This window comes from Corythoichthys intestinalis, chromosome 4 (assembly GCF_030265065.1).
Source record: "Corythoichthys intestinalis isolate RoL2023-P3 chromosome 4, ASM3026506v1, whole genome shotgun sequence".
Lineage (NCBI taxonomy): Eukaryota > Metazoa > Chordata > Actinopteri > Syngnathiformes > Syngnathidae > Corythoichthys > Corythoichthys intestinalis.
In genome coordinates this window covers 42271967-42411598 of record NC_080398.1, presented here as the reverse complement: position 1 = coordinate 42411598, position 139632 = coordinate 42271967, and the positions used below count along the sequence as shown (strand labels likewise).

Here is a 139632-nt window from a genome sequence, read left to right as displayed (position 1 = left end):
TAGGGTTGTTCCGATCATGTTTTTTTGCTCCCGATCCGATCCTGATCGTTTTAGTTTGAGTATCTGCCGATCCCGATATTTCCCGATCCGATTGCTATTTTTTGCTCCCGATTCAATTCCAATCATTCCCGATAATTTTCCCCGATCATATACACTTTGGCAATGCATTAAGAAAAAAATGAATAAAACTCGGACGAATATATACATTCAACATACAGTACATAAGTACTGTATTTGTTTATTATGACAATAAATCCTCAAGATGGCATTTACATTATTAACATTCTTTCTGTGAGAGGGATCCACGGATAGAAAGACTTGTAATTCTTAAAGGACAAATGTGACTTTGTATATTGTGACTAAATATTGCCATCTAGTGGATTTTTATGAGCTTTCAGTAAATGATAATTCAGCCATTTAACTTCTGCCCAAATGCATGATGGGAAGTGCAACACTGACTGTGCGTAATGGTACCAATTGATATATCTTCTCAGCGTTGGGAAATAAAATAGGGTGTTAACCAAAAGATCAACTACTTCCTAAGCCTGAACGATATATCATTTAAACATTGCCATTGCGATGTGTGTGTGCGCGATAGTCCCATCACAAGGACGTGCGATAGTTTTTATTTTTCTAAATCCACATACGCCCTGCTTTCTACTCTGCGCAGAGCCTCACATGCTCTTTGAACCTCAAAGTCACTGCAGCACTTGCTTATTAAAGTTAACGATGCTGGTATCTTTGATCTTGCCAAAGCAGCGGACATCACAGCGCATCAGCTGTCAATCATCGTTTAACTTGTAAAACAGTTTCTGCAAGGAAGCCACTTTGAAATGAATGTGTGTGTGTGGAGATGTTTGAGACATATAAATTAAATGCCAGAAGTGATCATGAGGAGTGTAATTTCTACATGTCCACCAAGAGTCACAGCTAAGGTAGATAAACAGAGGTATTTAATAAAGGCAAGCATTTTTCTACTACAGTACTTTATTCATGTTCAAAAATGATTTGGTTGGACAGTTATGTTTAAAACTGATCATAATTATTGCATATGAAGTGCTTAAAACCATTTATCATTATATATATATATATATACATTATTATATATATACAGTATGTATATATATATGCAGTATATATATATATATATATATATATATATATATATATATATACAGTATATATATATATACATAAACATACATATATATACATACACACACATTTTAAAAAATCAGACTTTGGGGAAAAGTTGAGGAAAAAAAGCATGCCTTATATGTATCTCTTTCCAATACTAAATCTGAACTAGGCCTGCAAGCAGGACTGAACGGGCCCTCGCAATCTAGCGCAACTCGGACGTCACGCAACTCGGACTGTGTGCAGGTCAGGGTGGTGGCAGATCCTCCTCTCTAATCATCTCATTAGAACCTAACATGCTCGAAAGTCGCCTATTTACATTCCCACACCCAAGAGATAAAAACCCCTATTGGAGAGAGTACTACAAAAAAGGAGCCACTACTGAGCTGTGCAGCCAAGCCCTTATTCAAAACCAAAATTAATCTTCTAACTTGGCCATTTCGACCAAGTGTGCCAACTATTGTGGCTCTATAAGCTCCCTGAGTCTCTGAAAAAAAATATTTCCTTTAAATGGCGAACAAAGGGTCGTCACGGCAACAGACAGAGACACGTGGACATGGGCCGTAAAAAAGTATTTTAATAGGTCTTGAAACTACAATGACCAACATGAAAAGAACTGGACATGTTTTGGAAAAACGAGTGACTTTCTATCGCCACTAGTTGGCGCTGTAGGGTTGATGCAAATGACCGCTACAAGGCCCTTCAGGGTATGACTCTCAACAAGCACGGGAAGTTTGGCGCAGATATCTTGTATATCTGCCGAGTTATGACTGTTCAAAGTTTTTGGAGAGAAAAATTGTTGACAGTCATTTTCACTTTCCTGTTTGGACCCCTCCGCTTCAACGAAACTTCAATATTTTTCATCAGGCACCTGAAGACAGGTCTTAAGGTTTCCCTTATGCAAGTTTGAGGTAGATTGATTTTTTCCCTTTAGAGGAGGAGTGTGTCCCGTAAAAAAGGGCATTTCCTGTTCCCACTAGGAGGCGCCAGGCACAAATGGTAAATTTTCAATCCAGTCCTGCTCAGGCTGGTATACCTCACACACATGCCAGATTTAAAATAGATTGAACGTTGTATGAGGGAGTTATCAGTCATTTTCCGAATTCGGTGTTTTGGCGAAAAAATGGAAGAATTTGGCGCCCCGCCCAGGTCAGGCCCGTGAATGAAAACACACCATTTTTATAACTTAAGATTTCATATGCCTCATGAACAGTCTCACCAATTTTGAGAATGATCAAACTAATTCCCTAGGTGCCAAGGTGTAAAATGTGCACACTGTAAATCGATAAAAAGTTCACATTCAATCCAAAATACCTGATTTCCTGTAGGATTTGGAATGTGTGTGCAAGAGACTTTTTGGAGCAGTTTTGCACAAAGTTTTGACTCTCCAAATTTCATCACTCTATGTTAGAAAAACCTAAATGGAGAGGCCTTTTTGAAAATTTCAAGGGGGCGCCACTGAGCCATTTTGTTAAATTGTTTCGTAACGTTGCAAGATTATCGAACGTTATCCAAAGCCGCATGTATGTGCAAATTTTGGTGAGTTTTTATGCATATTCAAGCCTCCAAATGTAAACTCTTACTGTGAACCCATGAAAATTTCACATTCGATCCAAAATACCCGATTTCCTGTTGGATTTGGAATATGGGTGCAAGAGACTTTTTGGAGCAGTTTTGCATAAGGTATCTACTCCCCAAATTTCCTTGCTCTATGTTGAAAAAACCCAATAGGAAAGGCCTTTTTTAAAACTTCTTTCTGTCGCCACTAGTTGGCACTGTAGAGTTGATGCAAATGACCCCTACAAGAACCTTCAGGGTATGACTCTCAACAAACACGGAAAGTTTGGCGCACATATGTTGCATATCTGCCGAGTTATGACTGTTCAAAATTTTTGGCGAGACAAATTGTTGACGGTCATTTTCACTTCCAGTTTGGACCTCTCCGCTTCAACGAAACCTCAATATTTTTCATCAGGGACCTGAACACATGTCTTGAGGCTCCCCTGAAACAGGTTTGAGGTCAATAGATTTTTTTCCCTTGGAGGAGGAGCCTGTCTCGTAAAGAAGGCCATTTCCTGTTCCCACTAGGGGGCGCCAAGCCTAATGGGTAATATTTCAATGCAGTCGTGTTCAGGCTGGGATATCTCATATACTTGCTAGAAATGAAAAAGATTGAACGTTGTATCACGGATTTTTTAATCATTTTCTGAATTTGGTGTTTTGCCCAAAAATGGCCGACTTTGGGACCACGCCCAGGTCAGACCCTTGGATAAAAACTCACCATTTTGAAAACTTAAGATCTCATATGTCTCCTGAATAGTCTGACCAATTTTGAAGACGATCCAACTATTTTCTTCAGCGACAAGGTCTCAAATGTAAATCGATAAAATTTCACATTTGATCCAAAATTTCCGGCTTCCTGTTGGGTTTGGAATATGGGTGCAAGAGACTTTTTGGAGCAGTTTTGCACAATGTATCGACTCACCAAATTTCATTGTTCTACGTTGAAAAAACCTAATAGGAAAGGCCTTTTTGAAAATTTCAAGGGGGCGCCACTGAGCCATTTTGTTAAATTTTTTTGTAGATTATCAAAATTTACGCAAAGTTGCATGTATGTGCAAATTTTGGTGAGTTTTCGTGCATGTTCAGGCCTCCAAATGTAAACTCCAACTGTGAACCGATAAAAATTTCACATTTGATCCAAAATATCCGATTTCCTGTTGGATTTGGAATATGGGTGCAAGAGGCTTTTTTGAACAGTTAGGCATAAGGTATCTACTCCCCAAATTTCATTGCTCTACGTTGAAAACCTGAGAGGAGAGGCCTTTTTGAAAATTTTAAGGGTCAAGGGGGCGCCACTGAGCCATTTTTTGACATTTTTTCAAAACGACACAAGATTATCGAATTTTACGCAAAGCCGCACGTATGTGCAAATTTTGGTGACTTTTCGTGCATGTTCAGGCCTCCAAATTGGCCATTTTCATTTGCCCTGAAAAAAGAATAATAATAATAATAATAATAATAATAATAATAATAATAATAATAATCCTTTGCAAAACAATAGGGCCTTCGCACGCTCAGTGCTCGGGCCCTAATAATAATAATCCTTTGCATTACAATAGGGCCTTCGCACGCCTAGTGCTCGGGCCCTAATAATAACTAGGCCTGCAAGCAGGACTGAACGGGCCCTCGCAATCTAGCGCAACTCGGACGTCACGCAACTCGGACTGTGTGCAGGTCAGGGTGGTGGCAGATCCTCCTCTCTAATCATCTCATTAGAACCTAACAAGCTCGAAAGTCGCCTCTTTACATTCCCACACCCAAGAGATAGAACCCCTATTGGAGAGAGTACTACAAAAAAGGAGCCACTACTGAGCTGTGCAGCCAAGCCCTTATTCAAAACCAAATTAATCTTCTAACTGGGCCAATTCGACCAAGTGTGCCAACTATTGTGGCTCTATAAGCTCCCTGAGTCTCTGAAAAAAATATATTTCCTTTAAATGGCGAACAAAGGGTCGTCACGGCAACAGACAGAGACACGTGGACATGGGCCGTAAAAAAGTATTTTAATAGGTCTTGAAACTGCAATGACCAACATGAAAAGAACTGGACATGTTTTGGAAAAACGAGTGACTTTCTATCGCCACTAGTTGGCGCTGTAGGGTTGATGCAAATGACCCCTACAAGGCCCTTCAGGGTATGACTCTCAACAAGCACGGGAAGTTTGGCGCAGATATCTTGTATATCTTCCGAGTTATGACTGTTCAAAGTTTTTGGAGAGAAAAATTGTTGACAGTCATTTTCACTTTCCTGTTTGGACCCCTCCGCTTCAACGAAACTTCAATATTTTTCATCAGGCACCTGAAGACAGGTCTTAAGGTTTCCCTTATGCAGGTTTGAGGTAGATTGATTTTTTCCCTTTAGAGGAGGAGTGTGTCCCGTAAAAAAGGGCATTTCCTGTTCCCACTAGGAGGCGCCAGGCACAAATGGTAAATTTTCAATCCAGTCCTGCTCAGGCTGGTATACCTCACACACATGCCAGATTTAAAATAGATTGAACGTTGTATGAGGGAGTTATCAGTCATTTTCCGAATTCGGTGTTTTGGCGAAAAAATGGAAGAATTTGGCGCCCCGCCCAGGTCAGGCCCGTGAATGAAAACACACCATTTTTATAACTTAAGATTTCATATGCCTCATGAACAGTCTCACCAATTTTGAGAATGATCAAACTAATTCCCTAGGTGCCAAGGTGTAAAATGTGCACACTGTAAATCGATAAAAAGTTCACATTCAATCCAAAATACCCGATTTCCTGTAGGATTTGGAATGTGTGTGCAAGAGACTTTTTGGAGCAGTTTTGCACAAAGTTTTGACTCTCCAAATTTCATCACTCTATGTTAGAAAAACCTAAATGGAGAGGCCTTTTTGAAAATTTCAAGGGGGCGCCACTGAGCCATTTTGTTAAATTGTTTCGTAACGTTGCAAGATTATCGAACGTTATCCAAAGCCGCATGTATGTGCAAATTTTGGTGAGTTTTTATGCATATTCAAGCCTCCAAATGTAAACTCTTACTGTGAACCCATGAAAATTTCACATTCGATCCAAAATACCCGATTTCCTGTTGGATTTGGAATATGGGTGCAAGAGACTTTTTGGAGCAGTTTTGCATAATGTATCTACTCCCCAAATTTCCTTGCTCTATGTTGAAAAAACCCAATAGGAAAGGCCTTTTTTAAAACTTCTTTCTGTCGCCACTAGTTGGCACTGTAGAGTTGATGCAAATGACCCCTACAAGAACCTTCAGGGTATGACTCTCAACAAACACGGAAAGTTTGGCGCAGATATGTTGCATATCTGCCGAGTTATGACTGTTCAAAATTTTTGGCGAGACAAATTGTTGACGGTCATTTTCACTTCCAGTTTGGACCTCTCCGCTTCAACGAAACCTCAATATTTTTCATCAGGGACCTGAACACATGTCTTGAGGCTCCCCTGAAACAGGTTTGAGGTCAATAGATTTTTTTCCCTTGGAGGAGGAGCCTGTCTCGTAAAGAAGGCCATTTCCTGTTCCCACTAGGGGGCGCCAGGCCTAATGGGTAATATTTCAATGCAGTCGTGTTCAGGCTGGGATATCTCATATACATGCTAGAAATGAAAAAGATTGAACGTTGTATCACGGAGTTTTTAATCATTTTCTGAATTTGGTATTTTGCCCAAAAATGGCCGACTTTGGGACCACGCCCAGGTCAGACCCTTGAGTGAAAACTCACCATTTTCAAAACTTAAGATCTCATATGTCTCCTGAATAGTCTGACCAATTTTGAAGACGATCCAACTATTTTCTTCAGCGACAAGGTCTCAAATGTAAATCGATAAAATTTCACATTTGATCCAAAATTTCCGGCTTCCTGTTGGGTTTGGAATATGGGTGCAAGAGACTTTTTGGAGCAGTTTTGCACAATGTATCGACTCGCCAAATTTCATCGTTCTACGTTGAAAAAACCTAATAGGAAAGGCCTTTTTGAAAATTTCAAGGGGGCGCCACTGAGCCATTTTGTTAAATTTTTTTGTAGATTATCAAAATTTACGTAAAGTTGCATGTATGTGCAAATTTTGGTGAGTTTTCGTGCATGTTCAGGCCTCCAAATGTAAACTCCAACTGTGAACCGATAAAAATTTCACATTTGATCCAAAATATCCGATTTCCTGTTGGATTTGGAATATGGGTGCAAGAGGCTTTTTTGAACAGTTAGGCATAAGGTATCTACTCCCCAAATTTCATTGCTCTACGTTGAAAACCTGAGAGGAGAGGCCTTTTTGAAAATTTTAAGGGTAAAGGGGGCGCCACTGAGCCATTTTTTGACATTTTTTCAAAACGACACAAGATTATCGAAATTTACGCAAAGCCGCACGTATGTGCAAATTTTGGTGACTTTTCGTGCATGTTCAGGCCTCCAAATTGGCCATTTTCATTTGCCCTGAAAAAAGAATAATAATAATAATAATAACTAGGCCTGCAAGCAGGACTGAACGGGCCCTCGCAATCTAGCGCAACTCGGACGTCACGCAACTCGGACTGTGTGCAGGTCAGGGTGGTGGGAGATCCTCCTCTCTAATCATCTCATTAGAACCTAACATGCTCGAAAGTCGCCTATTTACATTCCCACACCCAAGAGATAAAAACCCCTATTGGAGAGAGTACTACAAAAAAGGAGCCACTACTGAGCTGTGCAGCCAAGCCCTTATTCAAAACCAAAATTAATCTTCTAACTGGGCCAATTCGACCAAGTGTGCCAACTATTGTGGCTTTATAAGCTCCCTGAGTCTCTGAAAAAAAATATTTCCTTTAAATGGCGAACAAAGGGTCGTCACGGCAACAGACAGAGACACGTGGACATGGGCCGTAAAAAAGTATTTTAATAGGTCTTGAAACTACAATGACCAACATGAAAAGAACTGGACATGTTTTGGAAAAACGAGTGACTTTCTATCGCCACTAGTTGGCGCTGTAGGGTTGATGCAAATGACCCCTACAAGGCCCTTCAGGGTATGACTCTCAACAAGCACGGGAAGTTTGGCGCAGATATCTTGTATATCTGCCGAGTTATGACTGTTCAAAGTTTTTGGAGAGAAAAATTGTTGACAGTCATTTTCACTTTCCTGTTTGGACCCCTCCGCTTCAACGAAACTTCAATATTTTTCATCAGGCACCTGAAGACAGGTCTTAAGGTTTCCCTTATGCAGGTTTGAGGTAGATTGATTTTTTCCCTTTAGAGGAGGAGTGTGTCCCGTAAAAAAGGGCATTTCCTGTTCCCACTAGGAGGCGCCAGGCACAAATGGTAAATTTTCAATCCAGTCCTGCTCAGGCTGGTATACCTCACACACATGCCAGATTTAAAATAGATTGAACGTTGTATGAGGGAGTTATCAGTCATTTTCCGAATTCGGTGTTTTGACGAAAAAATGGAAGAATTTGGCGCCCCGCCCAGGTCAGGCCCGTGAATGAAAACACACCATTTTTATAACTTAAGATTTCATATGCCTCATGAACAGTCTCACCAATTTTGAGAATGATCAAACTAATTCCCTAGGTGCCAAGGTGTAAAATGTGCACACTGTAAACCGATAAAAAGTTCACATTCAATCCAAAATACCCGATTTCCTGTAGGATTTGGAATGTGTGTGCAAGAGACTTTTTGGAGCAGTTTTGCACAAAGTTTTGACTCTCCAAATTTCATCACTCTATGTTAGAAAAACCTAAATGGAGAGGCCTTTTTGAAAATTTCAAGGGGGCGCCACTGAGCCATTTTGTTAAATTGTTTCGTAACGTTGCAAGATTATCGAACGTTATCCAAAGCCGCATGTATGTGCAAATTTTGGTGAGTTTTTATGCATATTCAAGCCTCCAAATGTAAACTCTTACTGTGAACCCATGAAAATTTCACATTCGATCCAAAATACCCGATTTCCTGTTGGATTTGGAATATGGGTGCAAGAGACTTTTTGGAGCAGTTTTGCATAAGGTATCTACTCCCCAAATTTCCTTGCTCTATGTTGAAAAAACCCAATAGGAAAGGCCTTTTTTAAAACTTCTTTCTGTCGCCACTAGTTGGCACTGTAGAGTTGATGCAAATGACCCCTACAAGAACCTTCAGGGTATGACTCTCAACAAACACGGAAAGTTTGGCGCAGATATGTTGCATATCTGCCGAGTTATGACTGTTCAAAATTTTTGGCGAGACAAATTGTTGACGGTCATTTTCACTTCCAGTTTGGACCTCTCCGCTTCAACGAAACCTCAATATTTTTCATCAGGGACCTGAACACATGTCTTGAGGCTCCCCTGAAACAGGTTTGAGGTCAATAGATTTTTTTCCCTTGGAGGAGGAGCCTGTCTCGTAAAGAAGGCCATTTCCTGTTCCCACTAGGGGGCGCCAGGCCTAATGGGTAATATTTCAATGCAGTCGTGTTCAGGCTGGGATATCTCATATACATGCTAGAAATGAAAAAGATTGAACGTTGTATCACGGAGTTTTTAATCATTTTCTGAATTTGGTATTTTGCCCAAAAATGGCCGACTTTGGGACCACGCCCAGGTCAGACCCTTGAGTGAAAACTCACCATTTTGAAAACTTAAGATCTCATATGTCTCCTGAATAGTCTGACCAATTTTGAAGACGATCCAACTATTTTCTTCAGCGACAAGGTCTCAAATGTAAATCGATAAAATTTCGCATTTGATCCAAAATTTCCGGCTTCCTGTCTGGTTTGGAATATGGGTGCAAGAGACTTTTTGGAGCAGTTTTGCACAATGTATCGACTCGCCAAATTTCATCGTTCTACGTTGAAAAAACCAAATAGGAAAGGCCTTTTTGAAAATTTCAAGGGGGCGCCACTGAGCCATTTTGTTAAATTTTTTTGTAGATTATCAAAATTTACGCAAAGTTGCATGTATGTGCAAATTTTGGTGAGTTTTCATGCATGTTCAGGCCTCCAAATGTAGACTCCAACTGTGAACCGATAAAAATTTCACATTTGATCCAAAATATCCGATTTCCTGTTGGATTTGGAATATGGGTGCAAGAGGCTTTTTTGAACAGTTAGGCATAAGGTATCTACTCCCCAAATTTCATTGCTCTACGTTGAAAACCTGAGAGGAGAGGCCTTTTTGAAAATTTTAAGGGTCAAGGGGGCGCCACTGAGCCATTTTTTGACATTTTTTCAAAACGACACAAGATTATCGAATTTTACGCAAAGCCGCACGTGTGTGCAAATTTTGGTGACTTTTCGTGCATGTTCAGGCCTCCAAATTGGCCATTTTCATTTGCCCTGAAAAAAGAAGAATAATAATAATAATAATAATAATCCTTTGCAAAACAATAGGGCCTTCGCACGTCTAGTGCTCGGGCCCTAATAATAATAACTAGGCCTGCAAGCAGGACTGAACGGGCCCTCGCAATCTAGCGCAACTCGGACGTCACGCAACTCGGACTGTGTGCAGGTCAGGGTGGTGGCAGATCCTCCTCTCTAATCATCTCATTAGAACCTAACATGCTCGAAAGTCGCCTATTTACATTCCCACACCCAAGAGATAAAAAACCCTATTGGAGAGAGTACTACAAAAAAGGAGCCACTACTGAGCTGTGCAGCCAAGCCCTTATTCAAAACCAAAATTAATCTTCTAACTGGGCCAATTCGACGAAGTGTGCCAACTATTGTGGCTCTATAAGCTCCCTGAGTCTCTGAAAAAAAAAATTTCCTTTAAATGGCAAACAAAGGGTCGTCACGGCAACAGACAGAGACACGTGGACATGGGCCGTAAAAAAGTATTTTAATAGGTCTTGAAACTACAATGACCAACCTGAAAAGAACTGGACATGTATTGGAAAAACGAGTGACTTTCTATCGCCACTAGTTGGCGCTGTAGGGTTGATGCAAATGACCCCTACAAGGCCCTTCAGGGTATGACTCTCAACAAGCACGGGAAGTTTGGCGCAGATATGTTGTATATCTGCCAAGTTATGACTGTTCAAAGTTTTTGGAGAGAAAAATTGTTGACAGTCATTTTCACTTTCCTTTTTGGACCCCTCCGCTTCAACGAAACTTCAATATTTTTCATCAGGCACCTGAAGACAGGTCTTAAGGCTTCCCTTTTGCAGGTTTGAGGTAGATTGATTTTTTCCCTTTAGAGGAGGAGTGTGTCCCGTAAAAAAGGGCATTTCCTGTTCCCACTAGGAGGCGCCAGGCACAAATGGTAAATTTTCAATCCAGTCCTGCTCAGGCTGGTATACCTCACACACATGCCAGATTTAAAATAGATTGAACGTTGTATGAGGGAGTTATCAGTCATTTTCCGAATTCGGTGTTTTGGCGAAAAAATGGAAGAATTTGGCGCCCCGCCCAGGTCAGGCCCGTGAATGAAAACACACCATTTTTATAACTTAAGATTTCATATGCCTCATGAACAGTCTCACCAATTTTGAGAATGATTAAACTAATTCCCTAGGTGCCAAGGTGTAAAATGTGCACACTGTAAATCGATAAAAAGTTCACATTCAATCCAAAATACCCGATTTCCTGTAGGATTTGGAATGTGTGTGCAAGAGACTTTTTGGAGCAGTTTTGCACAAAGTTTTGACTCTCCAAATTTCATCACTCTATGTTAGAAAAACCTAAATGGAGAGGCCTTTTTGAAAATTTCAAGGGGGCGCCACTGAGCCATTTTGTTAAATTGTTTCGTAACGTTGCAAGATTATCGAACGTTATCCAAAGCCGCATGTATGTGCAAATTTTGGTGAGTTTTTATGCATATTCAAGCCTCCAAATGTAAACTCTTACTGTGAACCCATAAAAATTTCACATTCGATCCAAAATACCCGATTTCCTGTTGGATTTGGAATATGGGTGCAAGAGACTTTTTGGAGCAGTTTTGCATAAGGTATCTACTCCCCAAATTTCCTTGCTCTATGTTGAAAAAACCCAATAGGAAAGGCCTTTTTTAAAACTTCTTTCTGTCGCCACTAGTTGGCACTGTAGAGTTGATGCAAATGACCCCTACAAGAACCTTCAGGGTATGACTCTCAACATACACGGAAAGTTTGGCGCAGATATGTTGCATATCTGCCGAGTTATGACTGTTCAAAATTTTTGGCGAGACAAATTGTTGACGGTCATTTTCACTTCCAGTTTGGACCTCTCCGCTTCAACGAAACCTCAATATTTTTCATCAGGGACCTGAACACATGTCTTGAGGCTCCCCTGAAACAGGTTTGAGGTCAATAGATTTTTTTCCCTTGGAGGAGGAGCCTGTCTCGTAAAGAAGGCCATTTCCTGTTCCCACTAGGGGGCGCCAGGCCTAATGGGTAATATTTCAATACAGTCGTGTTCAGGCTGGGATATCTCATATACATGCTAGAAATGAAAAAGATTGAACGTTGTATCACAGAGTTTTTAATCATTTTCTGAATCTGGTATTTTGCCCAAAAATGGCCGACTTTGGGACCACGCCCAGGTCAGACCCTTGAGTGAAAACTCACCATTTTGAAAACTTAAGATCTCATATGTCTCCTGAATAGTCTGACCAATTTTGAAGACGATCCAACTATTTTCTTCAGCGACAAGGTCTCAAATGTAAATCGATAAAATTTCACATTTGATCCAAAATTTCCGGCTTCCTGTTGGGTTTGGAATATGGGTGCAAGAGACTTTTTGGAGCAGTTTTGCACAATGTATCGACTCGCCAAATTTCATCGTTCTACGTTGAAAAAACTTAATAGGAAAGGCCTTTTTGAAAATTTCAAGGGGGCGCCACTGAGCCATTTTGTTAAATTTTTTTGTAGATTATCAAAATTTACGCAAAGTTGCATGTATGTGCAAATTTTGGTGCGTTTTCGTGCATGTTCAGGCCTCCAAATGTAAACTCCAACTGTGAACCGATAAAAATTTCACATTTGATCCAAAATATCCGATTTCCTGTTGGATTTGGAATATGGGTGCAAGAGGCTTTTTTGAACAGTTAGGCATAAGGTATCTACTCCCCAAATTTCATTGCTCTACGTTGAAAACCTGAGAGGAGAGGCCTTTTTGAAAATTTTAAGGGTCAAGGGGGCGCCACTGAGCCATTTTTTGACATTTTTTCAAAACGACACAAGATTATCGAAATTTACGCAAAGCTGCACGTATGTGCAAATTTTGGTGACTTTTCGTGCATGTTCAGGCCTCCAAATTGGCCATTTTCATTTGCCCTGAAAAAAGAAGAATAATAATAATAATAATAATAATAATAATAATAATAATAATAATCCTTTGCAAAACAATAGGGCCTTCGCACGCTTAGTGCTCGGGCCCTAACTAGGCCTGCAAGCAGGACTGAACGGGCCCTCGCAATCTAGCGCAACTCGGACGTCACGCAACTTGGACTGTGTGCAGGTCAGGGTGGTGGCAGATCATCCTCTCTAATCATCTCATTAGAACCTAACATGCTCGAAAGTCGCCTATTTACATTCCCACACCCAAGAGATAAAAACCCCTATTGGAGAGAGTACTACAAAAAAGGAGCCACTACTGAGCTGTGCAGCCAAGCCCTTATTCAAAACCAAAATTAATCTTCTAACTGGGCCAATTCGACCAAGTGTGCCAACTATTGTGGCTCTATAAGCTCCCTGAGTCTCTGAAAAAAAATATTTCCTTTAAATGGCGAACAAAGGGTCGTCACGGCAACAGACAGAGACACGTGGACATGGGCCGTAAAAAAGTATTTTAATAGGTCTTGAAACTACAATGACCAACATGAAAAGAACTGGACATGTTTTGGAAAAACGAGTGACTTTCTATCGCCACTAGTTGGCGCTGTAGGGTTGATGCAAATGACCCCTACAAGGCCCTTCAGGGTATGACTCTCAACAAGCACGGGAAGTTTGGCGCAGATATCTTGTATATCTGCCGAGTTATGACTGTTCAAAGTTTTTGGAGAGAAAAATTGTTGACAGTCATTTTCACTTTCCTGTTTGGACCCCTCCGCTTCAACGAAACTTCAATATTTTTCATCAGGCACCTGAAGACAGGTCTTGAGGTTTCCCTTATGCAGGTTTGAGGTAGATTGATTTTTTCCCTTTAGAGGAGGAGTGTGTCCCCTAAAAAAGGGCATTTCCTGTTCCCACTAGGAGGCGCCAGGCACAAATGGTAAATTTTCAATCCAGTCCTGCTCAGGCTGTTATACCTCACACACATGCCAGATTTAAAATAGATTGAAGGTTGTATGAGGGAGTTATCAGTCATTTTCCGAATTCGGTGTTTTGGCGAAAAAATGGAAGAATTTGGCGCCCCGCCCAGGTCAGGCCCGTGAATGAAAACACACCATTTTTATAACTTAAGATTTCATATGCCTCATGAACAGTCTCACCAATTTTGAGAATGATCAAACTAATTCCCTAGGTGCCAAGGTGTAAAATGTGCACACTGTAAATCGATAAAAAGTTCACATTCAATCCAAAATACCCGATTTCCTGTAGGATTTGGAATGTGTGTGCAAGAGACTTTTTGGAGCAGTTTTGCACAAAGTTTTGACTCTCCAAATTTCATCACTCTATGTTAGAAAAACCTAAATGGAGAGGCCTTTTTGAAAATTTCAAGGGGGCGCCACTGAGCCATTTTGTTAAATTGTTTCGTAACGTTGCAAGATTATCGAACGTTATCCAAAGCCGCATGTATGTGCAAATTTTGGTGAGTTTTTATGCATATTCAAGCCTCCAAATGTAAACTCTTACTGTGAACCCATGAAAATTTCACATTCGATCCAAAATACCCGATTTCCTGTTGGATTTGGAATATGGGTGCAAGAGACTTTTTGGAGCAGGTTTGCATAAGGTATCTACTCCCCAAATTTCCTTGCTCTATGTTGAAAAAACCCAATAGGAAAGGCCTTTTTTAAAACTTCTTTCTGTCGCCACTAGTTGGCACTGTAGAGTTGATGCAAATGACCCCTACAAGAACCTTCAGGGTATGACTCTCAACAAACACGGAAAGTTTGGCGCACATATGTTGCATATCTGCCGAGTTATGACTGTTCAAAATGTTTGGCGAGACAAATTGTTGACGGTCATTTTCACTTCCAGTTTGGACCTCTCCGCTTCAACGAAACCTCAATATTTTTCATCAGGGACCTGAACACATGTCTTGAGGCTCCCCTGAAACAGGTTTGAGGTCAATAGATTTTTTTCCCTTGGAGGAGGAGCCTGTCTCGTAAAAAAGGCCATTTCCTGTTCCCACTAGGGGGCGCCAGGCCTAATGGGTAATATTTCAATGCAGTCGTGTTCAGGCTGGGATATCTCATATACATGCTAGAAATGAAAAAGATTGAACGTTGTATCACGGAGTTTTTAATCATTTTCTGAATTTGGTATTTTGCCCAAAAATGGCCGACTTTGGGACCACGCCCAGGTCAGACCCTTGAGTGAAAACTCACCATTTTGAAAACTTAAGATCTCATATGTCTCCTGAATAGTCTGGCTAATTTTGAAGACGATCCAACTATTTTCTTCAGCGACAAGGTCTCAAATGTAAATCGATAAAATTTCACATTTGATCCAAAATTTCCGGCTTCCTGTTGGGTTTGGAATATGGGTGCAAGAGACTTTTTGGAGCAGTTTTGCACAATGTATCGACTCGCCAAATTTCATTGTTCTACGTTGAAAAAACCTAATAGGAAAGGCCTTTTTGAAAATTTCAAGGGGGCGCCACTGAGCCATTTTGTTAAATTTTTTTGTAGATTATCAAAATTTACGCAAAGTTGCATGTATGTGCAAATTTTGGTGAGTTTTCGTGCATGTTCAGGCCTCCAAATGTAAACTCCAACTGTGAACCGATAAAAATTTCACATTTGATCCAAAATATCCGATTTCCTGTTGGATTTGGAATATGGGTGCAAGAGGCTTTTTTGAACAGTTAGGCATAAGGTATCTACTCCCCAAATTTCATTGCTCTACGTTGAAAACCTGAGAGGAGAGGCCTTTTTGAAAATTTTAAGGGTCAAGGGGGCGCCACTGAGCCATTTTTTGACATTTTTTCAAAACGACACAAGATTATCGAATTTTACGCAAAGCCGCACGTATGTGCAAATTTTGGTGACTTTTCGTGCATGTTCAGGCCTCCAAATTGGCCATTTTCATTTGCCCTGAAAAAAGAAGAATAATAATAATAATAATAATAATAATAATAATAATAATAATAATAATAATAATAATAATCCTTTGCAAAACAATAGGGCCTTCGCACGTCTAGTGCTCGGGCCCTAACTAGGCCTGCAAGCAGGACTGAACGGGCCCTCGCAATCTAGCGCAACTCGGACGTCACGCAACTCGGACTGTGTGCAGGTCAGGGTGGTGGCAGATCCTCCTCTCTAATCATCTCATTAGAACCTAACAAGCTCGAAAGTCGCCTCTTTACATTCCCACACCCAAGAGATAAAAACCCCTATTGGAGAGAGTACTACAAAAAAGGAGCCACTACTGAGCTGTGCAGCCAAGCCCTTATTCAAAACCAAATTAATCTTCTAACTGGGCCAATTCGACCAAGTGTGCCAACTATTGTGGCTCTATAAGCTCCCTGAGTCTCTGAAAAAAATATATTTCCTTTAAATGGCGAACAAAGGGTCGTCACGGCAACAGACAGAGACACGTGGACATGGGCCCTAAAAAAGTATTTTAATAGGTCTTGAAACGACAATGACCAACATGAAAAGAACTGGACATGTTTTGGAAAAACGAGTGACTTTCTATCGCCACTAGTTGGCGCTGTAGGGTTGATGCAAATGACCCCTACAAGGCCCTTCAGGGTATGACTCTCAACAAGCACGGGAAGTTTGGCGCAGATATCTTGTATATCTGCCGAGTTATGACTGTTCAAAGTTTTTGGAGAGAAAAATTGTTGACAGTCATTTTCACTTTCCTGTTTGGACCCCTCCGCTTCAACGAAACTTCAATATTTTTCATCAGGCACCTGAAGACAGGTCTTAAGGTTTCCCTTATGCAGGTTTGAGGTAGATTGATTTTTTCCCTTTAGAGGAGGAGTGTGTCCCGTAAAAAAGGGCATTTCCTGTTCCCACTAGGAGGCGCCAGGCACAAATGGTAAATTTTCAATCCAGTCCTGCTCAGGCTGGTATACCTCACACACATGCCAGATTTAAAATAGATTGAACGTTGTATGAGGGAGTTATCAGTCATTTTCCGAATTCGGTGTTTTGGCGAAAAAATGGAAGAATTTGGCGCCCCGCCCAGGTCAGGCCCGTGAATGAAAACACACCATTTTTATAACTTAAGATTTCATATGCCTCATGAACAGTCTCACCAATTTTGAGAATGATCAAACTAATTCCCTAGGTGCCAAGGTGTAAAATGTGCACACTGTAAATCGATAAAAAGTTCACATTCAATCCAAAATACCCGATTTCCTGTAGGATTTGGAATGTGTGTGCAAGAGACTTTTTGGAGCAGTTTTGCACAAAGTTTTGACTCTCCAAATTTCATCACTCTATGTTAGAAAAACCTAAATGGAGAGGCCTTTTTGAAAATTTCAAGGGGGCGCCACTGAGCCATTTTGTTAAATTGTTTCGTAACGTTGCAAGATTATCGAACGTTATCCAAAGCCGCATGTATGTGCAAATTTTGGTGAGTTTTTATGCATATTCAAGCCTCCAAATGTAAACTCTTACTGTGAACCCATGAAAATTTCACATTCGATCCAAAATACCCGATTTCCTGTTGGATTTGGAATATGGGTGCAAGAGACTTTTTGGAGCAGTTTTGCATAATGTATCTACTCCCCAAATTTCCTTGCTCTATGTTGAAAAAACCCAATAGGAAAGGCCTTTTTTAAAACTTCTTTCTGTCGCCACTAGTTGGCACTGTAGAGTTGATGCAAATGACCCCTACAAGAACCTTCAGGGTATGACTCTCAACAAACACGGAAAGTTTGGCGCAGATATGTTGCATATCTGCCGAGTTATGACTGTTCAAAATTTTTGGCGAGACAAATTGTTGACGGTCATTTTCACTTCCAGTTTGGACCTCTCCGCTTCAACGAAACCTCAATATTTTTCATCAGGGACCTGAACACATGTCTTGAGGCTCCCCTGAAACAGGTTTGAGGTCAATAGATTTTTTTCCCTTGGAGGAGGAGCCTGTCTCGTAAAGAAGGCCATTTCCTGTTCCCACTAGGGGGCGCCAGGCCTAATGGGTAATATTTCAATGCAGTCGTGTTCAGGCTGGGATATCTCATATACATGCTAGAAATGAAAAAGATTGAACGTTGTATCACGGAGTTTTTAATCATTTTCTGAATTTGGTATTTTGCCCAAAAATGGCCGACTTTGGGACCACGCCCAGGTCAGACCCTTGAGTGAAAACTCACCATTTTCAAAACTTAAGATCTCATATGTCTCCTGAATAGTCTGACCAATTTTGAAGACGATCCAACTATTTTCTTCAGCGACAAGGTCTCAAATGTAAATCGATAAAATTTCACATTTGATCCAAAATTTCCGGCTTCCTGTTGGGTTTGGAATATGGGTGCAAGAGACTTTTTGGAGCAGTTTTGCACAATGTATCGACTCGCCAAATTTCATCGTTCTACGTTGAAAAAACCTAATAGGAAAGGCCTTTTTGAAAATTTCAAGGGGGCGCCACTGAGCCATTTTGTTAATTTTTTTTGTAGATTATCAAAATTTACGTAAAGTTGCATGTATGTGCAAATTTTGGTGAGTTTTCGTGCATGTTCAGGCCTCCAAATGTAAACTCCAACTGTGAACCGATAAAAATTTCACATTTGATCCAAAATATCCGATTTCCTGTTGGATTTGGAATATGGGTGCAAGAGGCTTTTTTGAACAGTTAGGCATAAGGTATCTACTCCCCAAATTTCATTGCTCTACGTTGAAAACCTGAGAGGAGAGGCCTTTTTGAAAATTTTAAGGGTAAAGGGGGCGCCACTGAGCCATTTTTTGACATTTTTTCAAAACGACACAAGATTATCGAAATTTACGCAAAGCCGCACGTATGTGCAAATTTTGGTGACTTTTCGTGCATGTTCAGGCCTCCAAATTGGCCATTTTCATTTGCCCTGAAAAAAGAAGAATAATAATAATAATAATAATAATAATAATAATAATAATAATAATAATAATCCTTTGCAAAACAATAGGGCCTTCGCACGCTGAGTGCTCGGGCCCTAATAATAATAATAATAATAATAATAATAATCCTTTGCAAAACAATAGGGCCTTCGCACGCTCAGTGCTCGGGCCCTAATAAATACATTGACCACATACACACAAAAATAAAAATTTGGGGGGCGGGGTGCGCAACTTCGCAGTTTTTCACTTATCGTGTCAGGTTCTCCATTAACCGCGAAAAACGAGGGATCACTGTACACTGGTCATTGAGAGTCATCCAAAGTCTTTCCAAACAGCTATTCAAGTCATCTAGTGAAAATTTCTTACAAAAAAAAAAAAAAAAAGTATAAATATATATATATATTTTTTTTTTTAATATTGCAATATAATATCGCAAACCCCAAAAAAATCACAGCAATAGTTTTTTCCAACATCGTTCAGGCCTACTACTACCTTTCTTCCCCACATTGCTTCCCACGATATTTCTGATCGTTGAGAGAGGGATTGTAAGGCTTTAACCAATTAAAAAAAAGGCTTCAAAGGCTGCCAAAATTCTCTCTACTCATTTTACGTTGCGTTTCAGTTCTACGCATACGTAATACGGTGCCATTATAGATTGAGTGCGACAATGCGTGAGTGGATAGTGCAGCGCATGCGTTAATTGCGTCAAATATTTTAATGTTATTCCCACCGTTGACGCGATAAATTTGACAGCCCCACTTTAAGCCAAAACTAAAGTCTCTGGATGAGTGTAAGACATTTTGTCTGTAACGTTAAATACAATTAGAAAACAATGTGATTTAAAATATATATATATATATATATATATATATATATATATATTTAAAAAGGCATGCCTGATATTTTTTTGCCGATTCAGATACTTTGAAAATGACGTGATCGGACCCGATCGATCGGCATCATCTCTAGTTTTATCTATTGATTTATTTCGAACAAAAAAATAAATCTACTTTTCTACCCAATACCAGGGGGTGCTGCAGCACCCTACTTCCTGCGCCACCGCTACTCCAAGTCAAAAAAGTCTGGACGTCTATTGCTGTTAAAGGCAGCTCATGAGTGAGTTTTTATTTGCATGACCCACCCTCCTCCGACCTGGCTTGTCCTCCTTGGCGTAGTGCGACTCGGTGGCGGTGACGTAGGGGAAGGCGTCCTCGGTGATCATAGTGACTTGGGTGGGGGCGGGCCCGTACGGGTCGTACTCATCCTCCTCGTCGTAACCATTAGAAGACTCTACCGGGGATGACCGCCGTATCAGAACCGTGACGGAGGAGCAACGGATCGGACGTGATGTGACAAACCTGGCTGCGGCGGCCTCAAGTGGTCGTAGCGGTCCGGGATGGAGCCCTCGAAGGTCTGATCCTCACCTGCGCATTCAAGTCACACGTTGGCCCGTTAGGAAAATCCTTCAACGCATTAGACACGATAACGGATCGGTGCCGACCTGAGTGGTTTCCGGAATATTCCTCTTGAGAGAGAGCGCCGATGATGCACAGCAACAGAACAAAAAGCATCCGGGGTGAAGATGCCTGCAAAGAGGAAAAAATTATAAAAGTGAAATTATAAATCTCAACAATAGGAAATGAAAATATAAAATGTATAAAAAACAAAATAAAAACGTATATATAAATTAAATGAAAAAAAAAGAAAAAAAAAAAAAAGAAAAATGAACCTCGGTTTAAGAGGGAAAGCAGAGGAGTTTGAACAAATATGTAAACTTTGATTGGACCTAATGTGGGAAGGCTTTTTTTTTGTTAGTTTTACTCAATTTATTGTTATTGTCTTCACAATGTGTACATATGGATAACCAATAAAAAATATTGTGGAAAACAAAACTACCTATAACACAGTGTGTTGCATTGACAGAAATTTTGCTTAAATCACCTTTTATTACCTATATCATTAATACATTTTGATATAATGTATGGAGCGTATTACAGTCGCTCAGGGCAGGCCCAACCTATACGCAGACTATGCAGCTGCTTAGGGCCCCTGACCACTAGGGGGCCCTCAATATGGCAATTGTTTAATTTATATTCTATTTTGTTTACTACAGTTTGCTTTATTTGACTTCTGGGAGTTTTGATACTTGATTACAAGCTCAAAAAAATAAAAGTTCCTTAACTTCTTTCTTTCCTCTTTGAGAAAAATGTTTGGCACTATCTACTGTAAGTACTGACAATCATTTGGGGTGAGAAGTTTGAAGTATGCAGTGCAACAAAATCTGATTTATATACAAAATATGGACGTATGGCTTGGATTGCATGTATGGGTTTCACAGTACACTGTGACGAAATGGTGGGCCAAAAATATGGGCCCCTTTGCATTATTTTGCTTAGGGGCCCCAAATGGCCTGGGCCAGCCCTGCAGTCACTTTATCGCACTGTTGCAACGAAGAAGGAGCTGAGCCGAGAGGCTACTTTTCGATCTTTGTTCCTACCCTCACCTATGGTCATGAACGATGGGTCATGACCGAAAGGAAAAAGATACACTGCTGGCCAAAAATATTGCCACCCCTGCAATTCTGTCAGATAATGCTCAATTTCTCCCAGAAAATGATTGCAATTACAAACGATTTGGTAGTAATAGATTCATTTATTTTGCTTGCAATGAAAAAACACAAAAAAGAATAGGGAAAAAAATGAAATCATGATCATTTTACACAAAACTCCAAAAATGGGCCGGACAAAAGTATCGGCATCCCGATCGATCGGGTCCGATCACGTCATTTTTAAAGTTTCGGAATCGGCAAAAAAATATTGGACAGGCTTTTTTTTAATATATATATATATATATATATATATTTATTTAAATTAAATCGTTTTCTAATTGTATTTAACGTTACAGACAAAATGTCTTACACTCATCCAGAGTCTTTAGTTTTGGCTTAAAGTAGGGCTATCAAATTTATCGCGTTAACGGCGGTACTTAATTTTAAAAAAATTAATCACATTTAAATATTTAACGCAATTAACGCATGCGCTGCACGACCCACTCACACATTGTCGCGTTCAATCTATAATGGCGTTGTTTTACCTATATATAGAGCTAAAAGGCAGCGTAAAATGAGTAGAGTGAATTTTGGCAGACTTTGGAACTTTTTTTTAATTGGCTCAAGCCTTAAAAGATCTTTTGCTTAACACTCTATGTTATTTCCCAATGCAGAGAAGATATATCAATTGGTGCCGTTACGCACAGTCATGGTTGCACTTCCCATCATGCATTTGGACAGAACAGTTGAATGGCTACAGTATCATTTACTGAAAGCTCAACAAATACACTAGATGGCAATATTTAGTCACAATATACAAAGTCACATTTATCCTTTAAGAATTACAAGTCTTTCTATCCGTGGATCCCTCTCACAGAAAGAATGTTAATAATGTAAATGCCATCTTGAGGATTTATTGTCATAATAAACAAATACAGTACTTATGTACTGTATGTTGAATGTATATATTTATTATTCATTTTTTTCTTAATGCATTGCCAAAATGTATATGATCGGGAATGATTGGAATTGAATAGGGAGCAAAAAAAAAGCAATCGGATCGGGAAATATCGGGATCGGCAGATACTCAAACTAAAACGATCGGGATCGGATCGGGAGCAAAAAAACATGATCGGAACAACCCTAATTGGCACCCTTTGAAAACTCATGCGATGCTTCTCTAATTTGGATAATTAACAGCATCTGTTACTTACTTGTGGCACATAACAGGTAGTGGCAATAACTAAATCACAGTTGCAGCCAGTTAAAATGGATCAAAGTTGACTCAACCTCTGTCCTGTGTCCTTGTGTGTACCACATTGAGCATGTAGAAAAGAAAGAAGACTAAAGAACTGTCTGAAGATTTGAGAATCAAAATTGTGAGGAAGCATGGGCAATCTCAAGGCTACAAGTCCATCTCCAAAGATCTGAATGTTCCTGTGTCTACCGCGCACAGTGTCATCAATAAGTGTAAAGCCCATAGCACTGTGGCTAACCCCTCTAGATGTGGACAGAAAAGAAAAATTGACAAGAGATTTCAGCGAAAGATTGTGCGGACTTGCAAACAAGTTCAAGCTGTCCTGCAGTCCGAGGATACAACAATATCAAACTGTGCTATCCGTCGGCGTCTGAATGAAAAGGGACTCTATGGTAGGATTCACAGGAAGACCCCACTTCTGACCCAGAGACATACAAAAGCCAGGCTGGAGTTTGCCAAAACTTACCTGACAAAGCCAAAAACGTTTTGGACGAATTTTCTCTGGTTAGATGAGACAAAAATAGAGCTTTTTGGGAAAATGTATCAACATAGTGTTTACAGGGGAAAAAATGAGGCCTTCAAAGAAAAGAACACGGTTCCCACAGTCAAACATGGCGGAGGTTTCCTGATGTTTGGGGGTTGATTTGCTGCCTCTGGGACTGGACTGCTTGACCGTGTGCATCGCATTATGAAGTCTGAAGACTACCAACAAATTTCGATTTGGCAATGCATCGCAATGCATTAAAGCCTGGGATGCGTTAAAATTCTAAAGCAAAGCATATTTTTCGTGAATCATGAGGCAACACAAGTGGTCAGACATTAAACAGCTCTTGTGTCACTCCTGGGTGAAGTCAAATAAAAAATACTTTCAGATATATATATTAAAAAAAAACAGATCACAGCATTTATTTGAGCTTTGAATGAGACCAGGGCTTTCTCTTTTTTTTTTTTACACACAGTAGCAGCCTTTCACACAGTGCAACATCTGAACTCCTGTGCAAAATCAGTAATAACAGTCACTGTATTTTCGTCACAACGACCCATCAATAAAAATATTCAAGTAAATATTAAAGAAAACGACAAAGAAAATATTGTACTGCAGCAGCATCTTTATCACAATATCAATCCAGGGATCATTTCAGTTGCAAACAAAACATCAACTAAATTGCAATGTAGAATAAAAGTGAAATGCAGGCCTAGCCCACTATATACAGTGGGGAGAACAAGTATTTGATACACTGCCAATGGGTTTTCCCATTGACAGTGTATCAAATACTTGTTAGATCGGGCCTAAAAAATCCAGCCCAACCCTTAAATAGTCTACATATTTTTATGATCATTATAAAAGCATTTACACAACCCAATAACGCCGGGAAAGTTTAATATTAAAAAAAAAAAAAAAAGATGCGGTTTTGCAGACACACACAGTAAAGATTCAAAAGGATCACATTTGTGTTGCTTTTGTGTGCATAAATAAAAGTGTCTTTCATAACGAATTCTCAGTTGGCAGAAAAAAAAACGCAAGTTTTCTTAATGTTTAAATAGTCTACATATTTTTATGATCATTATAAAAGCATTTACACAACCAAATAATGCAGGGAAAGTTTAATATTAAAAAAAAAAAAAAAAAAAAAAAAAAAACATGCGGTTTTGCAGACACACAGAGGAGAAGATTCAAAAGGCTCACATTTCTGTTGCCTTTGTGTGCATAAATAAAAGTGCCCTTCGTAACGAATTCTCGGCAGAAAAAAAAAACGCAAGTTTTCTTAATGTTTAAATAGTCTACATATTTTTATGATCATTATAAAAGGATTTACACAATGAAATAACGCTGGTAAAGTTTAATTTAAAAAAATTTAAAAAACATGCGGGCCACGGCGTTCATGGGAAACTTGACCAGAGTTATGCGGTGTGTAAAAAATGAAACATGAGTATAATAATACAAATGGGGAAACCAAATCCGTTGCATCACCGAAATTGCGCAGGGAAGATTTTTGAACGTACTTCTATGTTTTAAAATGCGCTGAATCGATTCGGCTTGTTGCCCGCATCGAATCGAATCGTCCATGCCCCGCGTCGGATACAGTACAGGCCAAAAGTTTGGACAAACCTTCTCATTCATGCGTTTTCTTTTATTTTCATGACTACTTACACTGTAAATTCTCACTGAAGGTCATAAACTTATGAATGAACACGTGTGGAATTACCGTATGTACTTACCAAAAAATGAAATAACTAAAAACATGTATAATACTCTTTAACGTAGCCACCTTTTGCTCCGATTACTTTTTTTGCACTCTTGCCATTCTCTTGATGAGCTTCAAGAGGGAGTCACCTAAAATGTTTTTTGACTTCACAGGAATGCCTTTTTAGGATTGATTAATGGAATTTATTCTTTATCAATGGGGCTGGGACCTTCATTTGTGTTGCATTCAATGAGTTGTGTCAAAAATATTTGGCCTGTACTGTATATATTAGGGCTGTCAAAATTCTCGCGTTAAAGGGCGGTAATCATTTCTAAAAATTAATCACGTTAAAATATTTGACGCAATTAACGCACATGCCCCGCTCAAACAGATTAAATTGACAGCACAGTGTCATGTCCGCTTGTTACTTGTGTTTTTTGTCTCCCTCTGCTGGCGCTTTGGTGCGACTGATTTTATGGGTTTCAGCACCATGAGCATTGTGTAATTATTGACATCAACAAGGGCGAGCTACTAGTTTATTTTTTGATTGAAAATTTTACAAATCTTATTAAAACAAACATTAAGAGGGGTTTTAATATAAAATTTCTATAACTTGTACTAACATTTAGAGCTACAAGAACTACAAGTCTTTCTATCCATGGATCGCTTTATCACAATGTTAATGTTAATGCCATCTTGTTGATTTATTGTTATAATAAACAAATACAGTACTTATGTACGGTATGTTGAATGTACAGCATACAGTTGTGGTCAAAAGTTTACATACACTTGTGAAGAACATAATGTCATGGCTCTCTTGAGTTTCCAGCTGATTTTTCTCTGATAGAGTGATTGGAACAGATACTTCTTTGTCACAAAAAACATTCATGAAGTTTGGTTCTTTTATGCAGGCATGAAAATGGGTCAGGGGTTAAAAAGGTGAGAAGGGTTTGAAGGAAATATGTTCCAGTACACTGTATTGTACACCCCAACAAAATATTGAGCTCTGTCGACCCACACTGTGTTTCAGCAGGGCCATGCAGAGACCGGTGGAGGGGTGGGTGCTCGTAGATCAAAAGGGGCACATGAACAAGTATTTAATACACCTTAAAACAACATAACTTAAATTTTAACCAGCTTTAGATAATAATTGGCTGCGACTGTGACATACTTTAATTGGGAGGGGGCAACAGTGAATAGAAATCAAAACTGTCATCAACACTTTCTGGCTGTGACTCAGTCAGTCTGCCTCTTTTCTTCCTTCAACGTCTGCATCAAAACTTCCTTCCTCAACTTGTTCATCTGAGAACAAACCACATCAGATGGTCACTGAGCCACCAACAGCACAGTTTTCTTAAAACTATTATTTCATTATTATCCATACTTAACAACTCTAGCCCCTAATGATTAATAAAGCAATGACATAAAAATCTTATAGAAAAATAACATTGTAATTGTGTTTATAATTGGATTTAATACCCGACTATCCTTGCAAACTTGTTCTTACCAGGAGGTCTGCTATTCACCCAGCTGATGAAGTATCCACTGCCTTTAGCAGCCTCATCTAACTCCTTTTTTTATCCCTCAAACTCCCTTCCCTACGACGCATGTCTATGTAATGAAATATAAATATTTTAAAAAACAAACAGACTCCCCGGTGGCTTTTGGTTTTAAAGCTTTCTTAATTTCTTTCTCACTCAATAACGATGGAGTTAGATTTGGGTTTTTATTATTCAATCAAAAAACAAAGTTACTTCTATCAAAAACAAAGTTGCTTCAATCAAAATACAGTATATACTTTTAATCTCAAAAAGTAGCTTCAATAAAAAAAATGTTTTTGATTGCAATAATAAATTTGAGACAAAAAAAGCATTTGAAAACTATTTTTCTTGATTGAAACAAATTTTTCCATTTAAGTAATGTTTTGCGTTTGGGCCACATTTTGGCTAGGACATTTGTGCCTTTATTATTCAATCAAATAAGTTGCTTCAAACAAAAAAATATATATAAAAAGAAAAACTTTGCACATGTGCCAATCACCGTTTACCAAAGCCTGAGAGGGTTTGAGTAGACTCACTATGAAGCTTTTAATAAAGGCAAGCATTTTCTAACTACTTTATTCTTGTTTAAAAATAATTCGGTGGGGCAGTAACATGTTTAAAACTTATCATAATTCTTACATTTTGAAGTGCTTGAAAATCATTTATAAATGATACTTTGGTGAAAAAAGTGAAAAAACAAGTCTTATGTATGTATGTATATGTATCTTTTTTCCAATGTAAAATCTGAATAAATGCATTGAACACGCACAAAAAAATGGGGGGGGCGCTACTTCGCGGTTTTCACTTATTGCGGCGGGTTCTGGTCCCCATTAACCGCGAAAAACGAGGGATCCCTGTATTTCTGAAAAGCTTTAAGAAGCAGGACTCATTCCCACCACTCGTCGGGCCGCTGTTGTGCCGACACCGGCCGTCAGCTCAAATCCAAGCCGAAAATAACGCGTCTCCGGCGGACGACGGGAGCGATGTGAGGCGCCCCCTCCATCCGAGAGAATGCCGCTTAATTTGACTCAACAGTGTGTTTCTTCGTTTATATTACCGCTAAATACACAAGCTTGACGCCAATTTAACGGGAGCTATTTTTTTTTCATGGGAGATTTGGCGAGCTCTGGCAGTGTTCAACGCAAGCTGCAACGAATGGCAGTAACTTTTTTATATCGCAAAACGTGAAAACGATTGAAACCATTACTCACCAAATTCAATCTGCTGGCAAATACAGGCAAGTGTGTATGCTGCGCTCTGGTCTGCCCCGATGTGGATAAGGCCTGCTTTTTGATTTCGCTGCTTTGCAATGCAACCGAAGGCTCTCCGAGCACTCCATGTACAGTAAGGAGTGCGCGCGTTTGGAATAATGGAACGCAGCTTGGCCCGATGATTGGTTCTCGTCAGCGAAGCATCTAGAAGGATTTGCTGACTGTGTTCTTAAATGCTCAGTTTACGTACTAAGTTAATCACATGATGATAATAATAATAATTAAATAAAACCTTGCGACCCCCCCCCCAAAAAAAGAATTTCTCCTCGGATCTACGCAATTCACGTAGGTCGCCCTTTTTGACTTCAAAACGGCGAATTTCGCCGAAAGGTGAGAGATTTTCATGCCTGTTTATGACTTTATTATGGGTGAACAGATAAAAGTGATCAAATCTGCTGGGTCAAAAATATACATACAGCAGCGCTAATATTTGGTAACATGTCCCTTGGCCATTTTCACTTCAATCAGGCGCTTTTGGTAGCCATCCACAAGCTTCTGGTTGAATCTTTGACCACTCCTCTTGACAGAATTGGTGCAGTTCAGTAAAATTTGATGGCTTTCTGACATGGACTTGTTTCTTCAGCATTGTCCACAAGTTCTCAATGGGGTTTAAGTCAGGACTTTGGGAAGGCCATTCGAAAACCTTAATTCTAGCCTGATTTAGCCATTCCATTACCACTTTTGATGTGTGTTCGGGGTCATTGTCCTGTTGGAACACCCAACTGCGCCCAAGACCCAATCTTTGGGCTGATGACGTTAGGTTATCTTGAAGAATTTGAAGGTAATCCTCCTTCTTCATTATCCCATTTACTCTCTGTAAAGCACCAGTTCCATTGGCAGCAAAACAGCCCCACAGCATAATACTACCACCGCCGTGCTTGACGGTAGGCATGGTGTACTTGGGGTTAAAGGCCTCACCTTTTCTCCTCCAAACATATTGCTGGGCATTGTGGCCAAACAGCTCGATTTTTGTTTTGTCTGACCACAGAACTTTCCTCCAGAAGATCTTATCTTTTTCCGAGTGATCAGCAGCAAACTTCAGTCGAGCCTTAAGGTGCCGCTTTTGGAGCAAGGGCTTGACTGTGGACACTGACACCTGTGTTCCAGCAGCTTCTAATTCTTGGCAGATCTGCTTTTTGGTGATTCTCGGTTGAATCTTCACCCTCCTGACCAATTTTCTCTCAGCAGCAGTTGATAGCTTGCATTTTCTTCCTGATCGTGGCAGTGACAAAACAGTGCCATGCACTTTATACTTATATACAATTGTTTGCACTGTTGCTCTTGGGACCTGCAGCTTCTTTGAAATGGCTCCAAGTTACTTTCCTGACTTGTTCAAGTCAATGATTCGCCCAAATTGCTAATTCGTGTAGCTGTATGTATATTTTTGACCCAGCAGGTTTGATCACTTTTTCCTGTTAAACCATAATAAAGTCATAAAAGAACCAAACTTCATGAATGTCTTTTGTGACAAAGAAGTATCTGTTCCAATCACTCCATCGGAGAAAAATCAGAGTTGTAGAAATAACTGGAAACTCAAGAGAGCCGTGACATTATGTTCTTCACAAGTGTATGTAAACTTTTGACTACAACTGTATATCCGTCTTGTGTCTTATCTTTCCATTCCAACAATAATTTACAGAAAAATATGGCATATTTTATAGATGGTTTGAATTGCGATTAATTACGATTAATTAATTTTTAAGCTATAATTAACCCGATTAAACATTTTAATCGTTTGACAGCCCTAGTATATATACATATAAACTTTAAACAATGGTGTTTAATGGGTGATTATTCTTGACTATTCAATTTATAATGTGTGGAAGCATCAATATAGATTCGTTTTTATTATTATTACTGTTAAAAAAAACAAAAAAAAAAACACTTTAAATGGTACGGCATTACGAAGCATACATGAAGGGCAACGTGAACCCGACACACTGTCGCCCCGCTGGACCCCAAGGCTAGTCAGGTGACCTGCATTCAGCATTCTTTCGACATCTTCTTTTCCAACAATCATTTTTAGAATGACTCAAGTTTTCACTCAAAGGTTTAAATTTTAAACCTGTAAATGGTCGTCTGACCACTATAACACAGTCACAGAAAGCTCTATTTCATTTATATTCTTTATCCAACGTAGAAAAATGTGTGGATTCGAAAATTTCATGTCATTTCTATATTATATGATACTTAAACTTGCTATTCATACATGTAAATAGTTTGTTAATCACTGGTAGACGTCCAATCCATTCGAACTGGGAGGGTGGCAGCGAATGAATGGAGCTCCCAGTTCAAATGGATTGGACATCAAAACCCTTTCAAAAGTCGTTTTCAGTAGCAAGGTTGTTAATACGTTTTCTTCCTGGTGATATGCAAAAAGTTACTGTGTAGCAAACATAAAACAGTTCAGTTTTCAAACCATCTATCAATGTCAATGGCACCGTCATGCTCACCTTGTCAACGGAGGCTCCCATGGTTCAGGTAGAAAACGACAAAAAGAAAAGCAGTCACTGGTCCTCACTGCATGATTCCCCTGGGACGGTCGCCCTCCTGGACTGGACGCTGGAGATTCTGTCTTTTTTGCAGGAGCGCTCGGGTTCGGTTTCTTCTCAACAGGGTGAGAAATACCTGAGGTAGAGTTGGGCTTCGGCAGAGCTGAAGGAGAGTACACAAGGGATGGAGAGGTCATGCAGGTGTTGGCGGCAAAAAACCGGGGCAAGAAAAAGAGAATTGAGAATATTTAAGCACTTTAGTATTTTCCACACTATAAGGCGCACCTAAAAGCTCTTAATTTTCTCTGACAATTATAATCTTCCTTATAATCTGATGCTCCTTATACATGGATCAACATTAGTTAATCGTAGCATGACATTCCCTTTAGCGTATAACCCCAACCACTACTACTACTGCACCTTGTAATGCGCATATGTGAACAGTTTTAAATAGGCTATTCTATGTAAACAGTTTTAGATTGGCTACTCATTGAAGGTGAGCCTTATATTCTGATGCGCCTTATAGTGCGGAAAATTCGGTATTTAAGTATTTTCAGTAGTTCATCACTTTTCCAAATGAGTGACAGTGAAAATGACCTCTACTTATTGGCTAGTTGTTTTTCCTTTTGATTTTTGGATCTAAAATATTTGGTTTTAATGAATGTAAAAAACAAACAAAAAAAATCTACGAAAATGAGTATGCAGGATTTGCGTTTCTTTTTACTAAGAAAAATGTATTAAAAACTTGCTAGAAAGTACTTTATTATGACAATTTTTTTAATTAAAAAAATGAAAACATTTTTTTTAAACTATAGATATTCCCATATTTTTTTTATTTAGAAAACGTATTAAAAAATAATGCAAGAACACTTTATAACCAATTCTTTATATAAAAAAAATAATAATAATGAAAACTACCAACAAAAAAAAATACAAAAAAAAAAAACAGATTTTCCCATTTAAAAATATATATATATATATTTTAGAAAATGTTGAGTAAATATTTGGGTTTTTGCTCGTTTTAAATAAAAAATACAATTAAAAAAATATATAAAATATTTAGAAATAGAAACAAATTAACAAAAAACCAAAAAAATACAATATATATATTTAGAAATTAAAAAGTAAAAAAAATAAAAATAAAAAATAAACTACAAAAATACAAGTTAAAAGAATATAAAAGATTTGGAAATGGAAAACAATTTAAAAATGAAAATAAAAATGAGAACAGGCACTATTTTTTGCCATTTTTCTTATATAAAAAAGAAATACAGGTATTTAAAAAAATACACAAAAAAGTTAAATATATACCGAGATAGATGTTTTTCGTATTCTAATTAAAAATGTTAACATTAACCCCTTCAGACATGAAGGACATTTCGTGTTCTGGTCTCTAAACCAATAAATACACTGAATTTAGTTGCTATTGCCAATTCTGGGAGATGATTGGATAAAACTTTACCCATCGAAATTAAATCATGCGGTTTGGCATGCCCTCTTTGCTATTTTTGGCTCTATGAAAGTGGCTGACCAAACGCAACTTCAAAAAGGATAAAGTAAAGTGCTCATATCTCATTAAAAACACATTAAAATAACCCCCCAAAAAACATATCCCCGACCCAAAAAAATGCACTTTGTTCTGGTACAGTACAGATTGTTTTTTTGCTCAGCAGAAAAAAATGCAGGTCTGAAAGGGTTAACTTGAATTTTTTTTTTTTTTAAACCATTTTTGGTTGAAAAAAGTATTTTGAATTGTTTTTTTTTTAAGTGCAATGGGTAATGTTTGTAGCTATACAAGCATTTTAATTAAATAAAAATGGGGGGAAAGTATAGCTTACCTTTTTTGTAAAAAAAAAAAAAAAAGATATGTACTCTTTTTTTTCTTTAAAAAAATGGACACAAAACAACAAGGACAATATTTACCAATTAATAGGAGCTCATTTCAATTAATCCTGAGATTTTGTACTTCCTCATTGTTGAACCTGGAGCAAACAATGTAGTTATTTTACCACAGAAATATGGTAGGAGGCTCGTTTTTTACCTTTATATTTTTAAACGACTCAAATGCTTGAAATAAAAAAGCAGGTTAACCTTTGAACCTCCACTGGTGTGACACTCTTGTCCAACATTCCCTGGCTTTTACTGGAAAAACTGGTAGCCAACCAAGAAGAGTGCGTAGTTCCCGCTTTCACCTGCAGGAGGTAGCAATTCACCATCAATAAATGTTTATACACGGATTTCTGCTTTGTTTGAAATTTTATTAACATTCAAATATTCAACAACAACAAAATGTTGGAAACAATTCCACTTCAAAAACACGACATGTTGCGTGTTCAAACTTTATTGACGCAATGAATCAAGTCAGGAACTGTCACTTCTCTCCCGCTCTTCTTTCTTTTTCTTTTTCTTTTTGCCATTGCGGTGTTTGTCCTCCGGAGAGCGGGAATCCCTGCGCGCATCCAAACATGAGAGATTAGAAGAATTTTCACGTTACACCAATGGCGGAAAATGACTTCACCTTTTGCGTTTTTTCTTCTTGCGTTCTCTGTCGCGACTCTTCTCACGGCTGCGGCGGCGCCGCGACCGACGGGACTCCGAAGACGCGGAGCGACGCTCGTCCGGATGACGCCTGCCAGACATCAAATCATTTGACTAGAGTTGTCCGATATTATCGGCCGATAAAAGCATTTTGAAATAATACTGAAATCGTTTTTTTATTAGCGGGTTTTGAGCAAAAATGCAAGTTGCAGGTCACAGTTTAGCCCTGCAGTTACGATTATTGACCATTTGTTGCTATGGATTTGTTATGTGAGCAGAACATTTGCATTCATTGTGCAAAAATTCAGTGAACAAGACATGATTGAAAAATAATGAATTATCACCTCATTACATACAACTACTGTGTCACCAAAAAGAAACGGTCACTAAGAAAACTAGAAAAGCAATAAAATACAAAAATCACTAGCCCTGCAAGCAGGACTCAACGGGCCCTGGGGAGTCCTGTGTTGATTTCTCCAATTTCTTTTCGGTGATTTTTTTGGGGGGGGTCATTAGGTTTTTTTCCCTTCGAGGAGGAGTCGGTATTGTAAAAAAGGCCATTTCCTGTTCCCAGCAGGGGGCGCCAGGCCTAATGGGTGATATTTCAATGAAGTCGAGTTCAGGCTGGGATACATCACGTACATGCCAAATATGAAAAAGATTGAACGTTGTATGGGGGAGTTATTAGTCATTTTCTGAATTTGGTGTTTTGTCAAAAAAAAGTCCGACTTTGGCACGATGAAAAATACATCGTATCTTTTTTTCTCTTACAGATGACGTAGCAGAGTGTGAAGCAACAACCTTAATGAGTCAAAGCAGTTCTTCACTGCTGTCATCAGATGAACCAATTTATCCCTAATATATGTCATTGAAAAGTACATAGTATTTTGTTCTCCCACAGAAGAAGTAGCAGAGTGTGAACCCTAAACCCTAACCCTAAACCTAAGACAAAAAAAACGCCCTGCACAGCTCAGCCCGTGAATGAAAACTCACCATTTTGATATGTGCAAATTTTTGTGAGTTTTCGAGCATGTTCAGAACTTCAAATTGGCCATTTTCATTTGCCCTGAAGAAGCCCTAACCCTAAACCATAATCCTAATCCCCAAATAACCTCGATTTTGGTTTATTTTCCAGTCTTTTAAAAAGGAGTAAATCTCTCTCCCAGTAACCCGGAGCATCAATCATTACGTTGTGCGTCCGTCCGTTAACGGTGTCCGGGCGGCAGACGTGTCTTGAATGTCGTTCCGCTACGAGCAGCTGTCATAAAGTTATGAGGGAAAATCATCATTTTTGAACCTTTATGAATCGTGATCTAATCGTCACGTGTCGAATCACTATGCACCTAATAATTGATTTTTTGGAACTCTTCTAATTTCTATAGCCGTAAATTAAAAAAAAAGTGCCAAGAACCTTTGAGATGTTCCTTCTCTGGCCTCTTCCTTTTCTTTCTCGTCCTCATCCTCTTGGTGTTGCTCCTTCCACTGTCTGCTTAGCTCCTCTGAGTGCACCTGGATGACTTCTCGGATAATCTGCCAGGTTGTTTTGATGGTTATAAACCCAGAAAAATGACACCAGAGGGGCAACTTCATACCTCCGTGTAGGACTTCTTGGTGATGTGAACATTCTTAGCGCGGTAAGACTGCCGCCTCCTCTTGTAATCCCGCATTTCCGCCATCAGCTCCAGATGAGTCTTCGGCTCATTTTGTTGCTCAGCTGACATGAACACGCATTATTTTAGGGGAGCGCGATATCCATTTTTTGAAACCAATACCGATAACTTCCTGCTCCTCAAAGCCGATACCGATATCGATAACCGATAATAAATACTACAATTTTTTAAATGCATAACCTGAGTTTTTGAACACCAGGAGGTTTGAAAAAAAAAAAAAAAAAGTGGTGGATGCAACATAGATTTGCCTTTGATCATACCAGATTTTTCATAATAACATGAACAAAACAGCGCGTTTCACTTCTGCACTGCCCGACAGCCAGCTAAGAATGAATGCACTTCCATAAACCACATCTTGGTCTTTTCTTGCTTTTATGGGAAGACACTCGTCTTAATATTGTGAAAATACAACAGAAAAATACACATATTCAATACTCAATATACAACAAAATGCACAATACACTTATATACACAACTATTATATGTATAGCATAGCTAAGCCTGTCGCAATATGCAATAATTCCATTTATCGCGCGATATATAAAAAGGAAGGCGGTAATTTTTCCGCTGCGATTTATCGCCTCACGTGCACGTGTATGCGCGCGTACGGCAGACGTGCTGTTAAAAGTTCGTTACCAACTGCGCAAAATGCATCTTCGTTCCAGGTCCGGCAAAAACTAGGGCCAGAGCCAATCGTTCCCATTATATCCTATTGTTCAACGTATACCGGCCGCGTCAGTGCTCCGGAGTGACTGTGGACCATCTATGGCGCGCCGGTGTTGTTGACGTGTGGGCGCTCCCGTCAGGAGTGACATTTCATGCGGGGCGGCTATTTTTCGGCACAACGCTGGATATTTACAACAAAGTCCGCCAAAACATTGTTACCGACTTGGCTGCTACAAATAACCTCACTTTGACAACAAACAGCTGAATGAAATTAAGAGCGCTGTGCTTCAAACTCGTCCTGTTTATGAAAGCCGTCATATGCTGGTGTAGTGTAGTAATGAGCAGACGTGACTTCAGCGGCGCTTGCTAACTTTTTTAATGCGCGGTTGCGCGCACACACTAGATATCATGAAATGGCAAACTAGATGTGCTACGTCCCATGCCATTGGCTACGTGAGCCCAGAGTGATTATGGGACATGTAGTCCATATACTACATCGATGAATTCTAAACTGTCATTTGTCACATGAGGTTAAGAAGGCCAAATCAATCCATGCCAGTGACTATAGATAATGTTGCAAATATTGTTAATTCAGTATGTGACACAGATGGATTCGGACCATAAATAGGATGTCTTGCTCATGTAGTAAACCTAGCTGCTAAGAGAGCTGTAGCAATCAACGGTGTGACCTGCCTCACTTTACAAACAGTAAAGATTGTTCTCAGCACTTTTATACTATTTTTTTTCATATCAGTAAGAAGTAAGCACGTAAATATTATGCACTAAAATGCATGTTTATATGATGGCAATTTAATTTTTGCTCGTTAGAAAAAAAAAAGAAAAAAAAAAAAAAAAAACAATTGTTTTTTTTTTTTTTACAGAGCATTAAATGTATTGAATCGGATTGAAAATCGTGTCCCCCGTATCAAAATTCGTACCGAACCATGACTTAACTGTATCGTTGCATCCCTATGGAACACCATTGCAGAAGCTATGACGGGAAATGTTTTCATTTTCCTAAATGCTTAAGTTATTAAGTGCAATTTTTTTTTTTTAAAACACATTTTATTTATTCTGTTTCTGGGCGGTATCAATATTGTTTTTTTTTACTTAAGAGGCAGGGTCTATTGTTTTTAGTTGTGATTTATTAAAAAGTATATTTGAATTTAAGAGTTAATATTTATCGTGTTTAAATGGGTGTACTTGATCTATTAATATATACTGTATTCGCACTGTGTTATTGTAAATTGGTTAAAAAAAATTGGGGGGGGCGCGCAATAATATCGCATATCGCAATAATTTATGAGAATAATTATTGCACACTAAAATTTGTTATCGCGACAGGCCTAAGCATAGCACACTAGCTTGAGCTACTAAAGCATTGGCTGGCTTCTATAACACAACTTATTAAGTTCTGTACATATGACCCTTCACCACAGAAGTACCGTAATTTTTGGACTATAAGGCGCTACTTTTTTCCTTCATTTTGAATCCTGCGGCTTATAGTCAAGTGCGGCTTATTTGTTGATTTTTTTTGGGGGGTTAATAGGTAACACTTTATTTGACAGTGGCATCATAGGACTAGCATTAATTTTGATAACTATTTACATCTGTAGTGCTGCAATGCATGCTAGGAGGCATGTTGGACGACAACAGTGTTGACAGCAGGTAGCAGCAGAGGTTTACTGTCTCCCCCAAGGGAGCAGTGAAAGCCAAATGAACCTTCTTGAAGTAATGAAGCTTTGAATCAATTAGCTGCAAAGCTTCATGCTGGTTGGTTTGGTCTTATGACAGTCGTATGATGCTGCTGTCAAATAAAGTGTTACCGGTTAATATCTTTTGGTGTAAATATCCCATTACACAGTGAGGACAGCTGCAGCTAATAGTCCAGTGCGGCTAATCTATGAGCAAATGTTGTTTTCGTACCAAATTTGGTGGGTAGCGGCTTATAGTCAGGTGCGTCTTATAGTGCGAAAATTACGGTAAACATATGTTGCACATTCATATGTTATAGTAAACATTAAATACTTACAGACGTATATGTCCGAGGCGGAAACGTAACAGAAAGCATTCACGATTGTCAATGCTACTGCTAGACACCGCAATGAGTATGTGAATGAGCTTGTAATGTGAACCAAACTACTGTAACAAAAAATAGATACAGCGAATTATTCTGACCAGCAGGTGGGAGCAATGCCCCGCAAATGGTCAACTGCTTTCCCATACTATTGTGTAAACTGTAAAGCCAGCACAGTACATATTATCGGTCCTATTAATAATGTTAGCGGATTTATCGGGATGACGTCATAATTCCTATTATCGGACCGATAATTATCAGACCAATAATTATCGTGCACCAGTCCATGTTTTACAGAGATTTGTCAAAAAAACGTGCAATGGTGGTTATGTCTTACCTTTCTTCAGCTTTGAAACCAAATCGACGTAAAGCTCGTCGTTGCCAGAGGCGCCGTCGGCCTTCTCTCGGTTGAGGACGCCGATCACGTGATCGTAAAGCGCCAACCGGTCGGCCGCGGTGAGGTCGCACACGGCTCGCTTGTGGTTCTGTGGCACGTCCACCGGGTGCTGGGAATACTGGCCTGGTGACCAAATAAAGAATACAGCTGGAAATCACAAATTTCATGACTAAGAGACAGTACAGTACCTTTCCAGAAGACACCCTCCATCTTCATGAGCGGCGCAGCTGATTTGGCCTGTATGATCACCTGGTTTTGAAGATTCTTGTCTGCAAGAAATAAAAAAAATAGCATATCATACTTCCATAACACCATAAAATGACAAACAAAAACGAAGCATGCAATGTGCTTATGTAAACAAAACAAATTGTCCTCAAGTTTTCTGACCTACATATTTCCCCCATCTGGTGGCCAAACTTCATATTGCCACCAATTACTCAATCATACAATATTTTCTGCCCCAATAACATATACGACGCCTAGCAAAAAATATGTGTTGTGTTTCACAGTATTTGCACTGCTCTTAATGGCCCTTTAAATGTTCGCGTGTGACATCGTTGACACGTGATCAAATGTCCATGCGTGTCACGTGATCAAATGTCCGTGCGTGTCACATGATCGTCTTGTCACATTTGAAAAGGCAAATGCCGCGATCGTTCAGCATGACAAGTAGTGAGCCTTGACCCGGTGTACAGCCAACAGGTTATTACCTGCTGCCACGACTACCACTATTGCTGCTATGGCTAATCCTGTTCCTGCCTGACATTTTAAACTGCAAAAAGCAAAATAAAGAGGAAAAGAGGAACAGTGGAAAAGTGAGCTGAGTAATTCCTTAGACACCGTGGTCAACCCCTTTCCGTGGGGAAAACGGAACAGTAATAACCTGCGGTTCACCAAGCCAACACATCTCATCAGGCTGATAAGTGAAGAAGCACCTATTAAAAACGCCAAATAGACCATCGGTGACTTATGTTCTCGGCTGAAATTATGGCCCTGATGGATTCGGCTGAAATTGAGGCCCTGAAAGGAAGACGCTCAACAGCGCAGGCCTTATTCAGCAGAAGAGCTAACAAACTAACCCTCACAGTTGACCTCCTAGAGCAAGGAGCCCTAATTGATGAACTCCGAGCACTCAGCACAGATTTTGGCAGGGTGCACGACACTGGCCTAGAATATATGGATGCTCTAGGAGAGACTGAAGACGCTGAGGAAGAAATCACCCTGATTAGGGAGAAAACCACCAAGTGCCTTGCCACATACACAGAAGCACTTCAGCTTGGAAGGGAAACATTGTGGTCCAAATATGCCCAGCCCGACATTCTGTTGCATGCTGAAGGTGCAGAGGAAAAATGTGCAGAGTTGGAGGGCACCAGGGTGGAAAATTTGCCAGAACTCGAATACCAAGCCCTGAGGGAGTGCCTGCAGGAGAAGATTTATGTTCTCGAGCAAAAGGTGCATGAGTGGGATTGTATCGTCGCTGGCAACAAAACTACAGTCTACAAACAGCAGCTGTATAAATTAAGGAACAGGCTAGGTACCTGGGATCTGAGCTGGCAAAAATCATGCCACACCACGCCCAAGACAGAACCCATTGGAGCTGGTCTGCAGCCAACACCCTATGCACCACCTACTGGTTTGAAGCCTCAGATCAGTCTGGAAAGAACACGACTGCCCGTCTTCTCTGGAGACATGACTGATTATTATCGATGGAAGACTGAGTGGGCAGAGTTGGAGCTGCTGGGAAATCCGTTGAGGACTGCAGGCGTCACGCGGTTTCATCTATTGGCTAGCCTGAGTGATAAAGTGAAGAGAGACCTGGTCCTGTCCAGCTGCGCTACACCAGATGAGATGTTCAAACGCCTTGACAACCGGTTTGGAAATAAAGCCAGAATTGTGCTTAAAATTGCCGAGGAAATTGAAAGCCTGGCGCCTGTGAGAGGAAACAACCCAAGAAAAGCTATCGAGTTGATCCAAACAGTAGAGCGGGCCCTCAGCGACCTGGTAATCCTGGGAGAAGAGGACGTCTTAAAAAATTCGTCTTGTAGCGCAGTCACTGGAAAGAAAATTACCAAGCTCTTTAAAGGAGAAGTGGATCGAGCATAAGGCTGACCCAGTGAATGGCTTCGGTCCACACAACCACTTCCACTCTCTGCTGCTTTTCTTACAGAAGCAAGAGGCAGTGTTGGAGGAGCTGGACCAGCTGGATGAGGGCCTTGGAGATGGGGGGAACGCAGCGAAAAGCCAAGCTGCAAAGACCATCAAGAAAGCCTTCTCAAAAGCCACGTCTGGTGAAAAGGGCTCATCTCAATCAAAGCCACGCTTGGGCTCATGCACTGCTTGCTCTGACGGGACACATGCCGGCAGGTTATTCAGATGTTTCAAGACTACAGTTACAGTTAGACCTCACTTTGATGGTTAATGCAGTTATTGCACTTTTGTTGTTTTGTCACAATAGATTGGTTTATTTACATTTAAAAAACCAGAAGATATTCTTTTACGAATGTGATTGCACTTTAGTTTACATGTTTAAATGTTCAGATATTAAGATTTCAACTAGGCAAAATAACATGCTTTTTCTCTAAATATATTGTTATAATCGTTTGTTTAGGATGTACTGTAATTATTTTCTGTATAAAAATTAACTTGGTGTTCAAAAAGTCTTTTTTCCAACTTGAGTCTTGAAAAAGAGGGGGTCGTCTTATATTCGGGCCAATACGGTATATTTCCCTGCATTTGCCCTATAAAAGTAACATTTACTGACCATCACAATGCATTTCTTTTATTGTTTCTGAATGCTAAAGAGTTGCACTTTTGAACTAATTCATTATTATTTTTTTCAAGCTTTTTATCTGAGTTTGTTCAACATGATAATATGTCTGAGTGAGTGTTCGTCCGAGACTGGTGATTCCATACTTTTGGCTAAGGGTTGTAACTAGTATCTACTACTGTCAATGTTAAGTGATTTTATCCACGTGGTCAAATTGACCACCCCATACCTAATAACTGTTACTACTATTACTCGGTGAAGTTTTCACTCACCCATCATAAAACTTCGGACGCTGGTGTTGTCGTAGCACCCGGAAGAGTCGCACATCGCGGCCTGCCAGACACCAAATTACCATATTATTTTTCAATGTGTAATTAAAAGAGGAAGATATTAAAGTCACCTGCTCTTCTGAAGAGTAGCCCATCTTTCTGAGACAACATGATGCTTTGTGTCGCTCCATGCTGCGTACGGGGATGAGATGGCCGGGGTCGTAGGGACACACCTCCATTGGCTCCTGGATTAAAAGAAATGAATGAATTGATGAAAAAAATCCCCTGATCTAAATCCCCTCCCCAAATTCATTTTTGTTGTGGGCCAACTGCCACAAATGCAACTAACTGACGAAAATTGATGATCAAACGAATCGAAAAAAATTTAAGATTTGTTTAGCGACATTGTTGACCTAAAAAAAAGGTAAGAATCCTGTTTTGAGCCACTTCATTCTTCTACATATTTTTAATCTATACATATTTTTTATAATACAAAAAAAAAAAAAAGGAGAAAACTAGAGGTTGACCGATATATTGGCCAGCCAATATACCAGCCCGATGTTTTTTTCTAACATTAGCAATCGGGCGATTTCATATATATTTTTGTTAATCGGCTGATTAACAAAAAATTAAGCCGATAAAAAAAGGATTTTGATCAATCATCTCCCATGGCAGTTTGAAGGCAGGCTGCTACTAGCCTGGCTCTGCCAGACTATTCTCCCTGTATTTTTCAAACACTGATAGTATAGTCTGGAAACCATCCCATTAACGGCCTTTTCGAGCAGGTACAAAATCAATCGACAAATCAGATTCGTTTATTTGCGTGACGTGTTCTTCTCGAGCAATGTCACTCTTGCGCGTCGAAAGTCGTCTCTTCAGCAGCACAGATGGTGAACGGCAGAGCCGAGAATATGTTCCAATCCACGGTAAAATCAGTTTTAAATGACCAAAAACACATCGACACGAGTCATTGACAACAGTCTGTCTCGCGCTAGCCATGTCGAATAAACTCCGCTCTCTTCGTATGTTTACTTCCGCGCGCAAGTCCATCGTCCTGCGGTCGCCATTTTACTAACGTCACGTCTGCCCGTCGCTGATTGGTCCACTCCGCTGTCTGTTTGCTGTGGCTTGCTCCGCCCTGGAAATTGTTTCCGTGGGAATGGTGGCCAGACTCAATAGCTGGAACAGCGTTGAGTCTGGTGTACCAGGCTAGGCTGCTACTGAAAGCTTCAAGCTTACCTGTTTTGTAAATATTAAGGCTGCAGCTATCGATTAATCGATTAACTAGTTAGTTCGAATAATCGAGTAAACGGATAAGGAACATAAAAAATGAAAATGCCTGAGCTGAGTCTCAAACGGGATAGAAAATAAATGAATGAGCTTCTAAGAACAACAAAAGAAATGGCTAACTTATATACTTATAAATACTAACTTTTTTTTTTTTTTTTTTTTTACAATGCGCTTAACAAATGGTTCAAACACATATTCCCACTAATAATGGCTAAATATACCTATAAACTAAATTACGAATGCATTAGAAAACATTAGCTCAACAAAAACTTAGCTTCTGTTGGTCTTAACAGGGAGCAACTAAATTCAGCCATGTGAAATCATATTCAGTGTTGCCACTAGAGGGCAGTGTATTTACCCAAATCAATGAAACTAAATGCAAAGACTTAAAAAAAAAGAAAAAAGATTAAAATGCCACTTTAAATAAACGAGTACTCAAAGCAGCAAAACTTAATTCTAATCTTTTTTCTAATCGAATTACTCGAGTTAATCCATCATTGCAGCACTAGTGAGCATTGTAAGATTTTTTTATCTTGCATGAGAGAATATGCAATGTTTCTTTAGCCTTTTAAGGTGTTTACTGAGTGATCCTTTCACTCTAAATGTAACTTATAGCTTTAACGTAGCATTCTCATTAGCATTAGCTTTAGCATGGCTAGCATCCTCTTAAACTTGTTGACATGTTGTTGTGATGTCCTGGTGGGTTTAATTATGTACGAGTGTGCATAATCATAAAAATGCCATTATAATCTACATGCTTTAAAAAAAAAAAAATCTGCCTCAAATATCATTTTACAAAATATGCTTTGGATATTGGCAATCGGCTGGAAATTTTTTTTTTTTAGATATCGGTATCGGCATTTGAAAATCCCATATCGGTCGACTTGTAGAGAAAACACTCCATATTTAATTATTTCCAATTTTTTGTTGTTGAATTAAAAAAGAAATACAATAATATTTTTATTTTATCTATTTTGTTTTTCATTAAAAAGTGGGGGCAAAACAGTAAATATTCTTATTTTAATTTTTAATACAGAAAAGGACCAAAAAGTAAATATTCTTTCATTGATGAGTATTTTGAACTTCTTTATTGATTGTCTTTAAAAAGGGGAGAAACAGTAAATATTCTGATTTCTGTAGCCGTCAATCTTTAATTGACCACAACAAAAATTGTGTTTAAATTTCATTGCAGCAAAAATTTCAACAACAAAAAAATACCATGAGATTGATACACAGAGACTTTTACGGGCCACACCAAATGAAGTGCCAGCCCACATCTGGCCCACGAACCGCAAGTTCAACACCGTGCTATAGAGATTATTATTGTAATTAACGCATCAAATTCAGTCAGCGAGTTAAATATTTAGATGAAATTAATAAAAATACACAAACATACTCTATTATTAAATCATAAAAAATTACCTTCGCTCTGTCTGTGTCCGGCGTCCATCCAAGTGCGTCGTACATGCCTTGTATTTGCTCGTTGCATTTTTTGGTAAAATCTATTAACTCCACTAGGAGTTGCGTTCGCTGCTGGAGGGTTATGTTTTCCGTAGAGTCTGACATTTTTGTGTCAACAGGTCCAAAAAAAGACAAAAAAATCGACCAATTCCAACACGGTTTAACTTGTGTTGGTAGCCATGTTTAGTAGCAACACAGCTAGAACGTCTTCTTCGTGTTTGTGAATACATTTGTTTAGTCAGCACGCCATCTAGAGGAAGATAGCTGACTTACAGGTCAGGTGGTCAGTCCCGACCAATCCCAATGTTACATAAAGGACGTGATGTTCTTTAAACTAATTAAATTACTTTTACAGCATTTCTCGCATTCATCTTGTCTAGGTGTTCACTTTTAACCTGCTGTAATTTTAAATCTTCATTTATTCGAGTGTTAAATTGCATCTCCGACGTTTTTTGCACGTTTACCGACACGCCCTCGACGAAAAAAAACCGAAGCTAGCTTGTGATTGGTGGTTGCTCGTGTTCTAACAAAACCGGAAAATAAGAAATTAGTAGCGATAAACTGGTGGGAGGAGCAGAGAATAACTTTGCAAAGAATTCCTTTTACAATCCACCATCACGCCATTTCCGATCAACGTCCACGTTTGGAATAGTTTGGTTAAAAATCCAGGTTGGAAAATGGCCTACGCGGGATACGGTGCAGCTCCGGGAGGCATGGTAAGAAGGGGCGAGGGTTGGAGGAAATGCGGCCGAAAAAAGGGCTTCGTTCCCCGGACTGTGAGAGGCCGGTGCGAGGGGGTGCGCGGAAGTGGATTACATTGATTTTGGAGAAGAATATATACTCACATAAAAAAAAAGTAGGAATAAAATGTCACTTTATGTAACGACTTAATTGATATTACCTGAAATTAATCAAATTGCATGCAAAAAGTCATGCTTGTTTGAAGATAAGAAACCTAATTTGATTGAATTAGTAGCTCTGTAAACAATTCCACAGGTTCTTCTCATATATAATCACATTCCAGATTATTAAAAGTGGATTTAACAATAGTGGTCAATCATTTTAATCGATGAAATTGGAGCTGTAGTTTTGTTCGACACGCCCAATGTACTGTATAGAAAGGTTAACATAATTTAAGTTTTAGAAGTGCGGTTTGAAATGTCTTCAATCGCTTTTGTGGGAGAAAACAATCCTTGAACGTGTGTTTTGTTATTAATTTTTTTATTTTTATTTTTTAATATTCCGGATCTATTTTTCTGATGATTTATTATTAGATTTGCAGTATTTAACCGATAAAAAAGTTTTTTTTATTATCAATGGATCCAATTTTTACATTTAAGATAAATTAATTATTCAAAATGTTTTCATGTTCAAGTTTTTTACAAATATTTTAATGACCATGTATTCATATTTTTTTTTTTTATTTAGAAAGCGGGAAATGTTTTGTATATTTTGTATATTGTATGTTATATATATATAATTGTGTGTTTTGTTATTAATTTTTTTTTTTTTTTAATTCTACCAGAAATTTTCTGTGGATTTACTATTAATTTTACAGTGTTCAACCATTAAAATTAGTTTTTGTCATGGTAAGTACCTAATTTTTATATTTAAGATAAACTAAAATATTTATTCAAAATACATTTTCACTTACAAATATTGTATAAATGTTTTTATGCATTTATATCGTATTATTATTATTATTGTTTTTTTTTTAATTTACTCTTTAAGTGTCTTTCAATTTTAGGATATATTTTTAATTTTAATACCCTTCAAAAAACGTTTTTTCTTTCAAGGATATTCTTTAATTATTTTTTTTCTCAATTTAATAAACATTAAAATGTCTTTTTTTTTTAATCTGTTTTTTAATTTACTTAAATTCAAAATGTTTTTATATTTCGTTGTCTTTACGTCATACTTTTTAACAAATCTTGAAACGTTTTTTTCCCATATATATTTGTGTAAATGTATTTATTCTATCACAAACTTCAAAATTCTGTATCATAATATTTTTTGAAATCATTCATTTTTAACCTGACACTTTTATGGCATGTTTTTTCAATTTCCATCCATGCTTTTAAAAATATACAAAAAATATTTTGCAGCCGCCACAGCAGCAGGATCCTCTCTATGGCTACTTTGCAGCAGTTGCCGGGCAAGTAAGTTTAAATTGAATTCAATAGTCGAAATTGTTGATCAAATCAATGTTCACTATTGTTTTCTTATGTTTTGGTAGGATGGGCAAATCTCTGCAGACGAGCTACAACGATGCCTCACTCAGTCTGGCATCTCTGGCACTTACCAACGTATGAAATATATAGTTATAGTCTGGGGTGAAAGTGGCTAGAATTCTTGCCCCGGAAGTCGGAACTCCCTGACATGAAGGTTGCCACGGACCCAGAATTTTATTTATTTATTTTTTAAAACCTCCTTAAACTATTGAAATGCAAAGAAAACTGATTTTGGCACAATAATACCTATAACAGAATAAAACAAAACATGTCTACGTGCATTAGGCTACTTCATGTAACAAGGCATACACGAGAAACAGTTAAAAAACAACACAAGTACATTTTTCCCCTCATTTCCACATATCTAAATGTGAATCCTCAATTTTCACTACTTTAAAACACACTTGTTTTGGGTTTTTTTCCTTGTATTGTGTTGTTGTAATTTGGACCTTGAGTGAGTATTTATACACATAACATAAAACATAGCTTAAAACATAACTAAAGACAACATAAAACAACTTAAAAAAAACACAAAACAGAGCCCCACACAAAACGTAACAACACAAAATATAATAATGCAAAACAAAACAACATAACACAAAACAACACATAACAGCACAAACCGACATGACAAAACAAAACATAACAACAAAAAACAACACAAACATGACAACACATAACAAAACAACACAAAACAGCAGGGAACATAACACGAAATATAACAACACAATACAAAACAAAACATAATAACACAACACAAAATATAACACAAAAAACAACATGACAACACGAAACAACAAGAAAAACAACACAAAACAGCATGACAACACAAAACACACGAAAAAACAAAACACAACATAAAATATAAAACAATACAAAATGTAACAATACAAAACACAACACGAAACATAACACAACACAAAACATAACACAAAAAAACAACATGACAACACGGAACATAACAAAACAACACAAAACATGACAACAAAAAGCAACATGATCACACAAAACAACAAGAAAAACATAACACAAAACAACATGACAACCCAAAACACCACATGAAACAACACAAAACACAACACAAAACGTAAAACAATACAACACACAACACGAAACATAACACAACATAACACGTAACATAACACAAAACTCGGGATGCTGAACGATCGGGTCCGATCACGTCATTTTCAAAGTATCGGAATCGGCAAAAAAATATCGGCCATGCCTATTTTTTAATTAAATCGTTTTCTAATTGTATTTAACGTTACAGACATAATATGTTACACTCATCCAGAGTCTTGAGTTTAGGCTTAAGGTAGAGTTATCAAATTTAACCCGATAACGGCGGTAATTAATTTCTTAAAAAATGTATCACATTAATAAATTTAACGCAATTAATACATGCGCTGCACGACCCACTCACGCATTGGCGCGCTCTATCTGTAATGACGCCGTTTTATCTATTTAGAGAGATAAAAGGCAGCGTAAAATGAGTAGAGTGAATGTTGGCAGTCTTTGGAGCCTTTTTTTAATTGGCTAGAGCCTTACAATCCCTCTCCCTACGATTAGAAATATCATGGGAAGCAATGTGGGGAAGCAAGATAGTAATTGATCTTTTCCTTAACACCTTATGTTATTTCCCAACTCAGAGAAGATATATCCATTGGTAGTAGGGCTGCAGCTATCGAATATTTTAGTAATCGAGTAATCGACTGAAAATTCTATCGATTAATCGAGTAATCGGATAAAACAAATATATTTCTAGGTGAAGAGCAATTATAAATATACATGAGAAAACAAGACATTTCATCTAATCTTGAACCATTTTTAGTCAATCAATGTCTTTATTTTCGATGTATATTGTTGAAAACAGCCAACAATTGCATCTCAGATGTAACTAGAATTTAAAAAAAAGACTAATTCACTGCTTTCACTCAAAAAACTTTTAGATCTTATTAAAAAAAAAAAAAAAATATATATATATATATATATATATATATATATATATAAAATGCTGTTACGCTTGATAACACACATCACTTATCACTTAAAAGTTAGGATTTTTTCCCATGTGTTTCAATTGAATTTCTCTTTGTGTCAAGCCATTTTTAAGTTCTAGTTAAGTTTTAAGTTAGTCTAAACTGTAAGTCCTGATAGGATTTTGAGTTTTTGCAGTGTTCAAAATAAATGTGTGATACAGGCTGTATTGGAGCACATTAGGGACCAGTGCTATTTGGTGTTTTATCCAGCAATGACTACTGAGCTAAAATTGATAGTTAGCATGATTAAGTTTTTATTTTACACCCTCATTACGCCACAATGCTATGTTATGTTAAAGCCTGTATGTAAGACACTGTAGCCACGCATCGACAGTGGTCATAATTAATTGAAACCTAGCCCTCCGCAGGGCTAACGTTACGTGAGCTAGTAGCGACAGTAACGTTAATCTCATTTATTAGCGCTCTTTATTAGCGCTTAGCGCTCTACTGCTTTAAGATGGCGGCTGTTTACTAACGCTGCCCAGACGCAGCCGAGTCTGTCAATGGGCATCTAGTTCAACATACATGTGATCTCTATGAGACGCATCAGGCGCTACCTGTACCAAGGTAGCATCGTGCGGGCTAGTATTTAGCAATGTCGGCGTCGTTTGTGGCGGCTGTCGGCTGCAGTAAGTTTTTTTTTTTCCTTCTTCCTCTCCGCACGTGACAGCGCGTTGTCCCGCATTAAAAGTAGTCCGAGCAAAACGTGATGCTTAGAGCTGTCAAAATAAACGATTACTCGAGGTGAATAAAATTACTCGGATCAGTTTTTAAACTCGAGTTACTCGAGTACTCGTTTCAGCTCTAATTGGTAGCACTACGCACAGTCATGGTTCCACTTCCCATCATGCATTTGGGCATGCCTACAGTATCATTTACTGAAAGCTCAACAAATACACTAGATGGCAATATTTAGACACAATATACAAAGTCACAAGTCTTTCTATTCGTGGATCCCTCTCACAGAAAGACTTAATAATGTAAATGCCATCTTGAGGATTTATTGTCATAATAAACAAATACAGTACTTATGTACTGTATGTTGAATGTATATATTCGTCCGAGTTTTATTCATTTTTTTCTTAATACATTGCCAAAATGTATATGATCGGGAAAAATTATCGGGAATGATTGGAATTGAATCGGGTGCAAAAAAAAAGCAATTGGATCGGGAAATATCGGGATCGGCAGATACTCAAACTACAACGATCCGGATCGGAAGCAAAAAATATGATCGGAACAACCCTACACGAAACACAATACGAAACAACACAACACGAAACCTAACACAACGCAACACATATGACACATTGAAATTGAAGATAATGTAAACATTTGACTTTTTAAAGTTAAATAAAGCTATAAATAACTAACATAAATTAACAAAACATTCGCTAACATTCACCCCTGGTTATAGTAAATATCCATATTGTGGGCTACAATTTAACAATCCATGGTCTATTTTTTTTTTTTTCAACTCAGCCTTCAACATGGACACCTGCAGACTGATGATCAACATGCTGGACGTATCCTTGCTAATATTTTTAAACAATATACAAGCTAAATAGAGTGAAAGTAGTAATCCTTGACAAGCGGTGACAGCGAGACATGTCTGGCACCATGGGCTTCACCGAGTTTAAAGACCTGTGGCAAGCCTTGAATGCCTGGAAGAACCTTTTCATGTCCTTTGACCGCGATCGGAGTGGGACGGTTGAAGGTCAGGAGATGCAACAGGCTATCAGATCTCTGGGTATGTATTACATGAATAAAAATAATGCTATTTACTTCATTTTTTTAATATAGTGTATGTTTCGTGATACTCGTAATTTCGTTCAAATTTAATTTTATGCCCTAATACTTAAGAGAAAACCACATGATTCTTGTATGTGTCCTAATACTTTTGTCCGGAATTCATTTCAATTTCCTGTTGGTGTCCAAATACATTTGCCAAGACAAAAAAACAACCAAAAACACTTCCTTTTTTTTTTTTCCTCAATACCTCCGCTAGTACTTGAAACATACAGGAGGTTACGTATTCAGCCCTGTCTGTATGTTTGTGTTCTAGATCAGGGGTGTCAAACTTGTTTTTTTTTTTTACCTCCGTGAAGTTGGCCCCCCCATCAGACGCAAATTTATAAAAATGATGTCATTCGTTTGTGCTGAAAAAAATTTCGTTTGTGCTGCCATCGTTTTTGAGGTATTAACAATTCTTTTATAGGTCAGTCTGAGGTCAACCAGCCCCCCATCTTGATTAAAAATGGCTAAAAATTGTGTCAATCGTTTAGAGCTGCTGATTACGATTATTTAAGTAATCGATTAATGGATGGATGAGTTAGTTCGATTAATCAAGTAATCAGATAACAAACATTTAATGCGTTGCAGAATAATTTAGGGAGATTTAAAACAAATGATGTATTAACATTTTTGTTTACTTGCACATCAATTGGTGCCATGATTGCACTTTCAAAAAAGAATTAAATGTGAATGCTAAATAAAACAATAAATATAATAAAAAATAAAAGTAAAGTACTCTAGCTTAGCATCAAATGATATAAGAAAATTGGAGTTTAAATGTCTAGTCAAATTGATATGTAAATTTTATTTGATCGTAGTAAACTTGCATAGCAAAATTCTGCTAGCTTAAATGCTATAAAGTGCTAACATTTTTTTTACAGACACATATTCCCACAACAAAGTCTAAATACGCTATAAAAACTAAATTACAAATGCATGAACAAACATATTAGCTCAAACAAAAACTTAAAGCCTAATGTTGGCCAGAACCGGGAGCAGCTGGATTCAGCTTGGACGAGTTATGTCATATTCACTGTTGCCACCAGAGGGCAGTGTATCTTCCTAAACCAATAAAACTAAATGCAACACTTTCAAACAAAGCATAACAATCCCACTCTACTTAAACAAATCATCAAAGCAGCAAAATTGAATTTGAAGCTTTTTTCTAAATTAATTAATCGATTAATTGTTGCAGTACTATAATTGTTTGCTGCTATCGTTTTTGAGATATTAATTTCGAGGGTTGCGGAGGTGCTGGAGCTTATCCCAGCTAACTGAAATCCTATAAATGTTTGGGTGGTTTTAGTTAAAGGGATCCTCTATTTTTAAGACAAGTAATTCTTCAAAGATAAATGTTAACATGAGTTATAATAATTTCATATTAAAACCCCTCTTAATGTTTTTGTTTTAATAAAGTTTCTAAAATGATTTTAAGTGATAGGTCGCTATTCTTGTTACGTCGCAGTGCGTGACGTCACTGGGCCCGTTGCCGGAATTCCAGCGTGTCACTCGTTAGCTTTCCCCACATGTCGTCAGTTCTACCCTTCCTATTTGAACCAGAAAAAGTGAAGAGCAGGACAGCACTGTCGGTCGTTCACAAGACAAGGTTCAGGGAAAAATGAGTGCGGCAAATACCTGATAAGACAAAAGTTGGGCAAAACTGGTGATGCACTCGCTGCTAGTGAGTCTCAATGGCAACAGAGCGAGAGAGTGCTGTTGGGAACTCCGGTTTTATTAGCAGATATTCAAGGTAAACATATTGCGTTTTCAAACTTATCCCAATATAATTACCCTAATTTTCGCACTATGAGGCGCACCTGACTATAAGCCGCAGCCCACCAAATTTGGCACGAAAACGGCATTTGTTCATAGATAAGCCGCACTGGACTATAAGCCGCAGCTGTCCTCACTGTATCATGGGATATTTACACCATAAGATATTAACCGGTACAACCTTATTTGACAGCGGCATCATACGACCGACTGTCATAAGACCAAATGAACCATCATTAAACTTTGAACTAATTAGTGCAAAGCTTTATTGCTTCAAGAAGCTTCATTTGGCCATCACTGCTCCCTACCTGCTGTTGACTGTTGTCATCCAACATGCCTCTTAACATGCATTGCAGCGCTACAGGTGTAAATAACAATCAAAAATCATGTTCTGTGCTAAATATTTCTTCAGTTACTCTTCCAATTGTTTCATCATTTGTTAGTTATGGTATTTGCTAACACTTTGTTTGACAGTGGTGCCATAAGACTGTCATTACACAATCATAATTATGACATGTCTCTGTCCTGAGCATTCATGAATGCTTATAACAGATGTCATTAAGCGTTATCCTTCAAATCATCTCACTTTTGAATGGATGCAAAAGATCCAAGATGCACAAAAATTGAGTTAGTGACAAAATTTGCCAAATGACACTTTATGACATAATCATTCAGTGATGTCAATGATAGTGTCATGTCATAATTTGGATGATCTTATGACAGTCTTATGACGCTGCTGTCAAATTAAGTGTTACCTAAAAAAAATCAACAATTAAGCCGCACAGGACTATAAGCCACAGGTATCAAAATGAAAGAAAAAAGTAGCGGCTTATAGTCCGAAAATTACGGTATGTAGATTGTTAGCATCCAGAGCTGTCGTGTGCTTTACATACAGTACAGGCCAAAGAGCACACCTTGTGTAATCCATGTCCTGTACATTGTAACGCGTGGTAGCTAGGATACGTGTGCAAATGTACCAAAAAGGGGAGAAGCTTCCACTTATGCACATTTATTCACAAAAAATAATATTTCCACCTTGCCACTCTTCTCTCTGGAGCTCAGCAGTACGCAAACACGTGTTCCCTGACGAACTCCAACATTGTTGTAAGGTCCACGTCAGAGTCACTGTCGTCACTGTAGCGTGCCATAGTGCTTTAATTATTTAGTATGATTTGGGGAAAACTCCCACGAAGAATAGTCAACAAAAAAGATGGCAATTGTAATTCAAATCCGTGTTTTTTACTCACTCGAAGATCCAGGAATTAGACCGATCCCATGGTAATGTTGCAGCCAGCGATCGGGCCGTCGATTCCACAAAATAGACTGATCCGAAAAGCCGCTGTGGGACCGAATATCAAAAAAATTGACAGATCCGAAACCAATATTGCAGACTCGGTGGGACCGTCGGATCCAGAAAATAGACAGATCCCTTACTTGACTGAGGATCCAGGAAAAATGTTTGGGCGCCAGTTGTAACGCGTGGTGGGTAGGATACGTGCATAAAGGCCCCAAAAAGGGGGAGAAGCTTCCACTTATGTACATTTATTCACTCAAAAATAATAATTCCACCTTGACCACTCACTTCACTCCCCTTGTTTCCATTTGACTGGAAATTGCATCCAAAAGCAGCACATCATGGCATTTTACTTCGCGAGTTTAGGCAGCAATAAGCAATTGTTGAACACGCTACACATTTGGAAAGATCCCAATTATGTCATCACTGTGAGCCCGCAAACCATGGCGCCAACTAACGGTCAAATATGTACTAAATATTATAAAATATTGCCATTAATTTAACATTTTATGTGTTTCTAACAACATATTTTAGTACAAGAGAACAATTGTGGTTTATTAGAGCCTACATGCATTTAAGTTAGAGGATCAGCAGACATTGTTTTTTCACCTGTGTGATTTTGACAAAGATCAGATCACATTTGATGGTGATTTTATGCAGAAATGTGAGAGATTTTAAAAGGTTCAGATACTTTTTCATACCACTGTATAATGTTGGATTTGGATGTACAGTATATAATATCATTTACATTAAAATAAGTCGTAGTTCTGGTCCCCATTGACGTCTCTCTTCTTCAACGGCACAAAAAGGTCACTGCCAACTAGAGATGTCGCCGATCGATCGGGTCTGATCACGTCATTTTCAAAGTATCGGAATCGGCAAAAAAATATCGGCCATGCCTTTTTTTAATATATATATACAGCATATTTGAACTAAATCGTTTTCTAATTGCATTTAACGTTACAGACATAATATGTTACACTCATCCAGACTCTTTAGTTTAGGCTTAACGTAGGGTTATCAAAAATATCCCAATAATGGCAATGGCAATTAATTTATTTTAAAATGTGTCACGTTAAAATATTTAACGCTATTATTATATACGCTGCACGACCCTCTCACTCATTGTAACGCTCAATCTGTTATGATGCCGCTTTACCTATATACAGTGCCTTGCAAAAGTATTCGGCCCCCTTGAACCTTGCAACCTTTCGCCACATTTCAGGCTTCGAACATAAAGATATAAAATTTTAATTTTTTGTCAAGAATCAACAACAGGTGGGACACAATCGTGAAGTGGAACAAAATTTATTGGATAATTTAAACTTTTTTAACAAATAAAAAAATGAAAAGTGGGGCGTGCAATATTATTCGGTCCCCTTGCGTTAATACTTTGTAGCGCCACCTTTTGCTCCAATCACAGCTGCAAGTCGCTTGGGGTATGTTTCTATCAGTTTTGCACATCGAGAGACTGACATTCTTCCTTGCAAAACAGCTCGAGCTCAGTGAGGTTGGATGGAGAGTGTTTGTGAACAGCAGTCTTCAGCTCTTTCCACAGATTCTCCATTGGATTCAGGTCTGGACTTTGACTTGGCCATTCTAACACCTGGATACGTTTATTTTTGAACCATTCCATTGTAGATTTGGCTTTATGTTTTGGATCATTGTCCTGTTGGAAAATAAATCTCCGTCCCAGTCTCAGGTCTTGTGCAGATACCAACAGGTTTTCTTCCAGAATGTTCCTGTATTTGGCTGCATCCATCTTCCCGTCAATTTTAACCATCTTCCCTGTCCCTGCTGAAGAAAAGCAGGCCCAAACCATGATGCTGCCACCACCATGTTTGACAGTGGGGATGGTGTGTTCAGGGTGATGAGCTGTGTTGCTTTTACGCCAAACATATCGTTTTGCATTGTGGCCAAAAAGTTCAATTTTGGTTTCATCTGACCAGAGCACCTTCTTCCACATGTTTGGTGTGTCTCCCAGGTGGCTTGTGGCAAACTTTTTATGGATATCTTTGAGAAATGGCTTTCTTCTTGCCACTCTTCCATAAAGGCCAGATTTGTGCAGTGTACGACTGATTGTTGTCCTATGGACACTCTCCCACCTCAGCTGTAGATCTCTGCAGTTCATCCAGAGTGATCATGGGCCTCTTGGCTGCATCTCTGATCAGTTTTCTCCTTGTTTGAGAAGAAAGTTTGGAAGGACGGCCGGGTCTTGGTAGATTTGCAGTGGTCTGATGCTCCTTCCATTTCAATATGATGGCTTGCACAGTGCTCCTTGAGATGTTTAAAGCTTGGGAAATCTTTTTGTATCCAAATCTGGCTTTAAACTTCTCCACAACAGTATCTCGGACCTGCCTGGTGTGTTCCTTGGTTTTCATAATGCTCTCTGCACTTTAAACAGAACCCTGAGACTATCACAGAGCAGGTGCATTTATACGGAGACTTGATTACACACAGGTGGATTCTATTTATCATCATCGGTCATTTAGGACAACATTGGATCATTCAGAGATCCTCACTGAACTTCTGGAGTTAGTTTGCTGCACTGAAAGTAAAGGGTAATATTGCACGCCCCACCTTTCAGTTTTTTATTTGTTAAAAAAGTTTAAATTATCCAATAAATGTTGTTCCACTTCACGATTGTGTCCCACTTGTTGTTGATTCTTGACAAAAAAATTAAATTTCATATCTTTATGTTTGAAGCCTGAAATGTGGCGAAAGGTTGCAAGATTCAAGGGGGCCGAAATGTTTGCAAGGCACTGTAAAGAGATAATAGGCAGCGCATACTGAGTAGAATGAATTTTGGCAGTCTTTGAAGCCGTTCTTTAATTGGCTAAAACCTTGCAATCCCTCTCAATATGATTAGAAATATCATGGGAAGCAATGTGGGGAAGAAAGGTCACAATTGATCTTTGTTTTAACACCTTTTATTATTTCCCAACGCAGAGAAGATATATCCATTGGTAGCACTGCACATAGTCATGGTTCCACTTCCCATCATGCATTTGGGCAGGGCTACAGTATCATTTACTGAAAGCTCAACAAATACACTAGATGGCAATATTTAGTCACAATACACAAAGTCACAAGTCTTTCTATCCGTGGATCCCTCTCACAGAAAGAATGTTAATAATGTAAATGCCATCTTGAGGATTTATTGTCATAATAAACAAATACAGTACTTATGTACTGTATGTTGAATGTATATATTGGTCCGAGTTTTATTCATTTTTTTCTTAATGCATTGCCAAAATGTATATGATCGGGAAAAATTATCGGGAATGATTGGAATTGAATCGGGAGCAAAAAAAAAGCAATCGGGGATCGGGAAATATCGGGATCGGCAGATACTCAAACTAAAACGATTGGGATCAGATCGGGAGCAAAAAAACATGATCGGAACAACCCTACTGCCAGCCCTTGCCGTTGACGGCAGACGAAGACATAACAACTTGCTTTTTGTGCAGGTTACAACCTGAGTCCTAACGGAATGAACATGGTCATGAAGCGCTACGGCGTCAATGGAAGAATCCCTTTCGATGATTTTGTGTGCTGTTGTGTTCGACTTCGCGCCTTAACCGGTAGGAGTCCATCAAACCTCTTATTCTTTTGGATATAAAGCATAGCTATTCACAATGTGTGTGCTTATAGATCAATTCCGACGCCGTGACACGTCACAAAATGGCAGCGCCACCTTCCAGTATGACGACGTAAGTACAGCGTGATGCATCAATTGTATAGAACCCAGTAATAACAACTGTTTTTTTCCACTGTCTAGTTCATCCAAGTGACCATGAGCATGTGAGGAACAAGACATCTTTTTATTTTTTTTAATGCGTAGACTCATTTTTATTCCAATTACATTACAGCGGAACTTTCAAAGTTCAAAAACAGAAATATTTGACTTTGGTAGTTCAGCTGTGAAATCAATATTTGCCTAAGTTACCACTATTTTTTACTCTTCATTGACATTAACGCTTGTGTACTAGTGCTGTGCGATATGGAAAAAAAAAAAAAAAAAAAAAAGAAAAATAAAGATATGGGCCATTTTTATATCATGATTTTGATATCTTACGGTATAATAAATTTCGAGAATTATGGCAATGTATCTCCTACTCAATTTTTGAATTGACTTTAAATTGACCTGCCACCATTGTTGAATGTAACGCGTTGCACTGCAACCTAAAACTATCCAGGACATACAGAAGTAGCAGTTTTAGGGTTGTCCCCGATCAGATCAAGTCGGGATGATCGCGCCATTTTTCAGAGGATCGGAATCGGGTGGAAAGGATCGGGTTTTTGATTAATTTTTATTTTTTTAAGGGCTAAAAAGTAACAGTAACAGCAAGGGCGCCCTCTGTGGAACAGAATGTACATTGCTGAAACAGGTCTATTTAGGGCGACAGTAACAATAGACATGTTAAATTTCAAAAACATAATGTTTTGGCTATTAATATTGTCATATCGTACAGCACTATTGTGCGCTTTCAATGTATTTCAACATGTTTATAATCTATATATACACATATCTAGATTTTTTTAAAATAGTTTTGAAAAAAAATCCAAAGGTGCTATTACTAAATTTGTTGGTTCCAGCTGATCTTCAGACGACGGCGGACTTCATGAACTGGAAGGAGAAAAAAAATATTTTGGTATTTATTAGAGCTGCCAAAATTATGATTTTTGCGACGGGTCGACAAATCGGCTTATGTGCTTAATACGAGAATTTGGACAATTTTTCGTCAACAATGTCTCAAAAGAGTTGCCAATTAAGTTCTTATTGACGGTGATAGACATCCAATCATGTGGCTTTTAAAAACTAAATTGAAACTCTTTAAGTGAGTTCGTCACAAGTCGACATCCAATCCATTTGAAGTGGGAGGGTTGACAGTGAATGGACGAATGAATGCTAACCCTCCCAACCGAAGAGTTAATAATTAGAAGTCGACCGATATGGGATTTGCAAAGGCCGATGATGATACAGATTTTTCGAAAAAAAAAGTTCATCCAAATTTGGAAGCCGATAATTGAGACCGATATTTTCTTTTAAAGCACGATCATGGAGAGCAATTGAAATACTCATGATATAAATGTATCGGCCCATTAATTTTGTAACAATGGCAACTAGGTGGGCAAAACCTTTATTAAAAAAGATCACCTAAATAGTAAACCTAAAGGTTTTGTATTAAAGTGGCTGATATCTGTCGATCTTGAAAAAAGTACTTGTATCGGCCAGCTGATAAATCGGTCGACCTTTCGTAATAATCGATGAGTCGATAAACTGGCAGCCCTAATATATATATACATATATATAACACTAAAGTAGTGCATGAAAAGGGACTAATAGTTCTAGTTTGTAACACAATGTTCAGATTAGATAAACAATTTTAAAATTTATGTGTTTTATCAAAATTGTACAGTGCCCCCTGGTGCCAGGGTAGGAAAAAAATTCATAGCTAATCTGAGGGTACAGTTTAGTAACTTGTACCTACAGTTTAGTCATCTACACCAGGGGGTTTCAACCCAGTCCTCAAGGCACACTGTGGGTCCTGGTTTTTGTTCCAGCCGATCCAGCAGAGACAGTTGAACCAATGAGGCTTCTGCTAAAACAAGCCACACCTGACTGCAATCAACTGATTGCACTTGTAAAACACCAGATTGGGGAAAAAGTGTTGTCATCTTGTTTGGTAAGAATGAAATCCTGCACCCACAGTGTGCCTTAGTGGAATAGGTTGGGAACCCCTGATCTACACCCACAGATTACTAAACTGTACCCACAGTTTAGCAATCTATACTCGCAGATTGATACAGATGACTAAACTGTGGGTACAAATGACTAAATTTTAGTCATCTGCACCTACAGTTTAGTCTGTGGGAACCTGTGGGAATCTGGGAACTGTTTAGTAATCTGTGGGAACAGTTCAGTAATCTGCATCGACAATTTAGTCATCTGTACTCACGGATAACTAAACTGTACCCACAGTTTAGTCATCTGTACCCACAGTTTAGTAATATACACCCACGAATTAATAAACTGTACCCACAGTTTAGTAATCTGTGTGTACAGTTTAGTAATCTGTACCCACAGTTTAGTAATATACAGCCACAGATTACTAAACTGTACCCACAGTTAGTAATCCGTACCCACAGTTTAGTAAATTACAGCCACGGATAACTAAACTGTACCCACAGTTTAGTAATCCATACCCACAGATTACAAAACTGTGTGTACAGTTTAGTAATCTGTAGAGTAGTAAACTATGGGTACATATTACTCAACTGTGGGTACAGTTTAGTTATCCGTGAGTACAGATGACTAAACCGTGGGTACAGATTACTATATGTTAGTAATCTGTACCCACAGTTTAGTCTGTGGGAACGTGGGAATCTGGGAACAGTTTAGTAATCTGCACCGACTGTACCCCCAGTTCAATCATCTGTGGGTACAGTTTAGAAATCTGTACCCACAGTTTAGTAATATACACCCACAAATTAATAAACTGTACCCACAGTTTAGTAATCTGTGTGTACAGTTTAGTAATCTGTACCCACAGGTTAGTAATATACAGCCACAGATTACTAAATTGTATCCACAGTTTAGTAATTCATACCCACAGATTATGAAACTGTTGGTACAGTTTAGTAATCCGTGGGTACACGGTAGTAAACTATGGGCAAATATTACTCAACTATGTGTACAGTTAGTTAATCTGTAGAGTAGTAAACTATGGGTTCAGTTTAGTTATCCGTGAGTACAGATGACTAAACTGTGGGTACAGATTACTAAATGTTAGTAATCTGCACCCACAGTTTAGTCTGTGGGAATCTGGGAACAGTTTAGTAATCTGTGGGTACAGTTAGCAATCTACAATTTAGTCATCTGTGGATACAGTTTAGTAATCTGTACCCACAGTTTAGTCATCTGTGGGTAGTCTAGTAATCCGTGGGTACAGAGTAGTAAACTGTTGGTACAGTTGACTAAACTGTGGGTACAAATTACTATATTGTAGCCTCATATTACTAAATTGTGGGTAACCACATATTACTAAATTGTGGGTAAAGATGACGAAAGTGGGTACAGATTAGCTATGGAAAATATTTTTTTTCTACACTGGCACCTGGGCGGCTCTGTAAAATTGTACTAACAACCCACAATAATAAAGATATTATTCCATGAAAGCCTCTCGAGTTTCATTGTCCATCAAAAGTGAGTCGCTAATGAAGTGTCGTGCAACAGTAAACGCACCTGCTTGAAAGAGAAGCTGGCCACTTTGCAGTCGCACGGCAAATTGAGAAGGTTAGCGTGGAAACTATCTGTTGGAAGAGTAAATAAATAACAGGAACAGTCTTAAAGTCAACCAAATGGCTTTTAAACATATAAAAAGAAAACACTTTAAATGAGACTGTGTCGCTCCTTTTGTATGAAAAAATTTTGGTACCTTTAAGGATCTGCAATCTTGTCAATAGAGCGATGAATTCGTCGTACTCGAGCTTTCCTTGGTTGCTGTACTCCAACCACAGTGTAATCAAGCTGTCCCTTTCTAGTTCAAACCCTGTGGCAAAAAATGCACGCACACAGTACTGAATTTGAGAGCTTGGTGTTCCGCAGGGGTCATGTCTTGAGCATCTGTATATTGTAAATTGCTGAAAATTTCAAAATGGATTTTAGTGTAGTTTATTTGAAAGATACAGGGGTCGGACAAAATAATGGAAACACCTTTTTAAAAAATAAAAACAATTTTTATATGGTGTAGGTCTGCTATTTGCGGTAATTACAGCCTCACTTCTCTGAGGGATTGATTCGAACAACTTGTGAATTGTTTCCAAACAAATTTTAAGCCAATCTTCAGTTAAAATACCCTCTAACTCCTTTAGAGATGGTGGCGGTGGACATGTCCTAATTGAATCTCTAAAACTGACCATAAATGCTCAATAATATTGAGGTCTGGGGATTGTGCCAGCCACACGAGATGCTCAACTTCATTAGAATGTTCCTCATGCCATTCTTTAATAATTGTGTTCAATGATAATGACGCCAAAATGTTACGTGTTTCCATTATTTTATTTTGTCCAACCCCTGTATAGACCCTACTCACGTGACGTCACAACCACGCCCCCGCGCCATGTTGTCCGGATACTAGTCATGTTAATGCATTAGCGCTTCGTAAATTCCTCCTATTATGGCGTGTTTTTCTGCTCGTTAACATTAATAATCAAAATGGTGAAGTCGTGTGTGGCGGTCGGTTGCAAAAACAGAGAAGATAGACGGAGAGACTTGAATTTTTACCGTATTCCGAGAGACCCGAAGAGGAGACCGAGATTGACTGCTGCAATTCGACGAGAAAACTGGGCTCCAAACGACTACCACAGATTACGTAGTAGTCATTTTATATCTGGTAAGATGCATTTAATATATATTTAGAGGGTTTTAGGCTGAGAACCACAATTAAGATCATTGCTAGGCTAATCGCCGACAACATACACTCAGACGTTGTGAATGAACTACCTGAAAATATATAATTATAAGGGGATTATCAGACAGTTGTCATACAATTAATTTACAATTTCACTATTGAGGTCAAAAGCCAAAAAATAAATTCAACTAGGGACAATCTGGAGTAGTGCTATCGCACTTCATATTTATTACGTATTATATATGTATACAGTGAGAGTGCTATCGCTAAACCATATAAACATTAAAAGCCCTAGCTCCATTGACAAATGATATGAAATACATTAGACTTGACAGTGGATGTTAGCAAGAACAAAAGATTTTGAATTGAAAATTTCGTAACTCACCTTCCGAGCACAAGATTCCTGCCGAATTTTCGTGTACGAGGACCTGTTTCACCCAACCAGCAACGTAGCATTTATAAGCCTCCAAGCTCTTAAAGTTTTTCAAACTTTCGTGAGAATAGGCTGATTTTGTGTGGACAAGATAGTTGTAAATATCAGGATATCAGATGTCAGGCGAAGCCAGCGGGTCGAAAAACATCGATTTAGGCATCAAATACGGATCTGGCGAATGGATAAACTGAAGCTTTTCCACGTAACGCCTTTTATGCAACGGATCCAATGAGTTTACAGCGTCAGATAACACCGGGGCTTCCATGAATTGCTCTATAACTTGCTCGACTAATTGAAAACAATGAGAATAGGTCTGAAAAAGAGGTACAATATGGCGGCCGGAAACAGCGACACGCCCATTTTGTGACGTAGCTGAGTAGGGTCTATAGTGCTGCTAATGTAACATGGTTAAAAAAGGTTTTATAAAATCCAGTTAAATTGAGAGAATATGCCATCGTCTGGCGGAACCGCGTAATTGCAGGTGCACTCGCTGCAAGTGGTTGAAGGAAGGTAAAATGTATAAATCCTTGACAATTTTGATTTACTTTAAATTGCACAAAATTTTAGTTTTATTCATAGCTAACAATTTATATAAATGGTATGTTGAATACATTTCAATAATTATAAAATAAAACATGCAAACATCTATGATTGACAAACATGCATTTAAAAAAATCTATTAAAATAGTCTTGTTTCGTTAAACAGTTATTTCTATAGTTCATATTTATTTCAAATATACTATATATACACCCGCGGTCAAGAGCATTTTAAAAATTAAGTCTAAGAAGATTAAAGATTAAAATAGTACAAATTAAAAATCACTGAATTGTTCAGTTTTTTTGTTTGTTTTTTTTCCTGAAAATTCTAAAAAGAAAAAAAAAAAAGACGATTATATTAAGGTGTCGACAATGCAAATACTGTAATTCATTTCTTAATGCTCATTGGCCTGCCACTGACGTTGATAGATGTCGAAATTCAACCGGGAGGACAAGTTGTAAGTGCTCTTTCAATGCCACTGACGGCGCTAGACATCCCGTCAATGCCAGACAATGAGTTAACGAGTGTTCTTAACCCTTTAATGCCAGCAATATGAAGCAATCATCAGAGAATCCCAAAATTTGAAAAATACGGTCCTAATGAAACTTTTTTTCAAATTTGTAAAAAGAAAAGGCAAAACGAATATGTGTAATAAGTAGGGCTGTCAAAATTATCGCGTTAATTACGGGCGGTAATTAATTTTAAAAATTAATCTTGTTAAAATATTTGACGCAATTAACGCACATGCCCCGCTCAAACATTAAAATGACAGCACAGTGCAACGCCAACATGTTACTTGTGTTTTTTGGGAGTTTTGTCGCCCTCTGCTGGCGCTTGGGTGCGACTGATTTTACGGACTAAAGCACCCATGAGCATTGTGTAATTATTGACATAAACAATGGCGGGCTACTAGTTTATTTTTTGAGTGAAAATTTTACAAATTTTATTAAAACGAAAACATTAAGAGGGGTTTTAATATAAAATTTCTATAACTTGTACTAACATTTATCTTTTAAGAACTACAAGTCTTTCTATCCATGGATTGCTTTAATAGAATGTTAATAATGTTAATGCCATCTTGTTGATTTATTGTTATAATAAACAATTACAGTATTTATGTACCGTATGTTGAATGTATATATCCATCTTGTGTCTTATTTTTCCATTCCAACAATAATTTACAGAAAAATATGGCATATTTTATCGATGGTTTGAATTGCGATTAATTACGATTAATTATGAATAATTTTTAAGATGTAATTAACTCGATTAAAAATTTTAATCGTTTGACAGCCCTAGTAATAAGCGCTCAGATATCTATAACCCTTGCTAAATCCTGTTTTTTTTTTTTTTTCATGGAACCTACAAATGCATGTGTTGACTTGCATCCATCATTTTTTTTTTCAAAAAGAAATGTCAAAATTCTGAATTAGTCTCAAAATCATGAAATTTTAGGTGTATCAAATGTGATACTTTGGCAATATAGGCTTAAAATACATTGGGACTAACTTCTACAACACAAAATGTTGTGGTAGTTAGCGGTGTGTTTAAGTATCGCAAATCTAAAGAAAAAGCCATACCCCTCACAGCCAATGCCTCGTTCATATTCGCCTGAGTAAAAGAATGAGGCTGCCTCCTTTCGTAGGTATCCACATATTCCCGTCTGGCGGCCGCTACGTAGTGATCCAGTTTGAAGTACTCCAACATGTCCAGGTCCCCTGATTGGTCTGCCTGAAATTCCTCAGTTCAGAAAACTTGAATATTACATACACATAAATTAGTATAAACAGTCATTCATAAAGGATACATCTGCGAGTTTCAGCAGCAAGCGTGCGGTCCTGATAGTCAGCGCTTCATTTGGGGGAAAAAAATAGTCACAGTGAGTGTAAAAATACGTTTCGAGTGAAAAAATGTGAAGTGACTGACATTTTCCTCGAACTGAGTGGCCTCCAGCCAGCAGGGCGGCGACTATGCCATTAGCATCCAGCATCTGTTGTGATCAAGAACACAAACATCGATTAGAAACATAAACCTCCATTCACTTTACATTGTGATCGTGTACTAATACTTTTAACCAAATGCAATATTTTCTCTTTGTCCCAAAACTTTTGCCTAACCTGATGTTTCAATACTTTTGTCCAAATTATCTCTTTCTGTCCTAATACTTTTCTCCGACCTCTTAATTCCCTTTACTTTTGGCATCCTAATATTCTTTAGTCTGTCTTTGAAGAGTATCTGTCACATGGTGCGTTCAGGAACAGCATGTAAAACACAACCTCAGCATGACAACCTAATTTGTTGCATTGTTTTAAAAATATTTACCATCATATATTTTTGTATGTAGCATATTTAAATGTACTTGATAAGTTAAAAAACATTCGGGTAGCAAAGCATGAGAGTTTTCTTTTTCCTGATTTTTTTTTTCCCCCTCCAAAGTCATTTGGCGCCTCATCCAGGCGACTGCTTATCTGACGTATGCCGAGTGCCAGGCTTGGTTAGTCACCAGATAGGATAACTTCTGTGAAAAGGCTCGCCGTGAAGAAAAGCTGCCGCGGCCACAAACTTAGACAGCTTAGACCAACTTAGACTTTAGCTCAGTAGTCATTGCTGAATAAAACACCAAGTCGCACTGGTCCCTAATGCGCTCCAATACAGCAGGTACTATACATTTATTTTGAACAAGGCCACGTTCATACTTCAGGTCTTAATGCACGAATCCGATTTTTTCGTGTTTTTCCGACTCGAGTGAGGCATTAACTTAAGACGGTCTGAACGTGACAAGTCGCATTGAACTGGACCATTTCAAATCCGATCTGGGTCACTTTCGTATGTGGTTCAAATCTGATCTGGGCCACATTTTTCCAGACTGTCGCGGCGGTCTGTACTGTCCAGTCTCTCAAATCGGAATTCATGCAGCAATTACGTAATCAAAAAGCGAGAGAGACGCTACGGTAGTGGTGCAGCTGTGCGTTATTAGCGCCTAGCTTGCAGTGAACACGGCTTTTTAGGAAGGGTCGGACTTTACAACAGTCATAAAAAAAAAAAAAAAAAGGGTTGAGGATAAGCCTGAGAATGATCGGTTTTCTGTCTGCTCCATATAAGCAATATTTCAACATTGCTTACACGGCCGAGAGTCGTGGCAAACCGCCCGTATGTGCATGTGACATGCACGGACATGCACGATCCAAATACTTTGAATGTAAGCCTAAACTGGGATTATTTATGTCTGTTATTTGTGTCCTCTTTTTAAAAAGAAAAATATGATATCCCTGCAATGAGGGATGACAGCCAGCACGTGTGGTCATTTGTTTTGATGCTTCTGCGCATGTCGGACTGCGAATTAGTGCGCATGCGTAATACTTGAATGGTTTCAATGGACAAAGGCAGTCTGAACGGGCACGCCCAAAAAACAGATATGACAAAAAATCGGATTTGTGCATTAAGACCTGTAGTATGAACGTAGCCTTAGAGCCAGTTGTGTGGTTGTTTGAACGATGTGCTAATGCTAGCGAACCGTTTATGTCATTGCTGTAAGAGCACCTAATTATCATTTATTTACGTTGACGCAAACCTGTTTGGTATCGAGGACCAAATTGATTCAGCAAATTATACGATCGTCCAGCATCGTCATTTGGGAGTTCGCTGTATAGCCAGGACCGAGCCGTAGCGCCCTGGTGAGGACAGTATATTCGCATTTCGTTGTTCATGCACTGTACATTTATTCAGCATGTTGTTCTCTATTGTATTTTCATTAGGGCTGTCAAACGATTACAATTTTTAATCAAGTTAATTACAGCTTAAAAATTAATTAATCGTAATTCAAACTATCTATAAAATATGCCATATTTTTCTGTAAATTATTGTTGGAATGGAAAGATAAGACACAAGACTGATATGTACATTCAACATACGGTACATGAGTACTGTATTTGTTTATTAAGACAATAAATCAACAAGATGGCATTAACATTATTAGCGTTCTCTTAAAGCGATCCATGGATAGAAAGACTTGTAGTTCTTAAAAGATAAATGTTAACACAAGTTATAGAAATTTTACATTAAAACCCCTCTTAATGTTTTCGTTTTATTAAGTAACAAGCGGACATTACACTGCTGTCATTTTAATCTGTTTGAGCGGGGCATGTGCGTTAATTACGTCAAATGTTTTAACCCACACAAAAATTCACACGGTCCCAGGCTTCAACTGGGACCGTGTGCTTTGGTCAGATGAGACCAAGATTGAGCTTTTTGGCAACAAACACTCTAAGTGGGTCTGGCGTGCCATGAAAGATGCACATCCTGAAAAGCACCTCATACCTACAGTGAAGTATGGGGGTGGGTCAGCGATGCTGTGGGGCTGTTTCGCTTCCAAAGGCCCTGGGAACCTTGTTAGGGTGCATGGCATCATGAATGCTTTGAAATACCAGGACATTTTAAATCAAAATCTGTTGCCCTCTGCCTGAAAGCTGAAGATGGGTCGTCAATGGGTCTTTCAGCAAGACAATGACCCTAAACATATGGCCAAATCTACATAGAAATGGTTCACCGGACACAAAATCAAGCTCCTCCCATGGCCATCTCAGTCCCCAGACCTTGTTTTGTTGGCAAAAGGGGGTTGTACAAAGTATTAACACCAGGGGTGCTAATAATTGTGACACACATTATTAAATGTCAAATATTTTTTTCATTATGTGGGATTTTTTCCCCACTGAATGAATGCACTTGTATTGAAGGTTGGATTTTTCTATTTTTTTTTTTCCATTAAGGTCCCATATTATTTGAATTAAAATATATATATATATTAGAAGCTATAAAACACATCTTTTTCAGGGGTGCCAATAATTATGGAGGGCACTGTAGAGCCACATAGCCCAGGACAAAGAAAGTTTCTAAGATCCTATCTGGTGACTAACTATAATAAGGAAAGCATAAATCTTGCACAATAATTGAAAGAGTAGATGTCCCAATACTTTGGTATGTACTTAATGGACATGGAAGTGCTTACCTCTGACCTGTTGTCTTCCTGAAAGAAAAAAAAAACAGAATATGACGATGAAACATGAGAAAGCTCATTCTCTGACCATGCCGACAAAGTCACGTCTACGTACGGTGACGCAGTCGCGCACTGGGAAGGCCTCGCAGCGCAGCTCCCGCGGCCAGGATATGCCGTAGTGACCCAAACGGGCCTCGCAGTGGTCGCGGGCGGTCTGGCAAAAACTCCGACAGGGTCTCCGTATCCGGCCCTGGGAGCAGCGCGGGGCGTAGGCAGCGCACAGGAAAGGCCGGATGTCGTACGAGCAAGCGGACTTGGCGAAGGTCTCGAAGAAGGACAGCTTAACGGAAGCATCTCGCTGGCTGGTGTGGCCAAGTTGGTTGGGCATTATCGTCTGGTTGTAGGACAGGCCTTGGCACATAGAGATGCTGAGGGGCTCGCAAATGCCGCCGCCCTCTGCCATGCCAAACTGTGACACAAGCACAAAAGCCATTGATTTGACTGAAACGTAAAAAAATATACATTCTTGAGAATAAACATCTTGGGGTGGGGGGACTATATTGCAGGAGTTTTTTTGTGTGTGTTTTTTTCTAACCTGTTCAGCTGCTTAGACATGGATAATAGGAATCTAAGTGTCCTTATGGTCTGAACAGTTTTAATGTATCACATGGGAGTTTGGCATACAGTTCTCCCATTGGGGTTGTTCATGATGTTTTATTTATTAGGAGAAAGCAGTGAACAGAAAGCAATAATGGTGGGACAGAGATGAAGGAAGAAGACACAAGAGGAGAAGAATAAACAATGAGAGTGTTAGGTTTGTGTTGGTTACCTCCTGGTGTGTCCCTGTGATTGCCCATTGAGTTCTCCTGTTGTTCCTGCTCCTAGTGTATCCCCCAACCTGCATACTCCTGTGTCACTCACCTGTTCCTCGTTGTCTCTTTACCCCTTGTCTGTTTCTGTATATAAGCTCCCAGTTTCTTTCCACCCCTTGTTGCGACATTGTCAATGTGCATGTTCACGTCAGCGTCAATTCCTGCCCGTTCCTACGTCACAGCCCTTGTGTTCCTCAGCATAAATTTTTGATACCAGTCTTTTGTTAGTACCCTGACTTTTGTAGGACATAATCTACCTCCTCCACACTTCAATCTCCCACCTGGAGAAGGCGGGGAGCACTGTGAGGATCATGTTCTTTGATTTCTCCAGCGCGTTCAACACCATCCAGCCCACCCTATTGAGAGACAAGCTGGAGCAGGCGGGAGTGGCCCACCACCTCACCACATGGATCCAGGACTACCTCACAAACCGGCCACAGTACGTGAGAACACGGGACTGTGTGTCAGACGTGCTTCTCTGCAGCACTGGGGCACCGCAGGGAACTGTCTTGGCTCCTTTCCTGTTCACCCTCTACACTTCGGACTACAAATACAAAACCCCCACCTGTCACCTGCAGAAGTTCTCCGACGACTCTGCGATTGTCGGCCTCATCTCAGACGGAGATGATCGGGAGTACAGAGAACTCACTCAGGGTTTTGTGGACTGGTGCCAGCAGAACCGCCTCCAGATCAACGCGGAGAAATCCAAGGAGCTGTTGGTGGATTTCGGCAGGTGCCGGAACTCTCCACCTGCACCAGTGAATATCCAGGGAACGGATGTTGAGAGAGTCTCAACTTACAAGTACCTGGGTGTTCATCTGAAAAATAAACTGGTTTGGATTGACAACATCGACGCTCTTTATAGGAAGGGTCAAAGCAGACTCTTCCTACTTAGGAGGCTGAGGTCTTTTGGTGTTCAGGGGGCACTCCTCAGGAACTTTTATGACTCAGTGGTTGCATCGGTCATATTCCAGGGAGTGGTCTCCTGGGCAGGCGGCGTCTCGGCCCGGGACAAAAAGAGGCTGGACAAACTGGCGAGGATGGGCTGCTCCCTGGACTCAGTGGGGGACAGGAGGATGATGGCAAAGCTGTCATCAATGCTGCACAACCCGTCCCACCCCCTCCGAGGCACCCTTACAGCACTCCATAGCTCCTTTAGTAATAGACTTTTACACCCTCGCTGTGCAAAGGAGAGATTCTGTCGCTCCTTCCTGCCTGCCGCTATCAAGCTGTTTAATAAGAACACTAGGCAGTCTCTACAAACTGCCGGTCATTAGTGCAATTGTGCAGTTCTGCACTTGGGATTATACTGTGCAATATCCAACATTCCACACAACTGTATTTTTTTATTGCTTCCAATTCTGTACTTTATATTTGCACTGCCACCTTTTTTTCCCCTCTGTACTATGTAAAGACTATTAGTGTGTTTTCGAATGTTTGCTGCTAATGTAATAAATTAACGGCTACATCACGCCGTCCTCTGCGTTACCTATATCTTTGCTGCTGTAACACCGAGAATTTGCCCATGGTGGGATCAATAAAAGTCTTCTTATCTTATTTTATAAGAGTTGTTGGATTCCTCGGTCGTCTTGTTTGTACTTTGTTTTTTTGTTGGCTTTATTAACTACTTTTTACACTGTCTATCTGCCTTGCCTCCCTTCCTCTGCATTTGGGTCCATACCACCTGCCAGCCCGCAAACCGTAACAAAGCGATACATTTTTTAAACGCCTATGCTACCTATGTACATAGTGGTGCTATCTTTATCTAATGCATCGGATTCCTTCTCAGTGAGGGTTGGACTCTGCCAAGGTTGCTGTTGAGTTAATTATCGAGGGTTGATTGAATATTTGCTTGATTGATTGAATATTTGCTTGTGCTCATACATACCTATAATACTAGGGCTGCAGCTATCGAATATTTTAGTAATCGAGTAATCGACTGAAAATTCTTTCGATTAATCGAGTAATCGGATAAAATAAATATAATTTTAGGTGAAGAGCAATTATAAATATACATGAGAAACCAAGACATTTCATCTAATCTTGAACCATTTTCAGTCAATCAATGTCTTTATTTTTGATGTGTATTGTTGAAAACAGCCAACAATTGCATCTCAGATGTAACTAGAATAAAAAAAAAGACTAATTCACTGCTTTCACTCAAAAAACCTTTAGATCTTATAAAAAAAAATTAATAATAATAAAAAGCTGCAGCTATCGAATATTTTAGTAGTCGATTAATCGATGGGCTAGTTAGTTCGGATAATCGAGTAATTGGATAAGGAACATGAAAACTTAAAATGCCTGAGCTGAGCCCTAAACAGCATAAATTTTAAAAAATAAGGATCAATGTAAAACAAAAGAACAATAGGCTAACTTACATAGAAAAAGTCCACTAGCTTAAATGCGATAAAATGCTTTTTTTTTTTTTTTTTTTTTTACAATGCTCTAAAAAATGGTTCTGACACATATTCCCACAAAAAAATAACTAATTACACCTATAAACTAAATCATGAATGCATTAAAAAACATTAGCTCAAACAAAAACTTGGCTTACGTTGGTCTTAACAGGGAGCAGTTGGATTCAACCATCTGAAAAGAGGCAGACCAGAGGGCTGCAAACACTTTCAAAATAAACAACACCACTTAAACGAATACTCGAGGCAACAAAATTTAATTCGAATATTTTTTTCTTATCGAATACTCGAGCTAATCGATTAATCATTGCAGCACTACATAATACATATTGCCATATTTTTTCTTATTGATATAACCAGTAAATGATTATTGCTTGCTATACTAGGTTGTGGTATAATATTTAAGTGTTAGAAAGAGTAAAGAGGGTCGGGATGACAACTGCCTTGCTTCATGGCCGCATCATTGCGTAACTAGACCTTCCGGGACATCTTCAGCACCTGGCGTCTAGACTTTCGTCTAGACCTTCGAGGACAATTTTCCATTCGAGGACATCTTCCATGGCCGCAGCGTTCCATAACTGAAGTGTCTGGGTCATTCTGACCACTTTACGTGTGCCCTTGCTTACACACGTGTATTTAGTTAGTTCCACCTACATGCTCACACATAGCCAACCAAAATCACATGGGTGTCTCCAGCTTGCTTTCCCCCTCCCTTCAGGGCGGCACCCTTCTGTGTTAGGACAAACCCCTAATAAAAAGAGCAAGGAGGTTTTTTTTCCTTAGATCAATTTTGCTGACTATACAGCGTAATCTAGCATTTCTCTGTCTAGTCCCTCTATTTTGCTCTCCTTGGCCAAGAAAACTGAGTGTCTTCTCTCCTTATTTTTGGGTAATTTTAACAATGTCTAACTAAGGGTCTATTTTTTAACTTGACAGTTGCCCTTTGTCACCGATTGTGTTCATAACGTTTATGGGCAGAATTGCTAGGCACAGCTGAAGCGTTGAGGGGATCCGGTTTGGTAGCCTCAGTATTGCATCTCTGCTTTTTGCAGATGTGGTGCTGTTGGCTTCATCGAGCCGTGATCTCCAACTCTCATTGGAGCGGTTCGCAGCAGAGTGTGAAGCAGTTGGGATGAAGATCATCACCTATAAATCAGAGACCATGGTCCTGAGTCAGAAAAGGGTGGTGTGCCCTCTCCAGTTAGGGGATGAGATCCTGCCTCAAGTGGAGGAGTCTTCGGGTCTTGTTCACGAGTGAGGTGGGAGGGAGCGGGAAATCGATAGGTGGATCGGTGGAGCATCTGCAGTGATGCGAACTCTGTACCGACCGGTCCGCTGTGGTGAAGAAGGAGCTGCGCTAAAAGGCAAAGCTCTCGATTTATCAGTCGATCTATGTTCATTCCCTCACCTATGGTCGGTCACGAGCTATGGGTGGTGACCGAAAGAACAAGATCCCGGATACAAGCGGCCGAAATGAGTTTCTTTCGCAGGGTGTCCGGACTCTCCCTTAGAGATTGGGTGAGAAGCTCGGTCATCCGCGAAGGACCCAAGGTCGAGCCGCTACTCCTCCACGTTGAGAGGAGCCAGTTGAGGTGGCTCGGGCATCTGTTTCGTATGCCTCCTTGATGCCTTCCTGGAGAAGTGTTCCGGGCTTGTCCCACCGGCAGGAGACCACAGGGAGGACCCAGGACACACTAGAGAGAGTATATCTCTCGGCTGGCTTGGGAACACCTTGGGATCCTGCCGGAAGAGCTGGATGAAGTGTCTGGGAAGAGGGAAGTCTGAGCTTCCCTGCTAAAACCCGACCCCGGATTAAGCAGCAGATAATGGATGGATGGATATTTACTCGTGGACACAAAGTAGGGGGGCCTGATAATAGCACCCAAAAACCCAATCACCCCCTCATTCCCCCTGTTTAGCGTCAATCGCATGATGGATTTCCACTGCCCCCTGTTGATGGATTTCCATCATTACGAGAGAGAACGCAATTATCTCATTGGCTCAATGTGTAAATATGAATGTTTTCTCTTTTCAGAAATATTCTGCTTAGTTTTTAACCTTGTGTATATCGAAAATGAAAAACCATACAATTTGCTTCAAAACATTTAAGTGACTGTACAACTTTTCTTACGTGCTGGCACGACGCGGTGCTGAAAGCGTCGCACTTGAGCGACTCAGGCCAAGAGTAGCCTAAATCCCTCAGCGTAGGTACACAGCTGGACCGCACCAGCTCGCACAAGGTCCTGCACGGTGTTCTGGCTTTTCCCGCCTTACACTCAGGCGTTAAGACTGAACAAAGGAAAGTCTTGAGGTGGGGCGAGCACGCCAAGTTGATCAGCGAGTAGTACGAGCTAACTTGTACGCCGACTTCCTCTTGGTTTTTGTGGCCTAGGACGTTGGGCAGGACGGTTTGGCTGTACTGGAGATCTGTACAGAGAGGTTCCGTAATGCGCTCGCACGTGCCTGAAACGGTCGTTTCGGAAACGTTTCTGGGATCCTGCAAGAAGACATTTGATGTTCGCTTTTGTTAACTTATAAGTCGTGTTGCACCGATACCATTTTTTGGCTCATGACTTCGATACGGTGTGGTATCAGCAGATACTGTACTGTACCATGTCTTTAAAAAAATCAAAAATCAAACATTTTTCTGAATCGATATATTGTATTGTTGGAAAAAGGAACCATTAATTTGCTACCAAAATCTTCCACTAGAATAGTGCCTCTGTTAACTCAATGGCTGCCATTGACGGCCCTCAATGTCCAATCCACTGGAAAGGACGAATCAACGTCCGTTATTTCGAAACCAGATTATTCGAAACTAGTCTTTCTGATTTTCGGGACTTTTACAGGTCACTTTCTGTTCATTCTAGGATATTTACACGTTACGTCCTGTTGGCTTTGAGTCACCTTTTATTCATTTGGGCTAACTTTCGCATCACTTCCTTTCCAGAAGCCCAAAATTGACAGGAAGTGACCTGTAAATGCCCCAAAATCAAAAGAAAGTGACCCGTAAATGCTCCGAAAGTAAAAGAAAGTCACCGAAAATCTACAGGAAGTGACATGAAATGCCTCAAAATTAACTCATTGACTCGCAATGCACTGACTGCCATAGACGTCCAATCCGTTTAAAGTGGGAGGGACTGCAGCAAATGCACAATGGCGTACAACACGCTACACGTCACTTCCGCTCATTAATATTCATGATGTTAGCTACTGCTGCTAAGGGGGGGACAAGCTCCCATTTGTTCCCCAAAAGTAAATGTATGGAAATAGTGTAACATGTTTACAGAGCTAAACCTACCAATTCATTCCGAAAATGATGTCCCTGGTGCCAAATTCACTGGTAAAAATGTGGAAGAACATACAAATGTTCAGTTAGAGAGATAGCTTGAGTGTCGAGGGCTGAAAAAGACGGAAAAAAGAAACGAGCCTACCTAAGCTTCGCCTTAGCTTTTTTATCGACACCTTTTTCTTACGCCACTGACAATGACATTCTCCTGTTTCAACAATCGATCATTTAGCACCATATGCCCTGTCTTTCTTATATATTATATCCTCTGGTTGTCTTATGTCTCTGACTGTTCTTTTGCTCAATTTAACATTGCTATTTTTGTGTAGCGATCGCAAATGCTACTCGTTGACAGCCAATGAACACTTTCAATTTTTTCATTAATAACCGATCTTAATTCTGTAATTTATATGCACTTCGCCCTTACCAAAGTTTTTTTTTTTTTTTATCACAGAAAACGTAACAGTGGCAATCAGATACCATTTTAATCCTTTTCAGGTCATTCATTGTCAGACGGAAGCAGCACGGCAAAACGCCACGCTAAAAAATATGTAAAAAATATCAAAATGGCTTACCTCATACCAACCCAACAAAGTGTTTACTGCATATGAAATGTGAATGGTTTCACCTTGCTGGCATTATAATGATCCATTCTTCACATTTCTTCCTCCGAGTTTTTGGTTTTGGGAAACGTATGAAGAAAACATCCTTCATATGTTGAAATGTCTGGAGTCGTTGCTACAAGTTCCATATCGGCAGTGCTTGATCGGCATGTTTGTTTTTGAAAGATTACCCGAGAAAACTAGCAGAAATATAATGGTTTGTAAGCAAGGGCGTGTCTATAATGTCCCACTTCAGCCTTACGATGCGATGTCACGGTCTAAAAAATAGCATTCGTGCGGTCCGCTATTGTTATTTCGCTGCCACCCTCCTAGGTCAAATGAATTGGATGTCTAGTGATAAACAAGGATGAAAAGAGCTTGTTTATTCTGGTTATTACTTGTATGGTAAAATATTAAATTCATCGGTACCGATACTAGTATCCGTGCAACACGATTAGTATATAAAGTCACAAGCTTTTTCTTACCTGCTCACAGGAATACATGGAAAAATTCTCACAATTCAGCTTGTCCGGCCATGAGAAGCCAAACTTGTTCATCAAGGACTCGCATCCGGCGCGGGCCTGCTCGCACTGAGTTTTGCACGGAGAACGAACGATTCCCGCCCGGCACTCGGGAACGAAGACGGAGCACAGGAAAGGCTTCAGCTGAGGCGAACACTGAACCTTGACCAGCGGGTAGAACTGGTGCACCTCCAGGCCGGCGTCTTCCTGTGACGTGTGGCCTAAAGAGTTGGGCATGATAGTCTGGGTGTATGAGATGCCTTGGCATAGGGGGATTGTGATGGGTTGACATGATGAAGTTGTTGGTGGTTGTTGAGCCTGAAAGCACATAATTAAGGACCCATGACCTCCGTGAAGTTGGACCCATTAGACACAAATTTATATAACACAATTGTCATTGGTTTGTGCTGAAATTTTTTTTTTTGTGTCGCTATCGTTTTTGAGATATAAACAATTATTTTATAGGTCAATCTGAGGTCAACCAGCCCCCCATTGTGATTAAAAATGGTTAAGAGTTAGAAAGAGTTACGGGGCAATTGCCAAGCAGCTTGGTGATATAAGATCCACCATTGGAGCAATTATTAGAAAATGGATGAAGCTAAACATGACTGTCAATCTTGGTTGGACTGGGGCTCCATGCAAGATCTACCTCGTAGGGTCTCAATGGTAAATGGTGTTATAGTTGTATAGCACTGTTCCACCTTTCAAGGCCCTCAAAGCGATTTACACAACATCACCATACACCTACTGGTGACTCAGCACCAGGAGCAACGTGGGGGGTTCAGTATCTTGCTCAAGGATACTTAGACAAGTTCATCAGGGCGGAGAATTGAACCCACTACCTACGGGTTAGGGGACAACTACTCTACCACTGAGACACGCCACACGATGATCCTAAGAAATGGTCAGGAATCAGCCAAAAACTACACGTGAAGAGCTGGTCAATGACCTGAAAGGAGCTGGGACCACCGTTTCCAAGGTTACTGTTGGTAATACACTAAGACGTCATGGTTTAAAATCATGCATGGCACGCAAGGTTCCCCTGCTTAAACCAGCACATGTCCAGGCCCCTTAACCATTTGGATGATCCAGAGGAGTCATGGGAGAAAGCCATGTGGTCATATGAGATCAAAATGGAACTTTTTGGTCTTAATTCCACTCATCGTGTTTGGAGGAAGAAGAATAATGAGTACCATCCCAAGAACACCATCCCAACGTTGAAGCACGGGGGTGGTAGCATCATGCTTTCGGGGTGTTTTTCTGAACATGGGACTGGACAACTGCACTGTATAAAGGAGGGGATGACCAGGGCCATGGATTGTGAGATTTTGGGAAATAACCTCCTTCCCTCAGTTAGAACATTGACAATTGGTCGTGAATGGGTCTTCCAACATGATAATGGCCCGAAGCCATAACTAAGGAATAAGGGTGTAATTTGTATTGAGGGCGCCGGACGGAAGTACCGTAATTGGATTGGGAGGGCGGCTTTCGCGGCATCGCGGTAGGATCTTGTTTGCAGTGTATCAACCAGGATTATTTCGATTTGGTTGCACTTTAGCACCTTGTGCATTCGCACTTTGGATCGGGGGGTGACTTACTAACAACCGAGTGGTCTGATCGCAGGCACGGCGGCCCCAGACCCTTTGATTATGGGTCGGATGGTAAAGCGGGGTAGGTCAGGAAATGGAAGTGGAGCAGATCAGGAACGGGAGGAGAGTCAATTGACCAAAATGTCACGTACTGAGAGTAATGATAGAGAATACAACATTATTTATAAGTTTGTTGGAAATGATGGCAAATCAATGAACCCGCTCAAGTTGTCTGCTGAAATAAAGGAGAAAATGGGGGCTGTGTTGAATGTGAAAGTTCTGATGAATGGAAACCTGCTAGTGGTTTGTAAATCTCAGGTACAAATCGATAAAGCGTTGAAGGTGAAGAGCTTGCTTGGTCGCAGGGTGGAAGGGTTCGTCCCGGGTCGTCAGGAGGCACTCAGGGGAGTGATTTATGTAAATACGGACGTTTCTGAGTCTGAAATACAAGGAAATTTGACTGGAGCAGATGTTGAATCGGTCAAAAGATTTAGGGAAACGGGACGAGCAGTTCTGGTAATGTTTAGGCAAGAAACGCTCCCTGAAAGAGTCTTTCTGGGTTATATGAGTCATCCTGTGAGGCAGTACATTCGCCCTCCACTTAGGTGCTACAAGTGCCAACGGTTTGGGCATGTAGCAGCAGTGTGCAGGGGGACCACAAGGTGTGGAAAGTGTGGAGGGAATCATAACATAACTGAATGTGATGCTGCGCAGGACAAATGTTGTAACTGCGGGGGGACTCACAAGTCTTCGGCTAAAATATGTGGATTTCATCAAAAAGCGATTTTGGTCGAGAAAATAAGAACAGAGGACAAAATTACTTACTCCGAGGCGGTCAGGAAGGTGAACAGGGAAAGCTTGGCTGGACCGGCTGTGGTACAGGCTGCTGCTGTGACTAAACCAAGAGAAAATATAAGTCTAGCAGTGTCGACGCAGGCTTTGGTTAAGTTTGTGCTGGAGGTGATATGGAGCGTTAAAAATGTCAGCAGTAAATTGGAAGTTTCAAATATTGTTACAGAGGCTGCAGAACGGTATTTAGAAGGAGGACCCCCTGCGCTGGTGTGGCAGACGAGGACTGGGGGCGGCGATGAAGATGAGGAGATTGGTCTTCGGGCATCACTGGAGTCAGTGGACTCGCTGGGGTCTGGGTTGCAGGAGAGGAGCCAGGTTAGACACGTTCACTAAATGTTTTGTATTTTTCAATGGAATGCTAGAAGTTTAATAGCAAACGGACAGGAATTAAAGAGAGTTTTGCATGAGTTTGGGGAATTGCCTGAGATAGTCTGTGTTCAAGAGACATGGCTTAAACCCTGCCTAGACTTTGTTATTCCTGGGTATGACAGTGTCAGGTTTGATAGGGAGGAGAAGGCGGGAGGGGGTTGTGCAATTTTTATAAAGAGAGGGGTGCGATATCAGCGAGTAAATGTAAAAACGTTATTAGAGTGTGTAATGGTGAGAGTGTGGGGGAGGAATGGATGGATATACGTTGTGAATGTGTACAACCCTTGTATGCAAATTGAAAGAGGGGACCTGGACCAAATAAGAGAGAAGGCAGAGGGGCCTTCAGTGTGGGTGGGGGATTTTAATGCCCATAACCCTCTCTGGGGCAGTCTCAGGATGGATCGTAATGGTGGCACTATGGAGGATTTTATTGATGATGGTGGTTTAGTTTGTATGAATACCTGTAGAAGTACACGGTTTAATATTATGAATGGATTAGGGTCTTGTATTGACTTGTCTTTGGTATCGAGTGAATTGGCCAGTAAGTGTGAATGGGAGGTGTTGGACCAGTTGAGTATGGGGAGTGATCACTTTCCGATCATGTTGAGAGTGGGCAGAAAGATGGATGTCAGGCTAGAAGAACAGGTTAAATGTTTTGACTTTGGAAGAGCAGATTGGGAAAGGTTTAGTGTGCTTTGTGAGGAGAGGTGTAGGGACGTTGTGGATGGAGGGACGACTGATGAGTGGAGTGTGAGTTTGTGTAAGGTGATTTTAGATTGTGCTGTTGATTGTGTTCCCAGAAAGACAGGGCATAGAGCAAGACCTCCTGTTCCTTGGTGGAACCTAAACTGTGAGAAAGCTATTAGGGCTAGGAATCAAATGTTTAGACAGCTTAGGAAGTTCCCAGTGGAAGGCAATGTAATTGAGTTTAAAAGGTTGAGGGCCAAGGCAAGAAGAGTGATTAAGCAGGCTAAAAGGGACTGCTGGAGGAGTTATTGTGGAAAGCTTGGGTCAGAAAGCACAATTACGGAAGTCTGGAGAGCTGTCCATCGCATGTCTGGAATCACACGAAGCTCAGGAATACCTATCCTTGAGAATGGGGGAAGGACTGTTGTAACAAATATTGAAAAGGCTAGAGTATTTGAGTGTAAATTTAAGGATGTCCATAGTGGGGAGAATTTGGGGACAGAGGGGTTGAATAAACGTAATGAAACTTTGCAGCATAATTGGCATAAATTGGAGTTTAATAATGATCACTCTGATAGGTACAATTTGTTTTTCTCAATTGGGGAACTTAAGAAGGCCATTAATAAGGGAAGAAGAACAGCTCCCGGCAAGGACGAGATCAGTTATGACATGTTAAAAAGGGTGGGAGATAGCGTTCTGTATGAACTGCTTGCCTTGATCAATATTGTGTAGGAGGAGGGGTGTCTACCCAAGTCATGGAAGCAGGCAGTTGTTGTGCCAATTTTGAAGCCAGGTAAGGATCCTAAACAGGCAGGCTCATACAGACCGATTGCATTGACCTCTGTTTCTTGTAAGATCATGGAGCGGATGGTGACTGATAGGTTGGTGTATAAGCTGGAGAGTGAAGGAAAGTTCGCAGAGGTGCAAAGTGGCTTTCGAAAGGGTAGAGGAACTATGGATGCTGTGGTGTGTTTGGATTCTGATATTAGAAAAGCCCTTGTTAATAATGAATCTGTGATTGCGGTGTTTTTGGACATAGAAAAGGCGTACGATATGTTATGGAAGGAGGGTTTAATCATAAAAATGAATAATGTTGGTATTAGAGGGAGGTTATTAAATTGGGTTTGGAACTTCCTCCAACATAGGGTCATTCAAGTGAGAGTGGGAACCTCTCTTTCTGAAGGAGCGGAAATTGACAATGGAACTCCTCAGGGTAGTGTTATCAGCCCAGTATTGTTCAACATTATGGTGAATGACATCTTTAAGGAGGTGGGTCAGGGAGTGGGCACGTCACTTTTTGCAGACGATGCCGGAGTGTGGAAGAGAGGGCGTAATTTGAGTCACATTTTTGCTCAAATGCAGGCTGTCCTGGATAAAATTGTCAGGTGGGGAGAGAAATGGGGTTTTAAATTATCTGTGGATAAGTCTAAATATATGTTGTTTGGCAATAAGACGTTTAGAGATCACCAGAGCTTGCTGATGTATGGTAAACCGATTGAAAAAGTTAAGGATTTTAAATTCTTGGGAGTTATTTTTGATGAAAAGCTTACGTGGAAAAAACATATTGAAAGTGTAGTGTCGAAGTGTGAAAGAGTTATTAATGTGTTGCGAATGCTTTCTGGAAGCGCATGGGGGGCCTCTAGGGAAACTCAGCTAATGATTTATAGAGCAATGGTTCGCTCTAGATTAGACTATGGCTGTATGTGTTTTGGAGCGGCTGCAGCCTCCCATCTCAAGAAACTGGATACAGTTCAAGCAAAAGCTTTAAGGGTCTGTTGTGGTGCTCTCAGAACAAGCCCAATCCCGGCAATGCTGGTAGAGTTGGGTGAGACTCCTCTGTCAATTAGGAGGGCAAAATTAGCTATGCAATATGTGATCAAATTATTAGCATATCCGGGGAGTCATCCTGCTAGGCAGGTCCTTGAGGAGGTGTGGGAGTGGGGGGCTAACAAGACTGTGCCTTATGTATACAAAATGGGTAAAGAGCTGCAAAGGCTGAAACTAGGAGAGGTGGGTGTGGCTCCGAGTGTGATTTGGACTGGTAGTCCACCATGGACTTTACCTACCCCGGATATTGATATGTCGGTGATGGCACTGGCTAAAGAAGGAAGTAATTATGTGGGGCTTGTGGATAAATTGATGGCGAGTAGATGGGAGGGGTTTCTCCAAATTTACACTGATGGATCAAAGGACCCCAAGTCGGGAAAAACTGGTTTTGCAATTTACGTCCCTGATTATGATGTTCTTCAGTTTAAAAGTATTTCTAATGTGTCTGTATATGCAGCCGAAATTGCGGCAATAATATGTGCTTTACAGTGGGCAGAGAGTACAAAACAGGAAAAGTTAGTGGTGTGCACTGATTCAGCATCTGCTCTGGAAGCTTTGGTGGGGAGAGGACAAGGTTCGCGACCTGACCTTATCTCAGCAGTGCTGTCAATCGTTCATAGAATTGAGAGGGCAGGCGGTGAGGTAGGTTTTGTATGGGTTCCAGCCCATGTGGGGATCTTTGGAAATGAAATGGCCGATATGGCGGCGAAGTGGGCTCTCAAACGGGAAATTCAAGTTGAAATAGTCCCAGGAATTTATGAGTGGAAGGGTAAAATCAAGGCATATGTGACAGCTGTCTGGCAAAAAAATTGGGAGAGTGACACCAGGGGGCGTCATTACTTTGCTATCAATCCGTCTGTCAAATTTACTCCGGTGTATATCGGTAAAGAAAGGAAATATGCCGTCATGTTAACGCGTCTAAGATTGGGTCACTGTGGACTAGCTTGGGATCTGGCCAAGATAGGTAAACATCCTGATGGTAAATGTGTGCACTGCAAACAATATCAAACGGTGAAACATTTGCTGATGGAGTGTCCGCTATATAGTGAGCAGCGACGGGAGCTTTTTGGAAAAAGAGGGCCGTTGCCGCATGGCACTGTGACTATGAACGAGCTGTTGTGTCCCGCGGTGGGACAGGATGGAATGATAAGAGCTTTGGCGGATTTTTTCGTTGCCTCCGGGCTGAGATGGACATAGAGGTCATTACGTGATCTGGCCACATTGGGTAAGGCAGCAATGTGCCAATAGGCATCGAGTCTGCCGGAAATCAACGGAAGAAGAAGAAGAAGAATTTGTATTGAACCGTTTCAGTACGTGGTGCTCGGTTCGGAACGGAGGCGTACCGAACGAGTTTCTGACGTAATGTAACCCTTACTTTTCAAGGCTGTGAGTCGATCGGGTTATAGTTTCTTTGTGTAGATTATATTTACTCCGTCTTCTCTACTATAATGAGGACCAACACGGTAGGACAGTATAACCCAGAAACGTCAACGGCGCACAAACCTAAGCCGCCCAAAACCGGCCACCAAGGGGAAGACCCAAATGCAACGCCCAGACACACCTTCAGACACGCCTTCGACACGGCCCGCTTCAGCAAAGACTGGACACTGAGATAACACAGATTTTTGCTATTTGGAAACATGTAGCCTTGTTTTGGATCCAGAATTGTCCCTCCGTCGTCTGTTTTTGCCTTGTTTTTACCATTGTCGACAAATAAATTGTCAACCTGTTTTCGGTGAGTGTTCTTCAAGCTTTTGAAACATGGAGTCAGTACAAAGGGTTAAAAATAAGAAGAGAACGCGCGAGGTTCGGCCTTCCCGGTGGGTGCACGCGAGGCAGCGTCAGCCGAGCTGCACTTGTATTGGTTGGTGCTGTTCCCGGGTGCGTCTGGGCCGGGGGGGCGAATTTCAACACGCTTTAACTTGAGAAAATCCACCAATAAAGCTTTTGAAAACCGTTCATAAGATGATTCATTGAGGCATTTCATTTGTAAAATACATGTTAAAATCTTTGTCATTGGGATTGCTTTTCTCTTTAGCGCAGGACTTCTTTTTTCTTCTTTCTTTCAGAAAGAAAGCTGACCAATACGCGGGGTCTGAAAGGCAAATTGTTGTTGAATTATCTTTAAATACCCGCTACTTTTTGAGCAGGATTCCATTCCATTCCTTTGTTTATCCAGCTATCAGCTGCGACTTTGTATGGGCAGCTTTGTAAACCAATAAACGCAAATTTTAAATTGTATCGCCTCCTCACATCTGTCGACAGTGACTCGTGATAATAGTAAGCCATGTTTAAGATGTTTTTATGAAAAAAGACTCAAAACACACCTGAAATATATGAATTTCAGACGTTTGTCTATGGAATGTTTAGCTGTGGGTACCCCCTTAACAAAATGGCGACAAGTTGCTAAGTAAGGTGACGTCATCGTGACATCACGCCGACTTCCTCCATGAAAATTTCAAATCAGTTGATCATTTCTAAGTTGGAGAACTTGCAAAATCGCAGGGTGTTCAAATACTTATTTTCTTCACTGCATATTTAACAGGCGTCATTAAGTTCTGTAGAGATGTAACCTATCTAAAACAGGATGAGAGCCAAGACTAAAGAAGTTGATGATGCCGTCTAACCTGCACGCAGTTCGATTCAGGCAACGTGTCGCACTGCAGCTTGGTAGGCCAGACCAGGCGCTTGGCTTTGAGGGCGGCGTCGCACTCGCTCTTGGCCTTATTGCACATGGCCCTGCACGGCTTTACGCGATTGTCGTCGTTCGAGCACTCCGGGAAGGCCACGCGACAGACAAGCGTGGCGATGTTCGGCGAGCACGCCGTCTCCACGATCTGACTCAGCTGCTGCACGTTGACACCCTGGACGCCGGTCGGGTACCGGCTGGTGGTGTAACCCACATTTCGGCAGAAGGTGGCGGTTATCGGTCGGCAGCTCGGGCGATCGTCTTTGGCACCGCGAGTCCAAGATGGCAGAAAAACCAGCACCACGAGGAAGCAACGCAACATGGTTGTTTCTGTGCTAGTGAATACAAAGTCTACTTCAATGTTGTTCGATACCAGAAAACAGCTTCTGTGTCAGTGGACTTCAACCTGCTTGCAACATCTGCTAGGCATCATGCATGTGTGTTTGTACAAGGGGAGTCCTGTAAAAGCAAAACACCATTCTTACACACAAAATAGTATGCAGGATAAACAATTGTAACTAGGGATGGGAATTGATAGGATTTTTACGATTCCGATTCCATTATCGATATTGCTTAACGATTCGATTCTTTATCGATTCTCTTATCGATTCTAATTTGGGGAAAAAGAACAAACATTTTGATTGGCATCGAGTTTGTTTATTCAGAAGTCACAACCTTACAAACTCGCAACGAGATCAAAAGAGGCCCAAAGCCTCATTGTTAACTGTGGCAATAAGTGGCAAATACACAAGAATGTGTAACATTTTACTGAAACATTTATCTAATAGAAATAAAAAATATTGGTATATATTGGCAGATAGGTTTTTGTTCTGCCTTTGGCAATATGTGTTAAAGCAGGGGTCCCCAAACTTTTTTCCTGTGAGGGCCACATAACTTTTCCCTTCTCTGATGAGGGGCCGGGGTCAGTTTGTTACAGAAAAAGTGTGACGATTGCAGAAGTGCATAAATGTAAAAAATTATTGTTTTTCAGAAAGCCACAATCAAATAACCCTTTCTGGATTCTTTATAATAATAATAATAATTAATAATAAAAACACTATTAATTATATAGATAATAACCAAATAACCCTCTGAATTCTTCAAGGAAAAGGCCAGAAAATAAATAACACGATTGAGAAAAAAAAAAAAAAAATTCAAAATGGCCGGACCAAATGTGGAGGCGGGCCGTATTTGGGCCGCGGGCCGCAGTTTGAGGACTGCTGGAGCGCGCATACACCCAAAGAAGAAATACCGCATCCAAGTGAGTGAGAGAGGGAAACACTTCTACCAGCCTACGTTCTTTGTTAATGTTAATATCTACAGAGGCAACGCCTGTATGTATCATCTTTTGTGTTGTTGTTGTTGTGTTTCCACTCGCGATCGGACACTTAAATCCAGTTGTGTAGTGGTTTGAACGATGTGCTAATGCTAACGAACGAATGCTAACCATACTGTTATTAGCAGCTAATCATCGCTGATTTACGTTGATGCAAACCTGTTTGTTATTGGGGACAAAATTGATTTGTTTCATTTCTATTCTTAGTTTCACTCTTCAAGTGATGGTTGAATAAAGTCAGCAAATTATACCAACGTCTTCTGCATCGTCATTTGGGAGTTTAGCTAGCTGTATAGCTGGGACTTTTTAAAAAAAAAATTTTTATAGCCAGGACTGAACCTTATACTCTCTGGGAGGACAGCGCAATCGTATTCCCTCCCGATGCAGTTATCTCCACCTTGCAATGACTGCAAGTCGCTTTGTTGTAATTTTTCCTCGTGAAGTGAAGACACACTTTCGAGCGTTTGAACTTACTGCTGTCATTGTTATGTTTATGGCTGCAATGCTCGTGCTTACCCGTCGTAACCTTTCATTTTCACACTCTTTCCTGGTGAAGTGTAGTCAAACTTTGGAGCAAGTGGTTCTTGGCGCCATGCTAGTTTGATGCGTCTGGACAACAACTTACACGTCACGACGCAATACGCGTCTTTAGGAATCGTTAAAGGGATCGTGACGGCTTTTTCATTGTGATGTCGAGGCCTCGAAACACTCGGAACCGGTTCCGAATTGGAATCGGATTTCGATTCCCATCCCTAATTGTAACACAGTGGTACCTAAAGATACGAAATTAATACATTCTGGAGTGGCATTCGTATCTTGATTTTTTTGTATAATGAATCACGTTATACATTAAATCGCATAATTCATACCATGCTCTCCTAAAACACATTTGCTGTCAGTTCCTCTGTTTGCCTGTCTTTTAATGCTTTCTCACTCCATAGTGGTGCTTAAGTGTAGTTTAGTTAGTTCAGCTCATTCTACTGACGTTATCACATGACTACTCGAGATCATAGAAAACACAGAAAACTAAAAGAGGAACTAACTTCGGCAGCCATTGCTTGGTAGTAGGGATGTCCCAGTGGCATAATTTTGCACCCGAGTCACCTGATTTTGGTAATCTGCCGAAACCCGAGTCCCGATCTGATACCGAAAAAAAAAGTTTTTTAATTTAAACAAAACTTTGGACATGTTACTGTGTCCCATATGTTGTTTTTAAACAAGAATAATGTAGAAAAATGGTTGTCTTAAATGCTTCATTGAATGAGTCCACTCAGATCCACTCATGCTTTGACACTTACGTAGCTAAGAAGACCCTCTCTTACAGTGGTATGAAAAAGTATCAGAAGGTTTTGGAATTTTTCACATTTCAGCATAAAATCACCATCAAATGTGATCTGATCTTTGTCAAAACCACACAGATGAAAAATACAGTCCTTGCTTTAACTAAAACCACCCAACCATTTATAGGTTTTTATATTTTAATGAGTATGGCATGCAAACAATGACAGAAGGGCTAAAAATAAGTACCGGTCAGTGAACCCATCTGCCCAAGAAGACTTAAAGAGCAATTGATACCAATTTTTACCAATCAGTTTAAGTCAGGTGTCTGCCCATTAACTGATGAGTGGTTTAAAGCTGCCCTGCCTACTATAAAAAAAGCACACCCTGTAAGATTTGTCTTGATGAGAAGCATTGTCTGATGGGCATCATGGCTTGGTCAGAAGAGCTGTCTGAAGACCTGCGACCAAGGATTGTTGATTTGTACAGTGCCTTCCATAATTATTGGCACCCCTGAAAAAGATGTGTTTTTTAGCTTCTAATTATTTTTTTTAATTCACGTAATATGGGACCTTAATGAAAAAAAAGAGAAAAATCCAACCTTCAATACGTGCATTCATTCAGTGGGGAAGAAATCCCACATAAAGAAAAAATTTGTTTGACATCAAATAATGTATGTCACAATTATTAGCACCCCTGGTGTTAATACTTTGTTCAACACCCTTTTGCCAACAAAACAAGGTCTGGGGACTGAGATGACCATGGGAGGAGCTTGATTTTGTGTCTGGTGAACCATTTCTGTGTAGATTTGGCCATATGTTTAGGGTCATTGTCTTGCTGAAAGACCCAGTGACGACCCATCTTCAGCTTTCGGGCAGAGGGCAACAGATTTTGATTTAAAATGTCCTGGTATTTCAAAGCATTCATGATGACATGCACCCTAACAAGGTTCCCAGGGCCTTTGGAAGCGAAACAGCCCCACAGCATCACTGACCCACCCCCATACTTCACAGTGGGTATGAGGTGCTGTCTACACGCCAACAAGCTGTTTGGGAGGCATGCACGGAGAAAACCTTTCCTCACTCACAATCATAAACGCAAACGTCTGGAGTTCGCCAAGCGGTATTGGTGCTTCAACTGGGACCGTGTGCTTTGGTCAGATGAGACCAAGATTGAGCTTTTTGGCAACAAACACTCTAAGTGAGTCTGGCGTGACACGAAATATGCGTATGCTGAAAAGCACCTCATACCCACTGTGAAGTATGGGGGTGGGTCAGTGATACTGTGGGGCTGTTTAGCTTCCAAAGGCCCTGGGAACCTTGTTAGGGTGCATGGCATCATGAATTCTTTGAAATACCAGAACATTTTAAATCAAAATCTGTTGCCCTCTGCCCGAAAGCTGAAGATGGGTCGTCACTAGGTCTTTAAGCAAGACAATAACCCTAAACATATGGCCAAATCTACACAGAAATGGTTCACCAGACACAAAATCAAGCTTGTGAAACATTATAGGAGAAGATTAGGTGCTGTTTTGTTGGCAAAAGGGGTTGTACAAAGTATTAACACCAGGGGTGCTAATAATTGTGACACATTATTTGATGTCAAATAATTATTTCTTTATGTGGGATTTTTTCCCAACTGAATAAATGCACTTGTATTGAAGGTTGGATTTTTCTCTTTTTTTTCATTAAGGTCCCATATTATTTGAATTAAAAAAAAAATATTAGAAGCTAAAAAACACATCTTACCAGGGGTGCCAATAATTATGGAGGGCACTGTATCTTTCGTATAATAATTTTCATAGTATGAAGCGAAAAGAGCTTTGAAAAACTCCTCGCAAAATGAAATTTTCGTGTATCGAAGCTTTATCTCGAGGTACCACCGTAAAATTGAAATTAAGTTGATAGCTGAATACAAATACCAATAATGTTATTTTGTAAAGAATCACATAGACACAGAAGTTTTGTGTGTAATTTATTGCATTACATTGGAAGTAAAAACAAAAATATTACATTATTTTTCTTTAAACGTCCTAAAAAATTTAGGCTAAAATCACCTTGAAGTACCTTACAACCCGTTTGACTTCTGAGCAACCAGTACAAAATTCCTTGGGGAAAAGTTGGGGTCAAAAAGCGGAAAAAGTTGACCACGCACACCTGTAGAGATATCAAAATTAGTCTGAATTTGAGCGTACACATGCCTTGAAGAAGACCGCGACTTACCGTTCTCTCTCAGGTACATGACTCGATCTAGCAACACCAGCGTCTCTACCACCGGAGCTAGCATTAGCGCTAGGCTGAAGAAGACCACCACCCGGCCCTGCTGCGCCAACATGGCCTCCGAGCGCCTCGCGTCAAGAGGCAGGGATGTGGGTAGGCCAACTCGGGCCAGACCCAAACGGGCATACCTGAGATGCAGCGTACAACTATTATCATCCGATCATTTCATCTTAGGATGTCTTCAGATTTATTAAAAAAAAAAAAAAAAAAAACTATTAGAGCTAGTGTTATATTAGCCAACAACACTCTTGAGTGTCATTTTCTTTTGCTTATAATAGCATTCCCAATCCTAGATTCATAAGAGTGGGAATTATTCACAGTTGCATGCCGACCTACTGTCAAAAGAAGACCTTTGGTGCCAGTACAGAAAAACATGATTGGACAGATTTACTGTAAAGACGACATCCACAGTGTGCTATGACAAAGCTGCTATGCTAGCCCGCTGCTAGCCCATAGACTCCACCATCAGTTGATAAGACAGCTCCCAGAGACATTGCGCCTAGCCTTCCCGTAGGGGGCCGACCCAGGCAGAACGTTGAGTTGGCTTTCACTATGATCAACTTAAAAACACGCTGCGTTCTAACACCGGATTTAGGTGGAAATAGGACAAACGTTTTACTGCATACAAGCAGGCAGGAGTGTCTCGAGTGATTTGGTCAAGGATTCAAGGTAATTATTATATTTTCGCACCATGCATGCACTTTGAAACGTTGCGAAAAAATTCAATGGATAAAATTAGTGTAACTTTGGCTTGAAATATTTACGTAAACTGAACGATGACTGCCAGTTTTTTGCTTTTAACTAAGAATGTAGACTGTTTTGTACATATCGATGGAAATTCTGCGATTTTAGCCTTTATTTACAAGAATTTTCAACTCAAAAAGCTCTTTGTTTTGTGATGGCCGCCATGTTAGATTACACAATACCGTAAATTTGGCTTGAAATATTTACGTAAAATGAATGATAACTGCCCGTTTTTTGCTTTTAACCAAGAATCTAGATTGTTTTACGTTCATATCTATAAAAATTCTGTGATTTAAGCATTTATTTACAAGAATTTTCAACTTAAAAAGCTCTGTTTCGTGTCGACCGCCATGTTGATTACACAATACTGTAACTTTTGCTTGAAATATTTAAGTAAAATGAACAAAAACTGCCATTTTTTTGCTTTTAACCAAGAATCTAAACTGTTTTACGTTCGTATCTATAGAAATTCTGCGATTTAAGCATTTATTTACAATAATTTTCAACTTAAAAAGCTCTTTGTTTTGTGATGGCCACCATGTTGGATTTTGTATCTCGACGCAATAACGGAATTCAACCTAAATAAATTGTGATTGTATACAGAAAAATGCAAATTTTGCTTTTGTAGAGTAAAATTAAGACGATTCTGTATGCTTTCCTCAAGATTCTGATGTGAAAATTGAGTGATTTATTAGCTGGTCAAAAGTTGCACTAAATCCCACCCAAAAAAAAAAAATTAAAAAAAATCGAAGTTACTATTTGGGGCGAAAACATATACGTTAAATATTGCTATTTATCCTGAAGATGTAGGCCATTATCTCTGCATTTGGTGATTTTTGTGCAACTAGCATAAAACCTGAGAATTTATAGCCATTTTAAGTTTTGTTATATTTGTATAAAAAAATAATTAATCAGGATTTTATTAGGGAATGACTTTGACATTTTTTTATGTCGCTGCTCATGGAGACTCATATATTACTATGGAAGGTGCCTGTTTTGGAATTAGGTCGCTAGCGGCTTTGGTTTTGAAAATATTTGAATTTTTAAAAGTTTTTTGAAAATAGGCCCCTTATGGATCGGCCCCGTGTCCCGTCAACTGATAATGAAGTCTATGGCTAGCCATTTTTGTCTTGCTTGTTTTTTCTGTTGAATAGTTGTTTTGTAGAATATCCTCAAATGATTTCCTGTATCAATAATTGTTATATCTCCATATTGTGAGATCGTTATCGTGAGCCTTGTATTGCAAATTTTATCGTATCGTGAGGTACTTAAGAGGTTCCCACCCCTAGTTATGAATGTAATCTGTTTGACTCACTCATTGAAGGTCAACAAATGGGCTTTTTTCACTGTCTGTATTCCTGCCCTTCGTAGATCCGGCTTTGTGTCTGTGATGAAGACCTCCAGAGCGGCGCGGTAGCAGTGCGTCCTAAGCAAAGTGCTCTCCTCACGGAGTCGTGCCATGTAGTCCTCCGTGGCGTGACACGCCGCCTCCCGCGCCTTATAGGACAGCTGGTGCCCCGGCAGTCCCCGCACGTGTTCGCTCATTGGGTACCCGAAATCCCACGAGAGGGACTGGGGGTCTGATTGCGGTGAACCGGGAGGTCCGATCACCCCTGGAGGGGCGGGCTGCTCTTTGGTGGTGAGCTTCATGTAACAGCATGCCACAGAGGTGATGGCACAGATGTGAGGACATTTGATAAAATGGCGGAGGAGGGTGGGGCTGAGGTCCCCGCAAGCGTGCAGTCCTGTCAGGACCAGATCTCGCCGAGCATCCGGGTTGGGCGCCGTCGCCTCCAGACGGAGGTGCTCAGGGCACCGAGATGTCGTATTGCAGGGCGTTAACGGATCGTCACCATTAGCTTGGTCTGCGCCTAACTGCTGAATGAAAACTTCCCATGATGCTTTGGGGTCCACCCAACCCGTCACATGGCGAGGACATCCTTCGGATGATGGTGCTTCACAGGAAAACTTCTAAAAAAAAAAAAAAAATAAATAAATATTTAAGTTGCCTTGATGAAAAGTAATTCTAATTCTCATCTAATTAGTACAGTAAAATAGACAATTGCTTGCATTTGATTTAATTTAGTATCAGTTTAGTAGTTAGTTATTTACAGTGGTCCCCAACTTTTCTTGCACCGCAGACCGGTGTGATATGCGCCTTTTTTCATGGACCGGCTACACGTCCAGGCCCGTCTGCGGTTTTGCTTGAGAGCATTTGGATGATCCAGAAGAGGACTGGGATAATGTGTTATGGTCAGATGAAACCAAAATAGAACTTTTTGGTAGAAACACAGGTTCTCGTGTTTGGAGGAGAAAGAAAACTGAATTGCATCCGAAGAACACCATACCCACTGTGAAGAATGGGGGTGGAAACATCATGCCTTGGGGCTGTTTTTCTGCAGCGGGACCTTGACGACTGATCAGTGTAAAGGGAAGAATGAATGGGGCCATGTATCGAGAGATTTTGAGGGAAAATCTCCTTCCATCAGCAAGGGCATTGAAGATGAGACGTGGCTGGGTCTTTCTGCTTGACAATGATCCCAAACACACAGCCAGGGCAACAAAGGAGTGGCTTTGCAAGAAGCATTTCAAGGTCCTGGAGTGGCCTAGCCAGTCTCCAGATCTCAACCCCATAGAAAATCTGTGGAGGGAGTTGAAAGTCCGTGTTGCCCAACGACAGCCCCAAAACGACACCGCTCTAGAGGAGATCTGCATGGAGGAATGGGCCAAAATACCAGCAACAGTGTGTGAAAAGCTTGTGAAGAGTTACAGAAAACGTTTGGCCTCCGTTATTGCCAACACAGGGTACATAACAAAGTATTGAGATGAACTTTTGTTATTGACCAAATACTTATTTTCCACCATGATTCGCAAAATAAATTCTTTAAAAATGAAACAATGTGATTTTCTGCTTTGTTTTCCCACATTCTGTCTCTCATGGTTGAGGTTTACCCATGTTGACAATTACAGGCCTCTGTAATATTTTCAAGTGGGAGAACTTGCACAATTAGTGGTTGACTAATTACTTATTTGCCCCACTGTATGTGTGAAATTATTACACATTATTATATCATTTCACATGTTGTTTTCACACCAAACCGCTAGAGGGCGCTCAACTTTAGCGGTAACTTATACAAACACATGAAAACAACTGAGAAGGGCACAACAAAATGGCACCGAAAAGAAAATAATATTCTGCAGCTTACAAGCTGCAAGTTGTGAAATATGCAGCCAAAAACGGAAATCGAGCAGCAGTGTAATGTTAGCATACTGTACACTTATTCAGTCTGTTGTTCCCTATTCTATTTTTAATTTTAAATTGCCTTTCAAGATGGCATGTCTGTTCTTGGTGTTGGATGTTATTAAATAAATTTCACCCCAAAAAATGTGACTTATATATGTTTTTTCCCCCTTTATTGCGCATGATTTTCATATCGTCCGAAAAATAAGGTAGTCCTATATTTTATTTAAATTGAATTAAACCAGTTGTTGTGTATCATTGTATTTTTACTAGGGTTGTCAAAATTATCGCGTTAACGGGCGGTAATTAATTTTTAAAAATTAATCACGTTAAAATATTTGTCGCAATTAACGCACATGCGCCGCTCAAACAGATTAAAATGACAGCACAGAGTCATATGCACTTGTTACTTGTTTTTGGGAGTTTTGTTGCCCTCTGCCGGCGCTTGGGTGCGACTGATTTTATGGGTTCAGCACCATGAGAATTGTGTAATTATTGACAACAATGGCGAGCTACTAGTTTATTTTTTGATTGAAAATTTTACAAATTTTATTAAAACGAAAACATTAAGAGGGGTTTTATTATAAAATTTCTATCACTTGTACTAACATTTATCTTTTAAGAACTACAAGTCTTTCTATCCATGAATCGCTTTAACAGAATGTTTATGCCATCTTGTTGATTTATTGTTATAATAAACAAATACAGTACTTAGGTACCGTATGTGGAATGTATATACTGTATCCGTCTTGTGTCTTATCTTTCCATTCTAACAACAATTTACAGAAAAATATGTCATATTTTATATGGTTTGAATTGCGATTAATTACGATTAATTAATTTTTAAGCTGTGATTGACTTGATTAAAAATTTTAATCGTTTGACAGCCCTAATTTTTACCTAATTGTTTTACATAATTTGTTCATTTGTCCCAAAAAAAAACAAGCAATGTATCGAAACAACTTTTTGTTTATATCTAATGTCCATTTTACGTTTATTAATATAATGTTCTGCAATTTCATTTTCATTTGATTTTCTATTAAAATTAAATCTAAAACAGTACTCATTCTTTGCTAATGCAATGAAAATCAATGTTTATATCACATTTTTTTATTCTGTTGGACTTCATATTTAATTTGAGTTATAAGTGTGTAAAGTACAAATGTAAATTTACTTTCTATAAACACTATCAGTGCATGATTCATTTATTCAATAGATTTTTAATTTAATTTCAATTAAATTAGTACTAAAGATTCTCATAAGCATTTAATTTTGAAATGAAATGACCTGTCTCTTCTGCCGCTCCTTCTCCAAAGCCCACAGCAGCTCTCCGTCAAACCTGTTCGCCATGGCAACCAGGGCAGGGTCAGCCTCGATGGCCGTCACCGACAAGCCGAGCCCGAATGACAAGTAGCGAGTAAGGTGACCCTGTTGTTGAAAAAATGGGAAGAATATTGATTTCGTGGTATGACCTTATATTAAAAAAACGGGGAAAAAAATCCTTTTCTTAAAACAACAGTCACGCTACCTGTCCTGAACCGACATCCACGATTTGATTGCACTTGGTCTGTTCGCAAAGTTGTTTAACAAGCTGAAATGCAACAACAAAAAATATAAAATACTTCTCAAAGGTGATAAAATTATGAATGAGTACCGTGCCCAGCTCGCGGATCTCATGTTGCTTCTTGGGCTTGACGTGTTTGCGGAAGGCATGCGTCAGCAGTGAGCTCTGGTTCTGGTTCTCCTGAAACTCTCTGGGCTCTGGTCGACTACCGTTGCCAGCTCGCGACTTTGAGAAACTTCTGGGAAAGGCCAAGGAGTGAGCGGTGTCCCGGAAAGCCAAGAGGGACAGCGGCCAAACGCAAGGGTACCTGAATAAGATACAGTAGATGCGTAAACCTCTGTTCTGTTGGAATTTAAATAAAAAGAGAATTACACAGCAGCCAGAATAATAGGGCAGTAGGTGGGTCCCTGTTTTCCGAAATTTCCGGGTTCGTGGTGAGTCAGCAACCATTTGCTCAATAGACGATGTTTATTGATTAGAAAATGCAGAATAAATGAAATTTATTGATTACAATCCCACAAGAGCAAGCAACAAGTATCAAAACAAGAACAAGTGGTAACAATGACGTGAGATCTAGTTTGTCAATCCCAGAATCCCTGCGCTACCGTTACAGCACAACAAACTGTTCCTTAACAATGAAAATCGCTTACCGTTGACAAATGAGCGGGCAAATGAGCAAAGCGGCGAAGGAACAAAGCCAAGCGACCCGTACTTAATCTTCTGGCAGACTTCCGGGGATTTGGGGGAATCTCCCGACTCTTACAGGCACATCTGACGCGGGGACACAGGTGGCTACTCCCTGCCCCCACGAAAACGCACCACCCGAACTCGTGAGACCCCCCCCCCCCCCCCCCCCCCGAACTCGTGAGATCCCCCCCCCCCCGCAAGGGTATGAGATTCCCCTCCAGTTGAGGCTCCTAGCGGTTAAAGTAGAATGTTTATTTAAGTTATCGCGGGAGATTCCCTCCTAACTATGGAACTCAAGCGCGTATTTATGGTGCAAAACAAGTTATCTCGTGAGATTCCCTCCTAACTATGGGACCCAAGGTGAAAAACAACAGAAGTTGTTACAATCTAGGTCACAGAAGCAATCATACATCACAAAGGCATAATGTGCTAATGTTAAGACATCACATAATATTTTCCCCCATCAGTCCCACTCTTTGGGCTTCCAGGGTGGGGCCTCCTCCCATGATATGAATTTTATGTCATATCGCTCAACCCTGTATCACTGTTTGATTATATATTTAAAATAGAACTCAAGTAACATATTCAGTCGTGTATGGTAGCGAGCAGTGAACTTGATTTAATCACTGGCATCAAACGATAGATGAAAGGACTGCATAACTCATTAGTGTCCTTGCATTATTAGTCATTGCTTATAATGTTTTGATGGTGTCATGTATCTCCACGTATTGTTTGTAAATATGACTGTGAATTTTGCACTGAAGCATCATTTCAATAAAATAATTAATCGAATTGTAAGCACAATATCGGCCAGAAAAATTGCAATTCTCGTTTTTTTCCTCGTGATGTACAGGTAGTCCCCAGATTATGAACGAGTTCCCGTTCTTATGCTGGCGACGTAACCCAAATTTTCGCAGGAGTCGGAATTAACCCTTTAAGTACCCCAAAATAACTATCCAAAAAGTCCAAAAGTTTTGAATTTTGTACAATGATGGAGGGTACACTGCCCTCTGGTGGCAGAGTTGGGTCTGGCTGGACGTCGCCTTGTATGACTGAGAAGCAGACTCAGATGTCTGACATGGATAAAGGTTACATAAGGCTGTAAGTTGTTTCAGCTAATATATGTTTGTGTATGCATTTTTACAAGTTGCAAGTTTACAGCTACAGTTTGCGGAGTTACATGTGAGCGATTTGCTAGGAGAATTGTAACTACATTAGCATTTGTAGCATTTAGGCCAGCTGACTTTTGCTAGGCAAATTAGGCTATTTTAATTTACAAAATTTGCATATTGATCAGACAAGATGGATGTTTGAACACCAATTGTTTTGTGCCAAATGTTTTATTGTTAAAATGTGTGTTGTTTTGAATATACTGTAAATGTACATATATGTGTGTTACAGCTTTACAAATTGTCAAAAGTGAAGGAAGAACGCTTCAAAAAGCACAATTGCTGTCAAGCTGACCAACTTCACGTTTAGTGAGGACGGAACTCGTCATATTAATAAAGTAAAAAACAAGATGCTACGAGGTACAATACGGCACTGTTTATGCGGCTAAAAAACTAAAAAACAAAAACAAAATGGTGGACGAGACTCTGGCGTCGTAAAGTCGAAATCGTACGTCGTATGATTGATGAATTGCAAACTTATTGTTGACTGTGGGGTAGGAGTAAGCCACTAGAGGGCATGCATGCGCTTCCAGTCACAGCCTTCTGTGATATAAATGTTGTGATTGTTTACCATGTGTTTGTTGAATCTATTGCTATAGGTCAATACGCAGCATTTTCTTTGAATAAAGTCGTCGAATAACAACTAAACAGATATATTCTTCAATTTTCATTTATCTAAACAATGCTTTCACAGCGGCTTTGGATATGAATGTCACGTGACTAAACTTGGAAAATACGACAGGCATAAATGGGCTGATGACATGCTGATTTACATTTATAATTTTTTTTTTTTTTAATGGCGTGAAAAGACGGCGTTCTGTACCTCCTGTGTTCATGTTCAGCATTCAGCAGCAGCTCTGCTATCTGCGGATAGGACAAATGCTGAAGAACAGCTTGCCAGCTGACAGGCAACTTGTGCCATAAATCCTCAGTGAAGAATTCCTGTTTAATAAACACAACATGAAGCTATTTTACAGAGTTAGCTCACAGAGTCAGTCAAAATGTTACTCACAATGATGTACGACTCCGACAAGAATTTGTAATGTGATAGAAAACGAGTAATTTTGGTGGCAAGCTCATTCTGTTCCTCCGTAGAAAGACTAATGTGTGGTCCCTCCAGCATGTTTTTTTTGTTCTTGCTTCGGTATTTGAGAAGTGAGGAGACACGCTTGGGGCTAAAAAGTAGATAAAATGTTAACTAAATGAACCCACAGGTCTAGTTAAATACTGGGGATGATGGTTTTATTCTGTTTAGCTTCATTGCTAATTTTCCAAATGTATAAACGCTGGTGCATTCAAGTTTTCTGGAAAATCTAAGTACAAGTGTTTCACGTCACAACAGAGAAAATATACAATACAAACGGAAAATAATTCACGGTATTATTAATTATTATTATTTATCATAATTAATACTAGAAATTATACGTATAAAATTTGTCTACTAATAGTTGCTACGAAACTATTATAATATTTCCACAATTCTTTTTTTCTTTAAGGCAACACGACCCGGAAGTGTATGATTGTTGACTAAGAAAACCCCCTTCCGCGATATGCTACAGGTCTGTTTATTTTTGTTAGTTTTAAACTATTTAAAAATAGAATTACATTCGATGTATGTATTTTATTTATGTTCAAAACATTTTAATCCGTTGACAGGTTAATGTTTGTGTCGTATGCCTCTTTTTTTAGCCACTAAATGAGCGTATTCCGTGTGTTTACGTTACTAGCGTAGCCAAAAGCTAAAGCTTTTGTCAAATAAATTTGTTTCTTTTAACTTTTTACGAATAGTTTTCCTACCTTCGAACATGAGATATTAGGGAAAAAGGACATGAGTTGTTAAAAAATAACATTGTATGCACCCCTGGTCAAGAATTATGGATAAAATTTCCTAGCATGTAAAATTTGCTCATCTGAAAAGATAATTTCTTATAAACGAAGCTCCTCTACTGTCTTCAACATAGTTCCTTGACATTGTACTACCTTGTCCGAAGAAAGCTCAACTCACTTCAACTTAGTTCATTCCCAAATAAAGCATTGCTTTACTCAAAAAACTGCTGTACCCAAAAACAGTATTGAAAAAATGCATGTGGTCACTGGATTTCTAAGCTGAAAAATTCAGAAATTTGTAAATGGATTATTAATATGCTTTTTTTTCTCGAAACTGTTTTCAGCCAGAGTAGAAGTGACTAATTGAAGGACAACATGGCAGACTTAATGCTCAACATTTGCCTATCTAAAGACTCCTCCTCCCCGGGGGCGAAGACGCCAAACAGGACGCAAGAGCGCAACATGGCCTGTCAATTCAAAAAACGCAAAAGAAAGAAGATCCCGGAGACGTCAGAGCGAAGCGTCTCGTTCACGCAGCGTTCATTTTCTCATGCTTCCACGCCGAACAGGGTCTTACCTCATGTGACGAGCTTCAACAAGCCTTCTACTTCCTTACACTGGCAGCCTTCTATCTCGACCAACGCCAAAGCGTCCGAACCAAACTCTCGACCAATCCCGGTCCCCCGGTGTCTTCCGTCAGGTTTGCCAAGCAAGTACCTCGCAATGGATTGCGAGATGGTGGGCACTGGCCCCAAGGGAAGCATCAGTCATCTTGGACGCTGCAGCATAGTGTCGTATGAGGGCGATGTGGTGTTTGACAAGTTCATCAAGCCGTCGGTACCTGTCACTGACTACCGCACGCGCTGGAGCGGCCTCCGTGCACGTGACCTCAAGAACGCCACGCCTTACGTCCAGGCCAGGAAGGAGGTTAGGTGAATATCAGCATATGCTCAGTGATTGATTGTTGACAGTAGGGCTGACATAATTTATTGACTAATTGACAACTTTTGTTGTTTTGTTAACTATAAGGCACATACATATATTATCTCAATTTTCAAATATAAGCTGCAATGGAATTTAAACCGCAGGTGTCCATGTTGTATTATGGGATATTTAATCCAAAAGGCATGCAGGTAATTAGCCTGTAAAAAATGCTTAAATAAATTGTACTGGAGCCGCAGGGTTGGAAGCAGAGAAAATAATATTGGTTTATTGTCTGAAAATAATGGTTATTATTTTAGTATTATACGAGTTTGATCACTGAGTAATCGTTTAGAGATTGTTAAAATAAAAATGCTCAAAATCTTGTTTTTTAGTTCATTAAAAAAATTTATTACATTTTTTTAATTAAAAAAAGGGAAGGGAAAAATAGTATAGTTTTTTCTATTTTAAAATTTGATTTAATTACAAAAATAATAAGTATAAGGAGTAAAGTCTTTTTATTTTAAAAAATAAAAAATATATTTTAAATATAACGATAATATTTTTTTCTTGATGTGAAAATTTGATAAGTAAATGGAGTAAGTAAAAAGGAGTTACTGTGTCTTTTTAATTGAACTAAACAAAGTTTTTTGAAAATAATTCAATCTATGTTTTCTATTTATTTTAAAATTTGATTTATTAAAAAAATATATTTTGAATAAAACTAAAAAAAAAAATCAGTTTTTGATATAATTGGGAAAAAAAAAATATCTTAAAACAAGAATGGAAAAAAACCCAAAAAAATCTTATTTATATGCACATATATACACTCACCGGCCACTTTATTAAGTACACCCGTCCAACTGCTCGTTAACACCTAATTTCTAATCAGCCAATCACATGGCGGCAACTCAGTGCATTTAGGCATGTAGACATGGTTTAAGACAATCTCCTGCAGTTCAAACCGAGCATCAGTATGGGGAAGAAAGGTGATTTGAGTGACTTTGAACGTGGCATGGTTGGTGGTGCCAGAAGGGCTGATCTGAGTTTTTCAGAAACTGCTGATCTACTGGGATTTTCACGCACAACCACCTCTAGGGTTTACAGAGAATGGTCCGAAAAAGAAAAAATATCCAGTGAGCGGCAGTTCTGTGGGCGTAAATGCCTTGTTGATGCCAGAGGTCAGAGGAGAATGGCCAGACTGGTTCGAGCTGATAGAAAGGCAACAGTGACTCAAATAACCACCCGTTACAACCAAGGTATGCAGAAGAGCATCTCAGAACGCACAGTACGTCGAACTTTGAGGCAGATGGGCTACAGCGGCAGAAGACCACGCCGGGTGCCACTCCTTTCAGCTAAGAACAGGAAACTGAGGCTACAATTTGCACAAGCTCATCGCTGCCTGGTCTGATGAGCCCAAGTTAGTGTTTCCAAAGGGGGGGCCACAAAATATATAAATGTGAGGGTTCACTTACTTATATTTCCCCCTTCTGTCATTGTTTGTATATTATCCTCATTAAAATATGAAAACCTACTGTATAAATGTTTGGGTGGTTTTAGTTAAAGCAGACAATGTTTTGCACTCTGTGTGATTTTGACGATTTTGAAGATCAGATCACATTTGATGGTAATTTTATGCAGAAATGTGAGAAATTCCAAAAGGTTCAGATACTTTTTCATACCATTGTATATCAATTCTTGGCGGGAGCATATCGATAATTTTTTAGGCTACAAAGTATTGAAATATATAACCTTTTCGATATATTGACACAGCCCTATTTGACATGCTATTTCATCCACCCGACAGATCCTGAAACTCCTGGCCGGCAAGGTAGTAATCGGCCACGCCGTTCACAACGACTTCCAGGTCCTTCAGTACTCGCACCCGGCCGCCCTTACCCGGGACACGTCGCGCATCCCGCTGCTCAACCGGCGGGCCGGCTTTGAAGAGAAAAGTATCGCCTCGCTCAAAAGGCTCACCAAGGCCATCTTCAATCGTGACATCCAGGTCAGAATATCAATTAATCGATCAAATAATTGAAAAAAAAAAAGACTGATTGTCGTGACTGACTTCTTCAGACCGGACGCCGTGGCCACTCGTCGTTGGAAGACGCTCGGGCAACTATGGATCTCTACAAGTTGGTGGAAAACGAGTGGGAAAAGACACTGGCGTCAAGGAAGATGGGCGGTAGTGGCAGCTGATTGGCTCATTCCAAAGACTCCTCCCACTCACTTCCTGTTTTAACCGTGACCGGCAGTTTGACTGAAGGTGATCAATAAGCCTATCGTTGAGTTAAGCCACTATGAAGTTTTAGAAGTTTAGTTTTTTATCAACAATTGACTGCCTTTGACGTCGCTAGACTAAAACAATATGTAATGTCAGCCATCCCAGGTCAATTGGATTTGACGTCTATCACTGTCAATGGCAAGCAATTAGTAATTAAGACAAATAGATCTTAATTGTCAAATGTTGTTTTTAAATGGATAATTATGACATTTTATATCTAAATTGAAAAAAAAAAGTTTTCTTTGGATCAATGTATAGTCTAGGGCTGCAGCTATCGATTATTTTATTAGCCGATTAATCGATGAACTAGTTAGTTCGAATAAACGAGTAATCGGAAAAGGAACATGAAAAATTAAAATACCTGAGCTGAGCCTCAAACGGTATTAAAACTAAATAAAAGAGGATCTATGTACAACAAAAGAACAATTGGCTAACTTACATGGCAAAATTACGCTAGCTTAAATGCTGTAAAATGCTACCATTTTTTTCCCCAGTGCTCTTAACAAATGGTTCACTCATATACCCCACAAAAAACGGCTAAATATACATATAAACTAAATTACGAATGCATTAAAAAGATTAGCCCAAAGAAAATCAGCTTACGTTGGTCTTAACAGGGAGCAGTTGGATTCAGCCATGTGAAATGAGGCTGACCAGAGGGCAATGTATCCACCCTAATCAATAAACTAAATGTAAACACTTTCAAAATAAAACATTACAACACCACTTTAATTAAACGAACACTCGAGGCAACAAAATTGAATTCGAATATTTTTTTTCTAATCGAATACTCGAGTTAATCGATTAATCGTTGCAGCTCTAGTATAGTCATTATTTATGTTTGTATTTTCATCCCAATGTCACTTGGACACATTGGTAAAATTTTAGCATGTTTTCACATTAAAAGAAAATTCAACTTAGTTGGATAAAAAAAAAAAAAAAAAAACTATTTAAATTAAAATATAATTTAATTACCGTCCCAGTAAAAAACAATAAAATGTGAATGTCCATAGGAACAGTTCACTTGAAAAGTAAAGTGTGAAAAAAAAACAAAGAAAAGCAGATTAAGTGCTTGCCTGCTGTATTTACTGGAATACTTGATTTCAGTGAGTACCGTGCGCATACAATGGTACAGTTTCCTGCTGGGTCACCTTATTGAAAGCGAGAATAATTCCCGCGTGCGGTGCATAGCCCAGCATTAGTGGCTAATTCACTTTTTATTAGCTTCACACAGGAATTTGTTCAGGTTGCACATTCACAGCAAGTCTTTGGACAAAATAAGTTGTTGTTAATGCTGATTTTATTGTCGTTTACGGACTCACTCGACCTTTTTACATTGTTGGCCTTTGGATGATTGTGTAAGAAAATTCCGGCTGATTAAAAGTCACTTTTCACTTTTTGAATGAATATCTTTTCACTTTGTGTGGGTGTCCCAATAGTTTTGTTGTTGTTTGCTCACTTTTCATTCTGTAGTGTTGTCCAAACTAAACGAAATTCCTGGAAGTGTTCCAATACATTTGATACTTTGAAATGAAGCAAACAGATTTGTGCCATGCCCCCTGAAGCCCCACCCCTTCTCTACTTTATCTCCTCTCGCCTGGGCTGTCAGGGACAACAAAACCAGCCTCCCTCCGTGGCTTTGCCTCTGGATCTCAAGATGCAACTGACCAAAATGAGGTGAGTGCTCTTTTTCATGTATATATTTTAGGGCTGTCAAACGATTAACATTTTTAATCGAGTTAATTACAGCTTAAAAATTAATTAATCGTAATTAATCGCAATTCAAACCATCTCTAAAATATGCCATATTTTTCTGTAAATTATTGTTGGAATGGAAAGATAAGACAAGACAGATATATACATTTAACATACTGTACATAAGTACTGTATTTGTTTATTATAACAATAAATCAATAAGATGGCATTAACATTAACATTCTGTTAAAGCGATCCATGGATAGAAAGACTTGTAGTTCTTAAAAGAGTTTTAGGAATTTTATATTAAAACCCCTCTTAATGTTTTCGTTTTAAATAAAATTTGTAAAATTTTCAATCAAAAGTAGAGTTAATATAATAATAAGAATAAAAATAACAATAATAAAAATAGAGTGACCAAAGTCTGACTAAATTTTATGTGTATTTTGCATAGCTATTTTGATATGGAATGCCAGTTCATTTTGCATTGTTGTTTAACTGTGTGTCAGAATTGGGCCTCATTACTATAGACTGAAGTGCTTTTCGTTTTGTGAACATTATTTTTTTTTGGGAGGGATAGGAATATTATTTTTGTTGTGCTTTCACTAAACGATACTTACGTTTGTTGTGAAGGAGTTGCCGAAGCTTATGCCAATATACGGCGCGGTCCAAGAACGCCTGTGTCCACTCGCCTTTACTGTATAACATATAACTGTACATATCTTACCCAAAATACAACAAGAGACACATAATGCCACTAAAAGAAAGAAAACTTACCGAAATATGTGTGGAGCACAAATAGCAATTTGCATTGTATTGTGAATAAAGCATAAACGTCTCACAACTACTAATTCTCCCACGTTTAGAAGAAATAACATGAGTATGGAACGGCGCTGCCCCCAAGCGGCCTGTGGCATTCTCTTCACTCTTAATGTCCATAAACGGCCTCATTGTAATCTGTTTGAGGCAATGTGCCAGCGTTAATTGCGTCAAATATTTTAACGTGATTAATTTTAAAAAATTAACACCCGTTAACGCGGTAATTTTGACAGCCCTAATATATTTATTTTGAAAACATATTTACAAGTTGTATTGCATTAATATAAGTGTCCGCACAAGGTGGAGATTCATGTAGCTTTACAGAAAATAAGAATGATTTTGAAATGCCGTAACTATGCTAACTGTATGGAAGCACTTTCCCGCCACAAAAAAAAGTATGAAAACTTTTTTTTTTCTTTTTCAATTAAACAAGAAGCATGTTTCCGCCGCCGGTGAAAAAAAAAAGTTTTCATCATCAAAAAAAAAAAAAAAAAAAATTGTGGTGGGAATGGACTTCCATATAACTGTGACAATTGGCAAAAATATATAAAATATTCAGTGTTTTATTTGGCAGTTACAAATGTATTCCCATTATATTTATGTCACACACACTTGACCTTATTGAGCCACAATTTAACACGCAATAGTTTATCTACTTATGAACAAATAATGTAGAATATATGATACATCTGATTACATAACAGTGTATATTAGAGGTGCAACATTTAATTGAATAATCGACAACTAATAGCTTAGTAAATTAATTGACTACTTTGATAACCGATTAATCGTTTAGGACCGTCCTCACCTTAAACTTAAAATTAATAAATTCATGAAATTATAACGTGTCAGTTGTAAATATCACATTTCTTCATTATATTTTTGTTGAGTCAAAGTAGGACATGAACAAAAATCTGTTTTTACTTAAAACAATTCACATTTTTGCCAATTTTCGGACAACCGTCTAAAGTAGCTTCTTAATAAGGCTGCAACAACTAATCGATTAAATCCATTAATAAAGTAGTTGCCAACGAATTTGATGATACAGTTAAAAGAAATAGTAATCTATTTTTGTCTTCATTCCTACTTGGAACATGTTGAAAACAACTTAAAGGTAAACTGTGAAGGTAATTGAAAGAAGTGACATTTATCCGATTAATCGATTGTTTAATTAAATGTCCGATTAATTTATTATAAAAATAATCGTTAGCTGCAGCCCTAGTATATTTAGTATATGACTAGCATATCTATGAAATGAAAAGTAAACTTAAATATATTCATAAATGTACATTTTTATTCTGATCTAATTTATAAATACACCCTTTCCACATAAATACAGATGTATTATATGCTGTTTTGAAATAATTTACTGTACTATGTGCAAATTTTGTTCTGTTCATATACTGAACATATATTTCAGTTTCTTTCCAATGTACTTATTCATGTATTCATAATGCACTAGTCTATAGTAGGGCTGCAGCTATCGATTATTTTAGTAGTTGATTATCAACTAGTTAGTTTGAATAATCAAGAAATCGGATTAGGAACATTGAATGCGCTGCAGAATAAATTTTAGGAATGTAAAACAAAGGCTTGCTAAGATCGCACTTTGAAAAGAGCATTAAATGCAAATACGAAATAAAATTCCCGAATGTATCTTCAAACAATGCAGAGTTGCACTTTCATTTAAAAATAAAGTAACTGAGCTTAGCCTTAAAAAAAAAAAAAAAAAAAAAAAAAAAAAAAATCAATAATAAAAACTGAGGATATAAGTAAAAAAAAAAAAAAAATTGGCTAACTTGCATAGCAAAAGTCTGCTAGCTCAAATGCTCGTTCAAACATATTTTCCCACAAAAAAGGGTTAAATATACCTAAGTTACGAATGCATTAAAAAAAAAAACATATTAGCTCAAACCAAAACTTGCTTTATGTCGATCTTAACAGGGAGCAGCTGGATTCAGCCATGTTAGATGAGTTATGTCATATTCACTGTTGCAACTAGAGGGCAGTGTATCCATCCAAATCAATTAAACTAAATGCAAACACTTTCAAAACTAACTATTACAACGCCAATCTCATTAAACAAATATTCGAAGCATCAAAATTTGATTCAAAGCTTTTTTCTAATCGAATTACTCGAGTTAATCGATTAATCGTTGCAGCACTAGTGTATAGTATTGGTATATATAGTATATTACTAACAATATTTTAGTACACTGTATACTATAACACAAAAATATATGAAAAGTAGACCTAAATATAGTCATATACTTTATATACATTTTTATGCGTATAGTTATGTATTAATACTGTCCATATAAATTTAGATGTATTATATGCTGTATACGTATATAATAAAGTACACCTTAATGTCATATCCATATACTGTACATGTATTTCTATTTCTATCCAATGCATACTATATTATAATTGTTAGGTTTATTTTACATAGTGACGCTGCACATTTTTAAAAATAATATTAGATCTATTATGCTTGTACAATTGCAACAGATAATGTGCATATGTACGTACAATATGTATAGGTACTTTAGAATGTATTAATCAAGAGTGCTATGTTACAAAATATTGACAATGAAATGCCTTGGGCTTTGCACTCCAGACCACTAGAGTGCTGCAAGCTGTGCCGAAACAATTATTCTTAGTATATGCGTTTGTTTTTCCCCCCAGCTTTGTTCATTTATTTATTTTAACAAATGAACAAACTTATGTGACCACTAAAGGGTTTAAAAGAGCTTCACTGACTTTCCCACAAGCTAATTGTTTGATCTAGTTGGCTTCAAGTCAGTTCCTAAGATGTAACGCAAACCTAATCCAACTCAAACGTCGTAATTCTTACCTTACAATTGAAGTCGTATATATTCTTCCTTTTTACCCACTTTCTGCCTTCACATGGCAATTCCTGGTAGTGTGTGATTGTTCTCTGGCTTTTCTTCACTAGGCTATTGAACGTGTTGTGATTTTTGTGTTCGCTTCCTTGTTACCTAGATGCGACGTCTGCCTCATGTTTCAGTGCCATTGATGGTGATAGCTATCCAATCCATTTGAATTATTTCTACCAGGCAAGGCTCCTAGTATAATTGAATTGGACGTCTTATCGCCGTCATTGACAGATGAGTTAAGCGTGAAATCATCACTATGACCCTATTATGGAAAATCATTACCTTTCTTCCCAAAACTGTCTAACCCAAAAAATGTCCTAAACAAAAAAAAAAAAAAACAATACAAAAAACACAATGCAAACTTAAAAATATTGTTTATACGTAGTCCCTAAAGAGATATCGAGAGAAATGAAATAAATTTAAACCATCTGGGACAAAGACAGCGAGAACGAAAAGTGGTATTTGACATATGGCATGTTTTTTTTTTTTTTTGTATATGGCAAAATGGCTTTTGGCATTTTTTTGATCATATGGCAGTTTTGGGGGGGCGTTTGACATTTAGTGCAGGCCATGAACATCCATGCCATTGACGGCCATGAACGTCCAAATTTCCCATTCATTGTCAATGTCAGAAAAACGTGTGGTTGTGATTTTTTGACAATATACTTACCATTACAACGCATTGACATTGAACTGGCACCATCAACTGGCAATACATTTTCCTGCCATTAAAAATGAATGGGAAATTTGGACGTGCATGGCCGTCAATGGCATGGACGTGCATGGCCTGCAAAAAATGTCATGTACAAAAACAAAAAATGCCGTATGCCAAAAGCCATTTTGCCATTTACGAAAAAAGTGCCATTGGCCAAAAGCCATTCTGCCATATACGAAAAAACTGCCATATGCCAAAAGCCATTTTGCCATATATCAAAAAACTGCCATATGTCAAAATGCCATTTTGCCATATACCAAAAAATGCCATATGCCAAAATGCCATTTTGCCATATGCCAAAGAACTGCTACATGCAAAAAAACTAAAACAAACAAAAAAATGCCATATGCCAAAAGCCATTTTGCTATATGCAAAAAAACAAACAAACAAAAAAAAAACGGCATTTGCCAAAAGCCATTTTGCCATATACCAAAAAACTGCCGTATGGAAAAAAACAACAAATGCCAGCCAAAATGCCATTTTGCCATATGCAACAAAAAAAAAAAAAAACGGCATTTGCCAAAAGCCATTTTGCCATATACCAAAAAACTGCCATATGAAAAACAAACAAATGCCAGTCAAAATGCCATTTTGCCATATGCAAAAAAAAAAAAAAAAAAAAAAAAAACATATGTCATAAGCCATTTGCCCTCTGCCAAAAGCCATTTTGCCATACACCAGAAAAATGCCATATGCCAAAAACCCCCAAAACAAACAAAAAAAATGTCATATGCCAAAATGCCATTTTGCCATATGCCAAAAAACTGCCATATGCAAAATACAAAACAAAAAAAAATGCCAAAAGCCATTTTGCCAGATACCAAAAAACTGCCACATGCAAAAATGCTAATTTGCCATATGCAAAAAAACCCCGAAAACATATTTTAAAAAAATGCCATATGCCAAAAGCCATTTTGCTATATGCCAAATACCACTTTTTGTTCTCGACCCTACTGCCATTTGGTGCACACCAGATAGAATGTGGTGCACACTAGAAACAACCTGGTGCGCACCAGAAACAATCTGGTAAACATTATATAGCATTTAAGCTAGTGGACTTTTGCTATGCAAGTTAGCCATTTGTTAATTTGTAAGACCCTTATTTATCTATTTTAATGTATCGTTTGAGGCTAAGTTCAGGTGCGCATCGGACACCAGCAGTTTCGGCGTGCTAAAAATTATAATACAGGATTTAGATGAGCTTTACTTCAATCTTGGACTCAACTAGCACATGAGCTTAGCCTCAAATGGTATAAAAAAAATAAAAAATAAATGAGGATTTAAGTACAACAAAAAAACAATTTGCTAACTTGCATAGCAAATGTCTGCTAGTTTAAATGCTATATTATGCTAATGTTTACCAGATTGTTTCTGGTGCACACCAGATGGTTTAAGTTTATTTTATTTCTGTTGATGTAATTTTAGGGGCTCCGTATGTTTAAAAAAAGTTCAAATGGATTAAAATTACTGTGCATAAAGACGCAAGTTGAGCTTTCTTTCAGTCAGTGAGAATAAATTGGAGCCAATTCTGGGAAAGCCTTCCTCTCTGGTCAAAGAAAAGTTTTCCTGAGCTAAAAAAACTAAAGGACAATAAATCTGGTTTAGCCAGTCAGGGTGACCATTCAGAGGTTTTACGACCAATTAGAATTCAGCACACGCCGAAGATTTGCTGTCTTGTTTTTGTCGTGTTGTCTTCAGACAGGAAGTGCTTTGCCACGCCACTTTGGTTGCCATCGCTCTGCTCGTTTTCCCGTCATCGTCGATCGCCCAGGACCAGCAAGGTGATGTCCCTCTTTAACTCTTTCACTGTCATTGATGATGAGAGATGTCCAATCATGTGGCGTCCAATCATTCGTCTACTGTGCATTTCAACGAGTTTATCATGAAATAACAATTCAAAAACTTGACAACAGATTCAGTCATATATGAAAGTCAATAAACAAACATGGGTTTTCGTTTTCAGATGATACACACCGTCTACATGTGACGATCACGTCGGGTCAAGACACTCAAGCTGAACTGGGCGCCACGCTTACATTGACCTGCCTGGTGTCTCTAGACGGGTCACCGCCCGCCCCCTCAACCAACGGCCGGCACGCCGTTTTGTCTCTTCCACAAGTCAGGTGGAGCCTGGTCAGATACGCTGAAGGAGAGGAGACTGAGATCATATCGGCCCGTGGTGACAATGTGGTGGTAAGCGCGGCCTACCGGGACCGAGCCTCGCTGCCACGTTATGCCGTCTCTCCGGCTGATCTGACCCTCCGACTGGACGGGTTGAGGTACAGTGACGCCGGCAAATACCGGTGCCAGGTGCGGCAGGGACAAGAAGAAGACTCTGATGTCACGGAGGTGCAGGTCAAAGGTAAAAATACAGGAGGGAAAAGCCACTGGGTGACAGGGAATATTCAAGCAATGTAAACACAGGTCTGGTGTTCCACCGTGGGGACCGGTCCAGAACCCTTAGGGACTTCACCTTCGAGCGGGCCCGAGAGGCCTGCAAGGAGGTAGGGGCCCAAATAGCCACGCCAGAGCAGCTGCTGGCGGCCTACCACAGCGGATTCGAGCATTGCCACGCAGGCTGGCTCTCAGATCACTCGGTCAGGTGAGGACGCGATGAATCCAGTTTGAAAGCGGTTTTAAATCGGTCCAAACCCAATTTCAATGCACAGTGTAAAACTCATTGCAGTGTAGAATCATTTGGAATCAGTTAGAAATGTGTGAGAAATGACTAAAAGCTAACGTATATGAAACCAGTTTGAAACCTATGTGAAACTGATATAAAATTTGTAGAAAAACAATTTCTTACAAAACATTTTCTAAAAAAAAAAAATTAAATCCTTTTAAATCTTTGCAAAAGCAATCTGAAACCAAAGTTGTTTGTACTTTTAATCCATTTCACATCAATTTAAAAATCACTTCAAAATCCAGTTAAATGATTCCAAATCTGTTTGAAACCACTTTCAATCTGAAAGCAGTGTAAAACATGTGAAACCAGTGCAAGCACAATGTAAAGTTTAGAAATTAAATTCTAAGTGCAGCAGTATCAGTTTAAAATCATTTTTTTGGAACAGATTTTAATCCGAAATCAATTTGAAATGCGTAAAACCAGTTCAAAACGAAATAAAAATCTAAGTGCTTTTTAGAAATAATTTTCAATTCTGAATGAAACTTTTGAAATTGTTTTGAAATCAATTTCAATTCTGAGCAAAACATTTGATACCAGTTTATACTCATTTTTAAACTAATTGAAAATAGTTCATAATAATATGAAATCAGTTTGAAACCAGTTCAAACCATTTTAAAACCCATTTACACAGAATTGGAAATCAATTAAAATTCTTTGTCAAACAGTTAAAATAAGTGTAAAATCATTTCTAAACCAATTTAATATCCATGTAAATTGAAATGTCTGTGTAACCAATTCCAAAACCGATATGAAATATAGGTGAATTCTAAAACCAGTATAAATCCATTTGCAAACCTGTTGAAATTTGGGTAAATCTGGAATTGCAATCTTAAATCAACTGAAAACAACTATGTAAAACCCATTTGAAATTGGTTTGAAACCCATTTAAAAGCAGTTCCTCTTCTCAGATCTGTTGTTCAGAAGCCAAGAGAGGACTGCTTGGGATTCCCAGAAGGCCTTCCGGGCGTGCGGACCTTCGGAACGCTGGCACCTCAGCAGCCGCTTGACGTCTACTGCTACCTGGGCCCTGTCGAAGGTTTTTAACAGATCTTCTACGTTCACATTATGAAAGCATGTTTTCATGACAAACATTTCCACAAATCCAGTCGGTGAGGTGTTCTGTTGTTCGGCCTCCCATGGTTTCACCTTCAAGGAGGCCAAAGCGTACTGCCTAAGCAACGGTGCAGAGCTTGCGAACCCTACTCAGCTGTACACCGCTCCCAACCATGGACCTAAGAACTGCAGCTTAGGGTGGCTGAAGGATGGCAACGTGGGCCAACCGTGGGAGTGCTGTGGGGAAACGCCTAGCAACCAGACGGATTTCCCCGAGGCTGCCATCCGCCATAACGTCTACTGCTTCAGAAGTAAGAAAACTTTTTCATTACTATTCAATAACGCACAGTTCCTCACGAGTTCTTTATGACAACTCCCCAGATGACTCCACTTCATCATCACCATCTCCTCTCACCACTAAGTCAGAGCGTGTCAGCCATCTTCTCACCACAACGACCCAGTCCTGGACTTCAGATGATCCTCGCTCTGCACCTGAGAGTCATTCAGCATCTAATGCCAGTCCGGAGTTACTCACTGAGGCAACATCTAGAGCAGACGAGCCAACCACCCCCTCAGAGGATTACCAGAAGACTCGAAACATGGATTTGACATCACCTCACACCGAAGAACCGAGTTCCTCTACAACCGTGTCGCCCATTTTGGTTAACAAAAAAGCACCTGAAGACCATACAGAACCTGGAGAGGAGAACCTGACATGCAACTGCTTGGTTACTACGGAAACCAAAATAATCACCTCATCAGACCCATTACTGCATTCAAGTAAGTCATCAGAACTGGCTTGCAGCTGTTTGACGTCAACTGAAACCTTTAAATTGCTATTCCAGACTTTTTTTCATGAACATAGCATAAACAGTACCTTATTGTACCTCACGGTATCTTATTTTTTACTACACTTTATTAATATGACGTGTTCTGTCCTCACTAAACGTTAAGTTATTCAGCCTTACAGGCATCAAACAAGGAAATTGGGCTTTTTGAAGCTTTTTACTACCTTCATTTTTGACAATTTGTAAAGCTGTAACGCACATATGTACACTTATGTTCAAAACAACACACATTTTAACAAAAACACACTTGACACAAAAAAATGGTGTTCCAATGTAATAGTCTAATCTGATCAATATGTTAATTAGCCGAATTTGAATAACAAATGTCCGCTAGCTTAAATGCTATGAATACTAACGTATTTACAATTCTCATAGCAAATTGCTCACACGTTACTCCACAAACTTTAGCTGTAAATTTAATTACAAATGCATACACAAACATATATTAACTGAAACAATTTACAGCCTTATGTTGGCCAAACCAGAGCGCAGCTGTCCTTTATCCATGTCAGAGTCTTAAGGCGACAGTCCAGCCATACCCAACGCTGCCACCAGAAGGCAACATCATTAAACAAAAGACTTAACTTTTGGAATTTTTTGGATTTGGGTGAATTTAAAGGGTTAATTCCGATTTACGCGGAAATTAGGTTTAAGTCGTCAGCATAGGAACAGAACACGTTTGTGACCTGGGGACTACCTGTATTCGAAAGTTTGTTTTGCTCAAAACAAATACAAAAATACACAACTCCCACCCAAAAACCCCTACCAGAACCAGAAAAAAAATCGAATTTTTTTTAACAAAAACTCAAAAAATCACGGACAATCTCGAAAAACCCAAAATATGAATCCAAAAACAGGAAAATTTTAAGTAAAAGCCAAAAAACCTGCAAAAAAAAAAAAAAAAAGTAGCAGCAAAAAAAACCCACAGAAAAACACAAAAACTACATACAAAAAAACCCCCAAATTTGTAGAACCGAGAAAAACTCCAAAACACACAAAAACAAAAAAGTACCCCCCAAATTAGAAACCAAAATGATTTGACATTTTAGTTTTACGTCGTTATAAGGCATTAGTTGGGCACCATGTTGACTGCGAGGAGCGAATGAATGTGGGCGTTCATTCATTCCATCTCAGTCAACATGGATTGGACGTCCAGCACCGTCAGTGGCAACCAATGAGTTGACAAGACAGTGACACGAACATACAGCAAAATTTCTTGGACCAATGGATGAGCGAGCAAAGCATCCCTACACAATTCCTCTGAAAACTTCATCATATATGTCCCATTACCGTAATTTTTGGACTATAAGGCGCACCTGACTCTAAGCCGCCACCCACCCAATTTGACACGACGGCATTTGTTCATAGATAAGCCGCACTGGACTATAAGCCGCAGCTGTCCTCACTGTATTATTGGATGTTTACACCAAAAGATATCAACCAATAACACTTTATTTGATGGCGGCATCATAAGACTGTCATAAGACCAAATGAAGCACCATGAAGCTTTGAACCAATTGGCTGCAAAGCTTCATTGCCTCAAGAGGCTTCATTTGGCCATCACTGCTCCCTTGGGTTATACATTGAGCCTCTGCTGCCACCTGCTGTCAACACTTTTGTCGTCCAACTTGCCTCCTAGCATGCATTGCAGTGCTACAGATGTAAATAACAATCAAAATTCATGTTCTGTTCTAATTATTTCTTCAGTTACTCTTCCAGTTGTTTCATTAATGGATAGTTATGGTATTGAGTGACACTTTATTAATAGCTTGATAGCAATAGCTTGATTGGAATAGCTTGATGTACCTTAACAGAATTAAGCACCTTGAATACCACAAAAATTATCAGTATAATCACCCCTAAATGTTTAGTCTCGTTTCAGTGAAATGTTTTCTTTTTTTTTTTTTTTTTTTTTTACACTAATCCATGAGATATGCCAAGTTTAACATGTAGCTTTCTGGACAGGTGAGCTCTCTGTTGCGACATTGACGCCAGCGACACCAACAGTTGAGGTCGTCACATCCTCCAAATCACATGGAACCTCCTCTAGCTCCCTCTCAGAGGTGCGCACCTCCGTTCCACGCAGCACAGACCATGCGGGACTCCTGGAAGCAGTCCAGGATGGTACCACACACCAAGCTACAAGGGAAACTTCTACCAAAGTGTCAGATGATTGGTTGGAAAGGACTTCACAAGGAAATCCAGAACTGAAACAGACAAACTCGTCAGAGCTCCACACCGATCTCGAAACACAGACTACTGCCTTCACACAACAGGACTCTGGATTGCACACCGAGTCCAGCACTGCAATTCCTCTTACGCGGCATGAAGCCATCAGCACAACCAGTGGACCAGAAGGAGGACATGAAGAGAAAAACACTCATGTGGTCTCAGTTAAAAAATGCTTAGGGTGTCACCTTAAAGACCACAGTTTGACGACCGACCCGACTGCAAACTTTGAAAAATCCACAGCCATGGCTGCAAAACAAGGAGTCATTTTTGGTAAATTCAGTTTAACAATTTTCTCAGAAAATTCACATAGATGAAATGAAAATATCAATAGAAAGCTAGTTTTAAACTCACTTAAACTTGAACACCGGTGATGATGACGATGAGTGATAAACATGAATTCTATTTGAACTGGGATGGCTACCATTGAGTGATAAAGTTTTAAACTGTAACATTAATTATATACAAGACATCAACACTATAAAAATACAATTAATTTACAAGAATTAAATTAACTCCAGTAAAAATGAAATGAAGTTGCCAAATTGACACCTTACTAAAAAAAAAAAAAAAAATTGTTATTGGTGCACAGGACGCTCTCATACTATTCATGAAGTAATGGCGCCCTCTTGTTGTAAAAGTCCATACATATTAAAAAGAAAATTAAATCGAACAAAATTTTTAATAGGATTGTTATTTAATATTTTAAACCCAACCAAATGCAAAAGATAAATATGTAATAAATATATTCATTTCTTTGTATTACGATAATTAAAATAATCTTTAGTTTTTGTCATTCTTTATTATCTAATAACAAACGTACAACAGTAAAACAATATTAGAGCTGGAACTAACGATATTTTTTTATTATCAATTAATCAGACAATTAATTAAACAATCTATTAATCAGATAAATACCACTTTTTTTCCAATTACCTTCACAATTTAACATGAAGTTGTTTCAGGTATGTTGTAAGTAACAATTAAGACAAAATGGATGACTATTTCTTTAAAAAATAATATTTTATTATAGTTTTATTAACTTAAGTAATTCGATTGGAAAAAAGCTTCGAATCAAATTTTGCTGCTTCGAAGATTCGTTTAATTAGGGTGGCGTTGTAATGATTTGTTTTGAAAGTGTTTGCATTTCGTTTTATTGATTTGGGGGGGATACACTGCCCTCGAGTGGCAACAGTGAATATGACATATCAAATTTAACATGGCTGAACCCAGCTGCTCCCTGTTCAGACCAACAAAAGGTATGTTTTTGTTTGAGCTAATGTTTTTTTAATGCATTCGTAATTTAGTTTATAGGTATACTTAGCCGGTTTTTGTGGGCATATGTGTTTGAACGATTTGTTAAGAGCATTGTTTTAAAAAAAAAAAAGTTAATTTTTATAGCATTTAAGCTGGCAGACTTTTGCTGTGCAAGTTAGCCAATTGTTCTTTTGTTGTACGTAGATCCTCATTTATTTATATATTTTTTCATACCATTTGAGGCTAAGATTAGCTATTTTAATTTATTTTTAAATGAAAGTGCAATTCTTAATAGTTTGAAGAAACACTTTTATTTTGTCCCAGGCTTCAACTGGGACCGTGTGCTTTGGTCAGATGAGGCCAAGATTGAGCTTTTTGGCAACTAACACTCTAAGTGGGTCTGGCGTGCCACGAAAGATGCGCATGCTATAAAGCACCTCATACCCACTGTGAAGTATGGGGGTGGGTCAGTGATGCTGTGGGGCTGGTTCGCTTCCAAAGGCCCTGGGAACCTTGTTAGGGTGCATGGCATCATGAATGCTTTGAAATACCGGGACATTTGAAATCAAAATCTGTTGCCCTCTGCATGAAAGCTGAAGATGGGTCGTCACTGGGTCTTTCAGCAAGACAATGACCCTAAACATATGGCCAAATCTACACAGAAATGCTTCACCAGACACAAAATCAAGCTTGTGAAACATTATAGGAGAAGATTAGGAGCTGTTTTGTTGGCAAAAGGGGGTTGTACAAAGTATTAACACCAGGGGTGCTAATAATTGTGACGCACATTATTTGATGTCAAATAATTATTTCTTTATGTGGGATTTTTTTCCCACTGAATTAATGCACTTGTACTGAAGGTTGGATTTTTCTCTTTTTTTCCATTAAGGTCCCATATTATTTGAATGAAAAAAAAAATATTAGAAGCTAAAAAAACACATCTTAACCAGGGGTGCCAATAATTATGGAGGGCACTGTACATAGGAAAGTCAGTTACATGCAGTGACACTTTTCGGCCACCGGGGGGGGGGGGGGTTTAGGCTGCCCCCCCCCCTTAAACTCCGCTTATGCCTAAAACAATTGTCTGGGATAAAAGAAAAATTCAAGTATACAAACGGATGCTTAAGACACTGTTTAGCATAATCACTTATTAGCTTAGCGCTCCGTGCTTCGTAGTAACGTCTCATCAACAAAGAATACATACAATCCAATTGGCTTATTTACTCACCTCTGACAGAGGTACTCTGGATCTAACAACACAAAAGAAAATCAAACACTCGACACTTCATAATACAGTATTATTTATTCAGCAACTCAACCTGAGTGTAGCATTGAACTCTCCCTCTCTTGCTGTAATCACTTGTGCACGCGTGCAGCCTCACATTACACACAAACAAGGACCCAAACGGGACTGCTAATAGCTGCCGGCAAAAACATCAATTTCGTTGGCAACTAATTTATTGATCGATTTAATCGATTACTTGTTGCAGCCTTAGAAAATATGATACAAATGAACAATAAGTTGTTATAAATGATTGCAATTGTTTCCGTTACAATAATAAAAAAAAAAAATAATAATAAAATGTATAGTTTTAGTAGTAGTTTATAGTAGTTATTTATAGTACATTATAAATAAGTAACTTGGTCCAACAGGCTAGTTAGATTGGCTTAGAATGAGAAGTGGGCGGGGCCTATCAGGTATAACTCAGATTTCTGCTCCAAATACTGTGTTTACTGTTGCTTCCTTTCAGTTTTGTTTTAAAATTGACAAAAAATATGATAATTATGATATATATCAGCAAAGTGAGTCAAACTATCTTCAGCAAGGCTAACATATGACATATTTGCTTGTTTTCTGCAGACCTGTGCGGTGGGAGACCATGTTTAAATGGCGGCACATGCCTGGACGGCGAGACGCCCAAGTGCCTCTGCCTGCCCGGGTATGGCGGCACCTTCTGCCAGTCAGGTAAGAAATAACCCGACCTCCTCAGAGCGAACATTCCACCTCATCACACCTCGCCTTCCAGATTTGGAGTTGTGTGAGGCCGGTTGGGTGAAGTTCCAAAGCTTTTGCTACCGTCATGTGAAAACACGGCAGAGCTGGGAGGGGGCGGAGCAACACTGCCGGATGATTGGGGGGCACCTCATGTCCATTATGAACCCTGAGGAGCAGCACTACATAAATGGTAAAGGCTCCTGTAAACCAAAATGGCTGACTTTTGTATCTTTTTGAGGATGGATTCTTCAGACTTTTTTGTGGGTCTACTTTAGTGCTGCAATGATTAATCGATTAACTCGAGTATTCGATTAGAAAAAAATATTCGAATTAAATTTTGTTGCCTCGAGTATTCGTTTAAGTGGTGTTGTTTATTTTGAAAGTGTTTGCAGACCTCTGGTCTGCCTCTTTTCAGATGGCTGAATCCAACTGCTCCCTGTTAAGACCAACGTAAGCCAAGTTTTTGTTTGAGCTAATGTTTTTTAATGCATTCATGATTTAGTTTATAGGTGTAATTAGCTATTTTTTGTGGGAATATGCGTCAGAACCATTTTTTTAGAGCATTGTAAAAAAAAAAAAAAATCACATTTTATCGCATTTAAGCTAGTGGACTTTTTCTATGTAAGTTAGCCTATTGTTCTTTTGTTTTACATTGATCCTTATTTTTTAAAAAATTTATACTGTTTGAGGCTTGATCAGGTATTTTAATTTTTCATGTTCCTTATCCAATTACTCGATTATCCGAACTAACTAGTCCAATTGTTGGCTGTTTTCAACAATATACATCAAAAATACAGACATTGATTGACTGAAAATGGTTCAAGATTAGATGAAATGTCTTGTTTTCTCATGTATATTTATAATTGCTCTTCACCTAAAATTATATTTATTTTATCCGATTACTCGATTAATCGAAAGAATTTTCTGTCGATTACTCGGTTACTAAAATATTCGATAGCTGCAGCCCTAGTCTACTTATGATGAACATGTCTACCAAGTTTCATGGTGCTAGATGGAACTGGTTTGAGGGGCTGAATTTTTAAAGTGTGACTGTTCCAGCCCACTATACTGTGTAATTGACGTCCAATTCATGTTGACTGGGAGAAATATCATTCTCCCCTCCCAGTCAACACAGATTGGATGCCTAGCGTCGTCAACGGCACTGAAAGATGAGCATTCACACCCAGTCCTTTTAGTTCAAATGAATTTAATTTCTATCTATTTAATTTCTGTGTTGTCAATGGTAGGCATTTTGGGTCACTTCCCTGTTAATTGTAAGGTCATTTCTGGCATATTTTGGGGCATTCCGGGGTCACTGCCTGTTCCTTGGTAACTTTCTGTTGATTTTAGGGCATTTCCAGGTCACTTTCTGATAATTTTGGGTCCCTTCCTGTTGGTTTTGGGGCACTTATGGGTCACTACTGTTGATTTTGGGGCATTTCAGGGTCCATTCCTGTACATTCTGAGTCACTGAAAGGTGAGCAATAACAGTCAGTCCTCCTAGTTTTAATGAATTAGACTACTATCCTTGTTAATGGCAGTTTATTAAGGGCTTACTTGGGTCATTAAATTAGTCAAAGTGTTCGAAGGATTACAAATTGTTTAACCTTGATGGTTAATAAACTTTAATTTTTTTTACATAATTAGAGTTGTCTGATATTATCGGGTAGCCAATAATATCTGCAGATAAAAGCATTTCTAAAATGCTATCAGATAATATCGATATTGGTTCTGGGCTAATATGCGTATTGCCTTCAAAGTGAATGAAGAAGCCTTCTGCTTTTGAACAAAGGCTGGTCGCAGCTTAGCATATAAATTATGCTTGTTAAGCATTTCAGACTAAGATGCTCGGGATTTGTTACTGTACGTGAGCAGACCATTTGCTCAGACACCATGCATCCATGGTGCAAAATTTAAATGAACAATAAATGATTGAAAAATAATGAGTTATAACAGAAAGAAATAGTCACTAAGAAAACTAGAAAAGTAATAAAATACAAAAATCTGTGCAAAATGCATCTTGGGAACTGTCATTGCATTGGCATTTTCTATGGTTGCCTTCCTGTATTTGTAAGGTTTTGGTCGTCCCCTAGTGACTCTTTGGGGTAACTACTGTACACAGAATTTAATTGTGAATTATTTCGTATTTTAATTATGGACATTTTGGCTCATTTCAATTTATTTGCTGAAGTTTGAAGCATCCAGTGGGAGAACACAATACAATTAGCCGTAATATGTTAAGTCCACAACCGCGTATATCGGTATCTGTTTAACATTTGTATCGGATTTTTGGAGTTGGACAATATCGGGATATTGGATATTGGTTAGTCTATCGCACAACTGTACTTACAATATATGTGTGTGTGGGACTATCTGCAGTTGGGCATGGGCATTAATGTAATTTAAAATGGCATTAAAAGTGGTATTAAAAAGCATTAAAAGAGATTTGCCGATACGTGTAGAAACCCTGTTATTGGAAATGTTTTGTCATTTATTTAAAAGAAATGATACTTTCTTAAAAAAAAAAAAAAAAAAAAAAAAAACTTTATTTTTAGAAATAGCTTGTATAAAAGAAAATGCAAATATGTTTTTTGTAATGAAAAATGTTAATTTACAAAATATATTTGAAAATTATAAAATATCTAATAAATAGTTCCATAATATTAAAATAATAATTTAAAAACTATTGATACACTTTATAGGTTATTGAGAACCATAACCCAAATGATTTTGTTTTTATAAATAAAAAAAAATTCTTTTTTTTTTTTTTTTTTTTTTTAATTTACAATTTCATATATTTATATCAGGGCTGTCAAACGATTAAAATTTGGCAATTCAAACCATCTCTAAAATATGCCATATTTTTCTGTAAATTATTGTTGGAATGAAATGACAAGACACAAGACGGATATATACATTCAACATACGGTACATAAGTACTGCATTTCTTCATTATAACAATAACTCAAAAGATGGCATTAACATTATTAACATTCTCTTAAAGCGATCCATGGTTAGAAAAACTTGTTCTTAAAAGATAAATGTTAGTACAAGTTATAGAAATTTTATATTAAAACCCCTCTTAATGTTTTCGTTTTTATTAAAATTTGTAAAATTTTCAATCAAAAAATAAACTAGTAGCTCGCCATTGTTGATGTCATTACACCATGCTCACTCCCCAAACCCATAAAATCATTTAGACCCAAGCGCCAGCAGAGGGCGCCAAATAACAAAAAACAAGTAACAAGCGGACATTACACTTCTGTCATTTTAATCTGAGCGGGGCATGTGCGTTAATTGCGTCAAATATTTTAACGTGATTAATTTAAAAAATTAATTACCGCCCGTTAACGCGATAATTTTGACAGCCCTAATATACTGTATATATAAAAATATTTAAGAATATTTATACAATTCATATACAATGCATATGTTGTAACTGATACCTGGCGTCCACATATGTCCAAATATGGCCACTTCAAAACGAAATGAAGGCCTTTTGAGACTTTTTGTTAATATACTCATAATAGACCTCCATCCTAAATTTCATGTTGCTTCATGAAACTGGCTTTGGTGGCTGAAAGTCTTTTTTTCCCCAAAAATACGCATGTTGTAATTGAAACCCCTGCATAGATCTTGATGTACAGTAGTAGAAATTCTCCAGTGTTTAATGGACACTAGAAGCTTCTCTCTGCATATCAGCATGAGAAATCTGCTTCCACATTCTTAGATTTCATGCCGCGGAACCCTAAAAGTGGTTGTGTAGGTGTCTAGGAGACACAACATCAGCCTTTAATGTTACGAGGATACCGTTAGTGTTTGGTCTCCTCCCCAGGAAATTTAGATGCTATCTAACGGTCTCCTCCTTAGTCAAGTGTGGGCTTCCTTTGTCCACTTCACTGTACTGTATTAGTCAGAAAATACACCTTTTGGACGGATTAAAACTTGCTGTCAAGCGATTAAAGTTTTTTGAAAAATATATAAATACAAAAAAATTACAGATTAAAAGACTTGTCATCTGCGCTTTGCCGATTTGTTGTATATAGTCGAATCGTCTCAAAATATGATTCTAATTCATATAATAATGCTATTTAAGATTTTTTTATAATACTGTCATTGGCACTTCAACGTCCAAAAGACTAAGACGAAAATTAAAAGGGCTGTCCTAAATAACACTGCATCAGTGTCACATTTTGGGGTAAAAAGCCAGAGTTTCCATTTGCCTGAGAACGTGGATTTCACCCCAACCCCCCGTGTCCTTTTGCCGGAAAATAGTGAGCTTCGGGCAGCCACAAGAGAAGAGCGAAGCACCTGGAGCCTCCATGCCGGAGGTTCTCGTGGTGCTCGAAAATGTTCACATTCTTTCATTTTGCTCGTTCATTCACAGTATATCTGACAATAAATGCAAATATCCGCCTCAGATTAAAAACAAATCCAAACTCTGACTATCAGCCATATTTCCTCTGTTGGTTTTAGAAAAATATCGAGAATATCAGTGGATTGGACTGAATGACAAAACCATCGAGGGAGATTTCCGCTGGTCTGACGGCAACCTGCTGGTGATTACATTTTCTTTCCTGTGAACCCCCCAAAAATCGCTTATTTTCTCTGCTTTTTAAACATGATGTTCTTCCTTGTGTGCCTGAGATTTATGAGAACTGGCACAGAGGTCAACCCGACAGTTACTTCCTGTCCGGCGAAGACTGCGGCGCCATGGTTTGGCACGACGGGGGGCGCTGGAGCGACGTTCCCTGCAACTACCATTTGCCATTCACCTGCAAAAAGGGCGTCTGTGAGTGGGACGCCTTGCTTGACTGTTGGCGTACTTAGCTCGATATATACAGTGGGGCAAATAAGTATTTAGCCAACCACTAATTGTGCAAGTTCTCCTACTTGAAAATATTAGAGAGGCCTGTAATTGTCAACATGGATATCTGTAAATCACATTGTTTGATTTTTTTCAAGAATTTATTTGCAAATCATGGTGGAAAATAAGTATTTGGTCAATACCAAAAGTTCATCTCAATACTTTGTTATGTACCCTTTGTTGGCAATAACTGAGGCCAAACGTTTTCTGTAACTCTTCACAAGCTTTTCACACACTGTTGCTGGTATTTTGGCCCATTACTCCATGCAGATCTCCTCTAGAGCAGTGATGTTTTGGGGCTGTCGTTGGGCAACACGGACTTTCAACTCCCTCCACAGATTTTCTATGGGGTTGAGATCTGAAGACTGGCTAGGTCACTCCAGGACCTTGAAATGCTTTTTACGAAGCCACTCCTTTGTTGCCCTGGCTGTATGTTTGGAATCATTTTCATGCTGAAAGACCCAGCCACGTCTCATCTTCAATGCCCTTGCTGATGGAAGGAGATTTTCACTCAAAATCTCTCGATACGTGGCCCCATTCATTCTTTCCTTTACACAGATCAGTCGTCCTGGTCCCTCTGTAGAAAAACAGCCCCAAAGCATGATGTTTCCACCCCCATGCTTCACAGTGGGTATGGTGTTCTTCGGATGCAATTCAGTATTCTTTCTCCTCCAAACACGAGAACCTGTGTTTCTACCAAAAAAGTTCTATTTTGGTTTCATCTGACCATAACACATTCTCCCAGTCCTCTTCTGGATCATCCAAATGCTCTCTAACGAACCGTAGACGGGCCTGGACGTGGACTGGCTTCAGCAGGGGGACACGTCTGGCAGTGGAGGATTTGAGTCCCTGGCGGTGCATTGTGTTACTGATAGTAGCCTTTGTTACTGTGGTCTCAGCTCTCTGTAGATCATTAACAAGGTCCCCCCCGTGTGGTCCTGGGATTTTTGCTCACCGTTCTTGTTATCATTTTGACGCCACGGGGTGAGGAGCGAGTTGAAAGTCCGTGTTGTCCAATGACAGCCCCAAAACATCACTGCTCTAGAGGAGATGGTGTTCTTCGGATGCAATTCAGTATTCTTTCTCCTCCAAACACGAGAACTTGTGTTTCTACCAAAAAGTTCTATTTTGGTTTCATCTGACCATAACACATTCTCCCAGCCCACTTCTGGATCATCCAAATGCTCTCTAGCGAACCGCAGACGGGCCTGGACGTGTACTGGCTTCAGCAGGGGGACACGTCTGGCAGTGCAGGATTTGAGTCCCTGGCGGCGCAAGGTGTTACTGATAGTAGCATTTGTTACTGTGGTCTCAGCTCTCTGTAGGTCATTCACTCGGTCCCCCCGTGTGATTCTGGGATTTTTGCTCACCATTCTTGTTATCATTTTGACGCCACGGGGTGAGAGCTTGCATGGAGCCCTAGATCGAGGGAGATTATCATTGGTCTTGTATGTCTTCCATTTTCTAATAATTGCTCCCACAGTTGATTTCTTTACACCAAACGTTTTACCTATTGTAGATTCAGTCTTCCCACCCTGGTGCAGGCCTACAATTTTGTCTCTGGTGTCCTTCGACAGCTCTTTGGTCTTGGCCAAAGTGCAGTTTGGAGTGTGACTGACTGAGGTTGTGGACAGGTTTCTTTTATACCGATAATGAGTTAAAACAGGTGCCATTAATACAGGTAACGAGTGGAGCCTCGTTAGACCTCTTTGAGAGCCAGAAATCTTGCTTGTTTGTAGGTGACCAAATACTTATGTTCTATTCTAATTTGGAAATAAATTCTTTAAAAATCAAACAATGTGATTTTCTGTTTTTTCACATTCTGTCTCTCATGGTTGAGGTTTACCCATGTTGACAATTACAGGCCTCTCTAATCTTTTCAAGTAGGAGAACTTGCACAATTGGTGGTTGACTGAATACTTATTCGCCCCACTGTATTTTGTGTTTGAAGGGCCACGTATATCTTTTTTTTATTTATTGTACTGATACTAATTAAAAAAAAAAAAATCTGGATTGGTTATTTGATCGCTAAAGTATTGATACTCAGTTACGAGTATTTGTTTTTGCACCACTAAATATCTACTACTAAATTTGATTCTGCACTATCCTCTATTATATTAGTAGTTAGACAACAAAAGAATTGGACGTCTAGTGCCGTCAATGTCACTGAAAGATGAGCAGTGTCAGCTTGTCTTCCCATTTGAAATTCATTGGATGCCTATTGTTGTCCATGACAGGCAATGAGTTAATTTTTGATCACTTTCTTGCTAATCTTAGGGTCATTTCCTACACATTTTGGATAATTTCCTGTTGATTTTGGGGCACTTCTGGATCACTTCCGGTTCATTGTCGATTTCCTGTTGCTTTTGGTGCGTTTCCGGGTGACTTTCAGTTGGTTTTGGGGCGTTGTGGGTCACTTTCTGTTGATTTTGTGGATTTTTCAGGTCACTTCGTGTACATTTTTGGTAACTTCCTGTTAATATGGGGGCATTTCCAGGTGTCTTTCTGTTGGTTTGGCAACATTATGGGTCACTCTGTTGATTTGGGGTGACTTTCTAAGGACTGTTGGGGCATTTTTGGGTCACTTCCTGTAGATGTCAGGAAACGTCCTGATATTTTATTGGGTGTCTCTGGGTGATTTTCTGGTTTGTGGCATTAAGGGTCACTTTCTGTTGATTTTGGGGAATTTTTAAGTCTCGTTGTGTGTACATTTTGCTGTTGATTGCTGATGATTTTTGGGCCATTTCCAGGTGACTTTCTAATTTGTTGTATGGCATTCAGGGTCACTTTCTGTTTATGTTTGGTCACTTTTTGATGATTTTGGGGAATTTTCAGGTGACTTGCTATTGGTTTTGTGGCATTCAAAGTCACTTTCTGTTAATTTTCTGTCACCTTCTGATGGTTTTGGGGCATTTTTGGGTCACTTCCAGGGCAATTTGGGTCACTTCCTGGCTATTTTTGGGCATGTCCGGGTGACTTTCTGTTGGTTTTGGGACATTAAGGGTCATTTTATGACGATTTTGGGTCACTTCCTGATAATTTTGGGGCATTTCCGGGTGACTTTCGGTTGGTTTTGTGCCACTAAGGGTCATTGTCTGTTTATTTTGGGTTACTCTTTAAGGATTTTTTTTGTGCATTTTTGGGTCAGTTAGTGTACATTTTGGTTCACTTCCTGGCTATTTTGGGGCATTTCTGGGTGATTTTTTGTTGGTTTTGGGACATTAAGGGTCACTTGATGATTTTTGGGTCACTTCCTGGTAATTATGTGGCATTTCTGGGTGACCTCCGGTTGGTTTCATGGCACAAGGGGTCATTGTTGATTTTGGGTTTGTAATGATTTTTTGGGGATTTTCGGGTGACTTTTAGTGAAATGTGTGTGAAATAGTAATACTTTTTAATTGACAATCATCAAGCATTTCAAATCAAACAAAGAAATAGTAAAAAATAGTTTTAAAATATTGATAGTGCATAAAACTCTTTGATTTACTATTAATATTATTTAATGAATTAAAAAATATTTTTAGATAAATAATAATGATATCATTAGAGAAATCATTTTTGAAAATTATAAAGCATTGTAAGTGCTCTTAAAAAGTAGTATGTAAAACTGAAGTAAATTTTTGTAAACATTTTTTTTTACACAGATATTCCATCAGATAATTAAAAATGTCAAAATATATAACGTGCTGACATGTATATTTATTTTCAATAAATCATTTCACAAATGATTGATAGAGCTAAAAGAGTTAAACTGGATTAAAAACAAGTTGAATGAATGCAGGAAACGTATGAATTTGATGTCTTCCGGCAGCGTCCTGCGATGAGCCTCCGACGGTTCCCAACGCCAAGCCGTTCGGTAAGACGCGGGCACGTTACGAGACCTTTGCCAAGGTACGCTACCGCTGTGACGCGGGCTTCGTACAGAAGTTCCACCCGGTCATCAGTTGCCTGCCCAGCGGACGGTGGGAGGAGCCGGCAATCATCTGCTTGCCTGGTAAAGCCCCCCAAAGCTAAAATTTGTTTAACAATTCTTTTTGATTTTCAATTCTTTTTAATTTGTGTTGATGTTCTACTTGTTGTCATCTTCAGCTGATTCACTCGTTTCCCAGCGACTCGGTACAACTACTCAGCCACGTCACGAGGGGTCATCAGTGAAGGTCATCACGGAGGTCCACAAACAAAACAGCTAGCCTGTCCATCAACATTAAATTCGATTTAGCTTTCCAAGCATCCGACTAACCTTAGTTGATTGAATCAAAAGCGTCGTAATTCGAATAATGCAGCTGAATGGTGTCGGCAAACAATTTTGGCTCACTTTCATGCATGCATGAATTTTGTTGTACTTTTTGCTCACCAAAAGGATTCTATTTTATTAAAGCAAACATGGCGGGAGACTTGTGCTTTACTTTTTCTTATTACTTCAATGAATGTACCAATTATTACAAAGGTCTTGGGAATCTAAATGTTTGGTGGCTTGATTATTTGTAATAAATAAATTGAGCAATTATTTAAAGGAGCATTATGTCAGATTGATGGCCAAAAATGGTAGTGCAATCATAACTTGACATGCATAAAAATTCCCTTTGTGTTGCTGATTAAGTGCTTTGCAATGAAGAATTTGCGCTATCATACCAATGTTGCATTTCAATCCAAAACTTTGAAACGCAATTAGCTTTGCTGTGCTTGTCTGTAAACTTATAGTACAGGTACACACAAGTACACACATTTGTAGTACTAGAACAGTTACTTGAAGTACAACTACATGCAAGTACACATACTTTTAGTTCAAGTACACGTACAAGTACACATGCTTGTAGTATTAGAACAGGTACTTGTTGTACAAGTACACGCAAGTACACGTACTTGTAGTACAAGTACACGCAAGTACACGTACTTGTAGTACAAGTACACGCAAGTACACGTACTTGTAGTACAAGTACACGCAAGTACACGTACTTGTAGTACAAGTGCACGCAAGTACACGTACTTGTAGTACAAGTGCACGCAAGTACACGTACTTGTAGTACATGTGCACGCAAGTACACGTACTTGTAGTACAAGTGCACGCAAGTACACGTACTTGTAGTACATGTGCACGCAAGTACAGTACACGTACTGTACTTGTACTACAATCGCACGCTAGTACAGGTACTTATAGTACGAGCGCACGCAAGTACAGGTACTTATAGTACGAGCGCACGCAAGTACAGGTAACTTGCAGTGCAACTGCGAGCAAGTACAGGTAAGTTGCAGTGCAACTGCGAGCATGTACAGGTAAGTTGCAGTGCAACTGCGAGCATGTACAGGTAAGTTGCGGTGCAACTGCGAGCATGTACAGGTAAGTTGCGGTGCAACTGCGAGCGAGTACAGGTACTTGCGGTGCAACTGCGAGCGAGTACAGGTACTTGCGGTGCAACTGCGAGCGAGTGCAGGTACTTGCGGTGCAACTGCGAGCGAGTGCAGGTACTTGCGGTGCAACTGCGAGCGAGTGCAGGTACTTGCGGTGCAACTGCGAGCGAGTGCAGGTACTTGCGGTGCAACTGCGAGCGAGTGCAGGTACTTGCGGTGCAACTGCGAGCGAGTGCAGGTACTTGCGGTGCAACTGCGAGCGAGTGCAGGTACGTGTGGTGCAACTGCGCGCGAGTACAGGCACTTGTAGGGCAACTGCGCGCAAGTACAGCTACATGTAGTTCAAGCATGCGCAAGTGTACGTACCTGTACTACAAGCACTCGCAAGTACACGTACCTGTACTACAAGCACTCGCAAGTACACATGCCTGCACTACAAGCACGCGCAAGTACATGTACAGTACAGGCCAAAAGTTTGGACATACCTTCTCATTCACACGTTTTCTTTATTTCCATGACTGTTCACATTGTAAATTCTCACTGAAAGTAAAACTATGAATGAACACGTGTGGAATTATGTACTTAGCAAAAAAAGGTGAAATAACAAAAACTTTTCATTAGTGTTGCATTGAATGGGGGGTGTCCAAACCTTTGTCCTGTACTGAACACTGCAGTACAAGTCTACCCGAGTACACGTACGTTCAGTACAAGTCTACGCAAGTACACACTGTCGTAGGACAAGCACAAGTGCACTACATATATGCATATCCTTGTCCTATATCTTATTTCTCAGTACCTTATTTCACAAAGCCTTCAGATCTCTGGCAACCTGGACAAAGTCAAAGATCAAATCCGAATCAAACAACTTAAAGGGGCTGAGTATTGACTTTTAAAATGGGAAAATCTCAGCTTGACTATTGAGAACTGTGTTAGAAGTATTTCCCTTAAACATGTTTCTTAATTTGTATTGAATTTTGGGGTCATTCAATGAATAACTGAAGTACAACTTTTACATACTGCTACTTTAATGAGATACATGAATACATACAGTACATTTCAATGAACCGATTTTAGGCTGTTTTGAGACTACCTGTAGCAATAAGCTCCATAAATATGCGATGTCTTATTGGGGAACCCGAAGGAGCGCACCCCCGGCGCTGGGACACCCCCGCATCGCTCCCTAGGGGCGCCGATGGGGAAGCGCACACTGCCGTCCCTCAACCAGCCGCCGTCGCATCGGTCGTAGCCTCGGAAGCGCCAGGCGGCGTACAGGTGCCCCACCAGCGCAAGCTCGGCCGAACGTCGACCACAAGCGCCACTTGCCTCCTTGAGGGAGAACGCGCCCGGGATGTAGAAGACGGAACCTGCCGGAGAAATTTTTCAGGAAAACAAGTAACGTCTTTTTCCTTGAAAAAATGAAGCAGGAAAAAATCTTTTTTCAAGGAGAGAGTAACAATAAAGTGGAACTTGCTTCAGAGAAAAACTTGTGGTGACGTCATTGATATCAAATCTCACCTGCAGTCAAAGAGGTGAAGCAGAATGCGTCGAAACGGTCTCTCTTCTTGTCTTTAGGGGAGTAGGTACGAATGCCGGGTCGGGCTTGCGCTCCGCAGGCGGGCCGAGGGCTTATGATGGGGTAGCGCACGCTTCCGTCCTGCAGCCAGCCCGCTTTGCACCAATCCAGACCCTCCGTCCAAGCTATCGGACACAACAAGCTAAATTTTTCATGACTTTAACGACTTTCACGACACTTCATGACCTTAAATCCATGAGTGTGGTGTGTTTGTTGTGCGTGCCTTGACCACTAGGGGGCAGTATAAAAAATAGACTGAGCTAGTATCTCGGATTTTTGCAGCGTCACTCATGTTGCTCCTCGAAATTAAAGCTGTTTTAAAAGAGTTCATCACTAGTAGACTTTTTTCTGGTAAAAAAAAACAAAAGGTTTAGATCAGGGGTGTCCAAACTTTTTGCAAAAGGGGCCAGATTTGGTGTGGTAAAAATGTGGGGGGCCGACCTTGGCTGACCTCCTTTACGCAAAACAATATATTTAAGCAAATTTTAGCAAGCCATTCTGTGTGTCACATTTGCTTTATTATTATTATTTTTTTAATTAATAATTTCAACAATCTCGCAACTAGCGTTCTCTTTCGACTCGGGCTCTTGCGAAATACTAATGCTGTAAAATTAAACTAGCTTCAAAAGTTGCTTCAATTTCTCGCTGCGTATCTTCCCTGTAATTTTGTTGTGCATGTCAGCGTGTCTTGTTTGGTAACATCACCTCACATTGAATTATTTAAAAACAGCGACTGTCTCTTTGCAAATGAGGCAGACACAGTTGTTGCGTATTTTATTGAAGAAATAGTCCAATTTCCACCTATCCTTGAAGCGTCAGCCGTCGCAGTCAACTTTTTCTTTGTGGATTGTCGCCATTTTAGAAAATTGGAAGTCAAGGATCACACGGGGTAATGTTGCTTAGAGTGCTGCTGCCTTTTAGTGGGTAACTGAGGAGCAGCATTTAGTGTGTAAGCTACTTCATATGCTGGTAGCAGTACTGCTGACCAATTTATTAAGTCTGTGTGCGGGCCAGACGTTACTGATCTTATGACAGAGGCTGGGGACCGAATGAAATTTGACCGCGGGCCGCATTTGGCCCCGGGCCGCACTTTGGACATGTCTGGTTTAGATGGTCTTCCTACGGAATTTTTTTGACCGATTGTATGAGGTTATGTAATTTATGAGCAGGGGAATTCCTGTAATTTTTGTACTACAGATTATAGTCCAGTGCTGTTAATAAAGTATATGGATTTTTACAGGTTTAAGGCTGTATGTCTTTAAAGAGTTGTCAAAAGTATCATCGTATCGATACGTTGTCCTTGGACCGAAGGTTCAACGGTTCGATTCCTGGCTACGACAGCCCATTATTGAAGTGCCCCTGGGCAAGGCACTAAACCCTCACTTGCCCTCCAATGGATTGGCAACTACTCTCAAGGTAGCAGCACCATTGGTATACATGCGGGTTTGGGGACCACTTGTGAATTCCAAATTCCCTTGAATCGACCCATGTCAGTGGGTGGAGCCGGCTCAAACGGGATCAGGATAGCTTTATTAGTCATTGACACCAGCTTTCACAGATGACAACGAAATTGCGTTCAATGAGTGAGCATCAGGCTGCTCCAGACGTTCCGCGCCGCCAACTTCTCTCTCTTCTTTTGGAATTACAGAGCAGCTACAGAAGTTACAGTGCACACGTATATCATACAACATAGCAGGGATATGACATGACGCACAGGTCACGTGCAGGGATTTTTTTGTTTGTACAAAAAAAGGAAAACTACCAGTCATGGCTGGAGGAAGGGGCGGTCAGTGATAGTAAGAAAAAGGCTGTAGCAGACTGGAGGGGGTAGGTTGTGTGTGAGTGTGTGTATGCACAAGTGTATCAGTATTTGTACATGTCTGTAGACAAAATAAGAGTTGCAGGGGCCTGCGACTGGCCTTGGGAAGAGAATCAAGGGCAAGAGATAGGGCCATCTGTGTGGTTCGCTCCAGGACAAGGGATGGGTGGGATAAGGGTGTTTGGGAAAAGGGAAAGGAAAATTATAATCGAATTAAGCCGACTAAGTAATTTAATACAGTGGTACCTCTACATACGATCACTTCGACACACGATCTTTTCGACATCCGACGTAAAATTTGAGCCGCCATTTGTTTCTACATCCGACGAGTTGCTCGAAATACGACGACATGACAGCACTGCAAACGAACGCACGGTGGATTTTCTTGTGTGAGAAATCAACACAGTTTTCAAAAAGTTGATACAGTTGGAGAAACAAGGAAAAAAGTGATGCTTACCTTTGAAATGAAGATGCAAGTTATAGAAAAATATGAGCTTGGGGTGCGCGTCCCTGAACTGGCTCAACAATACAGCTCCATGGTCCTCTTCCGACCACCGTTCGCCACTATTTATAAGTTAAGGTGACAATTATTATTGTGGTAACATTGCCAAGGAAATCGCCAGCTTCGTCACGTTTTTATCATTTATTTAAGAACTTATCCAACACAAAACGCCCATTGTCTTAAGCAGTTGACCGCTCTCAAGAAAACGAAAGTATTATCTCTACCGCACCGACCTATCTCACTGAGACGTCACCTTCGCGGTGCGTTCAGGGACAGTAAAAAGTGTCCGCCATATTAGAATCCGATTCGTTACATTATTTACAGGAATAATTATTAATTATTCTTCTTATTATTATATTATTCTGAATTATTTATTTATAACTTATTTGTTTTTCTATGTTTAATCGCCATTTGTAACAGTGCCAGCAGTATTTATTAAGAATTTAGTGTATGTTTTTAGGCTTTGGAACGAATTAATGGAATTATAATGTATTCCTATGGGAAAATCCTGCTCGACATACGACCATTTCGACTTACAAACAAGGTCCTGGAACGAATTAAATTCGTATGTAGAGGTACCACTGTATGTCCAAATACAGTTGGTCTTCGGTCTAAATCGTACTTCTCAGGGTGTAAGTGAGACCTCAGGTCCCTTAAGTCATTGCCAATAGTCGCGGTCTGCCTCCTCAGTTCCACCACCTGGCACCAGGTAGCATCCACTTTTCTCCGTCCTTCCTCGGACTGAACCATGAGTCCATGGAGCCAGTTCTCAATCCGAGCCTCGACGGGGTTCTCCAATGTCTTGAATCGCACCGTTTGATCCGTGGTCAATTTGTTGACTTTCTTGAAAGCTGCCGTCTTGGAAACTTTCCGGTAGGGCAGGGTGCCTCCTAAGCCAAGCAGAAGGAACCCCACGACCGTTACGCCAAACAGCCACATATCCCCGATATCTTCCACAGATAGGACAGTGAGACAGGCTGGCTTCCAATGATCCCATGAATCTCTCACGTAGCCAGCAGTAAAGGTCCCATTTGGACAAGACGACTCTCCTGGTGCACCGTGTCTTGTTGGAAAAAAATCTTGTCAATTGCACTGAGAGACCAACTAATCAAATTCATTTTCGTATGAGAGACCAGCAACAGTTGATCCACAGAGGAAAAATACAAAAAAAGCAGACAGACTAGACTGACGAAGATGGCAGCAGCAGGAGCAGGGAGGAAACACGTCCGCCCCCGTCGAAGGGAGGAAGAAAAAAGCCAATCCAAGAAACCAATCCATGGTGATAGCCAAAACACACACACACTAGCAGCAAATTTTTGCATTCGCTGCCAACCTCCTAGTTCAAATGGATTGGACATTTACAAGTTTAAAACTCATTTAAAGAGCTTTAATTCAGGTTATCTGTCCATCATCGTCGATGGTACCTCATGATTTATTTTAAAAATAACATTTATTTATTTATTTTTATCAGGAATAGAGTATTTTTTAAGGATCGATACAGAGTTCAAAACTTTTGCATTTTGATAACAGTCGTCTTCAAGTGTGAATATCCCTCCCTGCAGCTTATAGTAGTCGAGTGCGGCTTATGTGAACAAATACTGTTTTCTTGTCGAATTGGGTGGGTGCGACTTATAGTCCAAAAATTGTGGTAGTTCTTGCTCGTAAAAGGTACCTCTGTAGAGTTGCTCATAGGATGCCAGCATTCCGTCTTGCTCTTCGCACGCCACCTCGGCTTCGTGAAACGTCATTGCGTAGCGGCCCTTTGGGCTCTGATACGGGAAAACCACGCCTGAGGAGAAAAACCATGCATCAGCCAATCTATCGACTTGTCGGGACTTCCATTGGTTACCTTCGATCCTCAGCGTGACCACCACACTCTCATCGTCGATATCGTTGATGAGCTCGCACCTGTATCGGCCGCCGTCTCCCAGTTGAAGCGTTCCGAGCTGCAAGGAGGCGTCCATGTTGTGGGCCCGGCGGAGGTTTGCGCGAGGGCCCAGCCGGCCGTGCCGCTTGAAGGCGTGCGCGTTGGAAATCATCACGATGTTCTCCGGGCCAAAGCGACCCGGCTCTAGCTTGGTCCACTTGACTTTGTAGTGGTCGGGCTTGAATTTCAGGATGCACGGCAATGTGGCGTTCTCACCCCGTCGGCCGACAACTTCGGCGTAAACAGGCGGTTCCAGGAGATACTTCAGCTTGGAGGGGCGGTGTGTGGGGGTCGGGATCTTATTGGCTATCGAGGAGGATAAGTAGCCAAAAATTACTCAACAGTAGCGTTACTTCAAAATGATATTACTCAAGTAAAACTTATCAAGTACAGGGAAAAAAAAGTATTCAGTGAAAAGAATCCCCATGTATTGAGTAACTGTGTCATCAATATGAACTGTTGATACGATAACCTATTACATAGCCATATTAGGCTCCCCCAAAAATACACAAAAATCATAGAATTCTGCCAAGAAATATCTATAGAAATGAAACTTCACCTGTCCAAAGAGCATGCAAACCTTCTCTAGTGTAGGAAGCACATTTCCTGCCATGAAATTATAACGATCATATCTCCGGTTTTCCATAGTCCATGGTGCCAAATAAAAACTGGGAAATAGGTTCAAATCTGCGCTTTCGAGTAATGTTGACAGCAGCGTTCTAAGTCAAATAGTTTATTTTTTACAATGCTTTAAAGACGCCATGTGATTTTATTGGCTGGCGTGATCATAGGACGTCTAATTGGTATAATGCAGTCGTGTGATCAGGGGCCCTCGAAGTCACTCACAGCAGGGATTGTCCCCCTCTCATCATCTCATGAGAACCTAACCTGCTCGGAACTCGCTTCTATTTTTGGGGGCGATTAGAAATACATTAACACACCTCAGAGAAAAAAAACCTTATTGAAGAAGGTCCCACAAAAAAGGAGGCGCCACTGAGCTGTGTAGCCACGTCGTTATTGAAAACCAAAATGAATCTTCTAATTGGGCCATTTCGACCAATCTCAAATTTCGTGGCTCTATAAGCTGCCTAAGTCCCTGAAGAAATTCTACTTCCTTTTAATGGTGAACACAGGGTCGTCACAGCAACAGACAGAGACATATGGACATGAGCAGGGGTGCACATAATTTTTTTGCCAAGGTTCTCAGAGGAGGACCTGGAGATGTGACTTGGTCCTCATTGAGCTTGAGAGCCGACCCGCCTGATGTGATAAATTTATGACAAGCTTTACTTAGAGCCAATTAACTTTAATTAATTATATTAACAATTAATGCTTGATTAACATCAACTGGCACAACAAAATTGCCATTACTTTGAAGTGAAATGTAAAGAAATAAGAAGCACCAATTCAAAATAAAGGGCATTATGCGGCTCCCACATTAACTCCAAGCCTTTTTAAAAGTGGGATATCCTCCTCATAAGACCTCATTGAACGTGCATGTTTAGCTTTGTAAAATGCGAGCAAAAACACGTTTGTCAGTGCATGTCGCTGTTCATTACCTTTATTCCGCCACTTGTCCATAGGGCGAGTGGGGTCCTGTTTGACATCGATAGTTTGCTTAATTGCCACATGCTCTCTGTTTTTTTCGTGCTTTTCAAAGTTTGGATGGCTGAAATTCTTTGACCCTACATAAAATGCGCTGCTCTTATCGGCGACATTGGGATTCTCACGGCACATTTTGTACCGCATTTCCGTGCGAGCATCATTTGCTTCTAGCCATGGTACCTCCTGTAGCCACTTTTCAGCAAAAGTCCTTTTTTTCGGTAGCTCCGGTGACGTCTCTGTCGTCTGTCTGTCTTTTGACGGGGGTGGGGGAACACGGAAGTAATTTAGTGATGGCCAAATGAAGCCTCATGAAGCAATGAAGCTTTGCAGCCAATTGGTTTGCACATGTAGCAAAGCTTCATGGTGCTTCATTTACCCTATGGCGCCATCAAGTGGTCTAGAAGCCCAAGAGGTCAACGTTGTTAAGAATTCAATGGCTATTTGCTTGGGACAAAGATATGAATGTGCTTGTGTTAGTAATTTAGTATGTGAACAAAATACAACAAGTGCTAAGGGTAATTTGTTATTCATTTTTATTTAGAAATAATAGCTTTCCCACAGTGGCTGGCTTTAAACAGTTTTTTTTTTTTTTTTTTTTTTGTGGAAAATATTTCACCAGCTTTAGAAAATATTCTTTCACAAGGCACAGATGAAGCTGGGGTGCAGAGAAATGTGAGTGCCAGTTTATATAAATTTGGGTAGGTATTCTTTTGTGCCTCCCAGTACACTAATGGATTGTTCATTCTGTTGATGTTTGGTTCAGATAGGTACACACACACACTCACATTTATATTAAAGTAGTTTTTCTCCCTTACCTTATTGAAAGCAATCAAATCAAAATGTTCCCATACAGGGGAGGATCGCTCTTTTCGCGCAGGTTCCATCGCAAGCAAAGGACAAGGCTCGAAAAAAGATTGCACTGGTTGCACTGTTGCGCACAGATGTAACAAGTACAGGAGCCCGAAATCCACAAAATGTGAGATAACAGGCGATCGCCATTGCGTTTTGCAACCAATTTATACCGTAGTCTGTCCTGTTTTTGCAATGTGCGCCAAACGTTGGATCACTTCCGAAGCACTCACGAGATTCAGCCTCGCCGGCGGCCGGTGGCCGGCGGCGAGGCTTCCCACGTCATCATTTCCGGGTTTTGCCGAAATGAAGCACGCCTCGCTACAAGCTTCGTGGAAACCCCCCTCCCATTACTCGACACAAGCTTCGGAACCTCGGCTCATTTCGTCCCATCACTAAAGTAATTACTCAGTGTGGCCTGCCTCTTCAAAATTTTTGAGAAGTTATTTTCTCGTGTCTGCCGCAAATCCAGTGGTCAGCCATCGGTACGCAAAAGCGTATGGAAGCCGTTGAGGGCCAGCGCATTTGTCTACGTCCAGTACGCATGCGCGCATGCGGACCACGTACGTGCACCCCTGGACATGAGCCTTAAATTGTTGTATTTAAAAAGTTCTTGTAACTACAATGACCAACCTGAAAAGAACTAGGCATGTATAAGTAAAATGAGTGACTTTCTTTTGCCACTAGTTGGCGCTGTAGGGTTGATGCTAATGACCCCTACAGGACCCTCCATGGTACGACTCTCACCAAGCACAGGAAGTTTAGTGCATTTAGGTTGTGTATCTGACAAGTTATGACTGTTCAAAATTTGTGGCGAGACAAAATGGCGATGGTCATTTTCATTTTCCTGTTTGGACCCCTCTGCTTCAACAAAACCTCAATATTTTTCATCAGGCACCTAAACACCTGTCTTAATGCTCCCCAGATGCAGGTTTGAGGTCAATTAATATGGTGTTGGTAAATGGTGTTATACTTGTATAGCGCTTTTCTACCTCTCAAGGTACTCAAAGCGCTTTACACTACATTGCCATCTACCTACTGGTGACACAGCACCAGGAGCAATGCGGGGTTCAGTATCTTGCTCAAGGATACTTAGGCGAGTTCATCAGGGTGGAGAATCGAATCCACAACCTCTGGGTTGGGAGACAACTACTCCACCACTGAGCCACGCCATCCCCGTATGTTTACAATATGTTTTCCCTTGAAGGAGAGCCCGTCTCGTAAAAAAGGGCGTTTCCTGTTCCCAGCAGGGGTCGCCAGGCCTAATGGGTAATATTTCAATGTAGTCGTGTTCAGGCTGGGATACCTCTCATACATGCCAAATATGAAAAAGACTGAACCTTTTATCAGGGAGTTATTAGTCATTTAAAAAATTTGGCATTTTGCCAAAATAAGGGCCGACTTTGACACCCCGACCCGATCAGGCCCATGAATGAAAACTCACCGTTCTTTATAACTTAAGATCTCATATGTCTTATGAACAGTCTCACTAATTTTTAGGAGGATCCAACTAACCTTCTAGGTGCCAATGTCACAGATATGCACCCTGTAACATGATATAAATTTCACATTCAATCCAAATCACCCGATTTCCTGTTGGGTTAGGAATATGGATGCAAGAGATTTTTTGGAGCAGTTACGCACAAGGTATCAACTCCCCAAATTTCATCGCTCTATGTTGAAAGAACCTAATAGGAGAGGCCTTTTTGAAAAATTCTAGGCAAGGCAAATTTATTTGTATAGCACAATTCAACATAAGGCAATTCAATGTGCTTCAAGTCACATTCAATCAAAAGAACGTTAAAACAAAGGCAATCGAAACAGGAAATGAAATTATACATTAAAATCACAATAAATTGAAATCAGAAATGGAAATAAAGCAGAAAAATAAAATTGCTTGAAGTTTGAAATATGTAGACAGTTATGGATATGCTGTGGTAAACAAAAGCGTTTTTAGCCCTGATTTAAAGGCGCTAAAACAGTTTCAGCACACTTCTAGGGGGCGCCACTGAGCCATTTTATTACGTTTTATCGCAAAGTCACAGAATTATCCAAATTTACGCCAAGACACATACTGTATATGTGCAAATTTTGAGTTTTCGAGCATGTTAAAACCTCCGAATTGGCCATTTTAATTTGCCATGAAAAAATACAGGTAATAATAATCCTTTGCATTCCGATAGGACTCTCGCACCACTTGGTGCTCGGGCCCAAACAAGCATTTTGTACTTGGCGGAATCTTCCTTACAGAAGTGGTTTGATTCAGTGACACTGGAGCACACAACATTCAAACAAATTCAAGTCCATTCTTCAACAAGGCCACTCCAAAAATCTTCATTCTGGTAGATGTACCAATTCAGAACCAGAACCATTCTGATCAAGAGCAGAATTCATGGTTCCATCAATCAAGTAGTCCAGGCCCTGATGAAGCAAAGCAGCCTCAGAACTGCTGCGTTACATAAAAGTTGAATTTTGGTTTCTTGAGTCCATAGATTATTCTCTAGTCATTCAGATGTTTCTACAAAAGTAAGACAAGCCTTTTAATATTTTTTTTAGTCAGTAGCGTTTTCAGAGATGCTTATTTTGCTGAGTCGCTTCATGATTAGCTACATGAAGTGAGGCAACAGAGGTCTGCATTTCTTAAGATGTTGTCCTTGTTTCCTTTTTGACCTCCTGGATGAGTCGTTGCTGTGCTTTTGTGGTCATTTTTTGTTAGCCTGTCACTCTTGGGAAGGTTCCACGTGGTTTTATTTTCCGTCCATTTATGGATCCTGGCTTTGACTGTGGTCTGCTGTAGTCCTAAATTTAAGAGATTGCTTCCTAACCCTTTCCATGCTGATAATCATGTGCATTCATTAATTTCTCATCTGTTCTTGAATCTCTTCCGATGGTAGCATTTTGTTGCAGCTTTTGGTTGACTTCATTTCGTTTCTGACAGCCATTGCTGCTCTGACAGTTCAAGTTGTGTAAAAAGTTCAACGTTGCTCAAAGCATCTACAGAAGATGCGGCAAAACAAATCGCTCACTCAAAGCTCATTCATCTTGTTTCGAAAGCGTACCTGAGTGCAGAGCCATGGTGTAGGACAAGAAGCTCACGAGAAGAACCAAAGGAACCCTCATGTTGATGGATAAGCCGTGTGGTACTGCTTGAACTCACCTTTTAGTACACAAAGATGAAGTTTTAGGGAAAACAGTATCATTAGAGGTAGACTACGAGAAGATATCTTACATGATGTTGGAAATGGTTTCTGGTTAAGTTGTTGCAATTGTCGAAGTTTCATCCATGATGGCTCAAGGGTTCTCTCTATGTGTCTTGCCACGTAGACTTTCCTCGTCCTGCAACAATGAATTTTTTTGAAACCGAAGCAATTGCCAACTAACAAAGAATGGAAAGAGCTAGACATATATGGAGAATTTACAATTCAAGTACTTGGATGAGTGGCTGGATGGATGGATTACGAAAGCAGCACTCAATCTCAAATAGAGGTTTTATAATTGACAGTCTTACCCCAAATATGCCGAGTCTTCTGAAAAAGTGTATTCCTTGATCTGATTTTGGACTTTCAGCTTTCATCCAGCATCAGCCCTCTGACTCGCTCCGTCTCTTGCTTTCTCGCCTCACTTTGGTCATGTGGTCACGTGTGAGCCATTGTTGTCCTCTGCTGTGCTCCAGATGTTAATGACCATAATGGGCGTGACTTCGCTGTGCTTCTGTTGTTTCATGCGGCAGTCGAACTAGGATTTTAAGCGCACAACTCAAAATTTCTAGCATAAAGCTTCTCAGGGTGTGATTTTGATGTTTGTTCGGCTGTGGTAATGTTTTTCCAACGTTTCTGGATGTTGGTACTCTTTTGTAGTGCTAGGACTGAAAAAAGAATTGGTTCAAGATCAGATTTTGGTGGTCGTAATGCACTGTCTCTTTACTTGATAGGGACTAGTATTCTCAAGGTTTTATTTACAGTTTTATAGACTTCTCTGTCTGTTAGTTTTATTGACTACTCTGTCTTTTACAGAGTTTTTTAAATTACGTACAGCACACCGTCGCCCTTAAAATTAGTCAGCCGCACAAATCGTATCACTCGGCTTCAGTCCTTTGGCTTTGCTTCAACCTTCGGTCCCCAGATGCGTAGGTGAGGCCAGTACCTCACAAACCAGGGCCATGCACGGACTCGACTGGATGTCGACTCTGCCTCTGGGAACTCCTAGTATTTCGCAATCCGGCTCGAAGGACCAAATAAATGTCAAGTTCAAATACACAGTAAATCCTTTGGGTTACATTTATAAAATTACCCAAAATAAGGAGAGAATGCCCCTTGGCGTTTTTGGAAGTTGGCAAGGAGAATGCAATATTAGACTACCTACGTAATCCAGTTTCCAAGATCGTTCTAAACCTACCCTTCCCGTGAGCTTTCGTTTTATTTGGGTTGGCCCTAGCAACAGATAGGTGTCTTGCCCTAAGGGGCATTGGGGAAGCAAGCTAGTGACACCACGTGAACTTGTTTTGCTATGTGTGTGCGTGTAGGTGGAATTAGTTCATGTGTGACAAACCATCTTCATTTAGGAATATGCATTTAACAACAGATTAAATGTGGCAGTTTGAGTTCTTAATTTCTGCGGCTTGTCACAAGGCTGAGCAGTGGCGTTATGACAAGGCAGTTTTATTTTATATTCTTATTGTGAGCTTATACCGAAGCACATTTATTTATTGTAAGCGATCGATGATTTGAGTGTATGAGTATGAATTTAAGGGTCAGGGTTAAAGAGTGAGACTAACTAATCAGATTTTGTAGTTGATGGATTGGTTTGTGAGTTTGTAGGGAAACTGCTTTGCTAGTTATTAAAAGCAGCAGTTTTTCCATTGCAATGCATATTTGACACAAAGACACTTTTAATAGTTTTTGAGTGCTTGCTGTAGTTGTACATTAGATATCATCAGAATGGCTGAGAACTCTGTAGGGTTGTGTATATAAATATACTGTATATGTGTTGTATATAAAATATGAACTTCCGGTATCGATATCGGATCGGGATCGCAATATTTGGCCTTCGTATTACTTGGTATCGGATTGAATCCAAAATCACTGGTATCGCCCATCACTACTTCCCAGTGACTTTACATCAGGGGTGGGCAAACCGGTCCTAAAGGGCCACAGTGGGTCCTAGTCTTTGCTCCAACTGATCCAGCACAG

The 139632-nt window shown here is 39.5% G+C and overlaps 7 protein-coding genes across 9 annotated transcripts; 3 read left to right on the top strand and 4 right to left on the bottom strand.

The window, feature by feature from the left end:
• Window positions 1–30067: 30067 nt before the first annotated feature.
• Window positions 30068–43400, bottom strand: LOC130914345 (U11/U12 small nuclear ribonucleoprotein 48 kDa protein-like). 2 transcript variants are annotated; one of them, XM_057833440.1, is made up of 11 exons: window positions 43157–43400; window positions 40576–40689; window positions 40448–40508; window positions 37597–37677; window positions 37349–37531; window positions 34191–34312; window positions 34010–34128; window positions 32579–32689; window positions 32152–32509; window positions 31984–32042; window positions 30068–30223 (listed from the first exon to the last, which is right to left on the bottom strand). In XM_057833440.1, the coding sequence occupies exons 1-9, from the start codon at window positions 43298–43300 to the stop codon at window positions 32422–32424; spliced, it is 1023 nt and encodes a 340-aa protein (XP_057689423.1). In that variant the 5' UTR covers window positions 43301–43400; the 3' UTR covers window positions 30068–30223; window positions 31984–32042; window positions 32152–32421. The 2 variants fall into 2 exon arrangements, with proteins under 2 accessions (XP_057689423.1, XP_057689424.1); XM_057833441.1 differs by lacking the exon at window positions 31984–32042.
• A 138-nt stretch (window positions 43401–43538) lies between these two features.
• Window positions 43539–59495, top strand: LOC130915059 (sorcin-like). The gene is made up of 9 exons (XM_057834753.1): window positions 43539–43911; window positions 45301–45354; window positions 45432–45501; window positions 48948–48991; window positions 49068–49215; window positions 55797–55910; window positions 55981–56039; window positions 56108–56130; window positions 56926–59495. The coding sequence occupies exons 1-9, from the start codon at window positions 43873–43875 to the stop codon at window positions 56927–56929; spliced, it is 555 nt and encodes a 184-aa protein (XP_057690736.1). The 5' UTR covers window positions 43539–43872; the 3' UTR covers window positions 56930–59495.
• Window positions 56132–84327, bottom strand: LOC130915058 (atrial natriuretic peptide-converting enzyme-like). Of its 2 annotated transcripts, XM_057834751.1 has the most exons (14): window positions 84274–84327; window positions 82360–82880; window positions 77014–77141; window positions 76823–76892; window positions 74373–74726; window positions 72128–72493; window positions 66823–67176; window positions 66720–66737; window positions 63641–63704; window positions 63522–63565; window positions 63295–63445; window positions 59769–59882; window positions 59576–59643; window positions 56132–56956 (listed from the first exon to the last, which is right to left on the bottom strand). In XM_057834751.1, exons 2-14 carry the CDS (start codon window positions 82741–82743, stop codon window positions 56933–56935), a joined length of 2139 nt encoding a protein of 712 aa, XP_057690734.1. In that variant the 5' UTR covers window positions 82744–82880; window positions 84274–84327; the 3' UTR covers window positions 56132–56932. The 2 variants fall into 2 exon arrangements, with proteins under 2 accessions (XP_057690734.1, XP_057690735.1); XM_057834752.1 differs by lacking the exons at window positions 76823–76892; window positions 77014–77141.
• A 2674-nt stretch (window positions 84328–87001) lies between these two features.
• LOC130914881 (methyltransferase-like protein 25B) lies at window positions 87002–96020 on the bottom strand. Its single transcript, XM_057834451.1, has 8 exons — window positions 95732–96020; window positions 95543–95661; window positions 92954–93170; window positions 92828–92890; window positions 92587–92727; window positions 89374–90029; window positions 87258–87442; window positions 87002–87191 (listed from the first exon to the last, which is right to left on the bottom strand). The coding sequence occupies exons 1-8, from the start codon at window positions 95840–95842 to the stop codon at window positions 87103–87105; spliced, it is 1581 nt and encodes a 526-aa protein (XP_057690434.1). The 5' UTR covers window positions 95843–96020; the 3' UTR covers window positions 87002–87102.
• Window positions 96021–96225: 205 nt separating this feature from the next.
• On the top strand, window positions 96226–101356 carry LOC130915246 (interferon-stimulated 20 kDa exonuclease-like 2). Its single transcript, XM_057835138.1, has 4 exons — window positions 96226–96278; window positions 96891–97473; window positions 99275–99475; window positions 99547–101356. Exons 2-4 carry the CDS (start codon window positions 96922–96924, stop codon window positions 99667–99669), a joined length of 876 nt encoding a protein of 291 aa, XP_057691121.1. The 5' UTR covers window positions 96226–96278; window positions 96891–96921; the 3' UTR covers window positions 99670–101356.
• Window positions 99670–125335, top strand: LOC130915243 (brevican core protein-like). Its single transcript, XM_057835136.1, has 15 exons — window positions 99670–99736; window positions 101364–101431; window positions 107582–107664; window positions 107847–108245; window positions 108308–108485; window positions 109478–109605; window positions 109676–109933; window positions 110004–110402; window positions 112436–112972; window positions 115818–115922; window positions 115984–116142; window positions 120429–120511; window positions 120600–120744; window positions 124631–124813; window positions 124909–125335. The coding sequence occupies exons 2-15, from the start codon at window positions 101412–101414 to the stop codon at window positions 125007–125009; spliced, it is 2778 nt and encodes a 925-aa protein (XP_057691119.1). The 5' UTR covers window positions 99670–99736; window positions 101364–101411; the 3' UTR covers window positions 125010–125335.
• A 1919-nt stretch (window positions 125336–127254) lies between these two features.
• On the bottom strand, window positions 127255–137769 carry LOC130915245 (hyaluronan and proteoglycan link protein 2-like). The gene is made up of 6 exons (XM_057835137.1): window positions 137673–137769; window positions 137503–137600; window positions 131912–132295; window positions 131735–131851; window positions 127684–127866; window positions 127255–127532 (listed from the first exon to the last, which is right to left on the bottom strand). Exons 2-6 carry the CDS (start codon window positions 137561–137563, stop codon window positions 127255–127257), a joined length of 1023 nt encoding a protein of 340 aa, XP_057691120.1. The 5' UTR covers window positions 137564–137600; window positions 137673–137769.
• Window positions 137770–139632: the final 1863 nt, after the last annotated feature.

Bases quoted from the DNA above. Each gene is read 5' to 3' on its own strand.
- LOC130914345 (XM_057833440.1), bottom strand. From the start codon at position 43,300: ATGTCAGACTCTACGGAAAACATAACCCTCCAGCAGCGAACGCAACTC. The intron at 37,678-40,447 runs GTGAGTGAAAAC...TATTTCTTGCAG, and splicing joins CGTCCGAAGTTTTATGATGG to ACAAGAATCTTCAAAACCAG. The intron at 32,690-34,009 runs GTTCTTGGCACT...GATGTCTGGCAG, and splicing joins AGAGAAGGAACATCTCAAAG to GCGTCATCCGGACGAGCGTC.
- LOC130915059 (XM_057834753.1), top strand. From the start codon at position 43,873: ATGGCCTACGCGGGATACGGTGCAGCTCCGGGAGGCATG. The intron at 43,912-45,300 runs GTAAGAAGGGGC...AATATTTTGCAG, and splicing joins GTGCAGCTCCGGGAGGCATG to CCGCCACAGCAGCAGGATCC. The intron at 55,911-55,980 runs GTAGGAGTCCAT...GTGTGCTTATAG, and splicing joins TCGACTTCGCGCCTTAACCG to ATCAATTCCGACGCCGTGAC.
- LOC130915245 (XM_057835137.1), bottom strand. From the start codon at position 137,563: ATGAGGGTTCCTTTGGTTCTTCTCGTGAGCTTCTTGTCCTACACCATG. The intron at 132,296-137,502 runs GTACGCTTTCGA...CCTCCTCGATAG, and splicing joins CACCATGGCTCTGCACTCAG to CCAATAAGATCCCGACCCCC. The intron at 127,867-131,734 runs GTACCTTTTACG...TGTGTCCGATAG, and splicing joins CTATGAGCAACTCTACAGAG to CTTGGACGGAGGGTCTGGAT.
- LOC130915243 (XM_057835136.1), top strand. From the start codon at position 101,412: ATGCAACTGACCAAAATGAG. The intron at 101,432-107,581 runs GTGAGTGCTCTT...TGTTGTCTTCAG, and splicing joins ATGCAACTGACCAAAATGAG to ACAGGAAGTGCTTTGCCACG. The intron at 115,923-115,983 runs GTAAGAAATAAC...CTCGCCTTCCAG, and splicing joins CGGCACCTTCTGCCAGTCAG to ATTTGGAGTTGTGTGAGGCC.
- LOC130915058 (XM_057834751.1), bottom strand. From the start codon at position 82,743: ATGTTGCGTTGCTTCCTCGTGGTGCTGGTTTTTCTGCCATCTTGGACT. The intron at 74,727-76,822 runs GTAAGTAATTTT...ATGTGCTTTCAG, and splicing joins ACCTTCCTGACCGCCTCGGA to GCTCAACAACCACCAACAAC. The intron at 59,644-59,768 runs GTACCAAAATTT...CTCTTCCAACAG, and splicing joins AAGATTGCAGATCCTTAAAG to ATAGTTTCCACGCTAACCTT.
- LOC130914881 (XM_057834451.1), bottom strand. From the start codon at position 95,842: ATGCTGGAGGGACCACACATTAGTCTTTCTACGGAGGAACAGAATGAG. The intron at 95,662-95,731 runs GTGAGTAACATT...TTTATTAAACAG, and splicing joins TGTCGGAGTCGTACATCATT to GAATTCTTCACTGAGGATTT. The intron at 92,728-92,827 runs GTAGCGTGACTG...TTTCAACAACAG, and splicing joins TGGATGTCGGTTCAGGACAG to GGTCACCTTACTCGCTACTT.
- LOC130915246 (XM_057835138.1), top strand. From the start codon at position 96,922: ATGGCAGACTTAATGCTCAACATTTGCCTATCTAAAGACTCCTCCTCC. The intron at 97,474-99,274 runs GTTAGGTGAATA...TCCACCCGACAG, and splicing joins ACGTCCAGGCCAGGAAGGAG to ATCCTGAAACTCCTGGCCGG. The intron at 99,476-99,546 runs GTCAGAATATCA...TGACTTCTTCAG, and splicing joins TCTTCAATCGTGACATCCAG to ACCGGACGCCGTGGCCACTC.